This window comes from Xyrauchen texanus, chromosome 24 (genome assembly GCF_025860055.1).
Source record: "Xyrauchen texanus isolate HMW12.3.18 chromosome 24, RBS_HiC_50CHRs, whole genome shotgun sequence".
NCBI lineage: Eukaryota > Metazoa > Chordata > Actinopteri > Cypriniformes > Catostomidae > Xyrauchen > Xyrauchen texanus.
In genome coordinates, this window is record NC_068299.1 from 34,975,484 (window position 1) to 35,119,662 (window position 144,179).

The 144,179-nt window shown below is 38.5% G+C and overlaps 3 protein-coding genes across 3 annotated transcripts; 1 reads left to right on the forward strand and 2 right to left on the reverse strand.

Annotated features, from left to right (window-relative positions):
- Positions 1–33,120: 33,120 nt before the first annotated feature.
- Positions 33,121–78,484, reverse strand: spred2b (sprouty related EVH1 domain containing 2b). Its single transcript, XM_052090433.1, has 6 exons — positions 77,768–78,484; positions 55,327–55,504; positions 54,963–55,131; positions 53,201–53,265; positions 39,029–39,169; positions 33,121–37,730 (listed from the first exon to the last, which is right to left on the reverse strand). The coding sequence occupies exons 1-6, from the start codon at positions 77,791–77,793 to the stop codon at positions 37,065–37,067; spliced, it is 1,245 nt and encodes a 414-aa protein (XP_051946393.1). The 5' UTR covers positions 77,794–78,484; the 3' UTR covers positions 33,121–37,064.
- Positions 78,485–81,170: 2,686 nt separating this feature from the next.
- Positions 81,171–108,483, reverse strand: LOC127617628 (actin-related protein 2-B-like). Its single transcript, XM_052089617.1, has 9 exons — positions 108,304–108,483; positions 101,256–101,366; positions 97,140–97,355; positions 95,786–95,858; positions 95,528–95,664; positions 93,919–94,068; positions 91,836–91,981; positions 86,356–86,488; positions 81,171–84,804 (listed from the first exon to the last, which is right to left on the reverse strand). Exons 1-9 carry the CDS (start codon positions 108,349–108,351, stop codon positions 84,634–84,636), a joined length of 1,185 nt encoding a protein of 394 aa, XP_051945577.1. The 5' UTR covers positions 108,352–108,483; the 3' UTR covers positions 81,171–84,633.
- A 6,889-nt stretch (positions 108,484–115,372) lies between these two features.
- Positions 115,373–127,476, forward strand: phf10 (PHD finger protein 10). The gene is given in 11 exon segments (XM_052090591.1): positions 115,373–115,461; positions 115,861–115,967; positions 116,743–116,873; positions 117,063–117,146; positions 117,325–117,467; positions 117,668–117,817; positions 120,748–120,857; positions 121,041–121,191; positions 121,367–121,510; positions 126,089–126,197; positions 126,553–127,476. Coding segments are annotated over 11 exon segments (1,551 nt in total). The 5' UTR covers positions 115,373–115,380; the 3' UTR covers positions 126,894–127,476.
- The last annotated feature ends 16,703 nt before the right edge of the window (positions 127,477–144,179 follow it).

Genomic DNA, 144,179 nt, shown 5'->3' on the forward strand with positions numbered 1-144,179 from the left:
ACCAGGCCTCCAGCCCTCGGCGTCGCCTGATGCCGGTGGCCGGGGAGAGGACGCCGTAAGCTGTGTGCGAGAAAGCGGAAGCGCGAAAGAGGGCGGGGGTCCATGCTAGGCTAAAAACAAACCCTAGCCGGCCGGCTCTCCCGCCTATCCTGCTCTCAAATGTTTGCTCCCTGGACAATAAACTGGACTATATCCGACTCCAGCAGGCTACGCAGCGTGAGTTTAGAGACTGCTGCGCCTTTGTTTTCACGGAGACGTGGCTCAGCGACAGAGTTCGGATGCCGCCATTCAGCTAGACGGGCTCGCCTCGCTTCGCGTCGACAGAAATACAGCTCTCTGCGTGTAAGACTCGCGGTGGTGGCTTGTGTGTTTACATCAACACGGAATGGTGCAAGAACTCTATGCTAGTCTCTAGTTACTGTTCATCGCTGTTGGAGCTTGTGACTGTTAGATGCAGACCTTTTATCTACCACGGAAATTCACCACTGTTTGCATAACCGAGTTTACATTCCCCAGCTTAACGCTAAGGAAGCGCTCTGTGAACTGTATGGGGCTATGAGCTTAACTGCAGAACGCTCACCCCGACGGACTGTTTATTGTCGCCGGAGATTTCAACCATGCAAATCTCAAGACAGTGCTCCCTAAATTCCATCAGTATGTGGACTTTGCAACGAGAGGGGCTAACGCGCTTGATCTTGTTTACACAAACATCCCAGGCGCTGCACCGGGCGGAGCCCCGCCCCACCTCGCTACTCAGACCACATCTCTGTTATGTTAATTCCAGCATACAGACCGCTGGTCAGACGCACAAAACCGCTTCAGAAGCAGGTGAAAACCTGGCCAGCAGGAGCCATCTCTGCTCTTCAGGACTGTTTTGAGTGTACTGACTGGCACATGTTCAGGGAGGCTGCAACATATGGCTGATTCTACCAACTTGGAGGAATACACAGCATCAGTGACCAGCTACATCAGCAAGTGCATTGATGATGTCACTTTCTCCAAGACCATCACCACACGCTCCAACCAGAAGCCGTGGATGACTGCGGAGGTGCGCACGCTGCTGAGGTCCCGAGACTCGCCTTCAGAGCAGGCGATAAGGCAGCCCTAAGAACAGCTAGGGCCAAACTGTCACGGGCAATCAGAGAGGCAAAGCGCCACACGCCCAGAGAATCCACAGTCACTTCCAGGACAGCGGTGACACGCGGCGCATGTGGCAGGGCATCCAGGCCATCACCAACTACAGGACAACATCAGTTGCCTGTGACAAAGATGCCTCCCTTCCAGATGCGCTGAACCACTTCTACGCCGGGTTTGAAGTGCAGAACGACGTGATGGCGAGGAAGTCCACCCCTCCTCCCAATCCACCAGGTGCTCTGTCTTACCACGGCAGATGTGAGGAAAACTCTACGTAGAGTCAACCCACGGAAGGCTGCTGGACCAGACAACATTCCTGGCAGAGTGCTCAGAGGATGTGCAGACCAGCTAGCAGATGTTCTTACCGACATCTTCAACATCTCTCTGAGCAGCCGTTGTTCCAACGCGCTTCAAGGCCACCACCATCATCCCCATGCCAAAGAAGTCTTCAGTGTCCTGCCTCAACGACTACCGTCCCGTCGCGACTTACACCCATCATCATGAAGTGCTTCGAGAGGCTCGGCCATGAGGCAGATTAAGACCCAGCTGCCCCCTCACTAGACCCACTGCAGTTTGCGTGATCGCTCAAACCGCTCAACGGATCTATGCCATCACCACAACCCTCCATCTGGCCCTCACCCACCTAGACAATAAGGACTCATACGCTCGAATGCTGTTCATAGATTTCAGCTCAGCATTCAACACAATCATTCCCCAGCACCTGATTGGAAAGCTGAACCTGCTGGGCCTGGACACCTCCCTCTGCAACTGGATCCTGGACTTCCTGACTGGGAGACCTCAGTCAGTCCGGATCGGGAACAGCATCTCCACCACCACCACACTGAGCACTGGGGCCCCCAGGGCTGTGTGCTCAGTCCACTGCTGTTCACTCTGCTGACTCACCGACTGTGCAGCAATGCACAGCTCGAATCACATCATCAAGTTCGCCGATGACACGCACCGCGGTGGGTCTCATCAGCAAGAACAACGAGTCAGCATACAGAGAGGAGGTGCAGCGGCTGACTAACTGGTGTAGAGCCAACAACCTGTCCCTGAATGTCGACAAAACAAAAGAGATGGTTGTTGACTTTAGGAGAGCACAAGGTGAACACACTCGCTGAACATCGACGGCTCCTCTGTGGAGATCGCCAAGAGCACCAAATTTCTTGGTGTTCACCTGGCGGAGAACCTCACCTGGTCCCTCAACACCAGCTCTATCACCAAGAAAGCCCAGCAGCTGCCTCTACTTTCTTCGAAGGCTGAGGAAAGCACATCTCCCAACCCCCATCCTCACTACATTCTATAGAGGGACTATTGAGAGCATCCTGAGCAGCTGCATCACTGCCTGGTTTGGGACTTGCACCGCTTCGACCGCAAAGCCCTGCAGAGGATAGTGAGGACAGCTGAGAAGATCATTGGGGTCTCTCTTCCTCCATCAAAGACATTTTCAAAAAACACTGTATCCCAAGAAGCAACCAGCATTGTGGACTCACCCCACACACCCCTCACACAAACTCTTTACCCTCCTCCCGCCTGGCAAGAGGTACCGAAGCATTCGGGCCCTCACGGCCAGACTGTGTAACAGCTTCTTCCCCAAGCCATCAGGCTTCTCAATACTCAGAGACTGGTTTGACACACACACGTGTCCTGAGTTGCACTTTAATAACTGTCACTTTATAACTGTCTGCTAACTGTCTGCTACCTCAATAACTGCTATGTGCATAGAACACTATCTCATAGTATGTTATGTTTACATCTTTAGAAACTGTCATCTTTTTGCACTACTGAGTACTGGTCGGCGCTGCACTGTCTATTGTCCTGTTCATTGTCAGTAATTTGTTGTACTGTCCTGTAATTTTTGCACATGTTTGCACGTGCACTTTATATAGATATATATAGTTTTTTTTATATAGGTATTTTATTTCGCTGTGTAGTCTCATGTGGTCCTATGTTGGTCCTTTGTTGTTTTTATGTAGCACCACGGTCCTGGAGGAACGTTGTCTCGTTTTGCTGTGTACTGTACTAACTGTATATGGTTGAAACGACAATAAAAACCACTTGACTTGACTTGACTTGAAATCAGGTTCTGGTGCCATCTTCTGTAGAACTTGGTGGGACCTGCGCCACTGCCCTCGAATGTTAGTCTGCCACGCTCTATATTGAACATGTGTATATATTGTATGTATTTGTTATTCTTTTTTCAGAGCTGAAGGTATTAATAAAATCAGTAACAGTCTGAAGTAGAGGCACTTCTTAATTAGTAACTAAATTAGTCTTATATTTTCAGCCGGCCTTTTTATTGCACACAAAACTTAATTTAGCCATGGCTGAAATTAAGTGTGACACCCCTGGTAAAAATAATTAACGATAACAATAATTTAATAGATCCAGACAAAATAAAAATAGTTTTAAGTTATTGACCCTTGTATAAGAAAGCCTGTGAGTGTGTTTGTGCATACATGTGTGTGTGGTCTGTATGTGTGTGTTCCGATACTGAAATGTAAGGGACACTCAGAAGTCCTGGAGCCTGAGACCGTGTGATCTCACAGACTGAATGTCCTGAACATAAATCTAGGACATTTAGAAACGGAAAGTTGGTGCCTCATCTCCTGTTGGGGTAGCAGCGTATAGACTAAACAATACTGACCCTGCTCCTGACCTGCCCACTTATCACAACCCCCCTATTAGACTACAGCAGTGCACTAATGAACTCTTGGGACAACCCTCGTCTCCATAGCCCAACCCTGTGTAAGCTTGTGTATTTGACAGAGATTTCCCAAGAACCCAGAAAAAGACTGTCACTCCTCTTTTTCTTCGTGAGAAAACACTTCTTTCTATGAAAATTACAATGAACGAGCCCCATGTGACTGAAAAACAGAATACACATAGTCTGAAAGATGTTTTCTAGACAGCATTAACCATTTCTGGGCGAACCCACTAAAAAATCAACATTGCTTTTGAATGTTCTTGTACCCTGAAATCAACCCCATTCTGCAGAATAACTGGCAAGCACTAACCCCCATCAGATATTTTTGCATCAATTCAACCATGATCACCTCTCCGTCTAGAGCTATTGACAGCGTGATGCAAGAGAAAACTCTGAGATAGGTTCTGGTGATGTGGGAACCAGGAAATAATCACATTCACATAAAGAATGGTGACTGTGATTTGGAGGTAGTATTTTCACTCTAATAAATAAATAAGCATAAGGTTTAGGGTTGGAGTTTGGGTTAGAGGTCTTCTTCCCAACACGAGCCAGACAGGACCTGATAAATGTCGGTTTTGGGACAAGGTTTAAGTCAGTTCTACAAATATAACTTTGGTTTGTGAGTTATTACTGAAAAAAATATTATTATTATTATTATTATTATTATTATTATATAATATTTAAATTATAAAAATAGGAAAAACTTTGTATTTTTTTTATTTTAGCATAACATGTTTCGAGCATGCACTCTCATGGATCATTGCGCAGGGTCTCATGCAGGAACGCCACATTGTTAGACACAGTGTCAAGTTAAAAAGAACTATTTGTTTTTGTTTTTCAAAAACACATTCAGAGACTCCCACTTCTGTTTAATTCATTGCACTGTGTCTAGCTTTTTTTAAGATTCAATATCCTGCTGAGGTTCGGAAGGTTGCAAAGAGGAATTCTTGTGACTGTTACACATGAATCCAAGAATCACAATTGTTTTTCACCCTGCAAGTTTCATCACTAAATAAACAGTAAGCCCATGTTTTATTCCCTTTTTGCTCTGGTGTGCATAGGGGCTGCTTGATAAAACTCTGTGTATACAGTATATGTTTAAAGTTACCAACTGTTAAGAATGTTGCCTTCAATGCTAAAATAAAATATATCCTATTGCTACCAATTCACTTGTTGGGAGAAAAGAAAGTTAGGAGAAGAAATTTTAAAGAGAGTGAGTGATTTTGTGTTTGGGTCGGCTAAAAATGTGATGTTACTGGTCAGTCAGGTTACACAGTCTAGGGTACAGGTTTCAACTTAATGCCCATGCAGAGTTTTTGTAAGTAATATAAATAAAAATAATACAAAATAATAAAATACACATTCCTATTGACTATTACATTTACAACCAAAAATACAACTCTCTTTTGGCCCCACCCTGTGGTCATTTCACCCGGAAACTGGAGCTTACACATGCCTATACGTTCATCAACACTTCCAGCTTCAGCCACTAGGGGCAGCAGTTTTAAATTCATTAAGCGCAGACCAAATTTTGCTGAAGAACTTTCGAACTGCCTTCACCAAATTTTCCACACAATCCATCAGGATTTTGCTTAAACTATATTTTGATATTTTTGTATCCTTTTTGACAATAAACAATATGTACCTCAACATGGTAAATTATACAAATTTGCCTACATTTTACTAGTGACCAAGAAATCATGCAGAATCTTAAATATTTATTTTTCATTTTACACCACAAATTTTCTTATTTTTTATTTTTTTTTTCAAAATCCTAAGGCTTTTCTTGTTTCAAGGTTTAAGTGAAAAAAAGATTTTCTTGAACCCCACTGTATATTGTGAATATTCAACAAATCGCTGAAACATGCCCTGCCAACCTAATTTTTGCCTGCTAACAGTCTATAATAAATGTGTAGTACTTTGCAATTCTTATTTTGCAGATGTTTTTTCTTTTTTCTTTCTTTCTTTTTTATAATAGTCCAAGGACTGGCACAATGTGTCCAGGTCAAACCCTAAACAGCCCTGACCCCTGCGACACCAAACAACAAATGAAACTCCTCTCCCACAGGAAGTTTACCAGCATCTGCTCTTTGTCATACATAGATTCACATGCCTGTCATGTCGGCCACAACTAATTGTGTTGTTGATCACAGGTTTTTAACACAGAAAAAGATCAATATTTCTTTCTTTAATACCAAGAACACATGCTGCCTCATTAACACTTTTAAGGCTTACTGCCGAATCTTTACGCAGCCTTGTCATAATCTTGTTTTAGATGTTTGCTTGCGGTCATTCTATCTTATCAGATCTGACACTTGGAGTATATGGCGTTGCCATTAATCATGTCACAAACAGAAAGCCTTATCTACAAGCCACAATTTATAATCCCACACAATAAATCAACTCTGTCTAATACATTTAAGCATACCTATTCATGTTCTACCATGCTAACTTAATCTTCACAAAACAAAACAAAAAGCTCCTAGTGTAATCTCCACTGATGCAGCGTTTGCTTCAGAGTGCAAAGAGGGGTGAATTTGATCAGATTAGATATTTGACAAGAGCTATCAAAGCGAGCAGCCTGCAACATTAATAGCACACATACGAGCGGCCCCAAACAAGCTTGTGGTTCATTGTCACTTGGCAGCTTCGAGCCATTGCTCTGATGGGGCCGCATTGATGTTTGGATTAGGGCACGCCTCTGTGATCAAGTGCTCAAATACTAGATAAAAACTAGAGAAATACCCTTTAATCCTCATAAACCCACCTCTAAATAGGATCTTAAGGGGAAGAACATTGTTACAGTGAATTGTTTGCCAAACGGTTCAGTGTCTGTGGCTTAATTCTGGTGGTGCTGCAGGTGGATTTGTTGATCATTTAAAGGCATGAGAATGTGCAAAGTGAAGGGCCCTTGAAATGACAAGTTTTGGATACTGGTACCCAGCATGGGATACTGGTATGTTGGGGTCCCCACCAGGCTTCTTAAAGGAATATTTCACAAACAAATCAAAATTATGTCATTATTTTCTCATCGTAGTATCTTCAAACCCATTTTCTGTGCAATGTAGTTTAAGTCATGATTCACTATCAAATGAAATTTAATGATTAATAAACTCCGTAAATCAATTATATTTACTGTAAATAATAATATCAACATGACATCATTTTGATCTTCATTTCTCAAACTAGTATGAATTTCTTTCTTCAACAGGATGCAAACGATGATATTTTAAAGGATATGTGATGCATATTTCTCCATACAATGCAAGTCAGTGGGGTTCAAAAAAGCAGCATGAAAGCAATCCACACAACTTGAGTGGTTTAATACATCTTCTGAAGCGATACACTCGTTCCCCTTCTGTCGCTCACTTCGACATTGTGTCGAAGAAGCGACACTAGGGGTCTCTCTTGAGAGCCTCGTGCATCTCTGAACTTGAGAAAAGGCCAATGAGAAATTGGCAGACAGAATTTGCATGTCCAGCCCCAGACATACGGGTATGAAGGGAGGGAAATATGCATCTGTCCATTCAGGTTTTTCCTTCGGAGCCGAGCGGTTGTGTGATCAGCGAGCTGTATTCACCAACTGTTCACTCATCTCTACAAGAGCGTATACTGTTGGATCTATGGCGTATATCAGCGGCTTTCTCCTTCTCTGCACAACAGTGCAGCTTTGCACCTGGGCGCTTCGACAGCGCTGTTAAAAGAGAATATTTTCCTAAAAGAGTTTATTTTCTCTAAAAGAGCAATACACAGCGGCATTGAACGTCCTTTTCAGGACACGTCTTTATAAAGATGCCCTTCCGTCCCTGTGTAGTTCCTTTATGTGGTCGAGTTCTCCGCTTCTTACAGTCCGACGGTGCCTCGTGTGTCTTTGGTGGACAGCGGAAAGGGAACGCTGTCTCCAAATAGAGGCTTTCCCACTGGGTTGTTATGCCATAGCATTGGCCTATCACAACCAGGCCATGCCCGCCCCCTGCTGGTTCGAGCACACTCAACGAGACGTGTGGCATCCTCATGGGCACTGACCAATGGCACCTCCCTAGCAGACATATGCAGAGCAGGGCATCACCCAATACCTTTACTAGATTTTACAATCTCAGGTTTGAGTCGGTTGAGTCCTGTGTTCTCTCAGGTCAGAGCCGGTAGAACTCAGTAACGTGGAACAACTGACCGGGTGTACCTCTTGCATCTAGCACCTTTCCCCTCCAATGAGGTGATCACTTGCGCTCTTATCCCAGGAGACCCTGCTAACTCTGCTCCCTGGATGACTCCTCCCTAGCCCTCTGGTCTGCAAATTCAGCAAAGGAATTCCCCGACCAGACCTACGAAGGGTACTGAAACTACTCTGTACTGGAATAGGTGCTCCACAGGATGGGCGCCTGTGTGGATTAATCCCCCCGTGTGTATTTTCCACGGTACGGTCCCCCTACGGGCGGACCTGCGTCTCCCTTGGGCAGTCCCCGCTGCCCCCCAGTCGCCGTGTTGTTGCAACTCCTTCCTCTCAGCAGGTAGGATCTACCACCACGCCATTCCCACATGTGGGCAGCCTGGGCAGGTGGTGGTCTCAGCTGAGTCATTTCCCCCTGAAAGAATAGGAGTTGGAAAAGAACGCCTTCCCCGATGCATGTGATAGTGTTAAGGCTACCCCAGCCGCTTTGACTCTATGCGAGAAACATAGAGAGAGAAAAGACGCGGCTGTGCGTGGCCTGCTCCCATGCTTGGCACATCGCCTTGTTGCCCCCTTCGGGGTTCCAGGAACCTAAAAGGTTTATGACGATTTTATGGGGTGTTGGGGAAGGGTATGTGCAGTCTGACGCAGCCTGTTAATTTTGCATGCAACTGCCTGCCCGCACCTGCATCAGCAGCGCACGTACACGGTTCAGCGCATGGCGTGGTTAAATGTAGCTTCTTCTACACAACGTCAAAGTGAGCAACAGTCAGGGAACGTCTAGGTTACTATTGTAACTTCCGTTCCCTGATGGAGGGAATGAGACATTGTGTCCTCTCCGCCACGACGCTGAACCGAGCCACTGTTATGGCCGAACCTCATTCTCGGCTCCTCAGGGCAAAAACCTGAATGGACAGATGCATATTTCCCTCCCTTTATACCCGTATGTCAGGGGGCGAGACATGTAAATTCTGTCTGCCAATTCCTCATTGGCCTTTTCTCAAGTTCAGAGATGCGTGAGGCTCTCAAGAGAGACCCCTAGTGTCGCATCATCAACACAACGTCTCGTTGTCTTTATCAGGGAACAAGGTTATTACAGTAACCTAGACGGTTTTGGGTGAGAACAGACAAAAATGTAACACCTTTTTTGTTCATCAAAAAGGTTATCGAGATTACAATTACAGCTAGAGCAATTTACTAATGGTAAAAAGTGTCAGTAACATATTTACAATGTATTTTTTGTTTTTTGTTTTTCCGTTGTGTGCAATGACAAATCAGAGACATTGAAATTAGTCTATCGGCATATCAGTAACAACAACCTCATATTTTAGTATTGTTGCAATGCTCACTTTCTGTATAGTTATTTCAAAATATTTTTTATGCAAATAAAGCAATTAATGAACATGGTTCTCAGCTTTTTTTAGATGTGTAGACTAAATAAAGGAATGCATGTGTATCAATTCCTTTCTTCTGCAGAACAGATATGAAGAACATTTCAGCTCTGTAGGGCCATCCAATGCAATTGAATGGTGACCAAAACTACATTTGTATCTCCAAAAATCACAAAGTCAGCATAAAATTGCAAATGTATAAGCTACTTGCTAAAGGCGAAACATATACCTCCATAGTGGGCACTTAATGTCACAGACTGTTACTGACTAAAATGCTTCATTAAGCTAAAATTAAGCTAAAATTAATAGTACACAGTACATAGTACAAAAGACAGTACACCCCAAAATGAAAATTCTCTCACCATTTACTCACCATCATGCCATCCCAGATGTGTACCCATATAGAGTTCAAAAGATTTTCAGTAAATTTACAGCACACTTATCAATCAAATATGAACATGAAAATTGGCATAGGCTAACCTACATGTTTTCACACTGAATAAAGGCTTCTATTGTAGCATTTTAAATGGAGAGAGGCCCACCTATTGGTGAGTTGTGGTACTACACATGTACAATAGATATACTGTAAATCTTTAGCTTTACTGTAAGGATTTACAGTAGTAGTAGTAAGGTTTTGTGGATTACTTTTATGCTGAATAATTTTTGGGGATTCAAATTTAGTTTTGGTTACCACTCACTTGCATTGGATGGACCTACAGAGCTGAGATATTCTTCAAAAACTCTTCATTTGTGTTCTGTGCATTTTTATGCATTTTTAACAATAGAAGTTGTACAGTATATGTTATATGAATTAATGCTATATGAACCAACATGAACAAACAATTAACAATTGTGTTATTATAAAATTAACATTAACCAACATTAATAAATGCTGTAAAACTATTTTGGTCGTTATTTAGTTCATGATATCTACTGCATTAACTAATGTAAACAAATGCAACTTTATTGTAAAGTGTTAATCTGTACTTATTATACTTTCCTTAACCTCATATTAACTGAGAAACTAGGACATGTTGGACATGTCTTGGGCATGTTATTTGTCATCTTCTGAGCTATAGAGAGCTTATTTGTTTTAGTGCATTCTTTTTACTAGAAAAAAAAATGCATCATCTTTGCTGTGGTTCTAAAGATGTATTAAAGTTATGACAATATTCACAATGCTGGTTCCCATTTACATGATTCGCATTTTAGACACATGTTCATGTTTTGATTAGCAATTAAATAGTAGTTATTTTAAATGATCCATAGTTAGTTGATAGTTCTCAATGAGACTTACCTAACAGTGAACTACCTCAGTCATCATTTCACTATTACTTACTGATTGGTTAATCATGTTTCCATATTAGTTAGTAGTAACAAAAGTGTTAATGTAGTACTACTCATTTGTCCTGCATTCATTCCTGCATAGTTACCTATTAATGATAGACCATTATTATAAAGTGTTACTGATATCACTTCGGTGGTGGTGTGGGAAGTAGATTTCCAGAATGTTGGCTTGAAAGTCGGATGTTTTCACATTTGAGTCTTCTGCTTGTAAGATATTTTTCCACTAAGCAGGCTTTTTCAAGTGCAGGATAGTCGTAGATTTTACTCTCGTAGATTTAGCTTGACTGTTAATTATTTTCAACAATGTCCTGACTGGGGGCCTGGGAAACTCAGTGAGTAAAGACGCTGGCTACCACCTCTGGTGAATCCAAGGTGTGCTGAGTGACTCCAGTCAGGTCCCCTAAGCAACCAAATTGTCCCGATTGCTAGTGAAGGTAGTGTCACATAGGGTAACCTCGTCGTGGTCGCTATAATGTGGTTCTCGCTCTTGGTGGGGCGCGTAGTGATTTGTGCGGGGATGCTGAGGAGAATAGTGTGAAGCCTACGCACGCGCTATGTCTCCGCAGTAACGTGCTCAACAAGGCATGTGATAAGATGCATGGATTGACAGTCTCAGACATGCAGGCAACTGCTATTCGTCTTCCACCACCCGGATTGAGGCAATTCACTACGCCACCACAAGGACTTTGAGCGCATTGAGAATTGGGCATTCCAAATTGGGGAGAAAAACAATGTCCTGACTGTTTTAATATGTTAAGTACATTTTACTTGTTGAATGCAGTTTAGAACAGGTCATTAGGGTTACTCTATTGGTCCTGCACGATTCATTCGTTTTACAATAAATGAACTTGTATTTGCTAAAGGTGAATGTGTGTCATGCTGTACCGCCCTAAGGATGGCCATGCGCAGGTAAATGCCACTTTTCTGCAGAATTTAGCATCCGATTTGGAATAGATTAAGTATTTTAAATGGGTCACATAAACACAATTTTTTGACAGTTTTCTGGGTTGGTTTCTTTTTAGACTAGTCAACTCAAAAAAAAAAAAAATTTAAACCAGTGAAATTAGTCATTCCGCACATCCCTAGAGTACACAAATGAATCATTACTTTTAAATATATTTATTAAGATATATATATATATATATATATATATATATATATATATATATATATATATATATATATATATATGTATGTGTATGTGTATGTGTGTGTGTGTGTGTGTGTGTGTGTGTGTGTGTGTGTGTGTGTGTGTGTGTGTGTGTGTGTGTGTGTGTTTAAATATCATTCTTTTTAAGTCAAGCATATCAAGACGTTTTCTCAGGGTTACTATGACTTTTCACAGAACTGTCAAAATATCTGAGATATTTAAAAAAACATTGCACACAGTCAGGAGGGTCTAAAGGGGTCCTCTGTTTCATTTATAATTTTTGTACTTATTTATTTGTCACATAACAACAAAATGACAACCTACATGTTGTTTACACCACATGACTTTAATTTGGAGGAAAATTCTCTCAAATATTAATCAAATTAATTGAAAACATGTTCATTATAGAAGAGGCATATTTAATTAATATTTTGTGTGAATTGCATTTTTTGTTTTCTTGAATAACTTAATAGACTTAGACAAAAGGGGTGATTTGTCACTGACCCACAATTTAACCAGGAGGAACTATTTTCTTGCTAATTCTACCAACAGAAAAAAAGAAAAAAGACCTGCCTGGCTCAGTAGGCATTTTCGGATGTGCGGCTGAACTGGGTGTGTCATAAAAAGGAGAATTCCAAAACAGTGCTGAGGTTCCTCAGAACCAGGATTGAGAACAGCTGAATTGTAGCATGAATGATAGCATTACTTACAGAATGAAACAGAATAAACCTGTTGACCTCAGTGCACAGTCACTTTAGTCGTGTTCCTTTCAGGAATCTCTCATATTCTCTCTGCTCTGAGAACTACAAAGCCTCGCTAAACTACATTCCAGAAATGTGCTTGTGACATGTTCATATCACCATACTTATGCCATCAATCATCAGAATAACTGGAGGCCACCGCATTCACATGAGCCAAAGTGAGTTTATTAGAGGTTAAGGGGATGTTTAGGCTGAGATTCATGGATAATGCAAAATTGTGAAGGCCGATGTCTTCAACTATTGTATAAAACACTTGCATCATATTTAATTGAAAACAACAATTGAAAAACTCCCTGAAGAGATGGAGAATGCTTTGAAGTCATGATTAATATCATAGTTTATTCTAGGAGTCTGCTTGATTGGTTAAAGAGACAGAGAACAGTTCAGCGAAAAATGAAAAATCATCATTCACTTACTGTCATGTCATTCCCAACTTAAATTACATTCTTTCCTCAAAGTAACATAAACTAAGATGTTATGGAGAATGTCCAGGCTGCTCTTTTCCATACAATGAAAGTGAATAGGGACTGAGAATGCCAAGTTTGACATCATTATATGTCCAAGTCTTCAGAAGCTTTATGATAGCTTTACATGAGAAATACACTGACATGTGAATCGATATTACCTGAAATTTTCCCCTCAGCTGCCGCATGTTGACACATGGCACATCGTGATCGATCACGTGACACACTAACATGTCTTTTTAGCAGATAATGTGATGTTGAGCAAATTACATTTGTAAAAATTACCAAATAAACTTGTGGCTCCATACTGCAGATACTTTACAGAGGACCCGTGATGATGGTATTTTGAGTTAGTATCGATATCATTAACTATTTTGAGTTGTCATGGCAGACCTCAACTGCACAATTTGAGACTGAACTCAATTTAACTTCAACTTACATTTGCAATGGTTGTTGTTCTGGGTTGTTCTTCATCTGAATCACTAATTTCTGTAGTTTTTACCTTGCTTTTTATGGACACCAGTAGTCTTATTGTGTATTTCTATACTTTTATTTTCTATTTACTTTTTATTTTTATTCAACTTTTTTTTATTATTATCTCTATCTTGTTGTTTTGTTTGTGCACTGGAAGCTTCTGTCACCAAGACAAATTCCTTGTATCTGTAAGCATACCTGGCAATAAAGCTCATTCTGATTCTGAAAGACTGAATTTCTGTCTGTTGTATTATTATTATTATTATTATTGTTGTTGTGGAAATGCTTGATCAAAAAAAATACAGTGATAACATTTTGTCAATGCATATAAAATGTAATTATGTACTGCTTGAAACCTGGTAAACAGGCAAACAGACTTGTGCAGAAATGTGTATATATATATATGAGTGAATTTACATATGTACATGACACACACACACACACATATATATGTGTGTGTGTGTGTGTGTGTGTGTGTGTGTGTGTAGCGTGTATTTATCACTTTGTGGGGACCAAATGTCCCCATAAGGATAGTAAAACCCGAAATTTTTGACCTTGTGGGGACATTTTGTCGGTCCCCATGAGGAAAACAGCTTATAAATCATACTAAATTATGTTTTTTGAAAATGTAAAAATGCAGAAAGTTTTCTGTGAGGGTTAGGTTTAGGGGTAGTGTTAGGTTTAGGGGATAGAATATAAAGTTTGTACAGTATAAAAACCATTATGTCTATGGAAAGTCCCCATAAAACATGGAAACACAACATGTGTGTGTGTGTGTGTGTGTGTGTGTGTGTGTGTGTGTGTGTGTGTGTGTGTGTGTGTGTGTGTGTCATGTACGTATGTAAATTCACTCATATTTAATTCAATATAGTTACCTACCCCTAATTTGCACATAAATTGCCACTTGCACATGTGCATATGCCATTCTGTTATATGTACTATTATTTGTAGGTCTATTTATACTTTGACCTTGTTTTATATTCTGTCTCACTGTAATGTTCAGTGTGCACTTGCTTGTTTTTTCCCACTGTGTATGTGAGCACACTTGGCAATTAAGCTCATTCTGATTCTGATTCTAAATATGTCAATAAAACTGTTGTCATCAGGCAAACGAAGCAAGGTAACTGATCATTTTAATTCTAAGGTAATTTGTACCTTATTGAATTCACATTATTGGTGAAAGTCGCTTTAAAGAGAAGCTTTGAAACAACACTTTACATGTCTGAATGAAACTAAAGCGTTGCGAGAAGATTTGTTTTCTTCGGGTTTTGTTATTGTGGCTTTGACTCTGTCCCCCCCTGTTGGACAACATTTGGTACTGCAGCTTGAATTAACAGCTGTAGTAAGGGGTTATTCCCGCTTTTATTTATATAATTTGAGATCTGGGAGATCTGTTTGAATGTATGACAGCAAAATCCTTACCGTACCTGATTTTATCATACTTTATCAAAAAAAGCAACTTTTCGCTGTTTATAAATTGAGAAATTCAGCCTATGAAACAAGTGAATCAATGCCATGCCTGTAAGGCCTGCTAAAGCCTGATGTCATTAATCACATAGATCAGCAGTGAGTAAAAACTTAATGAATAAATCAGATTGACCTTTATTTACTGGAGATTAGCTGCAGCCAGCTGTAAACAAGGTCAAGTTTCCTCTTGCCTCCATCTTTTCCAGTACATGAATCTCAAGCACTGGGGTTCTAAATTGAATTTCCACACCTCTGCCAGATCCCACCAGCTCTATAAACACACTGAAGATCATGAGGGGCAATTTATGCTAACTGAAATTGAGCTCCATGCCTGAGAGCAGCACCTTGTAATTATCACAAACATTTCTGTGCGGTCAGGGTGACATCTTTATGAGCCAAAAAAATAAATTAATACAAAATTCATTGGGAGCATCAAGAACACAAATTATTTGAAACTGTATTAGGGCAGACAACTGTAACTTTTTTGCATTTGTACTTTATGAATCACAGACTACAACAAATGTCCCCTACAGAAACCTGATATGTGGCAATATGTGCAAAACACGTGCACAAAATTCATGTTCGAATACGGTTTCACTAATAGGCTAAAAAAGTTTGCATACTTCAGTATATGTAATAATTTAGAATACTATAAAAATGACTGTTTTTATTGTGTGTATATATAGCATACATTTTCACTAATATTAGTGAAATTTGAAAATGTACATACATATACTCAAATATATTTTATATGTATGGCCATATATCAGATTTCTGTATCCTTCCTATATTTTGGTATATTAGAAACATGCATACGTACATGTACCGTATAAATATTTACATTGAGAAATTTCTGATCATAATGAGCAATCGCAATATGGGGGTTTATAACAACTTGTTAAAACTTGTTAAGTTTTAATAACTCAAAATGTGCAACTGAAGTGCAGGTTTGTATGCTCTTTTGTTCTGTGGAAGATTACATTTATTTAATGACTGACCTAGAATCAGTTAGTCTTCTTTCTTTTAGCTTTGTTATTGTGTGTGTATGTGACGTGACCTAAATTTGAGTCATTTCAATTAAAAACATCAGCAAAGTTAAGTCTATTTGCTTCTAGTTAGCTTAAATTAAAAAGTTAGGTAGCGCTATGTGAACACCAGGTTAAATGAACTTAATTACACAAGTATTGGAGACGCCAGTACTTGATTCAATTGAGGGAATGAGTTTACTTGGGTCAACATATCAGGGTTTTCATTGGAAAGAAATCTCAAATATCTCAAATAACAGCACATATCAAAGCAATAATGTCAATAGTATTATTTATTAATATTACTGAATAGTTTGAACTGCCCTCGATAATAATGTATTAATGACCATCACATATTTTAAAGATCCAATCTTTCAATTCATTCATATCATTTTTAAATGTATAACTAGTGTTATAGTTTCCCCCAAACTTACAGGTAAAATATGTTCTTATGGTACAGTAAATGCCAAGCACAATGTATCAAGAACAATCTTACAGTATATGTTTACTTTAACCAACAATTACAATAATAATAAAAAAAAAGATGTAAGTTTCATTCCAAAGGCAACTTAAAAGCATAAAGGGGATATTGGGCAGAATGTCAGCCTTAGTCACCATTCACTTTCATTGTATGGAAAAGAGATGCAATGAAAATGAATGGTGACTGAGACCGTCTTACTTCCTAACAAACCCCTTTTGAGTTCAAGGGAAAAAGAAAGTCGAATAGGTTTGGAAGTTGGAACAACATGATGGAGAGCAAATTATGAAAAAAGAATACACTTTTTTGTGTGGTTGAACTATCCCTTTATAATAGCTTATCTCTACTGAATCTTTGGGGGAAATTTAAATTTGTGCTGGATTTCACAAACCATCAAAATACTTGTATGGTGCTTTAAATGCCTCACAGAAAGAAAGAAACACCCCTGCAACATTTAACAGTATTTCAATAATACCCTACAGGGGGACATTAGAAAAGTCAAAAGGTTAGTGCTGATTACACTTGTGTAAAGAAGTCCTCCTTCATGTGATAACACGCTGTGTCTCCTGGCGTTTCTCTCTCAAAGCAGCCTTCTTTTTTTCCCTTCAGAAAGCCTAAACAAAAACAAAACAATGTCCTATTTGACCCGACTGTTGCCATGGGACCAGTCAAACGACATATTTCCAGTCGCTCCTCAGTGTCCCGTGGGCAGCTTTAGACTGTAATTATACACACGGCTATCCCTGAGTCCTGAAATGACTACAGTCTCAGTGTCATTTCAGCACTCATTCCAAATGAATGTGGTTTCGTTTTTTTCCCTGCAAACTCCGCTCTGAAAACACAGTTCATGTGTTGACAATAGCTACAATTACAGATAACAGCAGAATTGTATTTTGTATTTTGTATGACTATGCAATTGTTATTATTGCAGTCAATATTTGATAGTTAATTCGTTTTGGTCAAATTATTGGTCAATTTAGTGTTTTGTGGAGTTCAATCTTTGTCCATGTGTGTTTGTCGCAATTACAAAAGTTTACCGCTGGGTGGCGCTAAAGGACAGCCGTTAACTCAAACACTAAATAAACTGGGTAAAATCTCAAGACACCCTTCAAAAACATGTTCAGGTCAAATATATAACCCCAAAATCAAGAGAAAATGAAGAATATTTTTAGGATTATAAAATGTTTCCATTTTGCTATTATTTCCGCTGCAATAAGGGCAATTTCAATAATACAAATAATAAACTCTTATTTTAATTTCTGTATTTGTAAAGTATTTATGTATTATGGTAGTATTTGTTGTACTGATGTAAAAAATGTGTTAGAAAAAAAAATGAAATAATAAAAAATGGGAAGTAGTTTAACCAGTAAAAGTTATATAATACTTAAAAATATTTCCTTGCACCATAAATACACGTGATTTACAACTTACAACTTAATCATTACTGTAATAATACAAAACAAAAATCAAATCAAATTCAAAGAATTTTTTATTTTTTTATTTTACAAATATCTTAATTTTTTGAGTCATGAATATCAAGAAGTTTTGTCAGGGGTACCTCTACATGACCCTAATATGTATTTTCATTAAAATGACAAAATATCTGATATAATTTAAAATATATACATCAAGTAATGAGGGTCTAAAGGGGTCCTCTCTTTCTTTTTATTTATATGTATATATATATAGTTATAGTAACAATATTTAAAATCAAAAATTTTCCGTGCTTTAAAAAACAAACAAAACTATAATAATAAAAGATTACTCCAGATTAATTATGCCAACAACAAAAAATCTGTATATACAGTATATACTTCTACTATATATATATATATATATATATATATATATATATATATATATATATATATATATAGTAGATGTGAAATATGATAATTATCTGAAAATATGAGTACATTTAATTTCACATGATAATTTAATAGATAATCATATAATAATAATTTAAAAGATAATTTTCATCTGTGTAACCCGCTCACACACACACAAGACGAGACAGTCACAATGTAAATCAAAACTGCTTTTATTTTTAAAGAGCAGACGAAGGTACAGTGGGGAAAATCCAGAGGGAGAATGGTCGAGGTAAGCGTAGGGTCGAGAGCCAGGGAAACAGGATATAAGAATGACGAGACTAGTGGGAGCAAAAGACAGGGGAACAAGGGGAGCTGGCAAGCTAAGAGGAAGACAAGAGGAGTTCAAAACTAGACGAGACTAGCGGGGGGGCAAAGACACGGGAAACTAAATACAATAACCAACCCCCGTGAAACGGAAGTGCTGTGGTATTTATAGTGACGAGTGCAGGTGTAAACAATGAACAGGTGATGAGACGAGTGCAGGTGAAACTAATGTGCAGGAGTGTTGGAAGCGCGTGAGAAACTCGAGGAAGGGAGATAACCTACGAGCATGTGAGCGAGTAGGAGCAAAAGTGGGCGTGAGGGCTCGAGCGAGCAAAAAGAGTGTGAAAAGCTTGAGGGGGCGGAGCGAGGGAGTGAGGTCGAGGGAGTGAGTGTGTGTGCGACGAAGCCGGGATGGGGCAGAGGAGCCGGGTTCGTGACAGTACTCCCCTCTGAATAGGACGGCTCCTGACAGCCGCGGAGGCGGTGCAGGATGATCGGGGACAGACAAAGGGAAGTGAGACAGTCCATGGGCAGTTCAAGGTAAGGTCAGGGGGAACATAGTGGACAGGCGGGTGGTCGGGAGATCTAGGGGGCAGCCTTAGGGCAGAGACTGGGTCAGGGGGTCTGGAAGGCGACTGGAGGACAGGGACTGGGTCCGGGGGTCTGGAAGGTGACCACCGGACAGGAACAGGGTCAGGAGGCCAGGGAAGAGGCCACAGGACAGGGAGAGTGTCAGGGGGCCACCGGACAGGGTCAGGGGGCCAGGGAAGAGCCGTGAAAGGCGGAGCCGTGGAGGACTTTGGAGACGGAGCCTTGGAAGACGGAGCTGTGAGAGACTCGGCAGGCGGGGTACTGAGAGGCTGAGGAGGCGGCGCCATGGGGAGTCCAAGAAACAGGGCAGAGGGAGGTGGTGCCGCAGGAGGCTCTAGAGGCGGAGGCCTGGAAGGCTCTGGAGGTGGAGCCGAAGGAGGCTTTAGGGGCGAAGGCCTGGAAGGCTCAGGAGGCGGAGCCAATGACGGTGGCGCCGTGGGCGGCTCCAGCGAGGTAGGCCTGGAAGGCTCTGGAGGTGGAGCCGAAGGAGGCTTTAGGGGCGAAGGCCTGGAAGGCTCAGGAGGTGGAGCCGATGACGGTGGCGCCGTGGGAGGTCCCCGAGGCGACGACCTGGCAGGCTGTGTAGTCTCGGGGGGTAGAGCCGTAGCAGGCTCGAGGGGCGGAGCTCTAGAAAGCTCTGAAGTCTTTGGGAGCAGAGCCATGGGAGGCCCGGGATGCGGAGCCGTAAGAGGCCCGGGAGGCGGAGCCGTAGGAGGCTCGAGAGGCGGAGCCGTAGGAGGCTCGAGAGGCGGAGCCGTAGGAGGCTCGGGAGTCTCTGGGAGTAGAGCCGTGAGCGGCTCGGGGAAAAAGGTCGTGGAAGACTCGAGAGGCTCTAGAGGTGGGGCCCTGGAAGGCTCGAGAGGCTCGAGGGGGAGAGCCATGAAAGACTCGAGAGACGAAGCCCTGAGAGGCTTGGAAGGGGGTGGAGCCCTGAAAGACTCGAGAGGAGAAGCCCTGAGAGACTCGAGAGGGGAAGCCCTGAGAGGCTTGAGAGGGGGAGGAGCCCTGAGAGACTCGAGAGGCGAAGCCGTGAGAGGCTTGAGGGGTGGAGCCATGAAAGACTCGAGGGACGGAGCCCTGAGAGGCTCGAGGGGAGGAGGAGCCCTGAAAGACTCGAGAGAGGGAAGCCCTGAGAGGCTTGAGAGGGGAGGAGCCCTGAGAGACTCGAGAGGCAAAGCCGTGAGAGGCTTGAGGGGTGGAGCCATGAAAGACTCAGTGAGGAGAAGCCCTGGGAGGCTTGAGGGGAGGAGGAGCCCTGAAAGACTCGAGAGGGGAAGCCCTGAGAGGCTTGAGAGGGGGAGGAGCCCTGAGAGACTCGAGAGGCGAAGCCGTGAGAGGCTTGAGGGGTGGAGCCATGAAAGACTCGTGAGGAGAAGCCCTAGGAGGCTTGAGAGGGGTAGGAGCCCTGAGAGACTCGAGAGGCGAAGCCGTGAGAGGCTTGAGGGGTGGAGCCATGAAAGACTCGAGGGGTGGAGCCCTGAGAGGCTCGAGGGGAGGAGGAGCCCTGAAAGACTCGAGAGGCGAAGCCGTGAGAGGCTTGAGGGATGGAGCCATGAAAGACTCTAGAGGAGAAGCCCTGAGAGGCTTGGAAGGAGGGGGAGGAGCCCTGAGAGACTCGAGAGGCAAAGCCGTGAGAGGCTTGAGGGGTGGAGCCATGAAAGACTCATGAGGAGAAGCCCTGGGAGGCTTGAGGGGTGGAGCCATGAAAGACTCGAGGGGAGAAGCCCTGAGAGGCGGCGCTCTGGGAGGCTCGAGAGGAAGAGCCCTGGGAGGTTTGAGAGGAGCCTTGGGAGACTCGAGAGGCGGAGGACGCGAGATGAGTCTCTGGGAGTAGACATGAAACAAATCAGAAATAGCACATACCTGCTGCCCCTGGGCCGTGAGCGCGTGGTCATCTCTCCACACTGTAGCTCCTCGCGCCGAATGTGACGTGCTTCTCCGCTCTAGTGAGCTGCGCGAATCCTTAGCGCGGGGCATTGTGACTGTCTATGGTGAGGTTGGTTATTCTGTAACCCGCTCACACACACACAAGACGAGACAGTCACAATGTAAATCAAAACTGCTTTTATTTTTAAAGAGCAGACGAAGGTACAGTGGGGAAAATCCAGAGGGAGAATGGTCGAGGTAAGCGTAGGGTCGAGAGCCGGGGAAACAGGATATAAGAATGACGAGACTAGTGGGAGCAAAAGACAGGGGAACAAGGGGAGCTGGCAAGCTAAGAGGAAGACAAGAGGAGTTCAAAACTAGACGAGAGTAGCGGGGGCAAAGTCACGGGAAACTAAATACAATAACCAACCCCCGTGAAACGGAAGTGCTGTGGTATTTATAGTGACGAGTGCAGGTGTAAACAATGAACAGGTGATGAGACGAGTGCAGGTGAAACTAATGTGCAGGAGTGTTGGAAGCGCGTGAGAAACTCGAGGAAGGGAGATAACCTACGAGCATGTGAGCGAGTAGGAGCAAAAGTGGGCGTGAGGGCTCGAGCGAGCAAAAAGAGCGTGAAAAGCTCGAGGGGGCGGAGCGAGGGAGTGAGGTCGAGGGAGTGAGTGTGTGTGCGACGAAACGGGGATGGGGCACAGGAGCGGGGTTCGTGACAATCTGCAAAAGAAAGAAAGAATATTATAAAAATCATATAACGATGAAAAATAAAATGGTTCTTTATTTCTCTTGACTGGGTGGTAAAATATGACCTGTCCATTTGTTTGTTTGTTTGTTTTGTTTTTGGACAACTTTTTACTCTAATGCCGAGAGGATTTAAAATTTCATCAGTCCATACTCTGTGGGGGAAATGATACCCCATAATATATCCCAGAATTTGTGGCATAGTTTGGAAAATAACAATTGTAAATGTGTGTGCATCAGTTCATTGTGCAAAGAGTTGAGGCTGGAGTGCGGCTCATTATTGCAGCTGAGGCACTGCCGTCTTTGATGTGGCAATCACAGGGGAACAGCATGGAATTCCACACAGATATTGCCCTGATCCCCTGAGCAACAGCAGAGGAGGAACACCCTGCCCAAGGACACCTTGCTGCTCTCTGCATGCCTTGTCATATGACAAACACAAAACTTTCTAAATTAACTTTTTGGCACTGCATGAGGACAGTTTTACACTCCTGCACAAGTTAGCTGTTTTATACGTGCATACAGAGAGAGAGAGAGAGAGAGAGAGAGAGAGAGAGAGAGAGAGATTCAAAACAGGAATGTGTTATAGACAAAGGAACTGTGCCAGAACACAGAATCTAGCATCAAATCTAAAACTGATGGAATATAATGAAAATGGTAAACATTATAATGCTCTGGTGTCACAAGTACACCGCCAGCCAAAACGTTGGACTTTTGTGAAATGTGTGTTTCTCGTGATCACAAGAAACAGTGTGGACCTCACTGGATCTCCATGAAGTTTGAGATGAGAGGGAGAGAGGGGGCCGTAATTACATACCAGATTTAAACACACCTCCCCCCGGCCACTGGGGGGTCTGCTTGTAAAGGAAGGAAGGAAGTCATTTTCAGAACAAAAACAGAAAAGGCCCCTGGAAAAAAGGGGGGGAAGAGGAGGCAGTTTGTGAAAAACAAAACAAAGGCAGATGGACAAAGAATAAGGAAATGTAAATGTGCCATGGCAGAGAAGAACCGTCAGAGGAAGAGACACAGTTTCCATGCTTAGAATAAAGATAGAGAGAGAAGATTGATTTATGATCTTCTGTCACACAATGCCTATCCTGCATGAGCATGCCTGTCTTCATACCAGGAACACATGGGGTGTAAACTTGTCCAAGCTTAGCACAGAAAACTTCCTGTTGGACAGAAGGGGCAGTAACACTTCCTTGCACATTTACAGTATTTAGATGAATAGTTCATGCAAAATGAAGATTCTGTCTTTATGAGATCACCCTCATGTAGTTCTAAACTTGTATGCTATTCATTTATTTTTTTATGCTTTGTGGAATATTGAACTTTAAAGTGGCATGCCTATCAAGCTCAAAAAGGTAATACATCTAAAAAATAAAAAAGGCAAGATTAAAAGTACTCAATACAACTTGTGCTCTATATTCCAAGTCCGCTGAAGCCATTTAATAGCTTGTGTGAGAGGCAGTGACTATTCACTGAAAATCTTATTACCGCTATAGATAAGAAATGGAAACATCTCGTAACCAAATGTTATGGATTCAATTATTATTTGTTCATCATACAAAGCTATTGTGTGACTTAAGAAGACTTGGCAAGACTAAGACAAGGCTTGAGGTTGCATTTAATGACAATTTCGGGCTCTTCATTAAGTGTCAAAGTGAGTCTCTTTGTACTTTTATTAATTTAAATGTAACCAACGCAACAGTCATTTAATTATTTTCTGTTGTATTCTGCATAAGAATGAAAGTCATATGGTTTGAAACAACATGAGGGTAATTAAATGATGACAGCATTTTCACTATTTGGGGAATTATTTCTTTATGAGCTACAGCAAAGGGAAAACTTTTAAAATAATGCCATTCAATTGCTGTTTAACAGTAAAAGCAATTACTGTAATAAAATGTGCTAATTAAAACCAGCAAAAAATAACAAATATTTATTTATTTCGTCACATTACTGTAAGGACATTTAGAGTTTTTGCTTTACAGTTATGAGAATTGTAATGATCCTAGAAATAGGCTTCATTTTCTTAAAGCAAAATATAATTTCTTATTTCTTTCATTTGATTTCGGGTGAAATATGAACTGGATATGCTCTTGACAGATTTTGTAAAATTCTTGAATGACATATTGGCATATTGATATTCTAGAATGACTATGGTAAGCCGGTCCCTATATTTTGGGTCCCCGAGGTGCAGGTGACCGTTAGACGCCTGTAAGAGCATTGGGGGAGGTTACGTGACGGCCGGGTGCACTGGCTACGAGGCACGCAGAGGTCTGCCCTTGTCAAACCACCAGTCCACGTGGCACATTTCAGTTAATTGGGGCATTTTGCTTAGGGACCCCTAGTGTCACTACATCGACACACGTCGAGTGAGTGACAGAAGGGGAAAGTCTCGGTTACTGTTGTAACCTCTGTTCCGTGATGGAGGGAACAAGCCATTGTGTCCCTCCTGCCACAACACTGAACTACCCGCTGGAATGGCTGGGAGCTTGTCTCGGCTCCTCAGCACAAAACCTGAATGAGTAGTTGCAAGCCAGCTCCTTTTATACCTGTATGTCTGGGGGAGTGGCATGCAAATTTCACTCGCCAATTCCCATTGGCCTTTTCTCAAAAATCAGTGTTTGGGGCTCCCAAGGGCGACCTTTAGTGTCACTACATCAACACAACGTCTCGTTCCCTCCGTCAGGGAATGGAGATTACAACAGTAACCGAGACATTCTCTTTAGAATGACACATTGACATATTATTCTAGAATGACATATTGGTTCTCTCTACTTTTATTCATTTGGCAGATGCTTTTATCCAAAGTGACTTACAAAAGAGGAATATATTATAAGCTAGTCATCTTAAGGAGGCAGAGGTACGAAAAGTGCTGCATTACAAAGTTAAAAGTGCATTACAAAGTTAAAAGATTAAAGTGCAACAATATTTTTTTTTTGGTTAAGTGCTCATGGAAAAGATGTGTTTTTAGCCATTTTTTGAAGACAGAAAGTGAGTAGGCTTCACGGATGGAGTTGGGAAGGTCATTCCACCAATGTGGTACGATGAAACCGAATGTCCGGGAAAGTGTTCTGGTGCATATTTGTGTTGGTACAACAAGGCGACGTTCCTTAGCCGACCGCAGGCTTCTGGTGGGAACATAGCTCTACAGAAATGATTTTTGGTATGCTGGAGCAGACCCAGTGACTGTTCTGTATGCCAGATTGTATTCATGCATCAACCCGCAGCCAGTGGAGAGAGACAAGGACTGGTGTAACATGCGTGCATTCTGGATCATTTGCAGGGGTCTAATTGCGCATGCAGGAAGGCCTGCAATGAGAGCGTTACAGTAGTCCAGTCTAGTTATGACAAGTGACTGTACAATAAGTTGTTTGGCATGTTCAGAGAGGAAACATCAAGAAATCAACAAAGTAGATACAGAATTCTAGAATGGCATATTAGCATATTAAAGATATTGAATAAATACATTGCCATATTATAATTCTAGAATGACAAATGGGTTTTCTCTAGAATGGCATATTGAAAAATTAAAATTCTAGAATAAAATATTGCCATATTATAATTCTAGAATGACATTTTGGTATTTTTGTAGACACTGATGAGCAAGTACTGCAATCAAAAAGAGACAAATGATTTACATGTAAACACACACAAACACACACACACACACACACAACACTTCTAACTGTGCAAGAGAGGCTGTATGAAGCTGCGCAAAGGACAGGGAATATCATGTTCACATTTGTTTCAGATTTCAGCCATGTAAACAAAGGGAGGCAGGCAGACACACTGGGGCCGGTTTAAATTAGGCTCCAATAAGTTCTGTCAAATCCACAAGCCCAGAGTCTTTCGCAAAGCCCAAATCGAATCAAATGCAGCCCTTTGATGGTCTCAGAGTTTGGTCTCTATAACAATTATTTTTGTTTTAATAATCATTCCCTGGTTTGGGCTGGAAGACACAGCGGATCTTTGGTGGGAGGGAGTGGAACCCATACACACGTATACACACACACACACACATTATGGCAAATAGGGAGCAAGCTCTTAGATTCAGTTTGGTTGCTAGTTTCTTCTTGAGCCCAAACATGATATCATTCATTCTAGAGAGTGTGGGAGAGAGCGACAAGGAAAAGGAAGATTCAGTGGCAGATTGTATCTACTTTCTTGATTTGTTTCACTCAAAATGATTGATCCAAAAAGCACATCAATTAGTAAAGAATTTGTTGCAGTTATGTTTTGCTTTGGTTTCAATAACATATCATGCATAAACAAATTTCCCTTGATCTTTTGAGACACATAGACTTTCATTAAAACTTCACATTTTAATAGCACCTTTTGGGTGATCAGAAATTTGTCACTGTTAAACAGGCATTGCAAAGTGGTTGACACTGAAGAATGGGACAGTTTAAAAATATATTTAATCCAACATCAAGTGCTGTATCTCACTTCAAAGAGGGCACTTAAGCCTAGACAATGGGAGAAGCTGAACTTTTTTCTCCTGAACGAACTAAAACAACTATGAACACGCCTATGATTATGAAATAACAAAATAAATAAATAAAGAACGTCATGTCCAAACCATAGCCACAATACATTTTTATCAATAAATGAACACTCTTCGACTTTCCATGTTCAAGGATTTCAGGTATGTGCGCGAACCAAAAAAATATCACCAAACACCTTAGCAGAACAAAAACGTTGGGGCATTTTATCATCATTTGTAGGCAAACTAAACCTCCATCAGGGAACGGAGGTTACAACAGTAATAGCCGGTCCCTAAATTTTGGGCAGTCGACTTGTCCCCGAGGTGCATGGGACTATTAGATGCCTGTAAGAGCATTGGGGGAGGTTACGTGATGGCCGGGTGCACTGGCTACGAGGCACGCAGAGGTCTGCCCATCTCACACCGCCAGTCCACGTGACACAGTTCAGTTAGTTGTGGCATTTTGCTTAGGGATCCATAGTGTCACTACATCGACACAACGTCGAGTGAGTGACATATGTGGCATAATGTCGATTACCACCAAAATGTATCCCTCCTTTTCTTTAAAAATATACAATAACAATGCGTTAAATTTATTTCAGTTTGATAAAAATCTTTCACTTTTTCTGTGTAAAGTTATAGCCAATTTTACAACTTTGTTGCCATGACGACATAGAGAACCCAAAATCGACCATAAAAATTATGTTTTAAACAACTTTACAGCTCAAATAATAAACAAGTTTTAACAAAAGAATCAATGTGCTTTATAAATTATAAGGTTCACATTTCTGCCTTCAAACTTTCTAAACATTGTCCCCATTCACTTCCATTGTAAGTGCTGCACTGTAAACTTGATTTTTGCTTTTTTTAAAGAAAAGGATATTATATCGATATTATGCTACAAATGTTGTCGCTTGATCTTAACTTGTAATGAACCTATATTTGTTTAAATCCAGAGCCACACAAGCAGACTCCAAACAACTCGATTTTGGCTGAGGGTGTCACACATGTCACAGACTGTTTTCTTGAGACCTCGCTCTGCACAGTCAGAGGTATGACACACTTTCAGATACAAAATGGTGGACGGCAGGGCTTGACTGGTAATCTGGCATACCGGGCATTTTCCCGGTGGGCGACGCATTTTTGGGCCGATCAGGGGCGGAATGTCCATCGGGAAAACCGAGCGAGCCAGTGGTTCGGCTGATAAACGTGCCGAATGTGCAACAATGAGCCGCCTCGTTATACAGAACGGACCACAAAACGATATGCAGAAAAGGACAGTGAACAAACCCCAGGTTCTGAAAATAATGCTGCAAACGAGCCAGTTGTGAAAACGCCCTTTGGATGTGATTCATGGTGTAACTTTAAATTGAGAAACTTGCATGATTGTGTATTAATCCCCTGGAGGCTTGCAGAAGAACTCGTATGTCCATATGCAGCTTTCAGTAAGAGCTCCACTTTTTTATGTCATTTTAGAGTAGGAAAAAAGGCAGGAAAAATGCTTGGTGACAGAATCACTTTGGATTACAAACAGCTTTTGTGATGATGTGTTGGAGTGGAGTGCAATCACAGATGAAAGCATTCAGCTTGACATTTTGTCAGATCTTCAGTTAAAGATGAAGCTCATTGGTCACTTGACTAGAACACAAGGGCCCGCCCCACGAAATACTTTTTTTTTTTTTTTTTTAAAAGTCTGATGTGCTTATGCAATTAAATCAGCAGGGAGTCCCAACAGTCAAGTGATTCATGCCTCCCGCTGACAGAAGAACAATTTATTAAAGGGATAGTTCACCCAAAATGTTTAATTATGTCAATATTTTCTCACCCTCTTGTTGTTCCAAACCCACATGATTGGCATGTCTTGCGTGGAACACAAAACATTTTAGGCAGAATGTTAGACTCAGTCACCATTAACTTTGTAACAACTTTAAATGGTGTATTTTTGTTGTCCATGTAAGAAAGAAAGTCATAGAGGTTTGTAACCGCACAAGGGTTGACAATGATGACAGAATTTCCATTTTTGTGGGAACTATCTCTTTAACTGATCACATGGAGTCCAGATTTTCTCCCTTTTGAATGAAACGTCTGACTTCCTGTCCAGGTCAACAGGCTGAAGACAGACCTCAGTAAACAATTCCAAACCTATTTTTGCAGTTCAACACATTGAAACAAAACATATTTGCCACAAAGTAACCTTTTTTTGTGACAGGCTCCGCATTATAATTGTATTTTTTCATTTTCTGAAGACGTTTATGTAGTAAATGGTCTGCACTTATATTATGCCTTTTTTAACCTTAGAGGTAATCAAAGCACTTTACACTGTGTCCCATTCACCCATTTACACACACCGATGGTGGCAGAGCTGCCATGCAAGGTGCTAACCTGCCATTGGGAGAAACTTGGGGTTCAGTGTCTTGTCCAGGGACACTTCGGTGCTTCCTCCTACAAAACTCGCTGCCATGATGCAAGGGTGTTGTGAGAGCTATATACACAACTATGACATTCTCATCCCTATATAGCTCCGTTCCCTACTTTCATTGAATCTTTTTTTCCATATAAAGTAAGTGAATGGTGACTGAGGCTGTAAGTCCCCCGAACATTCTGCCAAACTCTCCCTTCAAGTATGAACATTAGAAGCTAATAGTGATACTTGACTTAGAAAACATTAACCAAATGTTTTGTCTGAAATGGCCACAGACACATGGACAAGAATAACACAGAGGAAGAGTTATAAATCCACAGTTTCCCTCACTTTGTGCCCATTCTCAGTGTGACCTTGTGCCCGCTGACAAACAGCAATAGGCTTGATTAGAGTGGCAGACCGCGGCAGAGACAATAGCCACTGTGATCTTTTCTTAGTCAGCCGGTATGTCAGCCGCCCCTCCCTGTCCAGTCAGAGGATGTAAAGGCTCAAAGTAGTTATCTACTCACAATAAAATCCTGGTACGTGTGTACCACACACTGTTCTGTCCAAAGAAAATCCAGACACAAATAAAAGTCAACACAAGCAAGGGCTGAGGGCTTTCAAACATTAGAGTGACGGCAAACATTAGAGATACGGTGAAGATGTCAAAGTAGGGAAATATTACATTCCGTCTCATTAATGATGGGCAAAGACACATTATTTCGGTTTATAAAAATGTATATCATTAATATATTATGCATTGTGTTGTTATTTTCATAACAATTAAGCACATTTACACTCCCAATTCTGTATTATAATGCAATATCTATGGGTGTAGTGTATATGGGTGATAGCTAACATTTTATTTTTCCTAAAAGCACACAGTTAAATAATATTTTCACACTTTTTGCATACTTTGATTGGAATTTAATTTCGCACAGTTTGATTGGAAATGTTACAATTGTTGTTGCACTTAAATCTGTTTTGTATACTATTCTGATGATAGTGAAACTTTGTAGTATGGCACTTTTCGTACCACTGTCTCCTTAAGATGATTCGCTGATGTTTTCCTCTTTATAAGTTGCTTTGGATAAAAATGAATAAATGTAAATATAGTATTTAGTAATTGTTCAACAAATGGCCTCGCAGGTTTTATACGGCCATAAGGCCTGACATTCCCCACACCTGCCATAAGGAAGTTGTCTGTGCTGTCAGGCTATGATTTTTGCCTTGCCTGATGAGGCCAGACAAGAATGGTTGTATCTGCACTTGTATGACTCTAAAAACAATACCTACAGCAGGAGACAAACAACAGGTGAAGAAACAAGCCCAAACAAGCAAACAGGAAAAGAGCAGAAGTAGTTTCCAGACAGGAAACCAGCAGCCAAAGCAAGAACACTGGCCACGTTCTTCTTCAAACAGCTTTGTGCTTTGAGAAAAACAGGATGGCAGATTGCTGTGGTTTTGAGGTCGTCAGTATCTCAAAGGAATAATTAGACCCAAAATGAAAATTCTTTCATTATTTAATCAATCCCATGTCACTCCAAAAACGAGGTGAGATTCTAAGGAATGTCCTAGCTGCACTTAAATGAAGTCAAATTAGGATTAGATCTGTCTAGCTCCAAAATGACCAGAAAAGAATGGCCTGATCTCATGAATATTAAGTTACCGTGGCAACATTTTTGCGAAACAAAATGACGTGCTTCATTACACATTTTGCTGTAGTTTCCCAGTGAATACTGGGAACATTATTATAAAATATTATGTTGAAAATAAATTGCTCTATTGGGATTTGATGAAGATTTTAATTAATGAATGTATTTAGAAACCATTCTGATATTACAATTAAAACAAACTTTGTATATGGAATTCAAGGAAGTATCGGTACTCTTACATTAAATGTATTTTACATAAATAACATTCTTTTTTAAATGTGAATTCCAAACAATGTACTTCAAACTAATTATCTTAACTGAAAGTCAGAAACTGTAATCTGATTACAAGAATTTAAAATGAAATGCATTACACTACTTTGTTTAACTAAAAAATAATTACAGTAAATAATTACTTATAATCACATTACACCCAGTGATCATTTTTGGTATGTTTGTTGTCATTAAAAAGCTTGATAGCCAATGGTCACCATTCACTTCCATTATGTGGAAAAGAGCAGAAAGGACATTCTTCAAAAATGCACAATTAGAGTTCCATAGAACAAGTTTGAATGGTTTTTTTGAATGACATGAGGGTTAATAAATGATGACAGAATTTTCATTTTGGGATAACCCAGCATTAGCTTGTGAACTGGCTCAAACCTTGTCTTCTTTTTTTAATTGCAAATTCTTTCTTAAAAAATAAATTAAACGATGTCATAAAGAATCTAAAGGGCCGCAGATCTAAATCTGAATTCCAAAGGCTGCATGCAAAAGGGCCCTTGGCAGAGGAAAGGAATCGCTTCCTTTCTTTCAAAGCAAGAAAAAAAAAGTGTCCTCATTACGAGAAAATACGTCTTAAATGTTTGCACATGTGGACGTTGATGCTATTCGCAGTCACCAAGCAGCAGAGCAGGCCAAGCCTTTGGGGACATTCCTCCCCCCACCCTCTTCTCTTGCCAGATAATCGTCCATATGCTTTTTCAGAAACATCCTAGTCGAAACGGCTTAATGTACTGTATGGCTTTCACATGTTGAAGGGGTTCAAAGACTTCTGCGTCCAGATGCAAGCTCTGCAATCACGTTGTCTGGCTAAAAACATTAGGAGCTTGGCTGAGAGCATCACAATTGGGAGTGTGTTTTTCTTCAATTTTGATTGTTTACAGCTTACTGTTGGCCATTGACCAATGGGCCCATTAGATAACCCACTGTATGGGTTATCTAATGGCCAAAAAGACACCAAACTGTCACTGTGTGCATGATTCAACACGATACATGAGAGGCCAAAGTCTAAATGAAATGGAAATTTTGAAATTTCCTCTAAATGTTATACAGCCCTGCAAAAGCAAACAACATTACCAAATTCTTGTCTCTCAGAATATGATCTGTTCTGTGACAGATGGGTTTGGCTTAACTATGCTCAGTTTCAAAGACAATGGAGTGTGACTATTTTATTATCTACATTTGGCTGGATAATAAAAATACTTTTAAGCCATTTTCAGTAGCATAGTTACTGTAATTTGATTTTAAAGGTGCAATATGTAACAATTGTCATGTAATATTCACCTTTTTTTTGCCAATGTGTGAATGGCTTGTAACGCAACTTAAAAAATGAGTCCTTCCTGGACTTCCTAGGTTGCCTATTAAAGCCTGTAGACTGATTTTCATGTGAAGGGAGCGGGTCGCTTTTGTTGGGAAAATCCAAAGGATGTGACATTTATACACCCTCCCGAGAGCCTTGCTTCAGTAACAGCTTCTCTTCTGTGTCAACAGACAGTCTGCAACACTAAGTAACGTTATCTTACCAGCACAACACTGACTTCTACACAAAAAACCGTTTATCTACTAAATCCTGTCTGGCTAAAGTGCAAAGCTCCAAAAAAAAAAAAAAAAAGAAAAAGCACCATAATAGTATCATAGAAGTAGTCCATATGACTTGTGTGATATACTGAATTACAAGTCTTTTGAAGCCATACAGTAGCCTCATGGGAGAAACTGAACACAATTTGAGCTCATATTTACTGATAATCGTCTCTATACCGGAGCTCTCAAATCACACTTACACTTCTGTTCTGTAAAAAAAATTAACTTTTAGAAGGGTTGCACGATGTTTATTATTAATGCATAGGTTCTCGAACAATATTGGTTCTCACAAGTTAAAAAATAAACAAACACACAACTGTAATTTAGATTTGAGAGCTACGACACAGGGGAATATCATCAATAAATGACATACATTTTGGTCTGTTCCTCACACAAAGGGCAGCTTAAAAAGACATGGAGTATAGCAAATGAGTTGTACGGGCTCAAGATATGATACTTTTATGTGGTTTATTGTGCTTGACAGCCCCCGTCTTTATTCACTTTCATTGTATGGAAAAGAGCAGCTCAGACATTCTGCCTAATATCTCATTTTGTGATTTTCAGAGAGAAAAGGAAAAAATAAGTATAAGCTACAGTATGAGGCTGACGATGGCATAACTTGGATCTTGCAGGCCCTGGTGCAAAGAAACTGTCGGGCCCCATCCTTGGGTGTGCAGCCACCCTAGGGCCCCATCCACACACACCCTGGGCCCTAGGGCGGCTGCACACCCTGTAGTTACGCCCAAGGAGGGTGATAAAATTCTGACAAAATCTTGATTCTTTTAACTTGAATGCATGAATGTAGGACCAGTAACTGGTTTCTTTCTTTTTTATTGGAACCTAGAACTACACCACGGTGGCCAGGCCACCATGAAGTTCTGAAATGATCAACTGGTATTTACAAAGTACTTTCTTTTCATTCCATCTTTTCTTAAAAGCAAGAGCTACATTGATCATACATGTTAGAAACGATTAAAAAAAATAGAAATAAAAATGTACATCATACACTTGATATAGACTTTTTTGCTTTTTACAGAGGTAAAAAATGTGATTGTAAAAAAACAAAACTAATCAATACAATAGGGTTTATTTCATTTTTATATAATTTTTTTTTCAGTTTCATATTTATTTTATTTTTTTAGTATACAAGGAGATCGATTAACAATATGCTTCAGGCACTTTTGAACAGGTAAATGCGTGTAGTAGCCAAACGTCGCACCAGGACAGATGTTCACACAGAATGCTTTTGGTTAACTTTCCATTACCACAGATAGAAAAGTAAAATTCAGCTCTTCTCTAAGCTTGGATGATGTCAGTATTGCAGATGCTGACCGACTGAGATACAGAAAGGACACGTGGTGAACAAAGGACACAGTGACAGCTGACACCTCACTGCGGAGGTTTACACGGACCCCTGCGTTCCTCTCCACCACATATTCCAGTGAACCGACAGGGAGCTTCTACTCATTCCCCATAAGCTAGACACCTACACACTAATTAAAACATACATCATCACCCCTACACTGTTAAAAATAAAGGTTCCAAAATGTTTTTAAAATGCCATAGGAGAATCTTATCTACTGTTGTGCAAAAATGTGAGACTACATAACTAAATATTTTTTATTTTAAACCAAGAAATATAGTTGTAGAGTTGTTTATAATCCTGATGAATTGTGCACAATAAGACTGTGTGTGTTAAGAAAGCAAACAGGGTCAATTTAGCTTTTATGTTGACTTTAAAAGAGGATACCTACAACCAATGATCTGCAGAACTTTTCTGATCTCCAAAAAAATTAAAAACTTTGGTTATTGTTAAGAAACGGTTCTTTGCTAAACCAAAGATGCTTCAAAGAACCTTTCAAGAACTTCTATTTTTAAGAGTATCTAAACCGCAATTTGAGAACACTTCTTAGGAGAATGGGATTTTGTGGCTGATTTCAGGCTGAGCATTTATATAACATGACCAAGCATGTGACGCACACATACTGTACATTCATTGACTGCTCACATCCAGTTTTAATATCTATGCTTTGTCGGTTGATGATTTATTCAGACGAAGCATAAACCTCTATCCGGGAATGTGAAACGATAACCATGAACATCTTCACAGGGATGGGTGAGGTGATCGAGACAGTCTCGACACATATGATTGTCCCATGCCAATTTAAATCCATTATAACCAGAGCACTTTTATATTAAACATAATGGCTTATACAGTATACTGGGGTGTTATTTGTTTTTTTACTATGATAGAAAAATATGTATTTATTATATTCTCTTCATTGAGGAACTGCACTGATTCGTTTTACTGTCCTTCCAAAATTTGTTCTCGTGAGACAAAATTAAGGCTTTAAGTAACATTATTGTAATGTAAACTGGAAACTGGAGATCGGTTTGGCAAACATTCCTCTTTAAAGCACCTTGAAATCAAGCTTATTTTTGTGTTAAGTTTTTTCCTTCGCAAAGAAGGACTGAAGTCGGTAAGGGAAGAAAAGAAAATAGCGGTTTAGTGTTTTCCCTCCTTAGAATATGTGAAATCAAATACACTGCCAAAATAATTTCTTAATCAGTATTTTTGCCTTATATATCCTATATATATAAAAAATATAATCTTAATATGAATTATGTTTCATACACCATTGACAATTATTTCTTGTTTTAAGCATAACTTTTTATGCGTAAAACAAAAAATAAAAATATTACCAATAGTGTAAGCCCGGTTATGAGCCATCTGTCAGTAAGGGAGATCTGACGTGGTATGCGTATTAATTAGTTACTGTAATCTAATCTTTAATCTGTAAGTTAAAAAGTAGTTTAACACATTACACTTTAAATTCCTATAATCAGTTTACAGTTACTTACTTTCAATTAAGTAAATTATTTTATTGTACATTACTTGTATTACACATATTGCTAAATAATATTATGTGAAATCCATTTAAAATGTGAATTATGTTCAGATGTCCATCTGTTTGCGCTTCTGTGACAGCTGAAAAGCATGAATAGACATTATAATACAAACTTTATTTGAATTTGTTGTTTTAGAAAGTAACTTAGTGTGTATGTATGAAATGTGATTCCATTAATTAATAGTAAAAGTAAAGTAGTCTGATTACAATTTGAGATAAGTAATTAGTAATCTGTAATTTACCCAACACTGGCTAGGACTGAAAACAATTCTTGTTATCTCATACAACTGAACTTAAAATGTAAAAATGAATCTTGTTTTAAGAATACTTCGATATTTTTACTCGAAAACAAGACAAAAAAACTGTTTAAGTATTTCTTTTTTGCCGTGTCAGCTGTGTGGGCTCGGTTGCTGTGCTTCTTTGCCCACGGTCCAACAATTTCTTTCTATTTTTGCGCCCTTTGGCTGGTGTTTCAATTGACTGCGAAAATAAATATGACAAAAATCATCTTTGGATATCTTAATACTGTGTGCTTGAACTTAAAAGTCACCCTCACATCAAAACAAGTCAACAACAAGGAAGAAGTCCATTGCGTGTAGCGCAGATGTGGCCGCTGAAGGTGACTACAATAATTCGATTTTAAACATATACATATGAGTATACAGTATTTACATACACTCTCAATGCAGCTTATGTAAAATTGGCTTAAATATAATAATGACAATACTATGCTGTGATACAATGTTATCATTTACAAAACACGCAGGCATCCACACACTCTCGCCCTCAAACGCACTAAAAATCGACTATGCCATTCAAACCTACAGTCCACCCAACTACAGGTTTAGTGTATCAAGCTAAACTCAATATTATTGTTCTGAATGGTTAAAGGGCTTGGTAGATAAATGCCGGCTCATCTATAGACCTGTTTGGGAAGAGTAAACAGCTCATTTCTCCCTTTGCTGGCCATGGTGAATGAACAACAAAATCAAAACAATGGATACTGAAATCAATCACACACAACTTTAAAATAACAAGTGATTCAAGTTCTTGAAACAGTAAAATCAGTGTAAAAAATATAAAGTACCTGCATAAGTAATGCATGACATGAAGGCTCCAAGAGCCACCTGACAAAAATAATAATTTCTTCAAGAGGAACTGAGAAAAACATCCATAATAAAAGGGGGCGAAAAGAACACACACACACACACACACACACACACACACACACACACACACACACACACACACATTTATAAAAACAAAAAAAAAAGAGAAGAAAAAGTTTTTCAAGCCAGTTAAATGCACCAACTTTCTTTTCTGGAACCAGAACAGACCAAAGTAAAAGACAGTACACTGCAAAAATGATTTTCTTAATCAGTATTTTGTCTTGTGTTCCACTAAAATATCTGAACCTCCAGTAAACATTTTGAAAATATGATATTAAGACTTCAATTAAGATTTATTTTCTTACCCCATTGGGAAATTGTCTTTTCTTCTTTTGAGAATAAACTTTAATACGTTTTATAACATTTTGTTAGATTTATGCTTAAAACAAGTCAAATAAATTGCACATGGGATAAGAATATAAACACAAGTCTTATGTCTACATCTTATGCGGTGTTGATTGTCAAGTAAATGTGTTCTTGTTTAAGGATGTCTAGATATTTCTACTGCAAACAAGTACATACTGATAAAGAAATGTATTTTTTGCTGTGTAAAAGCTTGAATGAGCAACCCATGTCTGTTTATTGCGCTCGTGCCCTCCTCAGTGCTAGCGTTGTGAGAGGCGTGTTTAGGATTTGTTTGGGAGGAGGGCAGGGGAGGGGCTCAAACAACGGCCTTGTGCTTTCCTCCACAGCAGCCGCAGGCCACGGCGCAGCGGTGGCACAGGTGCAGCGGCGGGTAGCAGCACAAACAGGGTGCCAACACCGACAGACCCAGCAGAGCTGTCCAGCGCAAGCAGAAACGTTCCTCGGTGGTGTCGCAAGAGCATGGGTCCGAGTAGTCACCTTCCGTATCGGACATGCAGTGGTAGAGCATGCTGTCAGCGCACCACATAAAGCTGACCCGATGGATGCAGGTTCGAATGGGGTCTGGGGCGTCATGGCACTGCCCGCGCCGGTTCTCCTCATGGTTGAACATGTCCCTGCAGTAGACGCAGCGCGATCGCTCACCGTCCTCTTTCCTTCGCTTGCCCTTGAGCTTGAAGGAGCGTGGCTGGGTGGCCACCACGATGCCCTCGCTGGCCCCGCAGTGGCTCTTGAGGTCGCACTGGCTGAAGTCTGAGCTGGGCATGTAGGGGTAGTTGTAGTCGTGCTTTAGGGATTCGTTCTTAGTGATGTCAACATACAAGTCCGAGTCATCTGGCTGGATGAACTTGTCTGGCACGGCAGCATAGCGGTAGTCTTCGTAGCCTGTGATCAGCCAGCGCTCTCGGGGGTTGATTCTGACTATTTCCTCATCCTCAAAGGGGAAGGGATTCCTGGAGAACTTCTAGGAGACAATGGGGAAATATGAGCAAAAGTGAAGCAGGAGTGACTTGTGTAGATGTAGAGTCTGTTCAATGGGTTGTACTGTTTAACATCCACATGTATTGTAGATCACTTTTACTATTACTGACAAAACCATAAAAATGTCATGCCAAAATATATCCAGTTGACAAAAAAACTCCAGAAAACATGCTTTGGGATAGTAAAACGTGATTTAGAACAATTCGATTGTACAACCCATTGAACAGATTGCATGATTATACCTCACAGCCCTATTTTCAATTGCAAAAAACTAAATATGGCTCCAAACCTAACAAAGGTCTACAGCAAACTAAAATACTAGTAGCTTATACAGTGTTGGTGAATGTTAATTTTAGAAGTGGAGCACAATAGAATGGTGAAAAAATGCTTGAGATGCATTCGTAAGAGTTGAACTGTTTTTAAAACATGGCACTCATTTTGTGAGATGCCACAAAAAAATAAAAAAAAAATAAAGAGATGCTTCTAAATGTCCATCTAGCACCAAATAAAACCAGTGCAGATGGACACAAGAACTTGAACTGTGTGAACGACCCATTACTAGCCACTCCTAATAAAAGTAACAAATTAAATAGCTTTTTATGGATAGCATCACGTTAATTACTTTCAAATTATTGTTTCTCACTGCCAGTTGGCCAAGGTTTTTTGGTATTAAAAATGGTATGTTTTGCATTGCATCATGCCACTTCAGCAAAAAAAATCAACAAAAAATATAGCTGCAAGTAGCGATGACGGGCCCAAACACAACTGGTCCATTTCCACCCGGTGGCTTTCGGAAAAAAGCATCTTCAGTGTCTTGGCATAATATTGTCTAAATGTAACCCCTAGGAGTATGTACAATTTCAGACAATGCAATATTAAATTAAATCCAAAATGGTCGACTTCCTGCTGAGCGGAGCCAATCACTATAATTACAAAAGTTGTCCAGCTTGATGAGAACTATATATGTACCAATTTTGGTGCCTGTAGGTGAAAATGGAGGTGCTACAGAGGCCGTCTTACATGTTCTGCACTTTCAGTGCTTGAGCCCTAATAATAGCAATCCTTAGAAGAACAATAGGGCCTCCACACTTTCAGTGCTTGGGCCCTAATAATCCTTAGAGGAACTTTTAGTGCTTAGGCCCTAATGAGATATTATTCTGTATGCCCTAAAAGATTCCTGGTTTACCGAAAGCTATGTTAAAGAGTTTTTTGCACTGGAAACACAACTTGTCAACAAATGCAAATACATATATTTATATATTTTATAATTATTTCACATACCTGTTCTAGATTGTAGCGCTCAGGCGGCCGACACTGCAGGATGCAGCGATGTGGGTGAGGTTCGTAGAAAGTGGAGGTGGCCACTAGCTTTGCAGCATGTTCCTTCTTCTGAGATGAGTTTGAGGAGCTGTCAATGGTGGACTATAGAACAGAGACAAAAACAGATGCTGAATATGCAGACACAGAATAGCCTCAAAAGTCCCAGAGACAACTGCAAATGAAGAGCCATAAATCTCCTGGAATACAGACACATCATTAGGAAAACAACAGTGTAAAACAGTACATGTACTATCCAAGAAATTGAGGTCAATCTTTTGAGAAAAAGTCAAGATGACACAACAATCGCAGGCAGGTGTTTTGCAGAGTAAAAGTAGTTTTCCATGACCTCATGCGCAACTGGCATTGATTCACGGCTAGACATAATACACCACACACAGACAACCATATACTGCACATAAGCACACTTTACACACATATACACGTCAGAGACACTCATTCCAACATGACGTGGCTCAACTTCAGTGTACAATTAAACAAAAAATCATTCAGGCCACAGGATTTGTAAAAAACCTCTGAAGTCTCCCTGTTATTAGAGGAACTCAAAATGATTCCAGCATGCTGGGATATTGGCCATCACACACAAAACCAACAGCTCTGGTCCATAACTTCACTACAGACAGGACTGCAGAACACCTCACTGGTCAAGAGTTTGTAGTCAAGATAAAAACATATTTAAGTGAATCCAGCAATAGACTATTTACCATTCATTAATGATAATACGGTCCCAATTTATATTAGGTGTCTTTAACTTCTATGTACTAACATTAAAATGCATACAATACAAAGTACTTATTGTGTAACTACATGTTGTTCTGCAAAATTCTGAAAAGATTCACATTTGCTGGTATGGAGGTTGAGGTATGTGAAGGTTTAGGAGTAGGGGTAGGGTTAGTGAAAGGGTATAGGGTAAGGGTTGAGTAAGGTTTAGGTTAGGGGTTAGGTTAATGTAAGTAGAATGCAAAAACATTTATGTACATAAGTACATTCAATAAAATGCTTAGTAAATAGTATTTAAAGATATCTGATAACATAATATCCATGCTTTAAATATTGGTATAAAGTCTGGTCCAAATTGCAGCTTATTTTTTGCCAAAAATACCCCTTTAGATAGGAAGGAGCATATAACATGACCAACAGTGGTTTGCGTTTTTCTTAAAATTTAGGGGTAGATATAAATCAAGTCCCTATTGAACAGCTTCATTGAAAATCTTAGTGAGTAAGCCAAAGGGATCTATGACAAGGAATAAAAGGAAAAAATATAGTTAAAATATATGTTAGAAGAGAAAGAAAATACCTTGGGAGAAAATCTAGACCCAGCTGAGGGAGTCACTTCCCCTCTGGCTTAGAGAGAGGGTGGAATATGAAGTACTAAGGCCACATCCACACTAATATGTTTCCGTTCAATAACATATACATTTTGCTACATTTCAGCCTCTCATCCACAGTAGAAAAGAGTTTTCCTCCACTGAAAACAGAACGTTTCGCAAACACTCTCCACTGCAGCATGCTGAAAACAATGATGTTGGGTTACTGAAAACTGAGTTTTTAAATGAAAATGGATTAGTGTGGATATGGCCCAAATTGGGACTGCAATTAGAAGGTCTATCTATGAGAGACTAGGCAAGAATAGTTCAGCAGAAGGAAAAGGAGTGTGGCTATACTCTATCATAGCCAGGTTGGAGTGCAACTTCCAATGACATCCAGTATATGGACACAAACGCAGAATTTGAGCTTTCACTGTCCAGTTGAGCTTCATCGAAAACGTGGCGTAGTCCGTAGACACAAAACATAAGAATGGTGCAGACAGCCAGCTGCCTGTGTAGGTGTGTTGAACCGAAGGACAGAATGACAGACAGACAGACAGGCAGAACGTCTGGGCGGAAGGGAAATGATTAGTGGCTGAGCGTCTGGACGTGATCCTTCCTCTGGCTGAACCGGATGCCTTCAACAACCACCTGCCAGGTGCAGAGTGAGTGCAAACACACTCAATCTCATCCTAAAAAGATTGTGTTTACATATTATTAAAAGTAGCCTGTTGGCACGAATAGCAGCAGGAACAAATAAAATGAAGCTGTAAGTGTTAGTTAAAGATCCTATAAAATGTAAATGAAAAGGAGTTTTGCATTCCTGTAGCTCAACTTGTAGAGCATGGCACTAGCAACACTTAATTTCAAAATCGTAGGGATTAAACCCACACTTTGCTGCTATAAGATCTTCCAGTCTTCCACTGTTGGAATATAGCTGCATGGAATTGTAAACTCTTTTGACTGAAAGCCCATTTGGACAAGTTTGATATATTTGCAGATGATGCGCAAACTCAGACTGTCTGCTTGTGTAGAAAAATAGGGACAGAAAACATCCGCACATACTGTGCTGATGAAAAAAACACATTATGTGTCGTACACAGAAAACTGAAGTATACTTTGTCCTTAAAGGGTTAAGGCTGGTTTGCTTAAGCCAGTTAGCCCCCAGCGATAACTATACATATACTAAAGCCTATTCAAAGCTAATGCACCAGCAGGATAGTCGCTAGTGAAGCCTGAGACCGTTTGTGCGTTATGCGTTCTTGTGGTGCTATTAGTTAATCAGAGCTGTCAGGGCGTAATTTCTATGTGGCTCAAGAGTGATTAGTCCCATGCCATTTACAGCTCAGGAGATTAGCTGCATGCACCAGTCGAGCAACTGCCATTGAGATTAATGAGAATGCTAACGGACAGCACTTCCCAGGTATTAAAGACCTCCTTGGTCAATACAAGAAGGAAAAACTGCACTCATCAAGTCAATTTATCGGGTCTTACATAGACACCACAACCATTTGATCACTGAGATCGGACAGTGTGATGCTACTCAAAAATACTTTTTCCTGTTTTTCCATGTTTGAGGGTGGACTCCAGCTGTGCGAGAGGAACAGAAGCCTCCGGTGCTTGGCCGTGCCCTGCACTCTGGCCCGAGCTCTCTCTCACTCTCTCTGTGTAGCATGCCCGGGCCTTCGTTTCCCCTTCATGTTCATACAAAGACCTCAATAGTGATGGCCAAAAACAATACAGGCGTTCCTCAAAGGCCTGCCAAGAGCCTGAGCTGACATGATTTAAAAATACTAAAAGGATAGCTGGGGCTGAACTTCTGGAGATAATTAAAAACACAGACCCTTTCAGATGTTTACACTGCAGGCCTAAAAACACTGAGCGAAAGTACTCCAGCAGTATGATACAGACTTGTAGGGGGAAAAAACTACCTTGTGAGCTACCTCGCAGTCTACTGCCTACAAAGGCAGCATTCTAGCCGAGATGGAATCTCATAAGTGACAGATTTGGAATGCTCTACATTGGCAGCAACACTGAACACCACACAAATAGCGCTCCGTACTGTAGACACGACTCACAATTGATTCCAAAAGAGTTTAGTGTTAGCATGTTGCTAAGCTAACAACACCATACCAGAGATTATTTAGCAGAGATGGGCCACTTTTATTAAAATGAATAAGAGAAATTGGAAAGCTCAACCAAGGAGCTCTGAGTGCCCAATGGTCAACGGCTGTAGAAAGGAAGTCCCAGCCAATCACCTTTTAGATACAGACATCACCTGTCAATCAACTCTGAAACGTGCATGCGCTTTAGCTATACAAGTGAGGAAAATTTCTTTTTTTTGCAAAAAATTTTCTTTGATCGTAATCTTGACAAACCGTTTTTTGTCTTTCTCCATTCAAGTAGATAGGAGCTGCACAGGCATGATTGGAAATAGCCTCCAGAGAGAATGGCCGACAGTGGAGTGACTAGCTAGAAAGAAAGGCTGCATACTTTTTGAAACAGCCTTTATGTCGGAAGCTATCTATGACTAAAATGTTACCTATAGAGGCAGCTCACTAAGTTTTGGAACAAAGCATGTAAGAGCAAGACATGGCACCAAATTAACTAACCCCCACCAAAAATCAGTCTTATCGAATAGCTCTAAAGTGTGTGGCGTGGCAGAGATAACAAGAGAGTTCAAAAGCACATGTGGCCCAACTCTGATTCAAAGGCATACCTTCTCAGCAGCAAAGCCAATGCATGCTCGTTAATGATGTGCAATCAGTGGTACAGTGGGGGAGGGTTGAGAGATAATGAGGGAGAGGGGAAGAGACAGAGCTTTGGGCAACTTTACTCTTTTGGGTAATTTTACAGATGGGCCCCCCTTCATTAAGTTTGAGACTCAGGCTGGCCACCCTGTGGCACGAAAACACCAGACCAATCCAAACCGGGCCAGCCAGAATGTCTGCGCAATAAACCGGCTTTAACCGGACACAGCTTAATGTGGCCCCATGGGATCTGCTGAGAGAGGACCGAACCAAAATGCACAAAAAATAAAAGCAGTGGCTTGTAGAAAGACCAAAGTATAGAGGTCAGACAAAATAATGGAGTCATCAATGAGCATATTGTAAGGAATAGGTACTGCAGAACCAATGACATTGAGATATAGCACAGACTTTAAATGTCCAAACACTTCCACAGTTGGCCAAAAGTAGGCATGTACCCCTACTACCTTTAAATGGAAACAGCATTGAAGAAAACTAGATTGCTACATTTTGTTAAGAAAATTAGTTGTGCATATCCATACAAAACTCCGTACAAGGGTGTTCAGAGTGGTTGACAGGGCCTTACTATATTGTTTCTAGTTTTTTGGGGGGGTGGTTGCCTGGGGGTTGTAAATTGATTACATAAATGTTCTGGGTGGCTGCTCACTAGCCCAAGTTATATATCCCATCCCTAAGTCTCTATGAGATTCTGGTCCCTAGATACACCTCAGATACCTCCTTCAATGTAAGTTGATTGGCATATTATCATCTGCCAAAGTTATAGCACACCCCTCCACAACAAGCCACACATTTTCAGGTATCATTTATATCCTTTGCACAAATGATGTGGGAGGAGTTAAGGCGCGTGTACACTTTTCTGCGTTCCGGATTGGATTGCGCCCGATGGACAATGTTGCCTTTCTGAGTATACTCTTCTGACCGCGAGCGATTACGAATGCGTTTGATGCATGCCCACTACAACTGCTTTTCTTTTAGTACAGTCAATGGCCGGCAAATACAGATGAGGACGCGTTCGCAGGGTCGAGAAAATCTGGGCCGCACGTAATGTGCTGATGACGAAATTTGGGTCATGCATACTGTGCGTGGAGTGATATATCAATGTGGACAACTGAAGTATACTCAGGCCTTTACACATCAAAGTTTAACACTAAGGGTTTGTTAATAGAGATCGACTGATAGTGGATTTTGGCCAAAATGAAGACCTCCCATACAGGATGACTATAGAGCTGTTCAGATAGTTGTCCAAAAACCTGTAAGACGATACGAATTTTCAAGCCATGGGTTCCCTCAGGATTTTCTTTGGGTTTTTATAATGGCAGTTTTCGATATAAAGGTATCCCTGATAGCACACTTACATCACCTAGACGTCTATTTGATGTGTGTGTTTACATCTGGAAGATTTATTTATTTATTTGCTCATCTGCAATACTTCTAAAAGACGTTTCCCCTCGGGTGTCAATAAGACATTCAGTAGATTTCTTTGAGACGTTTATGATTAAGAATGTTTGTAAATATGATCGTTTTAAGATGTTTAGCAGATGTTATTTAGAATGTGATGCTTTCCAGATGAAAAGATCTAAAACAGATATCTCGGAGACGTATGCGTGCTATTTGGGATGAGCAAAACAATGCCTGTAGTGTTAAAAATACTACAAGAGACTTTAACATTTTGCTCTTAAATTATACAAATTCATACATCTAACGTTAAATTTGAAGCTATTGTGTGTGTTTTTTAAACACATTTTGCTATCAAAATGTTAATTAAGGACTACAAATATCATCTGCATGGGAGCTATGTGCTTTATGAAATGGATGACACTTGAAATCCTTTTTAGCGACGGGTTAGCAAAATGCATTTTTAAAAGACACAACGGCTTCAAAGTTCACAATTGAGGCATGACTGTGTTTAATTTATGTTCTGGAACATAACAAGTCGTATTTTTCTCGTAATTAGAAAATCCCTATTCTAAAAATCCATAGGAAATTCCTGATTCCTGAATTACCCTTCCAGGTTGACCTACAAATTGACATCATGGCTAAAAATCCCAAATCTCTTGTACTGAAGCTCTAAAAATTGTGCCCAGAATGTGCCGAAAAGTTGGCAAGCCTTTATCTATCTATACTTATCAAGCACCACTAACAATTTTAAATATTAATTTGAACTTTGTGTAGCTTAACTTTTAAGGGCAAACTCTTCTGATAGTTGCTCTACCTGCCAGAGGAACATCTAAAGGGCTGCATGCTTGACAGGTTGTGACTTTAAAGGTTAGTTTTGTAGGTTTCAGCAGTTCTTCCTTTACAGCTGTCCGTCAAAGCTTGCCTGCTGTTCAGGTCAACTGCAAGCAATCAGATTGTATCCTTACCTAATGCTTGCCATTCACATGCGTGTGAGGTCAGTGTGTGCATGGCTACCTGCATGCTAGATGCTATCTTTGAAGGGTTGATTTGTGAAGAAAGTTCTCCAAACTTTCTCCAAAGGATCCCACACCATTCACAACAAGGTTTTCATGGTGCTTTCAATCTTTACAATTCCTCAATAAGACAATCCAGAGAGTGAAAAATGTGCTGGAACTAATTGAGTTCCAAGTAAAATTGCCTGTAATTTGCCACCTTTCGTATGAAGCAGGAAGCCCAAGGGTGGAAGGGCACTGGTAGCTTTTCCAGTGCTGTGAGACTTTACATACACATAGTCCACACACAGATGCCCAGTACTGCTAAGGACCAGAGAGGATAACGGAATAAAGGTACTCTACTACTAGCATAAAGGAGCATTGATACTTTCCACCTTATTTTTTCCACCTCTTCCCAGAACTGTTAGTCTTTCACATCCCACTTCCTTTGAGCATCCTCCAGGGCCCAAGCTGTGAGCTCTCTATACAGCAAAGCCTTATCCTGCCCAACTGCTGTACAGGAAGTTTTTTTTATTATTATTATTATTTATACTGTATATTCCTATCATCATACACACTACACAACCCAAATAGTCTGAAACTAGAGAACCGCACTCTACTGTTAAAACAACATCACAGACATTCTGCTTAACATCTCCTTTTGTGTGTCACGGATGAAAGAAGAAATGACAAAACATACAATTTTAGGTAAACTATCCCTTTAAACTCTTTAATAATAATCTAAAAAGCAAGTCAATGATGCCAAGCTAATTTGACCAGTCTCTCTCTGTATGCAAATCTATGAGTACACCAATATTCGCCAGTACCAAATTCAAAACAAAAACACTAAATTTGCTTTGCAAATGATGATTCATCATAGCCATTATGACATTTTTAGACCGTATCAGGAAACACTGCTTGTGTCACGGTCGTTGACGTTGCAATGATGGAGTTATGTCAGTATTATGCTAGAGAGCGGAAGCTCAGTTTATCAGGGGGCTAGAGACTGCTGCTCTGCTGAAGTGTGTTGATGACTCACTGGGCGCTGAATCCACTGTTCTGCTCAATGTAGTGAGTGATCTAGCAAGTATATAGCCCTCTGACCAGTGTTGGGCAACATTATTTTAAAATAATGTGTCCAATAACTACTTACTAACAAGTAGTCACATTGTCGAAATATAATTTTTTGTTCTTGACATGGAAGTGTTTATCACCCTAACATAGTTTCCATGCAATTACTTTACCCCTGCAGACGTTGTGCTGATTGCTAAACTTTGCAAACATGTTCATTGATTATGATGCCAGACATCTAGAATTGTTACATCAGAGTTGCTTGCAGTATAGACATAATGTGTCGCACAATGCATAAGGTACATGCTTTCAATTGGGTTTTTTCAGAAAATAAAATAAATATTTAGAAAAGTAGGAGGAATTGCCCCAAGTGAAGGAGTTCAAGTACCTCGGGGTCTTGTTCACGAGTGAGGGGACAATGGAGCGGGAGGTTGGCCGGAGAATCGGGGCAGCGGGGGTGGTATTGCACTCGCTCTATCGCACCGTTGTCACGAAAAGAGAGCTGAGCCGAAAGGCAAAGCTCTCGATCTACCGGTCAATTTTTGTTCCTACCCTCACCTATGGTCATGAAGGCTGGGTCATGACCGAAAGAACTAGGTCACGAGTACAAGCGGCCGAAATGGGCTTCCTCAGAAGGGTGGCGGGCTTCTCCCTTAGAGATAGGGTGAGGAATTCAGTCATCCGTGAGGAGCTCGGAGTAGAGCCGCTGCTCCTTTGCGTCGAAAGGAGTCAGTTGAGGTGGTTTGGGCATCTGGTAAGGATGCCCCCTGGCCGCCTCCCTAGGGAGGTGTTTCAGGCACGTCCAGCTGGGAGGAGGCCTCGGGGAAGACCCAGGATTAGGTGGAGAGATTACATCTCCACACTGGCCTGGGAACGCCTCGGGGTCCCCCAGTCAGAGCTGGTTAATGTGGCTCGGGATAGGGAAGTTTGGGGCCCCCTGCTGGAGCAGCTGCCCCCGCGACCCGACTTCGGATAAGCGGTTGAAGATGGATGGATGGATGGACTTAGAAAAGTAACCCATGTTACTTGTTTGAAAATGTAACAGACATTAAGGTGTAAAATTAAAATTAATGCTATTTAACATTGTTTTTTTTCTAAAAAGTAATTAAATACATACTTAACATACTTAAGGGCCCATTCATACAGATGCACTTTTACATTCCATGTGTGCGCTTTTTTGTTGATCTATGTAACTATGCACTAGACGGTCATCTTTAACCAGTATGGCACATCACACTATTTCTTCATGAGCACAAGCAGCTAGACGAACAAACTCATCTGACTCATTTCTGTAGCTAAAATAGGTGTGCTTAATTAAATTCGAAACACTGCCCCCAGTGGCCAAAGCCGTAAATGTTTTCGGGCTTATGGGCTTGTGTGAGATCCATTTGTATTATGTACTTTAATGCAGGATTTGAAAATGGATGTCTGTTTTGTTAAACTCTCATTTATCTTTCCAGACACTTTGGTTAGGTATAGTGTACAGTTTTAGGTCAAAGAGCTACGTTTTATTTTATCTAAATCTCACCTTAAAAACCTTGTCTGATTACAACCTCATTTCGCTCGGATCTGGCACCCTCCACTGGACATTTCACATTAAATCTGCAGCCAAATGTGAAATGAAGAACGTAATTCAGTTTTGTAAAAGCGTTGCAATGTTCATGGACATTTCATGAGACCAGGTTGTGTAATACAGTGAAGAGGAATGCCAAAGCCCAACCCCATACCTAAACCGAACTGTAAACATTTTATATTAGAGGGGAAAATGCAATGTTTGATTCATGTTCATCACTGATTGCGTGAACGCGATTACTTCCAGGTTTTAATGTGGGATCCAAACCCGGGTCTCCCACGCTGCTGACGCAATGCGTTTCCGATCACACCACAGGGGAACCTTCTGTGTGTAAACAGCACATAACAATGGAAGTAATGCTTTAATTACTCATTTGATTACTTGCAACGTGTTACCAATTGATTTATAATATATCTCTATATATGAGTGGTGTTACCCGACTGCCTAAGACTGAAAATGCAACATGAAAAGAAAGCAAAATGAGGGTAAAAACAATGTGAAGCCAAAGCAAGAAATGTCTGTGAAAAAAAAAAATCCATTCCACTTTAGGACTCCTCAAGCTGTTTTGTCATATCCATGTCCCAAATCCTTTCTTTTTGTTTTTCATTTCTGAACAATTCAAGATCAAGGTGTTGTGAGCACAACCTCCCCAAAACCAGGCCTCTCTCAGCGCATGAAAGACACACACTGCTAAACGCCCAAGAGCACGTCCTTTCCCTGATCTGAATGAGCTAAAATGAGCTGAGGTTAAGTATAGGTTTGTTCACGAGGAAACATCAGGAGGAATGTACATCCCAGCAGAGGAAGAGCACCCTAGACATAATCACCCTGAGCTGTAAATCCAGACCCACATTTCTGCTGTCTGCGGCCACTTGCCTCACACGGCAATATATGGAAAGGTCATCAACACCAGGAACCGGCCCAAAAACTGTACCACCAGTCTCATGTGGAAGTGTGTGTCCACTCGCTTCCAAGTGTGTCTGAGACACATTCAGTGCCTGAATTTGAATTGATGTAACAAACAGGATGCAGAATTAAAATCTGAATTATAAATGAATAAAAACAGAACGAGAAGTTAATAGAATTAAGAGAAACTAATAGAATTACATTTATATTAATAAAATAATACAACTTGAACTATCTATCACTCTTTCTTATCTATCTATCTATCTATCTATCTATCTATCTATCTATCTATCTATCTATCTATCTATCTATCTATCTATCTGTCTGTCTGTCTGTCTGTCTGTCTTTTCTATCTATCTATCTATCTATCTATCTATCTATCTATCTATCTATCTATCTATCTATCTATCTATCTATCTATCTATCTATCTATCTATCCAGTCCGTCTCATCTGTCTATCTGATTTATCTGTCTGTCTGTCTTTTTCTATCTATCTATCTATCTATCTATCTATCTATCTATCTATCTATCTATCTATCTATCTATCTATCTATCTATCTATCTGTCTGTCTGTCTGTCTTTTCTATCTATCTATCTATCTATCTATCTATCTATCTATCTATCTATCTATCTATCTATCTATCTATCTATCTATCTGTCTGTATGTCTGTCTGTCTGTCTGTCTGTCTTATCTGTCTTTTCTATCTATCTATCTATCTATCTATCTATCTATCTATCTATCTATCTATCTATCTATCTATCTATCTATCTATCTGTCTGTCTGTCTGTCTTTTCTATCTATCTATCTATCTATCTATCTATCTATCTATCTATCTATCTATCTATCCGTCCGTCTCATCTGTCTATCTGATTTATCTGTCTGTCTGTCTTTTCTATCTATCTATCTATCTATCTATCTATCTATCTATCTATCTATCTATCTATCTATCTATCTATCTATCTATCTATCTGTCTGTCTGTCTTTTCTATCTATCTATCTATCTATCTATCTATCTATCTATCTATCTATCTATCTATCTATCTATCTATCTATCTATCTATCTGTCTGTATGTCTGTCTGTCTGTTTATCTGTCTATCTATCTATCTATCTATCTATCTATCTATCTATCTGTCTATCTATCTATCTATCTATCTATCTGTCATCTGTCTGTCTGTATGTCTGTCTGTCTATCTATCTGTCTTATCTGTCATCTATCTATCTATCTATCTATCTATCTATCTATCTATCTATCTATCTATCTATCTATCTATCTATCTATCCGTCCGTCTCATCTGTCTATCTGATTTATCTGTCTGTCTGTCTTTTCTATCTATCTATCTATCTATCTATCTATCTATCTATCTATCTATCTATCTATCTATCTATCTATCTGTCTGTCTGTCTGTATGTCTGTCTGTCTGTCTGTCTGTCTGTCTGTTGGTCCGTCTGTCTTATCTGTCTTTTCTATCTATCTATCTATCTATCTATCTATCTATCTATCTATCTATCTATCTGTCTGTCTGTATGTCTGTCTGTCTGTCTGTCTGTCGTCGGATCTGTCTATCTGTCTTGTCTGTCTATCTATCTATCTATCTATCTATCTATCTATCTATCTATCTATCTATCTGTCTGTCTGTCTAATCTGTCTGTCTGATCTATCTATCTATCTATCTATCTATCTATCTATCTATCTATCTATCTATCTATCTATCTATCTATCTATCTGTCTGTCTGTCTTATCTGTCTGTCTGATCTATCTATCTATCTATCTGTCTGTCTGTCTGTCTGTCTTATCTGTCTGTCTGATCTATCTATCTATCTATCTATCTATCTATCTGTCTGTCTGTCTGTCTGTCTGTCTGTCTTATCTGTCTGTCTGATCTATCTGTCTGTCTGTCTTTTCTATCTATCTACTCCCAAGGATGAACTAGACTTGTGGAGGTCCACAATTTTTTTTCTGAAGTAGTGCCTGATTTCTTTAGATTTTCCCATGATGTCAAGCAAAGAGGCACTGAGTTTGAAGGTAGGCATTAAAATACATCCACAGGAACACCTCCAATTCAGTACACATCCTATCAGAAGCTAATTGGCTAATTGTCTAAAGGCTTGACATCATTTTCTGGAATTTTCCAAGCTGCTTAAAAGCACACTTAACTTAGTGTATGTAAACTTCTGACCAACTAGAATTGTGATATAGTCAATTAAAAGTGAAACAATCTGTCTGTAAACAATTTTTGGAAAAATTACTCATGTCATGCACAAAGTAGATGTCCTAAACAACTTGCCAAAAATATAGTTTGCTAATACAAAATCTGTGGAGTGGTTAAATTTCTGACTTAAACTGTATCTATCTGTCTGTCCGTCCGTCTGTCCGTCCATCCGTCAGTCAATCAATCAATCAATCAATCAATCAATCAGTCAGTCAGTCAGTCAGTCAGTCAGTCCGTCCGTCCGTCCGTCCGTCCATCTAGCATATACAGTATAAACACTTAATTTCTATGCTGCCAAACAAAATAGCAAAAATACAGATTTTTTACTTTTAAACACTCTCCCTGTCTGCCATTGGTCCACAAACAAAGAGTCCCGACCTAAACTCTCACCTTTGCATGAACCAATATTGCGGTGTCGGGTGAGTCTGAATGCTCAAACAAAGCAATGTCCTTATAGCTACTTAAAGCCACAGTCTTTACACTTTTCAGACCTACAAATTACCTGCTTCTTGAGAGGCTAGTTGCCTCTCCATGATAACATGGAATATGCATATGCAAGTATTTTAACACAGATAAAAAAATAACACGCTTAACCTTCAAATTCTGAATTTTGCCCAACCCTGCTTAATAGTAAATCTAAAACTTCTTTCTGTTTCCCTATTGCAGGGACACACCCAACAGCACTAGAAGGGCATACATTCCAGGACGGAAAGAAGCGCCGGATTAAGTTTCCTTTAGAGCTTGAGGTCCTTATCTTAGCAGTCTACCTTTTTGGCCTGAAAGTGAGACAGTCAGCGAGTGAAAGACAAGCCATGAGGCTTCCCCTGTGTATGCCCCCCTCCTTCACCCGGGGCGGCAGTAAATCAGGATGGCAGTTAGCTAGGAAGCAGCTGCTAATGATAGTTTTACTAGGGAGAACAGGAAGTCATCTCCTGACCCTGCCTGCTGCTCATGCTCTCCTGTGACAAAAGAACAGTGAGTGGGCAAAATCCAAGCAGCGGTATAGTCTGCTCAGAAATTGCCACAGGAAACCAGCCTGCTATCACATCCATCTTCAGAAAACAAAGGCCCATCTCTTCCACAACTGTCTCAGCTAAAGATATCACAAGGCCTATCTGGGATGCTTCACACACACTCAAACAAAACCAACAGACATGAAAGCGGAAAGGAAGGGAAGAGGAAGTTACTAAACATTACTAACAAAATATACATGCCTTCAGTGCACATATAGTTTAAAACAACAATCATTACAAACAAGTAGGGGTGAATCTGCAGTAACATCTCAAGAACATGCCTGGGTCTTAATTCAACCCAAAATCAAAAGAATTAGGCTTTTTTAGAAATTATATTTTGCTTAAAGAAATTGAGGCCTATTTCTGGGACCATTAATCATTTTTATTTATTTATTTATTGCATTTTGTCTTTATTTTCTTGGCAAATACAATTTCCCCAATGCTAAAAAAATCTAATTTGCATTAATGTGACACAAATGCTGATACTGATATTTAAATGATAAAATATTTATGCATTATTGCAGGACTTTCTGGACTGCGTCTATGCTGATTTAAACAATTAATCAAAAAATACATTGTGTTACAGTATTTTTGGTTGCAGTAACACTTATTGTATTGCAATATGAGAATAACCACTGTAAATATGGGAATTACAAACAAACTCATACATAAAACATTGTAGTTGCATTACAGTAATGAGAATTTGGGTCATAAGGTTACTAAAAATAGGCTTAATTTCTTTATTCAAAATATATTTCTATTTTTATTTTGGAGTGAAATGCAATGTTTTTGTGATATTCACCCATTTGTACTTGGATAATATGAGGCGGATATTTGATACACAGATAAAAATGAATGAAATGACTCTCTCTTACTGTGAACACATCATCGTCTCCAAGTTCAGCTTCATTCTGGAGCGTTGATGAGGAAGTTGTGGAACCTAAAATAAAGCACAGAAAGAGCAGACGTGAATCGTCGGTTAGTGCTCCTGTTTGAGGTTGGTCACGAGATCCTGCAGACTGACAACTCGAGCCAGATACTCCAGAGCGCATCACAGAGCTTGTTTTCATTACATTCTCATTGTTAATATACAACCTATTTACCCTTTTATACCTTTAGTTATAGTTCATTCACAGCCCTGTAACTCACTTGAGATTGTGGCCCATCAGAGCAGCGTACCTGTCAAGAAGAATATGTATTTGTCTTTCTAAAAAGATAAATTGAATTGAATTAAACTCCCCAACAATTTAATTCTCTTAAATTCAATTCTCTAGTGCACTATTCTATGTGTTTTGTGCATTTTGTCAAATTATGCAATTTATTCTATTATTTAACTTTTACTGTATGTATACGACATTTGTATGTTTTGATATGATTTTTGCCCTTTGTAAACACTCTTTTATAAGGAGCTATATACATAAAGTTATAATTCCTGACCAACTTTCACAGCCAAAAGAATGAAATGACGACACTGAATCTAAAAGGTTATGTTTGGAATAGCACACTGCCACTGCTACTACTTTTACCCTTTCTGCATTATATAGTATATCTATACTGGGCAACATATACACATTTTCAGATTTTTTTTTTCTACAACTTGTAGGAATTATGGAAAATTCAAATAGATTTTTTTTTTGTATATTTGTCATATCATATTAGATTTTGGCGCTGCGATCAGGAGTTTTTCAATGATTTGATTTGAGAGTGAATAACTTAAAGGAATGTTCTGGGTTCAAGACAAGTTAAGCTCAATTGACAGCATTTGTGCATAATGTTAATTACCACAAATAATAATTTCGACTCGTCTCTCCTTTAAAAAAAAGGCAAAAATGGAGGTTACAGTGAGGTAATTGCAATGGAAGTGAATGGGGCAAATTTTAATAGGCTTTAAACAGAAATGTGAAGACATGCATTAATTCTTCTGTTAAAACTCATGTATTACTTTAGCTGTAAACTGTTTAAATTGTTATTTTTACAGTCATTTTATGGTTTTAGGGTTTGTTGACTACATCGTCATGGCAACAAAGTTGTAAAATTGGCTATAACTTTACACAGAAAAAGTTAGAAAGTGATTTTATCACACTAAAATCATATTTACATGCATATTTTTTATGTCTTGTGGCTAAACTTTTGAAACAGTGAGTATTTGAACTTTTACAGATTGGCCCCCATTCACTTCCATTGAAAGTGCCTCATAGTAACCCTGATTTTTGCTTTTTTTAAAGAAAAGGGGGAGGGACTTTTTTGTGGTAATCAACATTATGCCACATATTTTGTTGACTGAGTTGTAGACTGTGTTTTGAACAGGGCCAAATTGGAACCTTAAATTAAGCTCTGTTAATCACACAAAGTGATCATACTTGAAATATAGTGCATGTAGAGTCAGATTGGCTACTTAAACTGTGATTTTATGGTATTATTTTAATGGAGCATAACAGCATGTCACTATATAACCTTCTTATATGGAAAAATCTTGTGTGAAGATTTTTTTTTTAATTTTCTAGTTCTGTTCCACAGAAGAGAAAAAAAGTAACACGGGTTTGTGTGTCATTTGGGTGAGAAATAAATGCTTAATTTTCAAAGTCCAGATACAGGCATTTAGGCCAATTCTAAGGTGGTCTTTTTGAAAGCTCTCACCCTCTGTTATGTCCTCCAAGGCTTTCCGCACACCTCTGTCAAAGGCACGGGCATCTGCGGGGCTCTGGAACGTCAGGCCACATTTTTTGTTGTCGACCTTCCAGTGGTGAAATGTGGGCGTGGCCTTGGTGTAGATCAGATTCTTCCTCACAAAACATTCCAAGATCACCTGCCAGCCAAGGAAAACGGGCATTTTAGAGCCGGAGCTCACTGTCTTTTGTAGCACTGCCAGGGAAAATTCTAGCAAATCAAATTACATATGGATTTGCAACCTGATTTATCTTGGAAAATAACTTAGCATGCAAAACTCCTCAGGCTGTAAATCACCCCATGGACAGTAATACTATGAATTCTGGTAACACACCTGCTTGTCTTTGAGGCGCTCGCCCTGGATGAGGAAGTCGCTGCAGCCGGTCGACTCAGCAGGCATCACCTTACAGACACCCACCCTGCTGAGCCCTCCGCCTTCCTGTGCCAGCCAACCTCCACTGGAGTCATCTCGGGTCATGACCACCGCTTTGACGCGCACAATGTAACTGTCACTGAGAGGAAGAAACAGAAAGAAAGAGATAGGTTGAGACTGGGGCAAACTCCAAATTAGGGCTGGGCAATATAAAATGACCCTTACAACAATTGAGAGTTCACTGCAAACTTGCTGCAAATTCGCCACAGATCATTTTCACATGCAAATGACCTTTGCGGCAAACTTGCGGCAAATTGTCCATTGTTGCCAAAGGTTTGCCAGAGGTTCCCCACTATCGGTGAACATTTGCGGCGAATCACAAGCTCATTTGCATGTGAAAATAACAAGCGGCAAATTTGCGGCTAGTTAAGATTTTTTGTAAGTGACTTGCACGTGAGCTTTAGAGTTTAAGGACACATTTTTTATATCATCTGATTAAAAGGTGAAGTGTGTAATTTGGGCACCAAAGGGAATTATTGAAATAACGACTGTGTTCAAACTGGTTTCCCGAACACTCCTACCATCTTTCATTCGTCAAACAAACAGTCTCACCCCAAGCTCACAAAATTGGTCCCATGGCATTTTTCATATATTAAAATGTTTTAGTAAACATATACAGAAAAAAATTGGTTTTATATTAGTATGTATTAGTATGTTGGTGCAAATATAAATGTTCTTTTATTAATTTGGTGAAATATAGTGTGGGAAAATCTGCCTTAATAATTTTATTTTTAGTTCTTACATTAAAGAACAGGCAACCTGTTTGTTATTAAAGTTCCTTTTACTGCACAAAACACCCTCAAGTATATCAAGTATTGTAAAACCATTTGTAGGCATTCTCTCTCTCTCTCTCTCTCTCTCTCTCTCTCTTTTTCCAATTTACCCAACAAAATCCATTACAACCCAATTGGGATTCATTTTCATTCATCTGTGGCTTAACAAAATGATCACTTGCTGCAATGATGTCACAAAAAGCCGTAAAAAAAACTCACAATATTCACAGCGTAAATGTTAAACATGGCCAGTTGACAAAAAAGTGAATAGAAAATTAATTTCAAGTCTTCCCTTGAGGCATTTTCTGTAGTCCTAGGCCTGAGACTGGTTTACTTTCAAATGAACTCAACTTGGCAATGCAAACAGCTGAGTGAGTCTTGTCCACTGTTCTTCCCCTTATAATGCTGTGAAAGCCAAGAGTCAGCCTTATAAGGTAACCTGAGCTGGCGTCTTCAATAATTAACCAGAAAGAGAGAGATAGAGAGAGAGAGAGAGAGCGGATGGGCGAGGAGGTGAGGGCACGTCTCAAGACCAGAGTGACTAAATCAATACACTGAGCCAGAGGAAGGAAAGGGCCTCATGTACGTGTGAACAAACACACACGCACACACACACACACACACACACACACACACACACACACACACACACACACACACACACACACACACACGCACTAAGACTTCGCTGCAAAGGTTTGCTATTTTGATAGTGATGAACCTGCGGCAATGAAGAATTTGCCACTAAGCTCATTTGCATGTAAAAATAAAGAGTGGCAAATTTACAGCAAGTTTGGCAGAACACTCACTTTACGAAACCACGTGCTAGCTTAACCAAGCTACCAAAATACCAAAATGCCAAAAATACCAAAATACCAAAATGGTACATATACGTATATAGGCTAAAAGATTTATGACTCAAGCGTGAGTATTTTGAATAAGGAGATCTATGGTGAAAATTCTACCTGTCAGTCAACCGCTGCGATAAAACATGAATTCTATACTTTGCCAGTTATGTGTGGCTTGAAAAGGAAATAACCGCCTGGATGGAAAATTCGAAAAGTGCAAACACACATGTACAGACATCACGGAACTTCAGTGTGTCTGATATCAAGCAGCTCAGTTAAAACAGGTTCTCCATTCCAATAATGGCCAATCCAGCTCTAAATGTCATGTTTGCTGTGCACTAAGATTAAATGCAAGTATAATTGTCAGAAACAGTCAGCATTTTTATCCGTGCTTTTTTATTGTTCTTATACTTTTTGCATTTTATTATCATGCAGAAACACACTGTAATGACTGATGTACACAGTCATGAAACCAGAGACACTCTGAAAAGATTTGGTCAAAAGAGATGCACGCATAAGACCAAATCCCCAACCCCTACTATTTTTATGGTACTTCGATGTTGCTTTTTGGAGCTTCCAATAAAATCAACATCTACTTCTGTGTTATTGAACATTTCCTTTTGTGTTTCACAGAATAAAGAATGTAAAATGGGTTTGGAAAAACATGAGTGTGAGTACATAATAACAGAATTTTAATGTCTGGGTGAACTGTCTCTTTAAGTTTCAGATTGTTCTCCTGAGAAAAAGACCCCAGTGATATGTGTCTCCTCTAGATTTTCAGAAGAGCTCTCAAACTCAAAATATGAATTTTAGAAGTAACAGAAAATACTGAATTTAAAAAGTTAATACTGAAATTAAACTTAGCTGAGATCTCAACCTTTGAACAATACAATTAAGTGGTCACTTTGATGGTTTGACATCAATCTATTGAGAGAAAATACAACAGCGTGTACAAAACAGGAAGTCATTACATAGGCCATAGCAGCCATATAAGCAAGTATTTGTAATTATTGCTCACAGTGACTGACTCTGGGCCAACATAGATGTGACTCCTCCAATGGAAAGAAATAGAGAAATGGTGTCTATGGGATTAGAGTTAATGAGTGAGGATATCCTGTGAGAGCAGCACCGTCTAATGTACTTACACTAACAAGGCCAGGCCAGGGGATTCTCTCTATAACAGAGTGATTCAATATCATCAGCTAATTAAAATCAAATCAAATGTAACTCCTAATAAAACTAGGTGTTTTTCATAATTGAGTGAACGGAGGGCTGTGATTCCTCTCTAAGCTGCAGCTGTCGGTGCGATTCATACCACTCGTCCCGTTGGGTGTCTGGGGGAGAGTTCGATTTTACAAGAGGACACACTAAGGAGCAAAAGATGGGAACAGACCTGAACGAATGCATGGAAATTTCTGTCCAATCAAAAAACTTAAGCATTAATAACCACAGAGACTATCTAGTGGCTGAGGCAGGGCAGCCGACGGCCATTCTAACAGAGATTTACAGTATATTATGGTGAATCTCACAAAACCTTATCTCACTCATATAGTCGTTCTAATGATCATATGAGTTGATTATGATAACCCTAATGGTTTAAAACATGTCAACTTTGGGTGGCTGTGGCTCAGGTGGTAGAGCGGGTTGTCCACTAATCGCAGGGTTGGTGGTTCGATACCCGGCCCTCACGACGATGGCAGGCTAGCACCTTGCATGGCAGCTCTGCTGTCATTGGTGTGTGAATAGTGTGTGAATGAGATGCAGTGAAAAGCACTTTGAATACCACTAAGGTTAAAAAGGCGCTATATTAGTGCAGACCATTTACTTGTTTTTTAAGTTACTTAGTGTACCTTTCTGCTTGTGTACGTGCATTTTGGGTAAATCATTACGATTTTTTTGCATTGTGCCATTATTTTCATGTCAATAAAGCACATTTACCCACGCAATTCTCATTACTGTTGCTCACTACTCTTTTCTTACATTTCCTTACCCAAAGTAATATCCCTGTGACTCATGGCCTCTTGTATTGTACTAAGATGCAAGGTGCGAATTGGCTGGGGGAATGGGGGGGATTTCCCTGCCTATGCATTTGATATCCCCCTTCTGGTCATTCTTTTTTTTTTTCTTTTTTTTTATCTCCAGAGGGGATATGTTTTATCTCTATTTCTAGTCAGACTGAATGCACTTACCATATCCAAGATTGGATGGTTCTATTAAGTAAAGCCCTATTTGGACATGATCAGTTTTCCGGACAAATGTCTGACTGTAGATGAATTATTACTGCAGACGTCTGTAATGTTTCTTTTCAATTCACACAGGATAAGGGATGTCTGTAGAGATCCCCGGGATGGGTGCGTAAACTCACTGCATTTACACACTGACATCACACATACATAACCCATCAGAAGATGTAAAGCTGTGCTGATTAATTATCAAGAAATATTAATCATGAACATCTGCTGTAGCCTATCTGGGATTATTAGAAGAAATTGATTGGAATACCTGGAATACCTACATAAATACAACACAACTGGTGACATTAGCAAGCCTGCAATCCTATAACACCCTTGAATTAAAAATATGGACAACACATTGTCTGAATTTCTTAAAATAAAAAAATTCAACGATGACATTCACATTGACATGTGTCATATACATACACTATTATAAATATAATAGCTACATTTATACATCAACACATATTACTCAAATTCAAAATATTATTTTTTTTTTAATTATTCACAGGAACTGTTCCACCAATTTGGCACAATTATCAGCCGATGCCGATAATCACAAAATGTAAAATATCAGCCAAACAAATGACCTATGGGTATCGATCTATCACTAAGGCCAACTGATATTTTTTGTTAAACCAATGCTAATATCACCGATATTATCTCTCAGCACTGCATCGCAATGAATGATGGCAGTTCTATAAGAGGATGGATGATGAAACCTGGATCTTAAACACAGAGAGGCGAGTGAGAATGTCACTGAAGTATGTGTGAGTGTTTATGTCTGTGTGTGAGAGAGAGTGAGTCATTCCATCCATCTGTGATGTGGAACATTAAAAAAGAAAAGAAAGCTCTTTTTCCTCGTCTTCTCCCTTGTACAGATAAAAACATTGCACATGTTCACTCTCAGTGCAAAAGGGCACGACAGAATACAAGGGTAAACTCAGAATCTTAGTCCATACATGACTGATTGTCAACCTCAATGTTCCACACTTGTTATTTAAAAATACATAAAATGAGTACAATTAAAAAATATTATAATAATTTGTGTTGTTCTATTTGAATAATCTCTTATTGCAGAAAAGGATGCAACAGAGGCAGCGTCTGATTAAAATTAGAGAATGCGGTTTCTTCCTTTGTGATGTCACTTTTCCTTCCTGTTTCTTATCTCATTGGCCCTTCCATTAAATACAAGACCATCGTTTTTACTTAAGTCATTCACTTTATTTGCCCTCAGAAGCACAGACATCATTGCATATTCTTTAGATATACAGAGGGGTCAAAGCAATGCTAAGTGTATACTGAACAAAATATCACAAGCCATTCACAGGGTTCCCCTCTCTCCATTTGTGTGATCTTTTCATACTATGACATACACTACTGGGTTCAAATATCTTTTAATTTAATAGAAATTGGGGAGGACTTTGCATATATAAAGTACTAGGGGTTATATAACAAACTCTTTGGCTGAACTTGATTCAATCATGAGTGGTTCCACGTGTTTAAAATGAGTTTAATTAAATTAACCACCATGTAATCTCAATTTAAATACTCCAACTAAATTATACATGATAAATAACTCGAATTAATCTCTTTCAATGATTAGGTAGTAAAGTGAATGAACTATGCTATGATTAGCTTAGCAAATGATCATTTACAGCAATATGGAACATTTTCAACATAATACTTTCCTCAAGCTAAGCCCAAGCTTCACGTTTTACCATGATGGTAAACCCCCAAAACTCCAACATAACAGAACGTCTTCTAAATCTCAACACAACAAACATTAACACTACAACAAGTCTCCCCATTTACATTCATCTTGCACAAAGACACATTAAATAACACTTCATTTGAACAAATTATCTCACTATCGAGTGCCATGCAAAGCATGCTGGGAATCAGAAATCCCCTGCCTTGTTTCAGTTAACCAAACTAAAAATATTCATGTTGTCCCAACACAAATAGATTAAGTAAAACTTGAACGCAACTTTTAAAACAAGTGAGGAACCAGTAAAACTGACAACAGTGAAAGTACATTTTTTTGAGTGTGGTATGAATATTTTTTTATATCATGGTAAAGTTATTCATCACAAAATGTTTATGTTACATACAAACAATTTGGCATTGCCTGTGTTTGGATAATCCAGTGAATTACATACTTTACAAATGAAAGTGCTATCAATTGGTCAAATAATATTCAGCCAATAAAATAATTAAGAGCTGAGCAAAACTAGAAGACATTATAGTTACTAATGAAATGTCCATTTCTTTTTAAGACTTTACTAATTTCCATAAATTCTACAGGTCTAAAAATCACCGAAATTCCCTGATATTTCTAGGATTTTCATGACTGCAGGAACCCTGAAAATAACACAAATGGGTTAATACTTCAAAAACAACATGCTGTCTAAGTCAGTTCACCTCATTGATGGAGCATGTGCACACACACACGTACACACACATAACAGAATGCACGAAGGCGTCGAAAGCCACGACTCCCTCTGTTTGTTGCCATCGCATGCTGGAAGGTGTCTCGGTGCGGCCTCTCTCCCATCTGTGTGGCAGTGGGCTCAGGCCAACATCACACCCCACCAAAAGCAGCCAAGAATCAACTCGCCGAGCACGGTACAGGTGACGCTCAACCTGAATACAGCCAACTTCCATTTAACTGTATCTTTTCAATCCAAATTGAAACAAATTGAATTGTACTCAACTAGTCTTCTGCTATTTACAAGCACTAAATATGCTTCCCATATGTGACATTGTGAAAGTTTTGGTAAAGATTCTAATTGTGTTCTGGCTATTGGTTTTTCTCATAACATACACTATAGGTTACTTTCTTTCTAGAAAGCCTATCTACATTAGCCTAAAAATGGTAATGAGGAGCCATTCATAGTGCCACCTGTGGTTATATCTTTATTATTACAAATCACTAGGTTTGTGTCCTACTAAACTCATATCATTCTTGTTCAAATAAAATGTCCAAACAAATGCATGCAATTACAGTCTCCAGTTACCTTTATCACTTCTGTGAAGGAGGAGAATCTGGCTAGTGAAAATGCTGAATGGCTAGTGACTTTTGATCGCCACTAGCTACAGTGACTTTAAAGTCAAACCCTGCATAGAGGCACCACAATATGATAAGGTTGCTACACCAAATGCTTTTTCATGTCACATTTGCTGTTTAGGACAATATCAGTTTAGGGTAGAGAGGTAGATTTTGCTTATATAAAAAAAAATGTTTTTAAATGATAAGCAAATCATTTTTTCATCATATGCCATTTAATAAAAAAAAACAGTGCATATTATGGATGAGGAACAAAGAAAAAAATCAGTTATTGACCAAAAAGCTTCACTTCCGCCCAGCTCTCCTATACACGTTCATTGGAAAATGCATGTTCCCTCGAGAACCGGTTCAAGAAACTCTTGATTTCAATAGAGTTAGGTGTTAGCATGTTGTTAAGCTAACGATGCAATACAAAAACATTTGGTAAAATTGTCCAATTTTCTCAAAGATTGCCGCAGTGCATTTTTGGGATTGCCTTCTGCACACAGGGTACAAGCGAACTGCCTTACAAGTTGGCCAAAACAGGGATCAAAAGGCAGGCTATATGTTCAAGAGTGCACCTATGATATCTCAAAATGCTGTAGCTAAATAGCTTTTGGGGCCAAGCCTTTGTTTTGGAGTGTTATTTCCAAAGTTTTTTCAGACCGACTTGGCTCATCGGTTTTTTAAATGCAGGTGGGCATATAAAGGCCATAGACAACCATAGAGTCTCTTTGGTTGCCCACAGCAAGCGAAAATACTCACTTGCTCTTTAATGATGATGGTTTGAAAATTCCACTTTACAGAAGAAAAATGTACAAAAGGTTTTGCAGAATCCCTGTGTTTTATATTTTTTTTCTCTCTTTTTTTTTTTTGTAATACATGCTGGTTGGCAGGCTGTGGAGGAACTGGGCTTAAGTCAGCAGAGAGTAACGGATTGTCTCACCATAGTTTAGTCTACTTGATTACAATCAGGGTCAACGCAGTTACAATAGGGCACAATGGTTTCTGTACAATGTGGAATTGTCCATGTTCTCATAGCTTTAAATGATACATCCCCACCTCTTCCCAGATAATCAATGAGATCAACTATGAGCAACTTTAGGGAATTATGACAGCATGGCTCCAAATGAATTAAATGTGCAATCTCCTCCTGCGAGGGCAAATATAGCCTGGATGGTCGAGGACACTGTGAGATACTAGAAACATTATTCCCCCAAAATTTCTATCTAAAGCTGAACAACTACACCAACAAATATTAAGCAAATAGTTTTAGTTTATTTAATTCACAATATATCAGCAACAAAGATGGAAGCTAGAATCTTTATAAAAAAGTACTGCGGAGGTACCATGATTCTGTGATGGAATCAGATGATAATGCCATATTGCTTTAATATACGATACACCATGGTACTGAATGATTGGGCAGTGGTGGCTCAGTGGTTGAGGCTCAGGATTACTGACCAGAAGGTCAGGGGTTCAAGCCCCAGCACCACCAAGATCCCACTGTTGTGCCCTTGAGCAAGGCACTTAACTCCTTGAGCAAGGCACTATAAAAGCGTCTGCCAAATGCATAAATGTAAATGAAATGTAATGATTGCCATATTAATTTACCATGGTATTTGCCTGGTACTCCAAGGCACTTGATAATCTTTCTGGATTAACCCAGAAGGAAGGAAGTCATAAATATCTGGGATGCATGTGGGTGAGTAAATGATGAAAAGAAATTATCATTTTGGGTGAACTATTCCTTTAACATGTCCAACAGGACAACAAACTTACAATATGTTGGTCAGGAACTTGCTCAAATCAGATTATCTTTTTGGTATCCTAGCAAAATAAAATGGTGCCGTACAGTTTTTGTGTTTGTATGAGAGCATGGTTACCTCAAAGGACTGTGGCAAAAAAACATTTTACATGTAATAAATGCAAAACAGATATCTATAAAGAAGGAGGATAATGGCTGATATACAGTGGCAAGTATGTGAACCCTTTGGAATTACACTACCTGCATTTATGAATAAATTGGTCTTAAAATCTGGTTTGATCTTCATCTATTACAATAATGAACAAATATAATCTGTTTTAACTAATAACACACAACTTATTGTATTGTCCTTGTACATGCTGAATACATAATTCAAACATTCACAGTGTAGGTTGGAAACATTATGTGAACCCCTATACTAATGATGTCAACAAAAGCTAATTAGAATCAGGAGTTGGCAAATCTGGCATCCAATTAATTAATATAATAACTTGTAAAAAGCACTCAAACATTTTGAGTTTGCTATTCACAAGAAGACATCTGCTGATGGGGACCACGCCTCACAAAAAAGAGATCTCAGAAGACCTACAACCAAGAACTGTTGATTTGCATAAAGCTGGAAAGGGCTACAAAGTTATCTCAAAAAGCTTGGATATTAATTTGTTCACAGTTAGACAAATTGTCTATAAAATGGACTCGATTTAGTACAGTGTCTACTCTACCTAGAAGTGGCTGTCCAGCCAAGATGACTCAAAATCCACACCACAGAATGCTCAGTGAGGTAAAAAGAATCCTCATGATTCTTTTTGGATACATTTTTAAGCCTAGGTAGCAGTCTTCATTTTCTATTCCTATTTGAGGTTAAAAAAGAGTAACAGCTAAAGACTTTAAGGAATTATTGGAACTGGTTAACAGCTCTGTTCATGAGCCTACTATACAGAAATCATTAAACAGGCATGGTGTCCATGGCAGGACACCACAAAGGTACTTTCCAAAAAAACATTGTTGCGGGCCTGAAGTTTACTACCTTGACACTCCACAACACTGGGAAAATGTTTTGTGGACTGATGAAACTAAGGTTGAATTGTTTGTGAAGAACACACAGCACTACATGTGGTGTAAAAAGGTCACGGCATATCAACAAGAAAACATAATCCCAACGGTTAAGTATGGTGGATGCAGCATCATGATTTGAGGCTACTTTGCTGCTTTGAGGCCTGGACCCCTTGCCATCATAGAGGGTGAAATTAATTCCTTAGTTTATCAAGATATCCTACAAGATAATGTCAGGGTGGCTGTGCAACACCTGAAGCTCAGTAGAAGTTGGGTGATGCAGCAGGACAATGACCCTAAACATTGAGTTTGATCCTCTACATAATGGCTTCAAAAAAGGAAATCCACCTTTTGGAGTGGACCAGTCAGAGCCTAGAACTTAACCCAATAGAAATGCTTTGACATCCTAAGAATATGGCTGAACTGAAGCAGTTCTGTAAGAAAGAATGGTCCAAAATTACTTCTGAACATTGTGCAGGACTAATTCGCAGCTATCGGCCAGTTATTAAAACCATGCTCACTTACTTTTTCCACAGCACTGTGAATGTTTAATGGGATGTGGTCAATTAAGTCATGGATAATAATAATTGTTGGTGTGTTGTTAGCTTAAGCATATTGTGTTTGTCTACACTTGTGCCTTTTGATGAAGATGAGATCACATTTGATGACTAATTAGGGCAAAAAAGCAGATAATTTCAAAGGGTACACATAATTTTTCTTGACACTGTAATTCCGATATATACAGTAAAAGCCTACAATGTAATGATGGCCTACTTACTATCCATTCACAAAGCTGTAGGTACTGCTGTTAGTCATGGCCTAAGGGTGGGTTGGGGGGCACAGCGAAATGACTAATACTATCACCACCAGTCAGATGAAAAGAGAACCTATTGCGACCCTATAGGTCAAAATGTCCCCGTCAAAGATATGAATGTCCTCTTCATTCACAAAATTCGACACATTCCACAACCCTTGCATTTCAGCAACCAATAGTTGGGGCTGGGTGATAAAACAATGTCAAAATGTATTGAAAAAAAACTGTTTTGCCTGTTTTATACACACAATTAGCTAACTGAATCACAGTCATGAAGTCAGCCGGTTAGGAAGTATTAGCTGGCTAGTGACTACCTTGGCCTGTTGTCATGTAATCCAGTCATAATGCTAAGGATACAGCTAGCTAACTCTCCGGCAAATATGATATTGTTGTGTACTGAATGAGACAGCACTGACAAGGCAATACTGCTTTCGAATGAACACGCCAACAACTCTGACATCAACACCATTGCTGTTGATTTATGTACTAGTTTTTCATGATCCAAAGCAGTGTTGCGTCCGCTAACTTGATGACACAAGCAAAAAATTATTTTGTCTTCATGTGATGTTAATTGGCAGTTGGCAATCCAGTTTATGGTGCATTACGCCACCTACAGAGCTGTAGTGTGGAGTGTCACAAGAAAGTCTTTCAATGGAGTCAAACGTCTGCTGAAGTCTGCCAAATTTAACTGTAAAGAGATCACACATCTTATGTAGGATTAGATCCTAAATGGAGTATACTTCTTGACCTTTAAATGAAAAGGTAGCTTAACCTGTGTAGTTTTCTTGTAAACAAACAAGTTATGTTTAAAGGGGCACACATACATTTTTTCCCCATTAAAAACTTTTTACTCCTAAAGAAATAAATTGTAATTTTGAAGCATATGTATAAATTCATGACTGTTCACATGAGATGAGGACTCTAGTCATATAAGAAACCTTATAAAGCTGTTTTATTCTACATGAGGCAGGGGCACCCTCATGGGGCTGCCATTTTAGAATCACAGGACCAGCTGAATATTACTCGCTTAATATCAGCAACAATCTTGTTATTGGAAACTTTCACTCTTGGATTCAATTTATCATAGCTGTTTGTGAATAGGCCTAGTGAATTTCTACAATGGCATCTGTAACTGAAAACTATTGATTTTGAATGATGCTGCATCCACACCACTAGGTGTCAATGTAAGTCCAAAATGACACATAAACGTTACTGAGTGCACCTTTGATTCACTCTTGAGGTTTAACAAACATGTGGAATGTATCAAAATGTATATTGTGATAAATACTGATTTCAAACTATATGAAAAAAGATTTAGTGATAATATTTTTGGCCAAATCGCCCAGCCCTACCAATAAGCGTGTAATACTCTCAGCTCAATTTAACACATTTTCCCCTTTTAGCCAAGTAGCCTACATTCCACCCAATTCCACAGAATTTCCACCAAAATCGGCACAGAAAATCTGAAACAATGTCAGCAGATTCTGACTGGGCCTGCTTATTGTTTTAACATTCAAAAGCCAACATCAGGTGCTAATCTGATACTCAGATGTCTGTTTCCCTGTGATCTTATCAAATATAATTTTTTAGCCTATGAAAGACTATGGCAGGATGTTTTCATTACACACACAAGCTAATTTTACACAACCACTGCCAATCTTTGCCATATGAAGAAACAACAGGCTGTAGATTCTCCATCATTGAGACACAGACAGAGGCAGAGAAACGAAGCGCAAGGCACTTAAAAATCAAAACAATCCAGAAGAACCTGCCTTGACCGGGCTTACCGGCTGTCGTCTGTCATCTCTTTGTATCCTGAGGCAGCACTCACGGCATCGGCAGGGTGACTGTATCCCGGGCGAGCTCGCAAGGCCGGAGTCCGGACTGTGCCACCAGCACTAGCAGGTCTGCAGCCCCGTTTGCCGTCCAGGCTGGGTGAGAAAGCATAGAGAAAGCTCCAGCCTCCTCTTCACATACCGTATGATTCAGTCGCTTTGACAAACATACAGGGTGCAGGAGGATGAGTCATCCACAAGCAGCCATTTCTGCCTTAAGTCAGCGGCCGACAGCACCGCAATCTCCCTCACTTTCCTTGCTTTTGTGGCTCTCTTACAGTGTAACGTGCAAAGAGCATAATCTCCAACCAGTGTAAGCTCCACTTCGCCTACACCTCCAGCTAAAGCTACAACCAACAACACCCACACATGCACAGGGTGTGAGCTCAACCAAAAATGAACCAGTACGGTTAGTAACTGTGCCCCTCTACATCAAACAACAAACCCACACGCATGCTGAGAGCTTACTTGAAGCTTATACGCTATGTAAACACCTACATCTTAACCATCAATCATTAGTGTGAACAGGAGAGCTCTTCCTAAAGATCACTAGAGTGCTAAATGGGAAGCAATTTTGCATGTGTAAGCAGTTGCGCACTGTCTCCACAATTCGAGGTCGGTTCAAGTTGGGGTGGCGAAGCTCAATTTTAGGGTGGCAGCTGACACACCGTGCCACCTTTCTAGCCACGCCCCTGTCACAATTTAGCATCTTAACCATCAAATTCCACTTCCATTTTCAATCCCATCAGTAACTATGTTCCCATCCAAGTTGCGAATTTTATTTATTGAAAAATCAAAATGTAACAATTTCGTGAAAACCATTTATGAATAAAGCTGCATTTCCATCCCATGTAAAAACAAACTATCACTTCTTGTGTAAATCAAAAATGCACATGGAAGTTGTAGCCAGCCACAGTTGCTCTTTTATTAAACGTAATAATAACTTGCTATTGGTAGTCAACCAGGGTTTTTTAATGGCCAAATGCCAATGCTGATATCCAGAAAGCAGGGTGGCGGATATGCCAATATAATGCTGAAATGTCACATATTTTAATATACTAAATTGCATATACATAAAAGTGATTAAAAAAATGCTTGAGTCACAATGTATTTCTGTCCTTTATGGAGCTTGATCATTTTGGACCCCCATGAACTTGCATTGCATGGACAAATCCACCTTGTATATTCTTTAAAATATCTTCATTTGTGTGCGGCAGAAGAAAGAAAGTCATACGAGTTGGCTAAAATGTCAACAATCGTTTATACAGCACGTTTAATGCCAACAGCCTTTCAATGTGTCTGTGCAAGCAAGTGAATCTCAGGTGATTCAATCACATGCGGTCATCTATCGTTTACACCTGGTACATGCATCTCAAATGTGTCTAAACTGACCTCTTGTGTTGACCCTTTTTTTTTTAGGTACACATTTTAAGCATTAACTGTTTGTTTTTTTCATTGGAAGTTTTCCACATTAGTGGCATCAAATCTTTGAAAGATATTATGATTTTTGCTTGAGCCACTTGACGCCAAAATCAAGTTATTGTCTGTTGAACTGACCTAAATATTTAGACATATTAGCAAAGAAAAAAAAATAGCAGGCACCAAATTGCATCATAGTTCTACAAGAGCTCATTCTGGACCGGAAGACATGATGTCCTCACTGCTCAGTCCAGTTGTGCAGCGGACATTCAGTAGATATGTGAACACATGACATTTATCACATGAGTGTTGCAACACTCAGTGCAGCCATTAGAGGACTCACCCCTCTCTATCTCTTTAGGGCAAACACGTGAAGTCTGGGGAATGGGACCCGACCACTCAGATCACTGTATCAGCTAAAGTGAGCTGGGCTCTTTTTTTTACCAATATCTCAGTCCCATGAAAACTATTTGCCGACTCAGTATAGGACAAAATGGCAAAATATAGAAGGATCAAAAGCAACAGTTAATAAGTTTACCCAAATATTATTTTCAGAAGAGCAAAAAGCCAGTTGAGGCAGTGCGTTACTGTGATTTCATCAGGTGTAAAGGGGTATTTTTAGGCACAGCGTATGCCTCCAACCCTCTTAACCATGGTAAAATTACTGTAACGCATTATCTCTCTTGGCCTATTACTTTAATACAACTGCGGCAACAGCTATAAGATAAAAGATACTACTGTTCTAAAGTCAAATTTCGGAATAGTAATAATGGAAATGAACTATTAATTTGCTAAGTAATATAGTTTTATATAGGCTGTGTACAGTTGCCAAGAAATCCAGAATCCTGTAGCTTTAATATAAAACATGCAGTACCATGTGAGAAGTGAGTGCCCGTTTGTGCGCATTTATGGTGCCAGCATCCGCCACTGACTCTGCACAATGGATGACACAAACAAATTATGTTCAGGAAAAAATCAAATTAAGATCGCAATATATGCATTAGGAGGTACGCTTATAGGCTATCAGATGTTATTAATAAAACCAAAAAGCGGGGACATTGTTTTGAATTTAGGCAGGATTTTTGCCCAGAGCCCCTGTTTATTTCTGACTCTGGATGGAGAGATGGAGATGAGAGACGTAACAGGTGTTTAAGTGTCTCTCTTCATCATGCAGCTGGTACACAAAGCATTTTTGCAATTTCTGCCTTTCTTGTCAAATGTGCTGCATTATGATTAATGACGGAGCGCCAAGATATGAAAAGCATGAAAACTATAGATCACTCTAATGTCACGCTTACAACGTTAACAGCTTTGTTAATTATTAACAGCAGCGATAGTTTTATCGCATTGCTCGCTAACGGAGACGCAGTAGCGCCATTTGCATGTTGAATTAACAGGTTTAGAAAGGTTTATACATATGTAACATCTTAAGTTCACTAACTATCAGACAAAGCACTTCCTAATTAAATGCGCTCACACTAAACTCCATAAATGCTCAATGTGCTGCTGACAGCTACACGTGAGTGAGTGAGAGAGAGAGAGCGGATTAACTCACACATCTTCTAGTTACACTTTGATACAAAGTTTATTGATAAGATTTTTTTAACTGTATCTATTGGTTTAATCATTTGCAGCAACACATAAAAATGAATAACAGTGTGCAGGAATTTCCCATGCATTGAACAGGTATATGTCTAATATATATATATATATATATATATATATATATATTAGGGCTGTCGATTTAACGCATTAATTCAGTGCGATTAATTTTATTAAAAAAAACGGGTTAAAAAAATTCCTTATTACAATCCCCCGGATTGTAATAAGGAAGATTCCTGAGAAATACAAGCTTGTATTTTAAGCTTGTAAATTAAGCTTTTGTATTGTCTTATCAATGATTAACTCTTCTGCCACAAGAATGTAATAAAAATTATTATTATCTGAATTATATATAATATTTATAATTATTTCATCATTATATATTGAATTATTGTTATATGAGGGGCTTTCTCAGCAAATATTTGCATATGAATTTAAATGCAATTAATCGCGATTAATTAATCGGGACATCATGTAATTAATTTGATTAACATTTTTAATCGATTGACAGCCCTAATATATATATATAGTATATACACTGGCAGCCTAAAGTTTGGAATACTGCACTGATTTTGCTGTTTTGGGAGGAAATTGGTACTTTAATTCACCAAAGTGGCATTCAACTGATCACAAAGTATAGTCAGAACATTACTGATGTAAAAAACAGCACCATCACTATTTGAAAAAAGTTATTTTTGATCAAATCTAGACAGGCCCCATTTCCAGCAGCCATCACTCCAACACCTTATTCTTGAGTAATCATGCTAAATTGCTAATTTGGTTCTAGAAAATAATTTGCCATAATATCAAACACAGTTGAAAGCTATTTAGAAAGATTTCATACAAAGATGTACACTGCAGTCTTCAAAGACAAAGGACAGAGTCTCTAGTTTGAGAAATAGACGCCTCACATGTCCTCAGCTGACAGCTTCATTGAATTCTACCCACTCAACACCAGTTTCATGTACAACAGTAAAGAGAAGACTCAGAGGTGCAGGCATTATGGGAAGAATTACAAAGAAAAAGCCACTTTTGAAACAGAAAATCAAAAAGAAAAGGTTTGAGTGGACAAAGAAACACAGACATTGGATAACAGATAATTGGAAAAGAGTGTTATGGATCTTAACCCCATTGAGCTTTTGTGGGATCAGCTAGACTTTAAGGTGTGTGAGAAGTGCCCAACAAGACAGCCACATCTATGGCAAGTGGAAGTGTGGGGTGAAATGTCACCTGCGTATCTGGATAAATTGACAGCTAGAATGGCAAGGATCTGCAAAGCTGTCATTACTGCACTTGGAGGAGTTTTTGATGAGAACTCTTTTAAGTAGTTGTGAATTTTTTTTCAAATTTTAAAAGTAATTTTCACGTTATTAATGTCCTGACTATACATTGTGATCAGTTGAATGTCACTTTGGTGAATCAAAAGTACCAATTTCTTTCCATAAGAGCAAAATCTGTACATTATTCCAAACCTTTGGTCACCAGTGTATTTATTAGGCTGTGAATTGATAATAAAATAAATTCATTATAATATGTGGGGCAGAGTGGTTTCCACCCCTTTTGGCAGGTGGGTTAAACACTTACACCAAACCTGATAAAGGCAGACTGTTACTTCCTTAGATAAGATCTCTTTAACCCTGCCCAGCCTAACTCACAGCCACCCACACAAGAGAGGGAAGGGGAAAACTAGACTCTAGCATTACAATTAAAGGAATAGATCACCCAAAACTCATAATTAAGTCTCCCTCATAGAACCAAAAACCTAAGACTTTATTACTTATAGGAAGTACAAAAGGAGATTCATTAATATCACAGCCCTTCTTTTGACAGTGGATAGTGCCTCACTTTAAAGCTTAAAATAACAAACAAATGTATTATAAAAGCAGTCCATACAACTTGTGCATCAAGTCTTCGGAAGGCAAACGATAGGATTTGGTAAGAAACAACACAAAATGGACATAAATCTTGACATCCGTTGCTTTTAAAGCCTGTTCACGGTTACAGTGATTAAATCAATGGCGGTAGTCAAGTCTCTGCATTGTTGGTTGCCAGTATGTACTCTACCATCAAAACTAGAGATGTTTTTGATTTAAAGCAGTATAACCATCGAATCAAAAGTAATGACATATTTTCCTTACACCCTGAATACATGTGAGTGTCTGTTTCTTAAAGGAATGTTCCAGATTCAATGCAAGTTGAGCTCAATAGACAGCTTTTGCGGCACAAAAAAAGAAGAATCTTCCATTGTTTATTAAAAAAACAAAACAAAAACAAACCTCTGGTTACAGTAAGGCACTTACAAAGGAAGCAAAAGGGGCCAGTCTATAAACTCAATGTTTAGAAAGTATAGTCACAAGACGTAAACATAATATATGATATCATGATTTTAGTGTGATAAAATCGCTTACAGGTTTAACTGGCTTTGCATTGCCAATGTAACAAAATGTATTTTCTATATATAGAACATAACTTTACACTGATAAGGTTAAGTTATTTGATCTCACTAAAATCATGCTATATAATGTTTATATCATGTGTCTATACTTTTGAAACAATGTGCATTTTAGCACTTATGGACTGGCCCCATTCACTTCCATTGTGATTTTATACAACTGTCATTTAATTTCATGAATATAATTATGTTTTCTTGAGGTTACTCCATTTGACAACCTGAACTAACATTGACAAGTCAAAAAAGATAAAACTTGACAAACAGTCATGAGGGTCTACAGGGGTCCTCACTGTGATATCATTTCTTGAATTGCACATTTCACACATTTTTGGAATAAATATATAAATGCATATATTTACAACTTAACGTTTGTGGATTACAATGCATCACTCTCCTGAAATAGTGCTGTTCAGCCATAGTGTCATATCAACCACATTCTCAATCTGAGAAGGGGGAAAACCAACCCTTAAGGCCATATAGGACACAAAGCGCACTAAATAACGGTTGCAAGTAACACCACTGCTATTGTTCATGTCCGGTTCTCACGTAACATTTGATATTCATCAATTCAGTTCCAATCCTGATTTAGAGATATTTGGCAGCCTGCATCTATCTACTGTCTTGGGAACATATTGGCAAAACCCTCCTTGTTATCGCTCGGCTTATTTTCGGATGGCCGATCACTGGGTTGTGGAAGCAGACTGAATAAAATACATTGTGCAGTAGACTGGACTTCCAGTGGACACGTGCACATTTCCATCTTAGAGCGGTGAATTTCACAAGACCTCATTTGGCTCTGCAATGCTCCTCAGGAGGGGAGTAGAGAATGAAAAAAGAACAACAGGTTCATTAAAGTGTAGATAATGGCTTCCTGTCTGGACGGTGACAGAGGAGTTATCTGTGCTCTCTTCTCAGCAGGACCACAGAGGGGTGAGAAGTTGACAAGGCTTCCATTCTCCTGAGGACGGGGAACTGTGCTTGGACAGGCCGCTTTACAACAGCAGAGTGGCCTTAACAAATAAACCATGACATTTTACTGCTTGGCTTGACCAAGAAAACATTTAAGGAAACAATCAAATAAAAACTGAACAGCCTGGAAGGTTGGGCGGAAGCATTTGGCCCTCGTTACTTTTCCACAGGATGTTAAACACATTTGTAAAAGCACAGGACGTCGGACAATGGGGAAACAAGAAAAGCCGTTCTTGAACTCTAAAATGGAAATCTGTAAGGCTAAACGGTGGCTATAAAACTTAGGCTACAATTTAGTTCACCATGTTTAGCCTAAACTTCGTATTTTCTAAGAAAGCTGGACTACTGCCTCAGATATGTTACTACTGTATGTTGTTAATCAATATGCTGTCTAGAATGTTAGGGGGTAAAAACTCACTTGTGCTGTTATATGTTTAAAGTACTGAACAACGTTTCCTTTCCAGCACCAATATTCATGAATTGGTTGCATAATGCAAGAGTGAAAAAAAAGTGTTATTTACAAAAAAAAAAACATACCAAAAAAAAAACCTAAGAAACATTTTCCACACGATTCTATTTGGCTTTGATTAGAAATTCTGTACTTAGCACTCTGTTTCAAAACATTTTTGCATGTAGACCTGAACACTTAGTGCACAAAACATGATGACAGTAACAATCAACTGATCATTTTATTAATCATAAACAGGCAATTTTGAGTACAAAATTAACCTCAGACTTCACAAAATAAGAATTACCAAACATAACAACAAAATCGTCCATAAAAACTGTGTAGATAAACTTGCAAACAGTGACACCAAAGCTCATTTGTTATTCAAGCCCATTGCATGCTGGGAACAACAAACTTACTTTATTTCCCTGTGAAATTTACTCAAATTAGCAAGTTAATATAACAAGTTTTTCTACTTTAGGGTCGATACATGATGACGCATTGTAAAGATAACAAACAATCATAAATTATATATACTTCTAAGCTAAAGCATTAATGTATACGTTTGTCTACATTTGTATATGAGTGCAAATGTAGACTTTTGAGTATACTTTTGAGTATACAAACATTTGAGTATAATCATTTTGAAAATCATAATTCCCCTAAAAGGGACAGGAACAGTTTCAAAGGGACAGTTTTGCAGGACTTTTGTGGCAAAATACTGTGACCAATTATTTTCAACAACAAACACAATACAAAATATGTCAGTATATGGTATTTGACCAAAGATAGATCACACAAAATCAACAGTTTGTCCCAAAAGGACACTAAGGCACCAATCAAAAATGAATCCAGAACAATTAAAAAACATATTAACAATAAACAAATACAGCTACAATTCTGGTCATAGCAGCTTAACAGCTGATCCTCCTTTTATTAAACTTTAAGAAATATAAATCATTCAGAACATAAGCAGATTTTAGTAAAGCTCTTTTTTCAAGACCAAAGGCTAGGGAAAGCAATACAGGACAATATAATGCTCAATATCCTCTTAGAGGGAATTAAATGGCCAACATTATCAATATTAAATCTAATTAAATGGAAGAGATGCATAAGGCTCTACAACTGCTGAGCTTGCACTTGTACATTGAGGACTCATCATTTTAAGACATTAAGGTTAATTATTTCTGTATGTCTAGCGAGCATGTCAACTATATTGGAGACTGGCATGCTGGGCAGAGTTAGGAAGGGCTACATTGAAGTAGAAGGGTAAAAAAAAAATAATAATTTAAATCAATGTCCTCCACTGCCATTGGTTCAGTTATTGCAATAAAATTAGCTATGAACAAAGAGTACCACTTTTATTTATTGCATTTTACACAGTCTGTGTTGACTGATTCTGTGAGTCAGAGTGAAAATGAGGATCTGAAATCGATTGTTCCCGCACAGGCCAGGGGACTGGGAATGGTTGGGGTGACCTTTTCAGAAAGGCACTTTGCATTGTTGTCTTCGGTACTATTTACTGGCAGAGTGAAACTACTAAGATCAATATCATCGACATGACTGGTCTGCCTGTGTTTGTATATGTGAGTGCATCTGTTGCTTGGAATTTTGTCTATTTTAAAGATTTATTACATTTATCTTAGTACAATCCTAAACCTGGTAGTCCTTAAAATATGTGGTAACCCCACCAATAAACAAAACAAGCAAGTACAACCCCCACACCATTTATACCATGATTAATGGAAACATGCAATTGCTTTATGCTGCCACCCCAAATGTTCAAGACAAATCTATTATATATGAATTGTAGTCATTTTTATAACAGTGGAGGATACAAAGGCAATAACATTGTTGTTAACAAACTAACAACAAAACCTGTCATAACAATTACATTTTGAAGGAAACTGGCTACCATGGTAACCTGCGAGCGTTACGAGCATAACTTCGTAGTTACACATTTAAACAACTTTAGATACCAAATTTAGACTTAAATGTTCTACTAAAGCACTTGTTTTAAACGTATTTAAGAGCTTAAAAATACTGAGAAGCGTGAAAACACGCGTTTTTAACTAGTATTTTCGACACCGCCGGACGCGGTGATCTTTGGCTCGATAACTGCTGTCATGAATGAAGCAGACTGAAGGTTACAGCTTTTATGAATGAGCACAAACAACAACTCCTCTGCCCTTCCGTTTGACAAGCGCTGGCAGACTGACTCCAGATCATCCGTGAGGCCACTTTTGTTCACAGGCTGTAGTTATGAAATTCAGTCACGGAAAGCAAAGACAATGGGAAATAAAAGCGAAGTCATTCTCGGACATGACAAACAAGACGTGACCTACAGTGAAGATTGCGACTAAACCTGATAAATAAGGTTGGTCAACAGTCATTAAAACCGCATAAAAAGCCTGCAGATTTCCTTTGGCGCGATTACAAAACGTGATATTATTCAGATACGTTATAAATATATAGTCTGCTGTTTACAGGCCTACGCCAATATATCTCAGTTAACAGCTCGAGCTGTAAACGTCCATTGGCGATATTTCTCAAACATACAACGCTGTCACAGAGCCAACAGTCAAATGATGTTTTATGAATGAAGCTCTGTATGCAAATGAGACCGATTCAAAGCGCCAGAGAAAATAAAACAAAATAAAAACAATAGCGGATATACCCGACCACCACAACAGACCTTCCCGAACAACAACATTTTTTTGTCACAAATTAAATATTTTATGACATAAAATATTTCAGCAAGCTGACTTGTTCACGAGACAAACAAACAAAGGGCTCGTCGGAGTAAAACCACAGGGGAAATGTAAACACATCGGAATGGTTTCAAAGGAAGGGACCTTAAAACATCAAAACCCTTTACAAAATATTTCCGATCCACCCCCACTCCATCTTCCTCCCTTCCTCAGACTAGGGAGGGCCCGATGGTAAATCAACCCCCCCATTTCAGCAAACTTTTTCAGCACCATCTTCTGATACGAGAACAAATTAAAAGGTCTGACGTGAGAAGTTCACACCAAAGACAAATCCTACAAAAAAGGAGCTTTCTTTCCAGGTACTCACTCGTTTGGGTGTGTTTCTTCAATCATTTTCTCGTTTCACCTACAAAAAAATCCCACAACGGGTGCTGTCTTTTCGTTCGTCATCTTTATGTCACTCTTTCCCAAATAATCCCTCACATTTCGATCTGCAGCAGTGTCTTCTCGTCGCTCTTTTGTGCGGTGTTGGACTGTTTTGCGCTCTCCTCTCTTCGCCTCCGTCTTGATGAGTTTTTCGTTTCTTTTTTCCCCCCAAATGGATCTTACCAGTTGCTGATGTTGGAGGATCTTGGAGTAAAAACAACAATTTCAATGGATAGACAGATCCCCCGATTAATTTTCCACAGTTTGGCTATTAAGGAGTGCTTCAGTGTATTTCCGAAAAATCCTTGTGTTGAAGTATGCGTTGATGCTGCTGAGGGTGGCCCCGACGAGCCCCATCTCTGATTACTCCATGTTGGATTATAGTGCAGCCGCACCACACGGGGGGAGGGAGAAGAGAGGGCGGAAGCGATGACGTCTCACTGCAGGCCGACATGCCTTTTAAACCAGAGGGGCAGCCACGCAGTCTTGTAACCACACTATATCAACATGTCTTCGTGTGGACTGTTTATTTGTACACACACACACACACACACACACACACACACACACACACACACACACACACACACACACACACACACATAATTTAAAATTATGCCTGTATATAAAATAATATATGACTAATTATTATTATATATATATGCCACTGCTATATATATATATATATATATATATATATACAGGTGAAACTCGAAAAATTAGAATATCGTGCAAAAGTTCATTCATTTCAGTAATTCAACTTAAAAGGTGAAACTAATATATTATATAGACTCATTACAAGCAAAGTAAGATATTTCAAGCCTTTATTTGATATAATTTTGATGATTATGGCTTACAGCTTATGAAAACCCCAAATTCAGAATCTCAGAAAATTAGAATATTGTGAAAAGGTTCAGTATTGTAGGCTCAAAGTGTCACACTCTAATCAGCTAAACACCTGCAAAGGGTTCCTGAGCCTTTAAATGGTCTCTCAGTCTGGTTCAGTTGAATTCACAATCATGGGGAAGACTGCTGACCTGACAGTTGTGCAGAAAACCATCATTGACACCCTCCACAAGGAGGGAAAGACTCAAAAGGTAATTGCAAAAGAAGTTGGATGTTCTCAAAGTGCTGTATCAAAGCACATTAATAGAAAGTTAAGTGGAAGGGAAAAGTGTGGAAGAAAAAGGTGCACAAGCAGCAGGGATGACCGTAGCCTGGAGAGGATTGTCAGGAAAAGGCCATTCAAATGTGTGGGGAGCTTCACAAGGAGTGGACTGAGGCTGGAGTTACTGCATCAAGAGCCACCACACACAGACGGGTCCTGGACATGGGCTTCAAATGTCAAACGCCTTACCTGGGCTAAAGAAAAAAGAACTGGTCTGTTGCTCAGTGGTCCAAAGTCCTCTTTTCTGATGAGAGCAAATTTTGCATCTCATTTGGAAACCAAGGTCCCAGAGTCTGGAGGAAGAATGGAGAGGCACACAATCCAAGATGCTTGAAGTCCAGTGTGAAGTTTCCACAGTCTGTGTTGGTTTGGGGAGCCATGTCATCGGCTGGTGTTGGTCAGCAGACAAGCTTTATGGAGATGCTGACTTCATTTTCCAGCAGGACTTGGCACCTGCCCACACTGCCAAAAGTACCAAAACCTGGTTCAATGACCATGGTATTACTGTGCTTGATTGGCCAGCAAACTCACCTGACCTGAACCCCATAGAGAATCTATGGGGCATTGCCAAGAGAAAGATGAGAGACATGAGACCAAACAATGCAGAAGAGCTGAAGGCCGCTATTGAAGCATCTTGGTCTTCCATAACACCTCAGCAGTGCCACAGGCTGATAGCATCCATGCCACGCCGCATTGAGGCAGTAATTAATGCAAAAGGGGCCCAAACCAAGTACTGAGTACATATGCATGATTATACTTTTCAGAGGGCCGACATTTCTGTATTTAAAATCCTTTTTTTATTGATTTCATGTAATATTCTAATTTTCTGAGATTCTGAATTTGGGGTTTTCATAAGCTGTAAGCCATAATCATCAAAATTATATCAAATAAAGGCTTGAAATATCTTTGCTTGTAATGAGTCTATATTAGTTTCACCTTTTAAGTTGAATTACTGAAATTAATGAACTTTTGCACGATATTCTAATTTTTCGAGTTTCACCTGTATATGAAGATTAGCAATTGGAAATGTTGACATTAATTTTTATTTTGTTATTTATTTCCTTTACTTAGATTACTATAATTATTTTTTTACAACTGTACATGTAATATGTATAGGCCTATATCTTTTGTAAATACAAATGGATGCCCTTGGTTCGTTTTTTTTTTTTTAAGTTTTACATTTTCAAACAGTATGAGGGGTCTCAAGATATAGTATTATAAATCACATTCCCTTGTTTTGTTTCTTGGTTAATGGATATATGTGTCAGTGAACTGTTGAAATCTGTGAAAACTGCAATAATCAAGTAAAATAGTTATAAATTAGTTATAATAAAAAACGTAAACAAGTTGGCTATTTTGCATTACGTTTTTCTTATTAATTTAAAGGGACAATCCCATGCACGTCTATTGCACAGCTGTGAAACATTTCGTAAAAAAAACACATATTTTGTCTTCTTTATTTTTTGGTTCCAAATTATGTGAGCATTGATGTCTACCATTACACAACAACAAAGGTTTTTAAAGTGCTACTTTAATGCGCCACTTCCTCCACAAAGTGTAATCAGGGTCAAAGGTGGTCAACACAGAGTCCTTATCTGCCTAACTTCTGACTTAGAGGGAAGCCGAGGATTAGATGTGCTTTGATCAAGGGTCTAGAGAGGTATTTTGAGAACTGAGGAGTATATTCAGCAGTGACAGTCCAAATTCCTTATTGATCACTTTAAATCAGGGCTGCCTTAAAAGCATTCTTCATTACATCAGTGTTCTTCGCAGAGATGCTCTCTATACAGTAACTTTACTGGCAGCTCTCACTATTGGCCCATAAGCACCAATCTGCAAACCTTATCAAAGTTTATCTCACGCAATAAAGTAATCTTGAAGGTGTACACTCATGTAAGCTCTGAACACATGACAATAGATAACTGCCTTGGTAATCACGATCAACAATTACAATATTTCAGTCATTCTTCAAGATAATAATATCATTGTGATACCCCCATATTATAAAAATATATATTTTTTATTTTATTTTACAAAAATGTATTTTTTTATTACACTGTCCATAAACAATCAATTATATCAGTAATAAACAATACAATCTGATTTACCTGTCTCTAACCTGTGAATCCTAAGAGCATCCCTTATTCATGTATCGAAATAAAAGCAACAGTTCAACTGCAAAATCATATTATTTTATTGTATGCCATACAAAGCACTGCAAAAGAATTAATAAAAAGTAAAAAAACAACCACAACTATGACATTTGGAAAGCTAAGAGAAGCAAACCACACACACACACACACATATATATATATATACACACACAGCACTGTGCAAAAGGCACATAAGATGTTTCACAAAAGCATTTGGTTATTTATATCTTCAGCTTTAATGTGTCAATAGGAAATATACATTTTGGACTTCCAATATTCCTTTTGCAAATAGAATAGAATGAGTCCTACAACAGATATCATGGCACCCAAAGAGCCCAGATCTCAACATCATTGAATCAGTCTGGGATTACATGAAGAGACAGAAGCAGTTGAGACAGCTGAAATAGATAGAAGAACTGTGGAATGTTCTCCAAGAAGCTTGGAACATCCAATCTGCCAACAACCAAGAAAAACTGTCTCCAGGTGTACCTATAAGAATTGGTGCTGTTCTGAAGGCAAAGGTGGTCACACTGAATATTGATTTTTATTTTTTATGTTTACTGGACTTTGTTAATTGATCAATGAAAACTATTTATGTCATTATTTCTGAAGACATCCTCACTAGGCAACACTTTTCCCCAGTGCCTAAAAATTTTGCACAGTACTGTATATATATATATATACTGTATATATCATACAAATTCAGATCTCATTTGCAAATACTGAAACCAGTATGCTGAAGTTTACCATTTTCAACATGCAATCTAACAGAAGACTGGCCAGCTTGTTGAATACCTTACCAAAAAATCTCAGTCTCTCAGTCCAATCTATCAAAACACTAAAAAACTATTTGTAGGAGTCCCTCTTGGACATGAAAATAGGCCTGAAAAGACAAAGAAAAAATACAAGGTTTTCTCCTCTGAAGCTGTAGGGCTAAAGCTCAATGACCACATTGGAATCAAAATAACCGTAATAACTTTTGGTTGCTCAGTAAAGTTTGTAGATGTTGTTTCTGCCCTTAGATGTCACACAGACAATAAAAGCATTTAGAACCTCTGTCACCGGACTGACAGAGTACACAGTCATGAATTGGACTGCATTTATTACAGCTTATAGCCTAGTCTTTGCAGTAATACAGAAGTGATATTATGGTGTCTCAGAAACATATGCATAGACAAACTGTACTTGAAATTCATAAAACCTTTCAAGCAAATGTCTAGGTCAGATATTATCCCAAAATCAAAAATAAATAAAAATGTGTAATACAAGTTAAGCTAAGTTGACAGCATTATGTTGATCGTCACAAAAGTTCTATTGATTCATCCCTTGTTTATTTAAAAACGCAAAAATCACAGTAAAGCGCTTGCAATGGCAGTGAATGGGACCAATCCGTAAATATTAATACTCACTGTTTCAAAAGTATAGCCACATAAAAATGATCTGTTTCTCTAAGATTTTGTATGATTTTTAATGCAACAAAATCAGGAATTTAACGTGCATTACATCATCATGGCAACAACATTTTAACATTGGAAATAAATACATAAGTTTAGAAAGCTATTTTATTTTAAGATCATGTGAATAAGAATATTGTTCATGTCTTGTGGTTATTCTTTTGTGTTTTAATGTTTATAGATTGGCTGCCATTCACTTCCATTGTAAATGCCTTATTGTAACATCTTTTTTTATATTTACAAATGAGGGATGATGCCACAAATGCTGTCCACTGAGCTTAACTTGTATTGAACCAGGAACATTCCTTTAAGCACATTCCCTCCCCAACCCTCATTCCCATAATGCAAAAAATATACATTAAAAAAATCTATTTACGGTGAAAAATACTCATTGAATTGTGGGGGGAAAAACATTATCTAACTTCTAAATATACAAAGAATCTAGGTAACCTATCCAGAAACACTGTGATAAAGAGAATGGGTTCTTTTTCACAAAGCAAAAACATAAATGGTCCTAAAATAAGCTTTATTTTCTTAATGCAAAATATGATACAATTTTTTTCTTGTTTATTTTGGGGTGAAAATAAGACCTGTACGTATCGGTTTTGTGAGATTCGTCCCTGTAGCCTTTGGTTACATATTGCTTAAAGGAATTGTTCACCCAAAAATGAAAATTCTTTCATCACTTACTCACTATCATGCCATCCCAGATGTGTCTGACAAATGAAGATGTTTTTTGTCTTCTCTCAGCTCTTTTGGTCCATACAATGCAAGTGAATGGGTGCCAAATTTTTGAAGCTACAAAAATCACATAATGCAGCATAAAAGTAATCCAGAAGACTCCATTGGTTTACTCCATGTCTTCAGAAGTGATATGATAGGTGTGGGTGAGAAACAAATAACTTTCAAGCATACGCCCACTACTGGGCAGGGAGAAGAATTTCAATCAAAACAGGAATTGAATATTGATCGGTTTCCCACCCACACATCTAATATCACTTCTGAAGATATGGATTAAAACACTGGAGATCTATGAATTACTTTTATGCCTTTCTGTGCGTTTTGGAGCATCAAAAGTTTGGCACCCATTCACTTGCATTGTGATGGACCTACTGAGCTGAGATATTCTTCTAAAAATCTTAATTTGTGTTCTGCAGAAGAAAGTAAGTCATTCACATCTGGGATGGCATAAAGGTGAGTAAATGATGATAGAACTTTCATTTTTGGGTGAACTATCCCTTTAAGGTTATCAATATTTATTTTAAAAGGAATATTCCGGGTTCAATACAATTTAAGCACAAATAAAAAACATTTGTTACATGTTGATTTCCACAAAAAAATTGGACTTAAATAAAATAAAAACTACAAGCAAACATTGTGTATACAGTAGGGCACATACAATGGAAGTGAGTGGTTGTAGCTAATATTATCTAATATTCCAACTTTGTTGTAATGACAACAAAAACTTAATCCCAATATTGGATATAACGTTACACATATATACGGTTTTTAAGTGATTTTGTTTCACATGAACATCATTTGAACATGTATAATGTTCATATCGTGTGGCTATACATATAAAACAGTAAGTATTTTATCCATTTATGGACTAGCCCCATTCACTTCCATTGTTAAGTGCCTCATTGTAACCTTATATATATATAAACGAGGGACTAGTTGAAAATATTTTGTGGTATTCAAAATGATGCCACAAATGCTGTTGATTAAACTTGTATCGAACCCAGAATATTCCTTTAAATGCTACACAAACACAAACGCTGTTAGAAACCGCAATGACATCAGACGACAATTCTGTGCAACTTGTACATCAATGCAGTGACAGAGGACAAAATAACTGAAATAGATAATACAAGGCCTCCCCAAAACACTTCACAATCCAAACCCATTTCTCCACATCTGTGACGACAGGAGTCACTGGCAAAAGAGGCTGAAAACAAGAGATGGGTAATGTAAAATAGATCAACTGACAGATGCTAGAGCCATTGTGGTGTTATGGGAACTGCATCCGTGTTTATCTGACAGTGACTCCGAGCTTCTCCAAAACACGAACGCCTTTTTCCTGATACTCTTCCCGCGTGAGCCAGAAGTTGTCTTTGTCTTTCATGATGTCAGCCAGCACAGCCCCACCCAGGAACACCATGTGCTTGCGCCGGGGAGGATCCTCGATCCGGATCTTGAATTTCTATGGAGGTATTAAATAGATAGAGTGATCAGAATTTCAGGGAAGTGGAACAGCATGGACACTGACCCACATACCAGAAAACATTTTGAATGGATCTCTTTAATATATATCAAAAGCACACTGTCCGGTTGTGAATGGAGCGGCAAACCCAAATGGGAGAATAATGAGGTGTGCAATGTATGTGAACTCTTCTGAAGCTGACCTGTGTTCATCTGAACAGCCTATAAACAGGTGGCTGAAAGGGATCTCATGGAGGCTTTCACAAAGTCAATGGGTTTTAATTCACTTTAAACACAGTTTTGGGACAAGCAGACAGACATGCCGCTCGACCGTATCGGCCATGCCATCTGTAATTGATGATCTATATATAGTGGACTGACATGCAGGCGGCTCTAAGGCTCCCCAAAATACTTTTCCAGGCCAATGGCCAGCTTCAAATTTAGATGGGAGTCCAACAGGGCAGTCCGTGTGTAAATCGGACTTCTGTACTGCTCAACTGCTTTATCAGTGTGTGCACAGGAGCAGGTGATACAGCCCCACTTGCTGGTGCAGGGAGGCACTGCTACACATCTGACACTTTGAAAAGTGGTCATACCATGGGGAATCAATTTCCTTGATCTTGTGAGATTAAGAACTCAAAATCTCCTCTGTAAAAATATAATTTGTACTATTATAATCTCTGATTGGTGGATCTCAAGGATTATGGGTAGTGTAGTTCTTCTCCAGGAATTCTGCTATTAAACATGATTTTTTTTTTTTTTTTTAAAGGACGTTGAAATAATGCAGACTCATGGCTTTACCAGAAGCATGTACCATTGATTAACAACCTAGTATTAGCCTAGCTTATGGTAGCTCTATTTTAAAGTTATGGCTAAAAATCTCCCCTATGGAGAAAATAAATGGGATTTTTACTTCCGGAACAGGACTGTTGCGCTTAATTGAAATTAAAGTACACAAATGGCTTGTTCTGTACTTCAGCGACATTCTGAGGCCAGTCAGAAATATGCCTCGTCCAGTCACGCGAGGTTATATAGATTAAGATAGATACTATTATTCGCAAACACCAAAATGGTTAACAATAAAAGAATAATCTAGGAAAATTTGCCAAATCTTTTGCTGTTTTAGCACCTGTCGCTCTAAGAAAAAAAAAAAAAAACATTTTTTGTCCTTTTTTTTTTTTTAAACAAGGTTCCTGATCCTTTCAGTCTGATATTAACAGTTTGTATGGCACATGGCAGTTTGGACTGTTTTGTGAACCTGTCACTGTGTAAAGCAGGCTGTATGGTTGTTATTGAAGAATGCGGCAGTGTAAATAGTCATGAAAAGCTCAATTCTGACAATTTTCTGTACAAATAATGAACGTTATTAGTGGAATATAAAAATGATTAATATGACCCATTTAAAAGCTGCTTGACACACCGAGATGACAGCTGTTTATGTGAGAGGTAAATACATTAGTTACTGTACATACACAGAAGTAAAAGGGCTATTTTTGACTGCTTGTGTTTGTTGGTTGGCACACTTAGACGTGTATTGAGTGGGTAAACTTACTGAGAGCTTGTCGACATCACCCTTCAGTACCCGCTCTAGATACAACTGTTTAAGTTCCCTCTCTAGTCGAGAGGGCAGTCCAGGATACATGGTTGATCCCCCCGACAGAACAATGTGTTTATAGAACTCAGCCCTGAGGGAGAAAGAGAGGAGGAGATGATAACATACAGCGAGGTTCATTCATGTTGGAGGGGTGAAGGGTGAATTTCTTGTAATGACAAGATTACAGAACACAGTGATCTCCTTGCATACTCATTTTATTGCAAGGCTTGCATATTTTAGGATCACATAATGTAACTAACCATGACTTAAAAGGTTTAATTCACAGAAGATGAATGTTGTCATCACTTATTCACCTTCATGTTGTTCCAAACCTACAGTATCTCACAAAAGTGAGTACACCCCTCACATTTTTGTAAATATTTGATTATATCTTTTCATGTGACAACACTGAAGAAATGACACTTTGCTACAATTTAAAGTAGTGAGTGCACAGCTTGTATAACAGTGTAAATTTGCGGTCCCCTCAAAATAACTCAACACACAGCCATTAATGTCTAAACCGCTGGCAACAAAAGTGAGTACACCCCTAAGTGAAAATGCCCAAATTGGGCCCAATTAGCCATTTTCCCTCCCCGGTGTCATGTGACTCGTTAATGTTACAAGGGCTCAGGTGTGAATGGGGAGCAGGTGTGTTAAATTTGGTGTCATCGCTCTCACACTCCCTCATACTGGTCACTGGAAGTTCAACATGGCACCTCATGGCAAAGAACTCTCTGAGGATCTGAAAAAAATAATTGATGCTCTACATAAAGATGGCCAAGACCATACAGTGGTTTAACAGGACACGTCCCACTCAGAACAGGCCTCGCCATGGTCGACCAAAGAAGTTGAGTGCACGTGCTCAGCGTCATATCCAGAGGTTGTCTTTGGGAAATAGATGTATGAGTGCTGCCAGCATTGCTGCAGAGGTTGAAGGGGTGGGGGGTCAGCCTGTCAGTGCTCAGACCATACGCCACACACTGCATCAAATTGGTGACCACTGCCTTGCTAAAGAAGCTGAGGGTGAAGTTGATGGACTGGGCAAGCATGTCTCCAGACCTAAACACTATTGAGCATCTGTGGGGCATCCTCAAATGGAAGGTGGAGGAGCACAAGGTCTCTAACATCCACCAGCTCTGTGATGTCGTCATGGAGGAGTGGAAGAGGACTCCAGTGGCAACCTGTGAATCTCTGGTGAACCCCATGCCCAAGAGGGTTAAAGCAGTGCTGGAAAATAATGGTGGCCACCAAAATATTAACACTTTATACCCAATTCGGACATTGTCCACTTAGGGGTGTACTTCCTTTTGTTGCCAGCGGTTTAGACATTAATGGCTGTGTGTCGAGTTATTTTGAGGGGACCGCAAATTTACACTGTTATACAAGCTGTACACTCACCACTTAACACTGAAGAAATGACACTTTGCTACAATGTAGTCACATGAAAAGATATAATCAAATATTTACAAAAATGTGATGGGTGTACTCACTTTTGAGAGATACTGTATATGCTATAACTTTTTCTCAGTGGAAAACAAAAAACAGATGTTTTTAGAATGTCCAAGCTTCTGTTTTCCATAAAAGCAATGTGAATGTTGTATTTGTCAAGTTCCAAAAAGGACAAAAAAGCACCATAAAAATACCATAAAAGTGGTCAATGCGACAAACGTGCTGTATTTCAAAGCCAAAAGACAACGAGGAACACACTGAAATTGTTTTTTAAAGGGGTCATGACATGGGTTTTTTTATTGTATTATTATGTTCCCTTAGGTGCAATTATAGTATTAATATATTTTTTTTTAAGAAAAACTTTTAAAATCTAGTGATTTATGACCTTTTCCCACCCTGTTTCTCATCCTCTGATTCAAACAGTCTGTTTTGGGGGCGTTTTCCATTTAAGACTTCAGTGTTAACGCCCACTGTTATGATTGGCTAACGTCAGTGCCTATGTATCAATTATTGACGCCCCCAGCAAGAACAATATGCAAGTAAACTAAGTAAAAACACTGTGATTATTCATAATGAATGAAATTGCGCTTTAAAAAGTAGTTTAAAGTTTAAAATAGATTACTTACAGTTTGCGTCGTCGTTGTTCCCAGAATAGTCGGCACGGACTTATCTTTGAGCAACAGTTTTCTGGCAAAGCCAGCATCATATTGAGATTTGTTCTCAAAACAGTCATCCTTAAAATGTACAGAACAAACGCTTAAGTTAACACTGCCGTGACTGGAACGTCCGCAAAAAATAAACTGCATCCATTTTTCCCTGACGTCTGGATCTTTCGGCAGCTTATTCAGAGGTTTTGTTTGACCACAGCCAGGAACAGCACATCTGTGTGGCATCGTAATTTTCCTGTGTACAAGTAGTCTCTGTCAGAGCTCGCTGTCCATCGACTGAACACTTGTGAGGCGACGGCGATACTGAAATGAGCGTAGTTGTCTTGCGCTTAAATCGTAGTTATCTTGTGCTGGAGGCGGTCATATGCAAACGCTGTTACGTCACTTCTAACCGACACGTCACTTCTAACCATGAATCCAGAACGAGCTGTATTTTGAGCTTGATTAAATAAATGATTCGTTTAGAATGGGGAGGACGTCTTAAAATATTAAACTTGCAGGACGTTTTAATGATACAAAGACCTCTTATATACCAAATGATCAAGGCAAATTTGGTTTCTCATGTCATGACCCCTTTAAGTTTTTATTCACTGATAATATCCCCCCTGCAATAAACTGTTATGGCCTATATACAGTGCATCCAGAAAGTATTCAGAGCACTTAACTTTTTCCACATTTTGTTATGTTACAGCCTTATTCCTATTTAAATTGATTAAATTCATTATTTTACTCAAAATTCTACAAACAATACCCCACAATGACAATGTGAAATAAGTTAGTTTGAAATCTTTGCAAATTTATAAAAAAATAAAAATATCACATGTACATAAGTATTCACAGCCTTTGCTCAATATTTTGTTGAAGCACCTTTGGCACCAATTACAGCACCATGTCTTTTTGTGTATGATGCTACAAGCTTGGCACAACTATTTTTGGGCAGTTTCTCCCATTCTTCTTTGCAGGACCTCTCAAGCTCCATCAGGTTGGATGGGGAGCTTCGGCGCATCGCCATTTTCAGATCTCTCCAGAGATGTTCAATCGGGTTCAAGTCTGGGCTCGGGTCGTCCAGTTTGGCCGGGCGGCCAGCTCTTGGAAGAGTCCTGGTGGTTCCAAACTTCTTCCACTTATGTGCTCATTGGGACCTTCAATGCTGCAGAAATGTTTCTGTACCCTTCTCCAGATCTGTGCCTCGATACAATCCTGTCTCGGAGGTCTACAGACAATTCCTTAGACTTCATGGCTTGGTTTGTGCTCTGACATGCACAGTTAACTGTGGGACATTATATAGACAGGTGTGTGCCTTTCCAAATCATGTCCAATCAACTGAATATACCACAGGTGGACTCCAATCAAGTTGTAGAAACATCTCAAGGATGATCAGTGGAAACAGGATGCACCTGAGCTCAACTGAGTGTCATGGCAAAGGCTGTGCATACTTATGTTATTTTTGTTGTTTTTAATAAATTTGCAAAGATTTCAAACAAACTTCTTTCACATTGTCATTATGGGGTATTGTTTGTAGAATTTTGAGGAAAATAATGAATTTAATCAATTTTGAAATAAGGTTGTAACATAATAAAATGTGGAATAAGTGAAGCGCTGTGAATACTTTCCGGATGCACTGTACCTGTCTGCAGCTTGCTGAACGGCCACACTATCACGCACACACATGGTTCCGCTTTTGAAACTGGTCAGATGACAGTAGTTGCACATTTACAGGCAATGCAAAGAGATACAGCAGCCTGCCTTTTATGCCTGGTTCACAAAACTCAATTCTCCGTGCATTAAATCTGCTCCCGTGTTTATAATGCCCGGGACACGCATCACGTGTGACGAAACATTCACTGCTCCACACAATTAGTTTCTCTGCTAGGATGTGCAGTCGTGTGGAGTGTGTCTCCTGAAAATGTATGCCAATAAGCCACAGGAAAAACATTAGTGAAGTTTCACCCATTGTACAAAGGTGCCTGGATTTGTTCCAGACAGGCAGCAGGTGCCATTACCCCACCCTATTCCTAAACAAATTAGCCAGAAGGGCTGAACACCCTGCCAGTAACAACTCGAGATACCTTTCTCCAATCTCGCGATGGATACTCCATTAACTGATTATAATTTTTTTTTTACATGTTAAACAAAAACTATTAAAAGCGCAGAATTTAACGCATTAAATTTCCCACCACTAATACATACACCGATCAGCCACATCATTAAAATCAACTGCCTAATATTGTGTAGATCCCCTCGTGCCGCCAAAACGGCGCCAACTCGCATATCAGAATAGCATTCAGAGACTACATTCTTCTCACCACAATTGTGCAGAGCGCCTATCTCAGTTACCGTAGACTTTGTAATTTCAAACAAGTCTTTGTTGACATCAACAAGGCATTTCCATCCACAGAACTGCCGCTCACTGGATGTTTTTTTGTTTTTGGCACCATTCTGAGTAAATTCTAGAGACTGTTGTGTGTGAAATACTCAAACCAGCTCATCTGGCACCAACAATCATCCATGTGATTATCTAATCAGCCAGTTGTGTGGCAGAAGTACAGTGCATAAAATCATGCAGTCACATCACGGGTAACGAGCTTCAGTTAATGTTCACATCAACCATCAGAATGGGGGAAAATGTGATCTCAGTGATTTGTAGTGTGGCATGAATCTTGGTGACAAAGAACCCGATGGTCACTCTGGTTGAGATCCAGAGATCATGTGTGGAGATGGGAGAACTTGCAGAAGGACAACCATCACTGCAACACTCAACTGATCTGGGCTTTATGGCAGAGTGGCCTGATGGTAGCCTCTCCTTAGTGCAATCCTCAATTGAGCATCTATGGGATGTGCTGGACCAACAAGTCTGATCCATGGAGGCCCATCCTCACTACTAAAAGGACTTAAAGGATCTGCTGCTAATGTCTTGGTGCCAGATACCACAGGACACTTTGAGCTGTTTTGGTGGCAAAAGGGGGACCTACACAATATTAGGCAGGTGGTATTAATGTTGTGGCAGATGGATGGTTGGATGGACGGACAGATAGATCTGCATCTATTGGCAAAGACTGTTGCCAATAACAGATAGTTCCAAAAAGCAACTATCAGCACAGAAGGAGTAAAACCAATATATCGTCTACGTGTCAGAAAGATGTGAGTGTGAGTAAATGATGACAACATTTTTGGGTGAACTATCCCTTAAAGTAAGCAGAACTTAGTAAAACATAGCATATACTTGTGAATATAGGAGAAAGGATACTATGACATGGAACTTTTGGTGGCAAACCTAACAGCAACTCAAGACAGTACAGTAGGAGTGCCATTTGATCTCACCTTGTGTCGATGTCTGCTGCTTGAATGGTGTTGAAGAGAAGTTCAGCCACTCCGACCCCTTCCACATTAATGAGGTGAGGCTGGAACAGAGCCTCAGGGGCTTCGAACCGCTCACCTCCTACTTTAATAACCCGGCCATCAGGCAGCTAAACACAAGAATATATAGATATTTAAGTCTTTTAATCAATCATAATGCCAAGTCATAAATGTAAGGAGTTGTATTGAATGTTTAAATGGGGTTGGGTAATATATCTAACATTAACAATATATTGGTGGTGATTTTGCTGGCAACATAAATTAAGCAACATGGTGAATACTGAAAAAGATTTTAATGAAGGTTTTTTTGGCCATAACTATCCTAAAGACTGTGTCATTAGAATAGTTTTGCGATCCCTCTTTGTCTTGCAACTTGTGAGTGTGACAGATTTATGACTGATATTTTAATAGTGTTGAATAAAGTTATATTTTAATTATAACTTCAGAAGCAAAAATAGTGTTAAATCTGGTAAGTTTGATTAATTTCAGTGAATAAGTTCAAAATGTTTGTTTCACTTTCACTTGGATCATTACTCAAAAATATCTGTCTCTTTGCATGCCATTTTTCATATTTTATGTTTTAATAAAAAAAATGTATTGTTATATTGGTGTATATGGAAAATAAAATGAATTATTAAATATCATTCTTTCTTGAGTTTATTTAGTAAAACATGGTGTGGAAAACATGCCTTGATTATTTTTAACTAGATTTATATTACATTTTACGCCTTGCATTAATTGGCAACAATGGCTATTTGGTCACAACGACAGTTCCTCTGAATATCTAATTAGAAGTAATTATACTTCTAATTATTATTATTACTATATTATAGTAATTATAATATTACTCTAGTATTATTATATATCGTATTATACATATTCAATTTGTATAAATATATAAATTATACAAATATTTTATTATATTTGTATATTATACCAAATTATATTTTTATAATTTTTATATATATTATATATATAGTATTATTTAATTATATCTTAAGTAGTTTGAGAGACATTTTGATTTTCGTTTGTGAAATATGAATAATATATATATATATATATATATATCAAATTCCTTTTCATTTTAGGTGTATTTTGAATATTGTCAAAAGGCTGAAAAATATTCAAATAATTGCCCAACTCAAGTTCAAATGTATGTACATCAAAGTGATTTTTGATTTGCAACGTTACACTGCCTCCAATGGAAACTGGAAAAAACAAGATTATAAAACCTTGTCGCCCACACCTTGTCAAAATTAGGCTGGTCAATTATCACATGCAACAAGGTTTCAAATCGGCCTCGATTATTCAATTGGACTGAGCAAAGTCTCAGGTCTGAAGGGTAACCCACAGTTGAAAAAAACATTATGACTAATGAGAAAATGGCGACAGGGTGCGTGGGAGTATATAAAAGGCTCATTGAGAAGTGTCCAGAAGTCGGATATGCAGCGCTTCTCAGCTGGGGACGGACTGCGGCCATGCAGGAAATGATGTTACATGCTGGGATAGGCAAATGCGATGCCACACTGCCTTCACTGTTTCAAAACTTGTTCTTTTGAGTCCTTAATTTTTTATCAGAAAGAGGTTTAAAAAAGAAAGTAAAGGGAAAATGTCACCCCCATACTTAAGGAAATTTAAAACTTTATACTGTCTTTAAACAACACAGGCAAAATTTAAACAACTTGCCAGAAACTACCTCCTTCACTTAAACCTCACCGCTGCCCCCTTGAGGCCATCACACATGCAGCAGCCAATCAGAACAGAACATGTCTGGCATCTTACACAGGATGTCCAAGTGTACTGTAGACTGAAGAATTTCCCTGCTGCTAAATCCAATCTGAAGATCACATTACCATGGAAATGCAGAACACTTTTGCATCCTAGTGGGAAATCTGTGAAACCACATCCTAAAAACTCCAGCCAGAAAACCTCTGCCTCACAACATCTGAATTTCAGCAAGAAGTATACCACCAGTATGCAGGCTGTTAACACCTTTTTAAACTGCAACTTTGCATTAAAACGGTTCATGAAATACTATAAAACAGACCGTGTAGGACTCCACCAGTACTGTGGTCTCCAGAGCGAGCTTCTGTTCCTGCTCGATGTTGTAGCCCACGTAGCAGAGCTTCTCCTTCATCATGCGCACAGTCTCGAAATCTGCCGAGTGGTTGAAGGCGTAACCTCGCAGCAAGAGCAGCTGTGTGATGGCAACAAAAAGAGATCTCATTTGGCTGGCATTAAGTCATAAATTACAGGGCGAGACTGAATAACACAAACGGTGGTTGCTTTAACACGATAATAGGTTAAAAAGGGTAAAGTGGGACTAATCTTTTTTTAAGCACTAAGCTCCAATCTTTTTATGTAAAGTCAGCCAATCAGAACACAGCTTCAATCAAGAAAGAACTTTCTAGTTTTGTTATGCAATATGTATTAGACATCAAATTTGATAGGTGGTTGATAGGTTTGAAACTGAGACTAATGTTTTCAGGACCACATTCTAGTTGCACACAAGGTCATGTGAACAACTTGTAAGCAACTACATTCCTTCCTACAAGCAAGTCATCATAACTTCACCATTGCATTGCATGCATCTTATTTATTGGTTTAAAGTGTTGGGATAAAAATTGCAATAAAATGCAGTGCTAAAAAGTGGAGCTGTCGAAATTAACAAACGAACGCATGCGGTTAGTTTAAAATGTTTAACACCATTATTTATTATTTGACATTAGGTTCTGACATATTATTCAGCTCCATGTTCTAAACAAAACAAACCCTGATTGGACTTTGACAAAGCCAAGGTCACATTTAACTTCGCACGGAGAAATTCCCCTGGCAAAATACATTCATTTCAGTGTGAATCTGTGCAATTGTGACTTTAGCGCAATGGACTTTCCATGGAGAATTTCCCCTCGCGGATATCAAGTTTGGTGAACTTAGACCAACAGAAGATGCTTGGTTTGGCGGTGACCTCTGTGTGGGCCGTGCTTTGAACATAGCAACACCAAATATTCACAATGGACAAGAAAATCATTTTAGCTAAAATTGTATTTTTAACTTCACTCTCTCAGAGTAAAAAGTGCTGTATTAAAAACAGCCTGGCAGTTCGCTTTTGCTGGTTTCACATGCGCTCAACATCCGCCAATGCTTTCTTTGCCATGGAATTGTGCAGTGCAAAGGTTAAATGTGACCACGCCTTTGGGCATAATTTAATAATCACAGAAGCACGTCAACTCTGAACTATCACCTAAAAGACAAACACACAATACATGGCACTGATGAGAGACTGCTGTGGCAAGCTTGTTGGAGGTCTCCTGTGGAAGGTCTGTTGACTATCACACTGCACACTAAATGAATGATATACAGTCAAATTTCAGCACTTTTAAAAATCTGAAATTGCAATTAACTCATGCGATTAATCACGATTTACTATGAAAAATCATGCGCTTAATCATGATTAAATATTTTAGTTGACAGACAGCACTAGTAAAAAGATATGTCCCAGAGTTCCCTGATTCATCCTAGCTGTACTTTAAGAGCTAAATGTTTATATAACAAACAAGCTAAATCCAATTAGGATATTTAACATCAACTATACTTTTAACCAAGACACAGGTATGTAAAGTGAGTGATGCGCGCACACACACTATATTCCATACCTTTATGAGATAGCGAGTAATGTCTCTTCCTGCAATGTCCAGTCTCCTCGTCAGATGTGGCAGAGAAAAGCCCTCATACACAGGACAAATGTGGGTGACACCATCGCCCGAATCCACCACTACTCCAGTCAGAAGACCTGAGTCACAAAAGACAAACATCCACTCAAGGATTAGAATGTATGAACACATTAAGTGCAACAGAATGTCTGTTTCATCAATGCTAAGCACAAAGACAAAACAGTGTTTGGAGTAACTCACCTTGAGCATAAAGTGTTAGCACAGCCTGTATGGCAATGTAAACACCTGCAAACTGGTATGTCTCAAACATGACCTAAAAGGACAATGGGACAAATACAGACAAAGACAAATTCACTTTGGAATAAGACAAATTCAATAAGGATGGGACAATATATTGAATTTCGTAGGAATGAAAAACAAAATAAATGATAACCATTTTGAGGCCAAATTTTATATTTTGAAATTTTCGACATTGATTAAATTTGTATTTATTTTTTTACATGCGATCATAAATAAAATGACCCGTCAAACAGCAAAATCTCTCTGTTTGTTTTTTTCTTCTACACCATTTACACAACACAAGGTCCTTGTATCGCCTTGTTTAGGTAAAAAGTGCTTAAAATTGTAAGGAGCATTTCTTCCGTGTAAAGTGTGTCCATCAAAGATGAGATCCAAGCACTCCAATTTCATCAAGTTATGTGTATACACACACACACACACACACACACACACACACACACTTCAGGATATGTTCTGTTCAGTTATTTTGCTTGTCCTGCACCTGAATGCTACCAACTATTTTTTAATGTTTGGGATTATTCTTATAAAGAATGGTATTTCAGAAACTCTTATTATTTGAACTATGAGAATTTATATTGTGTAATAATTTTGTTCAAATATTTTTCTAAAAAATAAACACAATTTTCTGTCATACTTTGTCATTTGTGTTGTTATATCAAATCAAGATTAAAAATAAAAGATAAAAAAGCATAAAAATGCAAATAGCATAAAATATAAGCCAATTTTCTTTTCAAATATAATATTTCAATATGTTCATAACCATTCTCATTATCGTACTATGAAAACAAAAATCTGATTCTTGTAACTCCAATTCCAAAAAAAATTTGAAATATTATTCAAATTGTTAAGTATTTAAACATTATGGAAGCATTTGTTTTACTTCCTTTAATTTATGCATATTTAAATAATCAACCATTATAAAAATCAGATTTGTTTTTTCATTATTTTATTATATGTATTTTATTCTGGTTAAAATTCTGATTAAATAATAAAAAAAAAAAAAAAACATTTATGCCGATACATGCAGGTTTAAAAAAAAAATATGTACATATTTTTTACTGTAGCATTGTATAATAACAACTCTAATATTATACTATTATAATGTAATCTTGTACTGTAATATTTCTGTAATCGAATAGAATTTTTTAAATCCTGGTCTTAAAAGTTTTAAGTTTTCTTTTTTTCCCCTTAAAAATATAATTACTTATTTTGAATTTGGAAATTAGAAATATGACCTGGCCATTATTTTGTGAGGTTTACCTGAATGATATGATTACATGCAAATCTGACACACCTCTATGATCTTCTCGCGGTTCTTGGTGGGGTTCATGGGAGGTTCTGTGAGGAGTATCTTGCAGTTACGAGAGTCGATGTTGAGCTTCTCTGGACCAAAGGTGTAATCCCACAGGTGCTTCATATCGTCCCAGTTCCTGACGATGCCATTCTCCATGGGATAGTTCACCTCCAGCATTGACCGAAGCTCACTTGCCTCATCCCCCACCATCAGATCCTGACAAATCACAAGTCAAAGGTTATAAATGCAATTCTCCACTAATCGCTATTGTGACAAATGCTCAGTTCCATATCCTAGTGAGCTGCCTTCGTAGATATCTCACATCTTTGTATCTCATGTACAAGATCAGCCCCGGGACTTTTCCAATCTAAATTCTGTGTGGAGCTGTGGTATGAGGCGAGGAAGCCTTCATTAAGGGCTCATGGTGAGTGCAAACACAGTAAACACAGCCACTGAGATGAGAGATGGACAAATGGACAGATGCTACACTCCTAAAAGCCAGTTGCTCACTATAACAAGCATGCACAGAAATGCAGATTTCCATGCATGGAACGGTGTTAGTCATTTTCATTCAAATAGCCTTTTCTCTTCACCACCCTTACCACAGACCAAACCTCACACACAAGCTGAGTCACAAGCCACAGGCCAAAAAGACACAAGAAAATGTTGACGGTGGTTGCAAGGGCATTGCTATGTGGTTGTTAATAAATAAGTGGTTGTTTCTTGGTTTAGGTCAAAAGAGCCCACGTCCAAGTCTCTGGCATTCTGGTCTTTAATGACCGATCCGATACTGATTATTTTGTGTTTAACCCATATGCACAAAATCTATTTGGTTTCTTCAATAAAATGGTATACTTTATCGGAGTTGCTCAAGGCAAAATTTGCCATCTGAAAACACAAAATAATTGGACTGGATTTTATGAGTTTAGGCCATGTGAGACAAAAAAATTAAAAATAAAAAGAGTGAAACTTGTTTTGTTCACAGCCAAATTTGACCAACCCTAGGAAATGAATGGGTGAGACTACAACACAGAGCATTTTGGGTTTTTTTTGTCTAATAAAATCAATAAATTATTCACAATGCAGAACACACACAAATAAATGTCACCTCTGCAGCCATCTACTGGTCATTTGTGTCATGACATGATTTTTAAGTCATGTAATTGTTCTTCTTTTACACAAATATTTGACACATTCTCATTTAATGTTTCAACTTATAGAAGTGTAGGTTTTTACTGTAGTAAAATAAACATGAATTTACTTATTTGTATATGTAAATGAATGGTGTAATTTAGAAATGTAAAGAAGGTAGAGAAGTAGCATACACCCCCCCCCCCCCCCCCAAAATGTATAACTTTATAGTTTTGACTTTATTGAAGTAAGTGTTATTACATTTCTTTCATAAAAAAAAATTTGAAAATTGACCGCAAACAATACAAGTGTGAGTCCAAAATGAGAAGTGCACAAGGGTTAAGTGTCCGATAACCGATCGGCCATTTAACCGCCATTTAGGCTCATTAATTAGAAAATAATTTATCACTATCCTCTGATAAACTGCTTTATAAATCTAATATTGCCCACAGTCTAAAAATAATTCATTTGACTAGTTTTAGTTGCAATATACACTTGTTCAAAGCCCCTCACTTAATTCATATTTAAAAAGTATTTATTTATTTATTTTTTTGTGTCCAACCTTATCAGTAAACCCCATTTTGAAGAAGCAATACCTGATTAAGTGGAAAAGTGGGAAAACTGGTTATAAAATATCAGTCAAACCGATTATCAGTCCATCTCTTGTCTCTAGATATGGCTCGGGTGCCTCCTTCAATGTAAGTCTATGGGATTTTTGCACCAGTTTTTCCTATGCCAGGCAAAAAGTAAATCTGACTGCTTAGTGAGTAAACATACTCCCTTCTCCTCTACAAACCACACAATTCATGGTATAGTTCAGAAGTTCCTCTCTGAAGTTTAAATCAAAGTACGCTTGCCTTAGTAAGGCCATTGGATGTTGATCGTATGCATTTTAAAGGAGAGCATTACTGGGTGTACTTTGGCACTGGTACAGGTTGTGTCTGGTAGTGCCATGTGTTTTCAGTAGAGCACTGCTGTCCTTAAAATTCATCTGTCTGACTAACTTCCTGTGTACAGCACCATGAGTAAAATCTTATTTATCTTAACAGGGAAGCAGATGGCTCTCTAGAAAACATTTTAAATTCAACTCGGCATGCAACCATATTTAGAGAAACAATCTCAACTGAGCAGAATCCTTTGTCACGTCAGATCTATTTAGGGTCTCTCATTGCTTTTCTGTTTTGTTCCTCAAACATTATTTTAAAAGGCCAGATGACATTCAACAAACAGAAACAGGATGACTGGCAGCTCCACAAAGTGCACAGATATCAACATTTCCCTCCCTCTTGAGGCTGACTTCTGCTAAATCTATTTCGGACTGGAGAAGGAGGAACTTCAGCTATGATGTCTAGTGTGGCTTTGAATAGTTGCCATGTTCTGTGAAAGACATTTGTAGCTTTAAAACTGCAGACAAAGCGCAGTGTAAAATTTCCATCCACTGTGGTGAATATTAGGATAAAGAAAACAAATTTGAAGCAAGACCAAAAAAGAAGTAAGAAAACCTGAATGTTAAAGAGAAACTCTGATACACCACTGCAATTTAGCTCAAACGTACACAAACTGAACATGAAATTAAACAGTTCAGAACTAGTGCTGGGCAATATATCCAATATTGAAGAAACATTTGCAATGGTTTTGCTGGCAAGGTAAAATTTAGCAATATCGTGAACACCAAAGAGATTTTAATGCACTTATCTGGCTAATACGTTTCTTAAATAGCTCTTTCTTCAAGACTAGTACGCCAGCATCAAAACAGATTTTAGTGTCTCTGATTTACACTGTCTCTGGTCTCAACTATTAAAATTATTAAATAATTATTCCTTGTGTTAATTTAGTGAAAAAAAGTGTAAAAAAGAAACCATGCCTTGATTTTTCTCTATTACTCTGACATCAACTGCTGTGTGGTCAAAAAGATTTTTTGATTGAAAAGAAAAACACCCTTTACAGCCATTCCAGAGCAAATACATAAATATTGAGATATATATTATTGAAGATTGTCAAATGTTGGAATATTATAAAGATAAATAACTTATAGCTATATCGCCCAGCCCTAATTGTAATGGATGAGAAAATCAATCAAATGCATTAAAAGAAATCAAAAGATCGTTATTTGAACATGTTGAGATCTGCACAGTGCAACAAGTGTTAAACAGAGCACACACCGGACTGCACTTACCATTTTTTTGTTATTCTACTTCGTGTGAAGAACAAGAGGGAAAGAGTGCAAGTATGAAAAAGCAGGTCATAGGAGAGAAGAGAAATGCAGCATTTTTAAAAATCAACTCTAACTGCTCAAGTTGAAAATATTAGCTTGGGGGATCTATCCATATATTGTCTTTTGTCATTCATAAAATCCTACAACCTGACACGAGGTCCATGCTGATTATTTGACCAGGCAGATAGAAGAGTGTGAGGTGACCAGGGTTGGGGAGTAATGGAATACTTGTAGTTTAAATAGTTGGTAACAGAACACACAGTTACTTTCGAAAAGTTTTTTGAGTACTGAATAGATTACTTTGCATTTTATTGTCATTTGTTTCATTACATTTTTAGTCTTTTCAGCTGGAAACCATTTATCCATATAAAGGATGCGATCTGAGGACCATTTGAAAAGTACTTTCTTATGATGCGCCACATTCACACGTGCAAACAGAGTCCGCTTTCACACTGTTATGAGCTAAAACGTGGATCTGACCCCAAAATAAGAACTTTATTTAGGCTTTGTCAGAGAAGTGTATTTTGTCTCTGTACTGGCAGATGATTTGCACATTGTTCACTTGATTATTTTCAAAAACAAGTGGAAAAAATCTGCCAGTGATGAAGTAATCAAAAGTATTTAGATTACATTACTGATGAGGAGTAATCTCTAAACGGAATATGTTAAAAAAGGACATTTACAGTATGTATTCTGTTATCTGTAGTCAAATACATTTAAAAGTAACACTCCTGACCCTGGAGATGAACAATAAGCAATCTGGACCTCACCTTGATCTCAATGTTGCCCACTTTAGCCGTGGATCGGATGATGGGCCTGCCCACCAGTGCTGGGAAGATGTGCTCTGGGAAGTTGGATCCGCCATATCCACACTTGACAAACTAAAGGATTAAGAGAGAGAGTAAAAAAAACATGTCAGAGAGAGAAAAACAAAGACTACCATGTTCATCCTCTATTAGCTTAAAAAGTACTGAACAGCCAGTCAATGTCTTATGTGAGTGTTTTTTTTAACCACAATTTCATGATTGATCACTGTTGATCAATCAGCTTGGAAACATCCTATCTGCCAACAACCAAGAAAAAGTGTCCAGGTATAACTAGGAAAATTGGTGTTGTTATGAAGGTAAAAGTTTGAGACTGAGAATGGCCAGACTGGTTCGAGATGATAGAAAGGCTATGGTAACTCAGATAACCCCTTTTACAATTTTAGTGAGCAGAATAACATCTCAGAATGCAAAACATGTCGAACCTTGTGGCAGATGGGCTACAACAGCAGAAGACCACATTGGGCACTTTATAGTGTTCCTAAAGTGTTTGGTGAGTGGATATACAGTGTTGTGAAAAAGTATTTGCCCCCACCCTGATTTCTTCTGTTTTTGTGTATATCTCATACTAAATTGTTTAAAAAATTCTAACATAAAACAAAGGCAATCTGAGTAAACACAAAATACAGTTTTTAAATGATAAATGTTATTTATTGAAGCAAAAAATTTCCAATAGCAACTGGGCCTGTGTAAAAAAGTATTTGCCCCTTAGTTACTAAATCCCCAAATCTATGAAACTGCATTCATAATGGGGTTCAGCTGGACTAGACACACCCAGACTTGATTACTGCCATCCCGGTTAAATCAAATCAACACCTAAATAGAACTTTTTGGCTAAAAGCTCTCACCCAGTACCACCACTTTTTTGTGCTACTTGGTCAAGAGTGGCATGCGTCATGGAGTCCGGACATGAGGTACATGCTTGATAACAAGACCGCTGTGTTTTCAAAAACTTTTTTTAAATGTGGACTCTTGGACCAAAAAACACAGTTCCACTGTTTTCTTTCCATCCAAGATGAGACCGAGACCAGAGAAGTCAGCAGTGCTTCTGGACAGTGTTGATGTACGGCTTCTGATTTGCATAGTAAAGTCTTAACTTGGATCTGTGGATGCAGCGGCGAGTGGTGTTGACTAACAAAGGTTTACTAAAGTTATCCCAAACCCATGTTAATGATATCCGTTACAGATTAATTATGTTTTTTAAGACAGTGACATCTGAGGGATCAGAGATCACGTGCATTCAGAAGTGGTTTTTGTCTTGCACTTTACACAATAAAATTTGATCATATTCCTTGAATCCTTTAACTATATTGTGCACTGTAGAGGGTGAAATGCCCAAAATCCTTCCGATATGTTTTTGGGGTACATTGTTCTCAAAGTGCTGGATTATTTGCTAGTCTCATATGATCCTTGCTCTTAAAGGACTAGGCTGTTTTGGGAGGCTCCTAATATACTACGAAACAATTGCCTTACCCGTTTTAACATCTCCGGTTTCCCACTGCCTTATTTTAACTCCTCCGATTGTTTATTGTTATTAGTCTTAAATTGCCCCGGTCTCAACTTTTTTGGAGCATGTTGCAATCATCTGATTTGAAATTACTGTACATTTAAAAACAAAAAAAAACTATGAAATTCACAAGGTAAAGCATCATATAATGTGTAGTTGAAGTGCTTTCATTACAGCAAAGGGTGAATATTATTTACAAATATAATTTATATTTGTATAATTTACTCCTTTTTGTTTTTAGTAGTATTTTTTTGGAATTGGGGATGTAATACATCATTCATTTGCTATATCGTTCAACTGATAAAGACTTAATTTAAAGCAGAATCTAGCTCTGCAGAAAAGTTTAAAGTTATAAATCCTTACTTTCTTTGGGGGTTTGAATATTTCTGATTGCAAGAGTATATGTGATTAGAATTAAATATTTATTTGGTTGTTTTTGATAAATAACTGACTGTAGAGAACAGAAAAGATATTAAAAGAGACATTATTAAACAAAAATTGGTTTGCTTAAATCTAGTCTTTGGACTCACATCACACAGAAAGTGTAAAAGCTTTTACTCTCAGCACACAGTGAACTTCTTCGCCACTACATCACTCAAACACTGGTGAGTGAAATCTAACAAATTTACCAGCCAGTGGCATATGGAAAGTATTTATGAACGTCTGAAAGTAGGGGATAGTAGACAGAAAGAAAGAGCGATATTGGCATTTTAAGAATTGACATTGGGATGTACAAATGAAGACCACGTGACAGAGGTCCAGCATGTCCGTGAGAGAAACCGTGAATACTGCAAGATCAGATTCAGTGTCTTTCGTGCCCGAAAATGTCACGATATATTTCACGATACATGTATCCAAGTCTCGATACAATATCATGAGAAAAAGTATCGCGATAATTCGATATTTGATTGCATCTACACAGCCATACAAAAAAGCCAAGGAAGGAACTGCAGGACTCTCTCGCATCAATAACGTTCATCATTCATGTCTCCACTATTAGAAAGACACTGGCCAAAAATGGCATCCATGGAAGAGTGGCGAGGCGAAAACCGTTGCTAACCCAATTGAACATTAAGGCTCATCTGAATTTTGCCAAAACACACCTAACAATCCTCAAACATTTTGGGACAATGTTCTGTGGACCGATGAGACGAAAGTTGAACTGTTTGGAAGACAGGGGTCCCGTTATATCTTGCGTAAATCAAACAGAATTCCACAAAAAGCGGTCAAGCATAGTGGTGGTAGTGTGATGGTGTGAGGATGCTTTGCTGCTTCAGGGTGACTTGCAATAATTGAGGGAAACATGAATTCTGCTCTCTACCAGAAAATCCTAAAGGATAACGTCCAGTTATCAGTCTGTGAGTTGAAGCTCAGCGCAACTAGATTATGCAGCAAGACAATGATCCAAAGCATAGGTGTAAGTCCACATCTGAATGGCTCAAAAGAAGCACAATTAAAGTTTTGGAGTGGCCTAGCCAAAGTCCTGACTTGAACCTGATTGAGATGCTGTGGCAGAACCTTAAACGGGCAGTTCCTGCTTGAAAACCCTCCAATGTGGCTGAACTAAAGCAGTTCTGCAAAGAAGAGTGGGCCAAAATTTCACCACAGCATTGTGAAAGACTGATCTCCAGTTATCGGATGCATTTGGTTGTAGTTGTTGCTGCTAAAGGTGGCACAACCAGCTATTAAGTTTAATGGGGCAGTTTGTTTTTCACATGGGTGATATAGGTGTTTGATATCTTTTTTGCCTCAATAAAAAAAATATATATATATTTAAAACCTGTATTTTGTGTTTACTCGGTTGCCTTTGTTTTAGGTTATATCTCATTTGCAGATCTAAAACCATTTACAATTTTAAAAAAATACACAAAAATAGAAGAAATCAGGAAGGGAGAAAATACATTTATACAGCACTGCATTTAAATCAGTTTGAATGAAAGTGAGTGAGTGGAGAAGATGCCTCAGACCGAGCCTTGCTCAGACCACTGCATAAACTCCTTTTGTGTTTAAAAAGCACCGCGGTCCATAGAAACAGCTGCTAATAAGGGATCTACTTATTAATATCTATGCAAAGGAGGCTTTCGCGCTTATGTCATGCGAGAAGCAGTTTCAGCTCCACCTGCAAACCTTTGCTGGCCGGAAGCGGCCATTTTTAGTAAAAACGAAGATTCAAAACATTGATCTATTGACACACACACCAAGAGCTTCACTTCAGAACACATTAATTAATCCACTGGAGTTGTATGGATTACTTTTATGATGGCTATATGTGCTTTTTGGAGCATCAGATATTTGGCACCCATTCACTTACATTGTATGGACCAACAGAACAGAAATATTGTTCTAAAAATCTTAATTTGTGTTCTGAAGAAGTATATGCCCTAGTGAGATATGTCAGAAACAGTTTAAGACATAATTCTTCTTCTATTTTCCTGACAATTTTTTCTATTCAACATAAAATGGTCAATTGTTCACAACAAAATTTGGCTGGCATAATGTCACTCTCTTGTTTCTCAAAGCAATAACACTTCCAAAATAGACTGAAGGCTTTCAGGCTCATTTATTAGTCAACTGATGTGTAGATATGCTCTTTTTGTATTTGGCTGTGGTTTTAAAGAGTGACCTCACTTCCTTTTGGCTCAACTACTGTGTCACTGGCTGTCCTGACTCAACCACTTACTATATACTGAAAATAAATGGCTAAGCCATTCTAAGCTTAATCAAGGAAACATATTTAATATTTCCAGACATTAGTCCCACCCTCCCATTCAATTCCAATTAACTTAAAGGTGCACTCAGTAATTATTTGACTATGAACACTGACACCTAGTGGTGTGGATGCAGCATCATTAAAACAAATTGTTTTAAGTTACCAGTCCTATTGACCGGTTTCATGCGATGTCACTGTAACCACGCCGCCATGTTTGTGACCAATCTTCCATATACCTTCATTGTGCTGTGCTGTGAGATGTGATTGAAACCTTTTTCAGGAGATAAAAGAAGCTCCTACGTTCATACAGACAGGATCATCACATAGATTTTTTAATACTGTGACTAAATCAGACCAGAAAACAAGACAAAACTTTTGTAACTTCTGAATGAGAGATGTTTACAGTGAAATACCGGTGGGCATGTGTACTCACCGGTCACACATTAGACCAGCTGCCGTACAGAGATGAATAATGGATAAAATATCTTGAAATGTCCGTGAAAGTTCAATTTGGCAATATTTGTGCTGTCTTCAGACCTACAAGAACCTTTCCTGGGACTGGGCATGGACCAAATGCTATTTTTGATGTTTTATATCATTTTTTGGGTGCTTTTCCATTCACTGCTATTGTTTCCTCCCGCTGATGGTCACAAATATGGTGGCTGTGAGGAAAAGTGATGTCACTGAAACAGGTAAATTGTAGAAATTCCCTATTCACAGTCAGCCATGATCAATTTAATCCATGAGTGATAAGAGATAAGAGGGCGGTTACCGAGATTAACAAGTAATATTCAGCTGGTCCTGTGATCATAACATGAGCGGACCCTCTCCTTGTAGAATAAAACAGCTTTTAAATGGTTCCTGATATGACTGAAGTCTTCATCCTATGAGAGTAGTCATGATTTTATACATAATGTATGTTTCAAAATTACTAATAATACTCTCTAAGAGTATAACTTTTTTATGCACCTTTAAAGGAATATTTCGGGTTCAATACAAGCTAAACTCAATTGACAGCATTTATGTCATAATGTTGATTACCACAAAATGTATTTTGACTCAAAATTAAGCAATAATCATGGTTACAGTGAGGTAGAGGCCTTCTCAGGTCCTAAGATCTGTACTCAACCCGTACAGACACATTTTTTTTTAAGAAAAACCCAACCAGAGGAAAACCCGGTAAAATTAGACCAGAGTTTGACTCAACGCCAATTTTTTTCGGACCCGAATGTAAAAGACAGCAACGTCTGCACAGTCTACATGCACCAGAATCCAGGAGGGTTTGATAATACACATAGAAGTGCAGATTGACAGAGAACAGAGAAGGGGAATAATAACGTTGTCATAAGATATATTAAATAATTATTCTTAAAAATAATAAATGATTGTTAAACGCCTGAAACGAAAAATGGAAAGTTGGCATATTTGAAAAACTGTCCATTCGGTAAAAGCACATTTATTTAAAATTTCCCAAGACCCAAGGCTACTAATATCCCTCCCAATCTATATCCAAGGCACTCGTCAAAGTTTTAGACCCGCACCCGATTTGGTCTCAGGGTCGGACTTCGGATTTTCAGATCCAAGTGGACCTGTGAAGACCTCAACAGTGAGGCACTTACAATGGAAGTAAATGGAGGAGTTTTTTATGTTAAAATTCTCACTGTTTCAAAAGTATAGCCAGAAAACAAAATAATATATTTATATGTTTATTTTACCAAGATAAAATCACTTATTATCCTTTTCTGTGTAAAGTTATAGCCAATTCATTTAAGTGTCACATTTCAGTTTTTAAACCCTGCAAAAATTGTCCCCCATTCACTTCAATTGTAAGTGCCTCACAGTAACATTTTGTTTTTTAAGAAAAGGAGGAACGAGTCAAAGTTAATGTTTGTGGTAATCAACATTATTCCATGAATGCTGTCGATAGACCTTAATTTGTATTGAACCCGGAATATTCCTTAAATCAATCAACGTGATAATGGGCGAGACACAACCGGTGTTATGTCATCGACACGCCCCCAAATCCCAGAGCATAATATTAGGCATCAATTGTAACATCATGTATAATGACATAATAAAATTCATATGTAGAATAGGTTAAGAAAGTAAAAAAACTCAACTGACACACCCTCAACTAACTCTCATGGCGAGGCAAGGAAGTAATTAACATCATTACTCAGTGATTCAATGGGCAAAACCTCGTTTTGACATCATAACAGTTCGCATTCATGAGTTTATGACAATATAATAGATTAACTGTAACGATATTTACCCAAAAAGGCCATCTAAAATTATATATAATGGTAGTACTGACCAGAGCAAGCTAGCAGGCTAAAATTAACGCTGCTAGCTGCAGGACTGAACCTTGGTACTTTTATACAACAACCAAAGGATAAATGTTTCTTTGTGGAGACTGAATCAGTGCGCCACTATGTTTGTATACATATACAACACGAAATCAAGGTCATGTCCCCAAATAATGCAACATTTAGCAGGAACTGAGTATCTTGTTTCCATGCAGACAACTGAATAAGCAAAAATTGTTATATAAAAAAGGAGAAATAACTATAAGACAAGCAGTTCGCGGCAGAGGAGAACAAGTGAGGACAGAGTGGATGCATTTAATGCAGCTGTCTTACATTCCTGAGAGCTGCGCTAAGCTTTCAGCACTTCCTGTTCGGGATCTGTCTGTCTGTCTGTCTTACACTCCCATTAAACTTAAGCAAAAGCCAAGCGAGAAAAAAAACAAATGCCAGGTGTTAGATTTGCGGACATACCCCTGTTCCGTTATCACAAACCACCACTTTTCGTCCTTGGCTGTCCATTTTTCAAAGCCCCGGAGCCGTCAGTGGCAGCCGAACTTTCTGAATAAAGTGCTTCACCCACTCAGCAGCAGGAGAGTCGGCAGCAGGGTTTCACTTCCTGTTGCAGACAACACTAACACTGAGCCAGAGACTGGGACTGTTTAGACGGAGCACTTGTATTAAAAATGAATAGGAGAATTTGGAACGCCCAATATGGCGGATGTAGAAAACGAAGTCCCGCCTTACAGGTAAAAGAGCCAATAAACTTTCACACACAGACATCACTTGTCAGTCAACTCGAAATCCCGCATGCGCAATTCCTGGACGAGCCTGAAAAATAGCGCTTTTTAGCGTATTGATTAATCTGAGGTTAAGACACACAATTTATGATACCAGTGTTGTCAGATTGTACTGCTGATTTGATCGTTTGATCGTAGACTTGACCGGCCGTTTTGAAGATTTCCGCGTTCCCCTATTCAATTAGATAGGAGCTGCACTGGCATGACTGTTAATGGCTGCCTGGGAGCGGTCATAGATGGCCGCCGATTGGACTGACTTGCCTTAAAAAAAAAACGTCGACTGAGCGTGCAGGTGTGACACAACCATGCCAAATATATTTTAATTATTAAATATTTTCTTATTGTATGACAAACTTTAAAAAAAAAAATGTATGTTCTAAATTTGTTTTTGTTTTTAGGTAAATACATTCATCAAGTAAAGCCGAGTCAATCTTTATTTATATAGCACATTTAAAAACTACAGAAGTTGACCAAAGTGCTTTACATATCTATCAAAAATATACAACGACAGATTTATATGCATGCAAAAAAAAGGAATAATAATAATAAATAAAAATAATACAATTTTAAAACTGCATCAAGTATTTACTTAATTTAACATATTGAAAGTCCTATTCAAACGCTAAAGAAAATAAACAAGTTTTCAAAGAGGATTTAAAATGCCTATTGAAGAAGCAAACCTCACATGTTAGAGTTTAGAACCTACCACAGATTAAGCACGATCACCCTTGGATGTAAAGTGACAATGAGGAACATTCAAAAGAAGTTGATGAGAAGACATGAGTGCTCTGATGGGGGAGTAAGGGATGAGAAGATCACTAATGTATTTGGGCGCAAGACCAGATAGTGACTAGTAAACAAAAAAGCAGAATTTTAAAATCAACCCTGAATTTAATGGGAAGCCAGTGTAGAGATGCTAATATGGGTGTGATCCCTCTGTCTTGATTCATAAATAACTGGACATCACTGAACCCTTTCTGGATCCCCTTCTATTTGCTCATAGAGCAAACAGGTCTATGGATGATGCACTCAATATGGGACAGCATTACATATTTCAACATAGACAGACTAGGAACTTATGCAAGGATACTCCTGAAGTTTGCAAACGACACCACTGTCATCGGCCTCATCCGAGATGACGATGAGATGAGGCATACAGGACAGAGGTTAAAAAGCTGCTCACTTGTGCAGTCAAAACAACATGTTGCTGAACACGCTCAAAAGAGTGGAGATGATTGTGAACTTTAGGGGGAACACCCCAACACCGACCCGCTCACCGTTCTGAACAGCACTGTGGCAGCAATTGAGTCATTCAGGTTCCTGGGTACTACCATCTCACAGGACCTGAATTGGGAGACCCACATAGACTCAATTTTGAAGGCCCAGCAGATGTTGTACTTCCTTCGCCAGCTGAGGAAGTTCAACCTGCCAAAGGCGCTGCAGATCCAGTTCTACTCCGCAGTCATTGAATCTGTCCTCTGCACTTCAATAACTGTCTGATTTGGTTCAGCTACCAAGTCAGACGTCAGAAGACTACAGAGGACAGTTTGGACTGCAGAGAGGATTATTGGCGCTCCCCTACTTGTTAGAACTGTACACATCCAGAGTGATGAAAAGTGCTGGTAAAATCCCTCTTGTCCCCATTCACCCAGCACACTTTTCGAACGGTTGCCGTCTGGCCGGCGCTACAGAGCACTGAGAATCTGAACGGTCAGGCACAGGAACAGTTTTTTCCCTCAGGCTATCCCTCTCATGAACTGTTAAAACTGCCCCCAAATACTTTACTTCGGTCAATACAACCATGTGATATTCAATCCTTGCATTCCTACTTATATCCATATTTAATTAATATTCTTTAACATATCCTACCTCTTCTTCAATATATTACATCACCTGCACCTAACTGTATATCTGAATATAAAATATTCGAACAACATTATTGCACTATTGTTTATTTCTCTTTTTTATCTGTTAAATCTTCTTTTTGTTATGGTATTCATAAATAGTATCAAGGTTCATCCTTTTGGATTGAGGTACACAATTGAATACAGCAACAAATAATATTTATTTCTATATTTTCTATAATATCACATGGAGTTATACATTAGAATATTGAATTTGTTGCCCCTCTTTAAAGTGCTATGAGTTGTACATTTAGTGTTCTCGTGGTCGTAGAGTGGGGGGAAAGGTGGTAAGCATTCAGGGAGGGGCACAGAATTCCTTGCTATGTCCCTGGGTGTCCTTATATCTATATCTATATATATATATATATATACAGGTGAAACTCGAAAAATTAGAATATCGTGCAAAAGTTCATTAATTTCAGTAATTCAACTTAAAAGGTGAAACTAATATATTATATAGACTCATTACAAGCAAAGTAAGATATTTCAAGCCTTTATTTGATATAATTTTGATGATTATGGCTTACAGCTTATGAAAACCCCAAATTCAGAATCTCAGAAAATTAGAATATTGTGAAAAGGTTCAGTATTGTAGGCTCAAAGTGTCACACTCTAATCAGCTAAACACCTGCAAAGGGTTCCTGAGCCTTTAAATGGTCTCTCAGTCTGGTTCAGTTGAATTCACAATCGTGGGGAAGACTGCTGACCTGACAGTTGTGCAGAAAACCATCATTGACACCCTCCACAAGGAGGGAAAGCCTCAAAAGGTAATTGCAAAAGAAGTTGGATGTTCTCAAAGTGCTGTATCAAAGCACATTAATAGAAAGTTAAGTGGAAGGGAAAAGTGTGGAAGAAAAAGTTTCACAAGCAGCAGGGATGACCGTAGCCTGGAGAGGATTGTCAGGAAAAGGCCATTCAAATGTGTGGGGAGCTTCACAAGGAGTGGACTGAGGCTGGAGTTACTGCATCAAGAGCCACCACACACAGACGGAGTCCTGGACATGGGCTTCAAATGTCAAACGTCTTACCTGGGCTAAAGAAAAAAGAACTGGTCTGTTGCTCAGTGGTCCAAAGTCCTCTTTTCTGATGAGAGCAAATTTTGCATCTCATTTGGAAACCAAGGTCCCAGAGTCTGGAGGAAGAATGGAGAGGCACACAATCCAAGATGCTTGAAGTCCAGTGTGAAGTTTCCACAGTCTGTGTTGGTTTGGGGAGCCATGTCATCGGCTGGTGTTGGTCCACTGTGCTTTATTAAGTCCAGAGTCAACGCAGCCGTCTACCGGGACATTTTAGAGCACTTCATGCTTCCTTCAGCAGACAAGCTTTATGGAGATGCTGACTTCATTTTCCAGCAGGACTTGGCACCTGCCCACACTGCCAAAAGTACCAAAACCTGGTTCAATGACCATGGTATTACTGTGCTTGATTGGCCAGCAAACTCACCTGACCTGAACCCCATAGAGAATCTATGGGGCATTGCCAAGAGAAAGATGAGAGACATGAGACCAAACAATGCAGAAGAGCTGAAGGCCGCTATTGAAGCATCTTGGTCTTCCATAACACCTCAGCAGTGCCACAGGCTGATAGCATCCATGCCATGCCGCATTGAGGCAGTAATTAATGCAAAAGGGGCCCAAACCAAGTACTGAGTACATATGCATGATTATACTTTTCAGAGGGCCGACATTTCTGTATTTAAAATCCTTTTTTTATTGATTTCATGTAATATTCTAATTTTCTGAGATTCTGAATTTGGGGTTTTCATAAGCTGTAAGCCATAATCATCAAAATTATATCAAATAAAGGCTTGAAATATCTTACTTTGCTTGTAATGAGTCTATATAATATATTAGTTTCACCTTTTAAATTGAATTACTGAAATTAATGAACTTTTGCACGATATTCTAATTTTTCGAGTTTCACCTGTATATCTACATATAGATATATATATATGTACACTCACCTAAAGGATTATTAGGAACACCTGTTCAATTTCTCATTAATGCAATTATCTAATCAACCAATTAGGGGTGTGGTCCTGGTCAAGACTCCAAACTGAATGTGGTCCTGTGTGGTCCTGAACTCCAAACTGAATGTCAGAATGGGAAAGAAAGAAAGGTGATTTAAGCAATTTTGAGCGTGTCATGGTTGTTGGTGCCAGATGGGCCGGTCTGAGTATTTCACAATCTGCTCAGTTACTGGGATTTTCACGCACAACCATTTCTAGGGTTTACAAAGAATGGTGTGAAAAGCATCCAGTATGCAGCAGTCCTGTGGGCGAAAATGCCTTGTTGATGCTAGAGGTCAGAGGAGAATGGGCCGACTGATTCAAGCTGATAGAAGAGCAACTTTGCCTGAAATAACCACTCGTTACAACCGAGGTATGCAGCAAAGCATTTGTGAAACCACAACATGCACAACCTTGAGGCGGATGGGATACAACAGCAGAAGACCCCACCGGGTACCACTCATCTCCACTACAAATAGGAAAAAGAGGCTACAATTTGCAAGAGCTCACTAAAATTGGACAGTTGAAGACTGGAAAAATGTTGCCTGGTCTGATGAGTCTCGATTTCTGTTGAGACATTCAGATGGTAGAGTCAGAATTTGGCATAAACAGAATGAGAACATGGATCCATCCAGAGCCATATAGAGAGAGAGTTGCGACAATTCCATTGACTCCAATGGAAGGTTTTTTTTACAGCAATGGCGGCTCGTGGAGCCTCTCAATAGTTCCCGGAAGTAGCAGCAAACACATGCCGCGGCGTAGAGATGCAGCAGAAACCGTTTGCGACGCACTTTTAAAAGGTGAGACGTTTAAAGAATAATATTATCTTATTCGGTATATTATCAGTACATCTAAATAAAAATAACTTGTAAATTAAAACCTTATAGTTGAGTATTACTCATTAAATTAGGAGATAAGTTAGTAACGAACACCCTATTAATTGTAAAATCTTTGCAAATACCTCACACATTTTTTTGTTGTTGTAATTTTTATTTATATTTAGATTGCTCCTGCTGACATGAGCCAACCATTTTTTTCTCCTCTCCATGTCAGTGGGGAAGCCATACATTCGCACACCTTTCTCTGAGCGATTGGAGCATCCCCATGCAGCACAGCAAACCATGGTGAAGACTATGCAACGACAACATGAAAGAAAGGACACATACAAAATGCTTGGCATGCTATTTAATTTATTAGAAATGTATTCATGAATTGCTGTAAATAGTTATTGCATTTATTTGAATAAAAATTAAAAAAAAAGTAATATCGTAATATGTTATTACAATTTAAAATAACTGTTTTATATTTTAATGTATTTTAAAATGTAATTTACTCCTGTGATGCCAAGCTGAATTTTCAGCCTCATTACTTTTGAACGGCAGTTTATATACGAGTATGCTTAAGTTGTTTTAAAGCGGAATATATTGTGAATATGAATAAGTATTGTAAGAATTATATATTAGATATATAATATTTATAATACATAAATAATTATATTACTATATATAGAATTGTAAGAATTGTAAACAATAAGCTTCATTTCACTAAATTTTACATTTACGTAACTGCTGCTAATAGTTAATAGTTCATTGACCCATTGTGCGGTGCGAGCTGGTAATCACCTGTCACCAGCCTGTCTCTGTACTATCTGAAAAGTCATAAATATGATATTAGTTACCATGAGATTAGTGAAAACAATGAACATGAGGTAACATAAAAAGGCAACAGAGTTACCATGAGATTAGTGAAAACAATGAACATGAGGTAACATAAAAAGGCAACAGAAACCCTAGCCTGAAATAAGTTGAGGCAAATAACGGTAAGTGAACACTAATCCTCAAATATTAGCTGATTTGATCTTTAAAAAAACAACATCGCTGTAACAACATACTCATGCTACATACGTATGTCGGTGTGTTAGATAAATATATAAAATAAATGCATTTATTGACTACTAATTACCAGAAATCGCAGTTCTGTCACTCTAACAGTTTGGAATGACCGCAAAAGCACTTCCTGGAACTATCTGAAGTCTACGTGAATCACGTGACGATCAAGCATTTAGAACTTCCGTTGTCGCAACTCTCTCTCTCTATATGGCTCTGGATCCATCATGCCTTGTTACCACTGTGCAGGCTGGTGGTGGTGGTGTAATGGTGTGGGGGATGTTTTCTTGGCACACTTTAGGCCCCTTAGTGCCAATTTGGCATCGTTTAAATGCCACGGCCTACCTGAGCATTGTTGTCACCATGTCACAAAGCTCGAATCATTTCAAATTGGTTTCTTGAACATGACAATGAGTTCACTGTACTAAAATGGCCCCCACAGTCACCAGATCTCAACCCAATAGAGCATCTTTGGGATGTGGTGGAACGGGAGCTTCGTGCCCTGGATGTGCATCCCACAAATCTCCACCAACTGCAAGATGCTATCCTATCAATATGGGCCAACATTTCTAAAGAATGCTTTCAGCACCTTGTTGAATCAATGCCACGTATAATTAAGGCAGTTCTGAAGGCGAAAGGGGGTCAAACACAGTATTAGTATGGTGTTCCAATGTGTAGCATTCAAAATCATCTGCAATACTTTTTTATTTTAAAAATAAATAAATAAATGCAGAAGCAAGTTTACAATTGTTTATTTATCTGCTAGCACTGACGTAAAATTAAATGGCAATATTAACTGAAACATCGATAGAATAATCTTGTTTCAGTGTTAAAATGTTGATAATAAAATGCTAGTGTAAATTCGTTGCATCGGAGAACTTTTGTGTGTTTTGAGCGGAACACTTGTTTTCATTCGCAGTTTCCAGTTGAAATGCGACTCTTTCATTAGCAGGATGAGCGTCAACATGGCAGCTGTACTGTCCACTAGGCTGTGCGATAGCAATCCTGCAACTCCTGGGACGCAGTCCATGAAGGTTTGTGTGCGTGTTTATGGCTAGATATTAATGCACATACCACCGTTAGAACATCGTTGCCTATAAATTATATATCTGTGCAGATATAGGCCCATAACAAGTGCGCGCGCGCAGCATTCGCCTTTGTTTATTTACAATTAGCCTGCTAGCAGAGGTAGCCAACGACATTTGTTGCAGACATGGGTGATATTCAGGGAAGTGATGCTTCTGAAAATGAATGTAAACGGGATTCCATACATGTCCTCTTTAGGTGGTTTTGGAAATCAGTTGACTTTTAATTAAGACATGACAGCATGAAATAATGGGTATTAGATCAAGGTAACGCACACACATATTTTAACTCTCATACTAGAAAGGATCTGTTGGCTTAAGTTACCTTCATTAATTTTTTATGTTTAGGATGACATCGAGGAGATCTCCAGTGATGGCAGTCAAGCCCCCAAGAGACGTAGGATGGGTTCAGGAGACAGTTCCAGGAGCTGTGACACATCCAGCCATGAGCTGGGGTGAGCATATTTAACCCATTTGAAAAAATTTAAATGTAATGCAAAAGAATGATTTTTTTTAAACAAGTTTCTAACACTTCCACCATATTCCGTTGGTGGGACAAACAGGTAGTTCCTCCACAAACCAACAGCATTGGATGAACCAGTGATGTTATGTCGGACTAGTGGCTCAGTATTTACAATTAAATACCCTAATGCCTTCCCAAATGTGTGTGACTTTCTTTCTTATGCAGAACACAAATGAAGATTTTTATGAGAAAATCTCAGCTCTGTAGGTCCATACAATGCAAGTGAATGGCGATAAGACCTTATTAGCTCCAAAAATCACATAAAGGAAACATAAAAGTAATCCATACAACTCCAGTGTTCTTCAGAAGCAAATTAATAGGTGTGGGTGAGAAACAGACCAAAATGTAAGTCCTGTTTTACTCTAAATCTCCACTTTCACTTTAACATCTGAAAGTGACTCACCCTCATGGCTTGAGGGTGAGTAAATGATGAGAGAATTTTTTTTTACTATCCCTTTAATTTTAGTGCATACTGTATGTGTACATTTCAGTTGCCTTAATCTTGATGTATTGGCCTATAAGCTCTTTTGTTGCCAGCATCAGCCTTTGAAATACCACTGATCACAGTCATCTCAACATATGATGTCCTCTTAAATGTGACATTTTCCACATCTATTCTTGTTATACAGTGTTGTTCTTTATCATGATCATAACTCTCAAACCAGTGATGCTATTACTGTGTATTGAGCCTTGTTATTTTATTACAGACCTACATACTTCCCTGCTGAAAATCTAACAGAATACAAATGGCCTGCGGATGACACAGGAGAGTATTATATGTTACAAGAGCAAGTCAGCGAGTATTTAGGAGTCACTTCATTCAAGCGGAAATATCCAGGTACTGGAAGAAACCCGTTACTATCTGTTTGGAAAATGTCTCGTATTTGAATAAATGTTTTTTTTTTTTTATTGTATATACTGATCCTAAAGAAGTGTATTCCTGTATTGTGGGCCCTTGATAGCTTCTTAAATACATGTTACTACATTTGAAGTACCTTGCATATTTTTATATTCCTCTTCATGCCAGATTTGGAAAGAAGAGACCTGTCTCACAAAGAAAAACTTTATCTGAGAGAGCAAAATGTCATCACAGAAACACAGTGTACATTAGGTAATTTTATTTATTCTTCTATAGCTTTTGCATCTTGAACATGTGTAACAGAAAAGGTTACATAATATAATTACTATTTGACAACACTGGTACTGTAATTATTTCAGTAATAATATATCATTCCATTTAAAGGAGAAATGCAAGAATGCCATATAGACCCCCTCCCCCTCTTCTGTAGGTCTCACTGCTCTGCGCAGTGATGAGGTCATTGATTTGATGATTAAGGAGTACCCAGCCAAACACGCAGAGTACTCTGTCATACTCCAAGAGCGAGAGCGGCAGAGGATTGCTAAAGAATACTCTGTGAGCACTCTTAGTGCAGTAAGTAATGAAAACACACTTATTACTTCTAATGTCTAATCTAGTGTAGTGGTTGATTTTATGTTAGTGTGTGCATCAAAAAGGATATCTTAACAAGTACAAAACATTTTTAAATCCTCTTATGCAGGAATTATGATTAGGGTTGTTAGTACTTTGCTGAAATTATTTGAGTGTTAATGATCTTACTCTATCCTTTTCAGCAAATGCTGCAACAGAATCCTCAGAAAGTTGAGGCCAGTAAAGTGCCAGAGTATATAAAGAAAGCTGCTAAAAAAGCTGCTGAATTCAACAGTAATTTCAACCGAGAGCGGATGGAGGAGAGAAGGGCTTATTTTGACCTTCAAACACATGTAAGATTATTAACTTATATATGTACATTTAAAAAATATATATATTTGTTAGTGAATCAATCAGCCTGAACACCTGAGCAACCACCTATCCATGCCTTATCAACCAACCAGAAAACCCCAACAGCCACCTGGCAACCATCCTACAACACCCTAGCAACAGCTTAGCGAGTAGCAACCACCTAAAACGGCAAACAACTGCCTAGAAATGTCATAGCAACGAGCCAGAATGCAATATAAACTGATTAGCAACCCATCAAAACACCATATTATAGGCGAATACAGCTTTACCCATTAGAGAGACAATTATTAACACTGAAGACCAGGAATCAAAGTTGAATTTCAATCACTAAAGACAAAGTTCTTCACATTTCCAAAGGCAAAAGAATCTAACCTCAAACAAACTTTGAAAACAAAACTATTGTAATTCTAGGTATATGCAAATGTAATGACATCGTCAGTTCTGATAAGGGAAAAGTACAAATAATTCTAGAAATCTTACAAACCAAGTGTTCTGTGCCACTACGATAATGCCATGATTCAGAGCTGTGTCATTGTTTATCTTTCAACACAAACTGTAAGCAAGTGTTGTAAGGGTTGCAGGTTTGTCCAATCTTCTTTTAGATACCTGTTGAGCTCAGCTCCTTTGGCTTAGTGACATGATTCTTAAAAGCTCCAAACAATTCCTTCAATAATGCCATTAGACAGAACAAAACAGAGTGGCTATCTTTCCTTCAAGGTTGAGGCAGGCCACACTAGAAAACAGGCCATATCCAGCTGGAATACTGAACTTGACAATAGAACAATATGTTTAACGCAAACAGCTCAAAGTTAGGAAGAAATACGGTATACTTTTAGTTACAAATGTTAAGAATATATTTGTGTCAGTAAATACATGTGATAAATGAATGCCCTAAAACTCAAACACAATAAAACTCTTGCTTAATTTGATAAATGATCAATTAATTAATTATAACTGGCATGTACTGTAATCTGTTCTCTTGCAGCCGGGCTAAATGACCAAGCACTGTTAGTGCATTCCTGACATAAGTCAAACCCTCAGTCATCTCTTACAGGTCGTTCGTGTATTTGGTCTCTAACAATCATAATTATAACAGAACCTGAATAAATGCACATTATTTACTTTTGATTAAAACAATTGCTAGTGAATGTATTCAACTCATCAGAGACAGTGATAAAACCAGCCTCTTCACTATCAACTAGCCAGAACACCATAGCAACCACCTATAATGCCTTATCAATCACCCAAAACACCCTAACAATGCCATAGCATCCAGCCGTAACACCCCTGCCCCCACCTAGCACTGCCATAGCAACCATCCAAAGTACCCTAGCAATTGTTTGGCAATCCCCTAGCAGCATCATATCAACCAGCCAGAACACCCTATCATCTGTTTAGCAACACACTAGCAACCTGCCAAAACACCCTATCAGCAAGCCAAAATCCCATAGTGACCACATAAAATGCCCTAGCAACCACCCAAAATACCCTAGCAATACAATAGCAACCAGCTGTAACACTCTAGCCCCCACCTAGCAATACCAAAGCAGCCAGCCAGAACACCCTAGCAACTGATTTTCAACACCCTGTCAATAAGCCAAAATGTCATAGCGACCACCTAACAATGGCATAGGAACTAGCTGTAACACTCTAGCCTCCACCTTGCAATGCCATAGCAGCCAGCCAGAACATACTAGCAACTGATAGGAAACACCCTAGCAACCTGCCAAAACACACTTTCTACAAGCCTAAACGTCATAGCGACCACCTAAAATGCCCTAGCAAGCACCCAAAACACTAGCAGTGCCATAGCAACCAGCTGTAACACTCTAGCCTCCACCTAGCAATGCCATAGCAGTCATCTAAAACATCCTAGCAACTGATTTGGCAACACCCTAGCAACCTGCCAAAAACAATTTAAAAAAATAAATAAGCCAAAACATCATAGTGACCACCTAAAATGCCCTAGCAACCATCCAAAACACTAGCAAGGCCATAGCAACCAGCAAGAACACCCTAGCAACTGATTGGCAAAAACCTAGCAACCTGCCAAAACCCCAAAACGACCACATAAAATTCCATAGCAACCACCCAAAACACTAGCAATGCCATTGCAATCAGCTGTTACACTATAGCCTCCACTTAGCAATGCCATAGCAACCATCCTGAGTACTTTAGCAACTGTTTAGCAGTATGCTAGCAACAAGCCAAAACCCATAACAGCCACCCAAAACAGCCTTGCAATGCCATTGTAATCAGCTGTAACACTATAGCCTCCACTTAGCAATACCATAACAGCCAGCCAGAACATCCTAGCAACTCATTGGCAACACCCTAGTAACCACCTAGCAACACCACAGCACCAGCCAGAACACCATATCAACTTTTTAGCAACATGCTAGCAACCTGCCAAAACAACCTATCAATGAGCCAAAACCTCATTGACCACTTAAATGCCTTAGCAACCACCCAAAACCCTCCAGCAATACCATAGCAACCAGCTGTAACACAACCAGCTGTGCCTCTACCTACAATGCCATAGCAGCCATCCAGAACACCCTAGCAACCACCTAGCAACACCATAGCAGCCAGCCGGGACACCCTATCAACTGATAAGCAACAAGCTATAGAACCCCATAGCAACCACCTAAAAATGCACTAGCAACCACCCAGAACATCCTAGCAACTGCTTAGCAACCACACAGAACACCCTAACAACTGTCTAGGATCCTTTCAAACCCCTCTTCATAAGGTCTATGTAACCTTCACTCTAACATTTTTGAATTCTTGTAAACTGCCAGATAGAACTTTTCAGGCCAACATTAAAACTTTGTCTTGACAGACTTCTTGTTAACCTTAAGTTATCATTGCTAGTGCACTTAACATCTCTCTTTCTCTCTTTGACTTGTAGATTATCCAGGTACCCCAAGGAAAATACAAAGTTCTACCTCCTGAAAAAACAAAGACTGGTCCATACCCAATTGCTCTCATCCCTGGGCAGTTCCAAGATTACTACAAAAGGTAAGTTATGTCATGAAACATCCCTTCTATTTTGCAAAACACTGTTGTGCTTCTGATTTATCTATTGATGATTTTGATCCTTACTTGATCAGTAGCGGAAATACAGTATTTCTGAAATGTTCTCCTAAAATGTGAGCAGTTTCTGGTTTTCTGTTAAACTGAGCTCATCCTGTATGTTTGCAGGTACTCTCCAAATGAGCTCCGCTACTTGCCCATGAACACAGCTCTGTTCGAGCCTCCCCTGGACCCAGAGCTGCCTGCCCTGGACAGTGATGGCGATTCTGATGATGCAGAGGAGGGGAAACGAGAAGATGGCAAGAAAAAAGGTTCCTCGGTAAGCTAATATAATGCTGTGACTGCCTGACAACTATAACTGTCTGTAAGTTACTGCGGTTTGATAAATGATTAGGAAGAATTTGATAACAGGCTCTACCGAATCATTCACTCATAAGACCAGGAACATGTATTGAGAAAGTAAAAAGGCTCAGTTTAGATTACATGTTTTACAGGACAGTTCATCTGGAAACACTTCGGACGGGGACAGCCAAGACATCGGAATTCAATCCAAAGTTAAGAGCAAAGACCGACCCGGCACCCAAAACAAAGATGCCACTCCTCGCAACATCCAACACAAATCTGTCCCTGGGTACAAGGTAGAAGAAAAAAGCCCCTGATCTTTGTTTTTTTTCTTCAAATAACCCAACGCCTCTCTTCTCCCCTTCTCGACACCTACCCCTTTTCCAGCACTTTCAGCAGAGAAGTCCTTTTTCTTCTTGATCATCAGTGCATTGTACACTCACACACACACACACACACACACTGCCCCTGGTGGTCATAGATTGGGACTGCACTTGTCAATGGAACTTATCTTGCTTTTAAATATCAGCACTAATTTTTTTTGTGCCAGCAAACCCAGTGACAGTTTCTGCATTCTGCACAGACCTTCAGAGCAATAATGTTTTTGTGTGGTACTGCCAATAGTTTAGGGCTGTTTTGCTGTGATGCACTTGTTATTTACCCGTATAAAGTGAACAGTACTTCATATAGCTTAAAATACCTCTACCTGGTCTGCCTGCCTGTCAGTTAAACTGAAGGGCAAGTGAGCCGTTTTATTTGGCTGCTAAACACTACAAAAAAGTGTTTTACCTTAGAGAAATAGTTCACCCAAAAATGACAATTCATCCTCCTGTTATTCCAAGACTGTAAAAGAAAACTTTTTCTTGCATGGAACACAAAAGGAGACATTTTGAAGAATCTTTAGAGGCTCTTTTCTATACAAAGACAGCTCATATTGACCACAGCTTTTAAGCTCCAAAAAGGACAATCAAAATATTCCACATGTGTGCACACACACACATCCATACAAATCTGAAACCGCTCACTAATGACATTTCAGAGCTTCAGCAGAGGGAAAGAGTCTGCTAATAACAACCTAAATTTTGACTTGTTGCTCACACAAAGCTATCATATGTCTGAAATAGACTAGGAATGTTGCGTCTCATGGACTACTTTTTATGGTTGGGTTTGGTTTTTTTTGTGTCATTTTTGGAGCGTGACAGCCGTGGTTTCTGAACTGTCATTGCGTGAAATAGAGCTGCGTGAAGAATGTTCAACTTTGGTGTTCCACGAAATGAATAGCACAGTTGCGACAAGGTTGAGTAAATAATGACAGAGTTTTCATTTTTGGTTGAACTATTCCTTTAACTTCTATAGATATGCAACCGTTGAAGAAAAATGAAAGGTGCACTCAGTAGTTTCTTTTTTCCTTATTAAAAGTTTTCCATTTAAGAAGTGAATAAGACTTTTAACAGATGTGATTCAAATAATGTTCTCTCACAAGAGTAAAAATGAACATTTCATATTTATTTAGAGTAAATGTTGTATCAAATAAATGTTATGCTATTCAGTGTTATTTCCACAACAGAGTATCTCTTATTTATATTGTTAAATTAGATTAGGTTACATGTACAGTATATCAAATAAATCCTATTCTAAAGATACTGGTAGCAGCAATGGCCATTGCAAAACACATATCGGTTGACAACACACGCCATTGAAACATAAATAAAACTTCTTGAGTGCACCTTTACAGTTAGCTTATTTATTATCCTGTGAAGAAAGTCTTGCTAGTGATGCATTACTCATTTTCAGAAATGATATGAAGGAACTATGTTAAGCTGAACGTCAGTGGCTTTCTTCACTGGCTCTGTAGGCACCTTATGCTTGTTTTCAGTGTTTCTTTTGGTTGCCTCTGGCTAAATAAGTTGTTTATTTCCTTGGCAGAATGCTTGCCAGATCAATGAAAGGTTTGATCTGAGAGAGAGAGTTTATCCAGTAATAGTTTGTATTCATTTTTATACAAAACAAAATGTATACATGGAGTGTATCATCCATTTGAATATATCAATAAACAATAATTTGGCATATGTTATTATTTAAGTATATAATATAATTATTTTTAAAGGCTTACCCATGTATGCTTTGTTTTGAAGCTGTAGTTTTATATAATTTTTTAAACTTTTTTTGTGCAATAGAGGTGCATTTTGTTTTAATGTTCCTTGTTACAAAGTTCTAATTTTACCGCACCTTACCTAGTTGAAAAAAGGTTGTCTTATCAATGTATTGGTAGATAAACAAGTTTTAACAGTACACACAATTTAAAGGCTCATTTTTCACATTAGTTTTCCGTAGTTACATTGTCTCAGGAAGTATAAGTAGTGTCAAACGTCCCAGGCTATGTTCGGAATAGTACACTACTATATTCACTACATTCATACTATTCCTGCATTATGTGGTTTGTATACTGTGCACTGCACAGTATGGACATTTTCCATATGTATGCGTATGTGCATAAAGAAAGTATTCTGCATTGAATTCTGTATGAATCAGATACAGCTGTGATTTTCTTCTTATTTTATAAACCTGACAATGTTTTCCCAAATTGAGTTAAAAGTGCAACAACAAAAAAAACTTTGTCACATGAAAACAAAGTTTGAACTGTTTATTTTTTAAATAATGCGTTCTGCTTCACTTAAAGAATTGTTGGCACTAGGCAGATACACCGAATTCAGTAAGTAAGCTAGTATTTAATTCCGAACATAGCCTGAGTTTTTCTACTCTAGAACATTAGTTTATCACATCTGTTCAGTGTTCTTTCCCTAAAAACTAACATGTACAATTGATATACATTATAAATTCAAGTATGTTCCTTTTTAGTAGTTTATAAGCTTGGGGTTGTGGATTAGATTTTCTTTTCAGTGTTCTCAAAAATGTTGAATATGTCTGTGATTCAACAAATGCTGCCGTGAGAATGTGCTTGGAGAGTTTGGAAACATTGGGTACACTTTGCACAAAATGATCGAATTCATGTCACTTGTACACGTGTTTTAGTAATAAGTCATTGCACTAAGTCTTCATTTAAAAAATGTGGTAGGTACAGCTTCTGTTGATCCTTTCAGTGTACAGTATGTTGTTTGGCTTGTTTTTCCATTTCTTCCTTTATACTATTTCTTATGTCTTGTTTAAGGTGTTTGAATTGAACAACATTAAATGTTCTTGGTCTTGTTATGTGGTTTTTCTTTTTCGTGAGGTTCAGCTGAAAATGTTCCTACTGTAACCGAAAGAAGGCTTTTGTCCTTCCAATAATGTAACTGTGAACTTCACTAACGTCTAAATGTCTTTTAACCTGTAGTGTTGCCAGCCTCTTTTTGTTTTTAATAATGCTGTCTGCTCTTTTGCTAGCATAATGGCTTGTATAGTCGGGCCATTGACCTGTCAGCATTTAGAGTAACCATCACAGTTAAGCCTTTGAATAAAGAGGTTTTAAAGAAGTTAGATTGTAGAGAGATGTCTTAATGGTTGCGAGCAGCACTGAATGAACAACATACAATCTCAGAGGAAATCTGCGTATGTAACAAATTATTATCCATGCAAATTCAGACCAGATGTTCAACGAATCGCCAACATACTACAAATGTTCAAGTGAAAGGACGTAGTTTTTGTCTTGGTACTGTTTAGGTTTAGCAGGAATGTGCATTAATAAATGGGATAGTTCACCCAAAAATTTTAATTCTCTTTACTCACCCTCCTACCATCCCCCTCTGTTGGTCCTTACAATGGAAGTGAATGGTGACTAAAACTTTAAAAATCCAAAAAGACAAAGGCAGCATAAAAGTGACCCGTAAGACTCCAGTGGTTAAATCCACATCTTCAAAAGTGATATGACAGGTCAGGTGTGAGTGAGAAACAGATCAATATTAAAGTCCTTTTTTTTTTTTTTTACTATAAATCTCCACTTTCACTTTCAATTTTACAATGTGAAAGAATACGAAAGTGGAAGTGGAAATCTATAGTAAAAAAGGATTTAAATATTGATCTGTTTCTCACCCACCCCTATCATATCACTTCTGAAGATGTGGATTTAACCACTAGAGTCTTATAGATTACTTTTTTGATGCTTTTATGTCTTTTTGGATCTCCAGAGATCTGGCCACCATTCACTTTCATTGTAAGGACCTACAGAGCTGAGATATTCTTCTAAAAATCTTCATTTGTGTCTGCAGAAGAAAGCAATACATATCTGGGATGGCTAGTTGGAAAATGATGAGAGAATTTTCATTTTGGGGTGAACTATCACTTTTATGAAATAATGTCTTGAACAGTGCATCACACAAAGGTGCGTGCAACTGTAGTTCCAGCTTTCCTAACTAGGGAGAAGTTTGCCAATTTCCCATGAGATCAGTCTGGAATTAAAGTTTCCAGACTACATTTCACAGTGCCACAGAAACAAAGTGCTTCTCGTTTTTGAGAAAATTAACCAACGAATGGCTTACTGTGTATAGTTGTCTCTGCATGTTAAGGTTGGATGGGAGAAGGTTTGTTAATACTGAAAACGAGACATGTTTTAGCTTTAAAGAAATTAGCTCAAAAATACTTCTGAAGTGAATTTGAGTATTTTCATTATTTGTTCCAACTAAAAACATTTATATAACTTCATTTTTAAATTTGTGTCCTTCTTTTCTATGCAGAATTCAGATGTTTGTATGGTATCTTTATCCTTGCTTCTCATGTTTTGGTTTTTGTTGTAATATTGCAATATCAGGCCATTTCAATTCATTGCACATAATTTACTCGGTATTTTAAAAATCAAAGTGTTTTACTTGAGCATAATGTCACACAGTGTTTATGACCTTGGTTGCCATGGCGTTTATAGCATTACTCTGCCCTTGCAGCCTAAGGTCATTCCCAATGCAATATGTGGCATATGTCAGAAGGGTAAGGAGGCCAACAAGAGAGGCAAACCAGAAGCTCTTCTCCACTGCTCCCAGTGTCAAAACAATGGTAAGTCCAGATTTACAAAGCATAACCCCAAAACTATATCTCCTTAATGTAGTACTTAATCCTTTTATTTCTAAATTTAATCTATCATTTTTAAAACATTTGTAATCAACAATAATGGTGAACTGTAATTTCAGCACCACTAGTAGCAGACAACAGACTGCAAAAAGACATTTTTAACTGGAGGCCACAAGGTCACAGTCTCCATTGTCTTCTAGAAGTGATTAAAGACAATCAATAACAAAGGTAGCATTTCCTAAGCACCAGCGTCTTGGAAGTCACTCCGTTAGATGACCACGCTCATTTGTAACAATGTGAGTGTAACGGATATATCGAGAAAGGCCTCACTTGTGTTCAGGTCACATGTCCTGCTTGGATATTAGTGCTGAGTTGGTGTCCCAGATATAGACGTATCCCTGGCAGTGCATGGAATGCAAGATGTGCACTGTCTGCGAGCAGCCCCACCATGAGGAGGAGATGATGTTCTGTGACAAGTGTGATCGTGGTTTCCACACCTTCTGTGTGGGCATGGACTCTATTCCCCTGGGTGAGTCTTTACGTCTCATTGTTCCTTGTTTCACAGCATTCTCCAGACCTCAAGTGGGACATTCTATAATGCTTAACTTCATGTCCAAAAACAATATCCAGGGAGAAAGCAAAGATGGCACTTTGCTTCTTCTTTTGAAGCTCGATTTTTAGTTAATCGCTGCTTTTATCACCATGTTTTCGACTGGTTTATATAACATTTGTGTTGAATGTTTAATTTAGGTTATGTATGTGGCACAAACATAATAAAGATTCCAAGTCATGAATTAATGACTTGAGTTGTATTAGGTTCACACTCGCCTTTAGAAGTATGACAATATGTATGATCAGTTATGGTCATAATCGCAATTATTTGTTTGACAATTAATCGTCAGACTAATCTCACAGCCCTAGGTGTCATTGTTTTGGTCATTTTTATATGTAACAAGAAGAAATGTGATAAAATTTCGGTTCTTCCTGGTCATTGTTTTATTATATCAAGCCATGCTTTAATTTTGTTCAGTACATGTAAGCCAATGTTTTCCATGTCCCGTCCAAGGATCATTTTCTACTGTCCAAAATGTTTGTCCTGTGTTTTCATGCAGGCTGTTGGGTCTGTGATTTATGCAAGAAAGTGCATAGTTCTATTTTTCTACTTTTTGAATGACAAGCCTATACAATAATTAATGTATTTTGTCTCTTGCATTTTTTGGGATTTACCACATTTTGTAGCTGATTTAGTTTTTTTTTTGTATATTTGAAGTTTTGTATAAAATAAAGTTGAAAAAATATTTTGGCTTAATATCTTGTACTGTTTTAATTTTGGGCCGTCACGATTATGAAATTTGGCTGACAATTAATCAGATGTGTGTGACTTCCTTTCTTCTGCATAACATGAAGATTTTTAGAGGAATATTTCAGCTCTATAGGTCAATACAATGCAAGTGAATGGGTGCCAAAATGTTGTGACGATGATCCACAATAATGATCACCAACGAACAGTCCTTGAAATGGTCTACATCAACAAAGTTACGCACTTCAACAAGGTATTTTTTAGTGTTTCATAAACGGTTACTTTTTTGTGCCACTCATAATTCAGACTCACAAAAAAAAAAAAAATGTTCCACGAAAGCTGGTTTGAAAATGGCCTGATATTGTTATTCTGCTACAATTTATTTTAAAATGAGCAGCAGCAGTGGGAGGGAGTGGATGTTTTAACTACACCATAATGACACAAGTAAATCCTCTCAGCTTTCATTGCCTAATGAATGGTGTGTTTTTGTAGTGTATTGTGTTGTATAACAGATGCCACGTGGAGGTCAATACAAAAGGAACAGGTAACAGGTATAGGGGGCAATCTGAAGGCTGCCCTGCCACCTGATAGGTGTGTGTATGCACCACAATAGACATGCCAACCTGATCTTTAGGAAAGAGACACTTGTGAAAGCCTCATTTACAAAGGAGCCAGCTTTCCATTCAGTACTTGTTTTGACCAAGCCAAGGCTTTTAAGAGTTTGACTGACTTCAGGTACATTTTCAAATGCTCCCTTTGTAAGGACAATTATGTGCGTACCTTGAAGAAAGCTAGGCGTATGAAACATGGAGTTAGTATGCAGTTTTTAGCTATTCGGATATATGTAGCCTAAATGTGATGCTTTTCTAGTATTTGATGCCAAGCATCCCTCACTCCCATTGGCTTCACAAAATGTAAACTCTTGTTAGGTGTAAGCATAAAGTAAAAGACTACTGGGGACCCAAAGTGTGCCAGCTACTTCTAACTCCATTAGATAACCAAATATAAAAGTTGCAGCAGATCAAATGACGTCCTCCTCTTAGCACTTTTTGTTTTGCAATTACCTTAACCAACTGCCCTGATAGTAGCCTACAGGTACATCTGCAATACATCGATGTCAAAATATCTAAAACAGACACCTCATTTGTACAGTGCTTTCTGTGTGGTAGCAAAGTGTTTTTTAGTTGATGTATTAAGTCAGTTTCCCTCAAGTTCGCACAGGTATCCTAGCAGAGTAACCATGGACATGTTCCACGAATGTCAACCAGAAGGCGTAAAAAAAATTTTTTCTTAATTTTGAAATGGTATATCTATTAGTTTATCGTTTAAAACATATCAAACTTATTTTTGTGACGATAGCATTTGTCGAATCTGCGATAGAGCTGCAGACACGCATGCCCAAATAGTTTGAGGACTATGCTAATGTTTACATGCAAAAACATGTTTCACAAATGAAGAAAAGTACCATTCAAGTAAGAGACGGGTTACATATTTCGTTACGTTTTACAAGACACTTTAATCATGACAAGAAACACTATTTTAAAAGTAGTTTCAAGAATGCTGCTCTAATAGAAGACCGTAGCTTCGATACTACTGATGACTCTAAGGTATTAAATATGCGTAAATTAAAAGCGAAAAAAAGTAATCCAGTGGAATAGTGCATTTACATTTGATTTACATTTGGACAAGTAGTTAGTTTAGAATTAGTGCTTCAGGATTACTTTTGTTGATAAAAAAAAAAAAAAAAAAGATGAATGGTTGAGCCCATTACATTTATGTTTTACACATTAGCACCACACGAGGGCGTAGTTACTCTTTTTTTATTTTTAGGTTTCACTCAGTAATGTTAGAAAAGGAGTGCAGGGTCATTCCTACTTCGATGTACATTTTCATGTCCCCATCATATATTTATTTATATTTTGGATAAATGCTAAAATCACAACCTTTAAATATGGAAATCAAAGTAGTTTCCTTTTTACCATTAGAAAACATGTTACTCAATGTATATCTTCCCTGTGCCTTCAATATCACTTTCTATGCAGTTAGTCTTTGTAATGTCTCTTTAAAGGTATAGTTCATCCAAAATAAAATTCTCTAATCATTTACTCTCCGCCATGCCATCTCAGACGTGTAAGACTTTCATTCTTCTGCAGAACATAAATGAATATTTTTAGAAGTATATTTCAGCTCTGTAGGTACAAACAATGCAAGTGATTTGTGACAAGAACTCATAAGGTCCAAAAAGCACATAAAGGCAGCAAAAAAGCGATCCAAAAGACTTTATTGGTTTTATCCATATCTTCAGAAGCAATATGATAGGTATGGGTGAGAAACAGATACATATTTAAGTCCTTTTCTACTGTAAACCTCCACTTCCACATTCTGGTGTGGAATTGACTTTCGTTATCACATTCAGCCATCTTCTGGTTGGGGCTAGTACCAAGATGGAGATAAAAAAAAAAAGAACTTAAATATTTATATTTTTCTCTCCACATCTTTCAAATCTCATCTGAACACATGGATTTAACCACTGGAATCCTATGGATTACTGGTATTCTGCTTTTATGTCCTTTTAGGACTTTTGAGGTATGGTCACCATTCACTTGCATTGTGAGGAGCTGAGATATTCTTCTAAAAATCTGTGTTTGTGTTCTGCAGAAGAAAGAAAGTCATACACATCTGGGATGGCATGACGGAGAGTAAATGATGAGAGAATTTCAATTTTTGTGGGAACCATCCTTTTTAACTTACAAAAGACAGGTCTTTTATGACATCATCCTCCAGGAACTGACATCATTTCTGGTGGGAAAACAATAGCACAATTATCAGTAACTATTAGCAACAGATTTGATGAATTCTTTGATGTATGGACCCGTTTCACAGACAGTGATGACTTTTTTCCACCTTATTTAGCATTGTAATTCTAGCAAACTTTTTTTCTATATGCAATATTTCAATTATTTAGAGTAAATTTAGAACACCATACTTTGTATTATATTATTTTGGAATTAGTTTTTAAAAATGAGTTACCACAGATGCAACAGGATTTCTAACCCAGCTATTCAGAGAGTGACAGTACATTTCTAAATGAAATTAATCTTTTCATATACATTTTTCCAACAATTGTTTACAGACAGGTTGTTTCACTTTTAATTGACTATATCACAATTCCAGTGGGTCAGAAGTTTACATACACAAAGTTAACCGTGCCTTTAAGCAGCTTGGAAAATTCCAGAAAAAGCATTTAGACAATTATCTTCTGATAGGATGTGTACTGAATTGGAGGTGTACCTGTGAATGTATTTTAAGGCCTACCTTCAAACTCAGTGCCTCTTTACTTGACATCATGTGAAAATCAAAACTCCAGCTTTTATATGCAAGTATAAAAACCATGGGACCACGCAGCCATCATACGGCTCTGGAAGGAGACACATTCTGTCTTCTAGAGATGAACGTAGTTTGGTCTCAAAAAGTGCAAATAATTTGCAGAACAACAGCAAAGGATCTTGTGAAGATGCTGGAAGGAACAGGTAGACAAGTATCTATATCCACAGTAAAATGAGTCCAATATCAAAATAACATGAAAGGCTGCTCAGCAAGGAAGAAGCCACTGCTCCAAAACTGCCATTAAAAATAACGGACCAAGATCTTTCATTTTGGAGAAATTTCCTCTGGTCTGATTAAACAAAAATTGAACTTTTTGGCCATCATTATGTTTGGAGGATAAAGGGTGAGGCTTGCAAGCCGAAGAACACCATCCCAACGGTGAAGCATGGGGGTGGCAGCATCATGTTGTGGGGGTACTTTGCTGCAGGAGGGACTGGTGCACTTCACAAAATAGGTGGCATCATAAGAAAGGAAAATTATGTGGATATATTGAAGCAACATCTCAAGACATCAACCAGGAAGTTTAAGGGCAGTCGCAAATGGGTCTTCCAAATGGACAATGACCCCAAGCATACCCCCAAAGTTGTGGCAAAATGGCTTAAGGACAACAAAGTCAAGGTATTGGTCATCACAAAGCCCTGACCAGTGGAGGCCTACAAACCTAACTCAGTTACAGTTCTGTCTGGTGGAATGGGCCAAAATTCCAGCAACTTACTGTGAAAAGCTTGTGTAAGGCAACGCTACCAAATACTAACAAATTGTATGGAAAGTTCTTACTGGGAATGTGATGAAATAAATAAATGCTGAAATAATTATTCTCTACTATCTCTCTACTATTATTGTGACATTAAACATTGTTAAAATAAAGTAGTGATCCTAACTGACCTAAGACAGAGAACGTTTTCTACGATTAAATGTCAGGAATTGTTAAAAACAGAGTTTAAATGTATTTGGCTAAGGTGTATGTAAACTTCTGACTTCAACTGTATTTCTTCATAGCGGAAAAATGCTGTTTTTCTTTTGGTGTTGGAGTAAGTCTGTAAGCAAAAATGACATTTGCTGTGGTCTCCCATTGACTGCTATCAGAGTTTACCTTGCAGTCATTTAACCCCGAAGTGTGAAAGGGTCCATTAGTTGGTTTGTGTCAATTTAAAACATTCCATCTTGTTTGATAAAATAATGGAATCTGTATAATTATATAAACATTTCAAAAGATGGTTTGAAAACTAAAACTTCAAGTTTGCACCCTCATGTCAGCTAACTAAGAAGTATCTGTTGGGAATAGAGCGTGATGAAAACAATTAATTGCTGCGGTTTAAATAATGAAGTTATGATAAAGTCTGAAAGTCTGTTTTACCCTTTAACAGGAAATCTTCCCAGAAATCAAAAGCATGTTGACAAGTTGCAGAGTTCCAAATGTGCTGCAGAACAAGAATGATCTCGTTCAGAGTTGGCAAACGCTTACATAGTTGTCCTGTACAAACAGAGCACTTTTGCCCACCACACAAATTCCCAGTTTAATCATTGGTTTTAAAAAGCAGTTATGGCTTTTGGAAAAGGAATATGATGTAAAACCATCAGTCTGTGTTTTTATAGAAAACCATGTAAAATCATAAAATTCTGTGGTCAAATATAAATTAAACTTAAGACTTCAAAAGCAGAACAGATCCTCAAATTAATTTTAGAGATAATATTAGTTCATTTTACCTTGCTGCTAGTTTTTATCCTGTATAATAATATTTAATATTACTATGAATACAGATACTGTCCTTCAAATGGGCTCTGCATTGTGACATTAATTCTAAATGGTACTGCGGTTGCTTACCTCCACTTGTACAACACACTGACTTGTGTCCAAACAAATGAGTAGTGCTTGTTTTGCCATATTGGGAATCAATTATTAAACAGCTAAACAGATGGACAAGAAAACCCCATTACAATGTTATAATGAAAGGTTTTACTACTTTCCTTGCATACTGAGTGGAAGATTAGGTAACAAATACCCCTTACTTTCACCTGTTTTCAGTTTCTATGTCACTACAACTATACTAACCACAGGGCAGCAATTAAGCTATGGAGAAACTTGTTCATATTTCAGCAGTGGCACCTGCCTCACACCTGTTCAAGTCAAGTCAAGTGGTTTTTATTGTCATTCAACCATATACAGTTAGTAATAGTACACAGCGAAACGAGACAACATTCCTCCAGGACCATGGTGATAAATAAACAACATAGGACAAACACAGAACCACATGCATACCTATATAAAGTGCACGTGTGTGTGTGTGTGTGTGTGTGTGTCAGTCCAGTCTCTGAGTATTGAGGAGTCCGATGGCTTGGGGGAAGAAGCTGTTACACAGTCTGGCCGTGAGGGCCCGAATGCTTCGTTACCTCTTGCCAGATGGCAGGAGGGTGAAGAGTTTGTGTGAGGGGTGTGTGGGGTCATCCACAATGCTGGTTGCTTTGCGGATCCAGAGTTTCTTATAAATGTCTTTGATAGAGGGAAGAGAGACCCCGATGATCTTCTCAGCTGTCCTCACTATCCTCTGCAGGGCTTTGCGGTCCGAAACGGTGCAAGTCCCAAACCAGGCAGTGATACAGCTGCTCAGGATGCTCTCAATAGTCCCTCTATAGAATGTAGTGAGGATGGGGGGTGGGAGATGTGCTTTCCTCAGTCTCCGAAGAAAGTAGAGATGCTGCTTGGCTTTCTTGGTAATAGAGCTGTGTTGAGGGACTAGGTGTTGCCCCTTCACAATAGAAATGGCTCAGTCTCATTACTTTTGGGATGCCTGGATAGCGGTCAGTTTGTGCTGTTACTATGTGGACAACAGGATAAAGATGAGCTGGTTAGTCTGGAGTTGATGGAGATGTTGTTGATAGAGTTGAAAAAAGCAACAGATATGTCGGATAGGCCGATATTTGGCCATTCTGAGATTATCGGCCATATCGGCCTATTAACAGAAGCATTAGCTCTCCCTTGTGTCAGTTCCAAAATCTACCAACAGACCTGTCAATGGATAGGCACAATCTGTTTTCACATATTTTCAGTAAATATGGATTTTGTATTATTATTATTTCAATGCATGTTTGAGTACATCGCAATCGCTGTAATTAAACAGAATTTGCCTTTATCACATATATTGCTATTATATTGAAGTCCGGTGCTAGTTGTTTCATGGGCTATATCTCAGTAACTAAAAGGTTTTGAGTCAGAAGTCCAATGATTCAAATGCATGTTTTCTTTAGCAGTGGTATTTTATGTTGGTAAGTAGTCAAATTTATTTCTAAAATAGGAATTCTTTCATTCTATCAACTAAAATTCCAATAATAGTTGTTTGGTAAACTAGCGAGCACAGTAAAACCATACTGGCATACAATCAGGCAAAATTCTAATTAGAAAAATTTAAGTCAAGTTGTCACATTTTACATTTTATAAATGTATAAATAAGACATTCTCAAGTAAAGTTTACATTGCAATACTCTGTTTCAAGTAATTTTACACTCTTTGTACGTTTTACTCAAGCAGTGTAGCACTGAATAAAGCTATGCTTTTAAAGAGTATGGCATTTCAATGGTTTTTTAACATACTTAGTCATGGACCACATGACACAGGGATGCCTTCCACAGGGAAGCTTAATGCAGATTCTATGTAGTCTATTAGACATCTTCCCCTCAGGGGTGGAGCCAGGAGTTTTTCAAAGGGGTGGCCAGGCAGAGGAAAACGATAAGTCTGGTGGCACAGAAATATTCGGGCAGCATTTTTATATCGTCGGACTTGGTTAGTGGATACAATGACACCCGGGACAGAGAGATTTGGCGACCTTGTTGCACATGTTAAGTTTGTACATTAGTACAGAGACTATTTCACCTCTAAAGAACTAAATTGTACCAAAAAATGCCTAAAAAAGACTAAAATGGCAATTGTGAGTGGGGTGGCCAATGGGGTGCATCCCCTTGCTTTAATGGCGATAAAAACAAGATTCAGAGCTGCGCACAAAACATGATGGTGATAAAAAATCATTTTATTTTAATTTATTTATTTTATCACGAAAGGCTCATTTTGAGTAGAAAATGAACTTCAAACTTAACAAAACAAGAAGTTATCAAACGTAACCACAAAATCAATGACAAAAAGAAATAGAAAGAAAAGGTGTAAATCATTAATTATTCAAGCCTAGAGCATGCTGGGAACACGAGCTTCAAAAATTTAAGTAAAATGTACTTATTTTATTTACAAATAAATATTGACAAGGTTTTCTACTTTAGGATTGATACATGATGACACAATCATAAATAATACTTACTAGCTAGAGCAGGGATGTCCAAACTACGGCCCGCGGGCGATCTGCGGCCGCTGACTGCTCTGATGTGGTCCGCAAGAGGTTCTAGAAATTTTGGCCCGCTATTGAGAAATTTTATGAAATTAATATTCTGAACACTGAGTGTCGCTGGCTCCTGCAGCCGCATTTCACAACGCATCGTCTCCAAAAGTGTGTTCTCTTTAGTTGCCACCAGCTTCATGCATCATGCAACTGAGAAGAGCTGTCCTTGTGCTGCGCGAGTGGCCGCATCAAGTTTAATGTGAGCACACAGAGACACGCGAGCCGAGCATACTTTTCTATAACGTCCTCTGTTCAAACATGAAAAGTGATTCACGGACTTCCCATCAGAAGAGAGTTAGGACATGGGAGAGAGAGCATGAGAAACTCGTGTATCTCTCCGTGTACTGTACACGCTCAGCTTGCACTTGCGCGCCAGCCAAGTTAAAGTTAGCGCAATCATTTTTTAGCAAATTAAAATGAAAAATTAAAATACTAATTGTAATAGAAGTAACAACAGAACAGAATCTGCTTGAATTACTAATATATAATGAGTAATTCCTTGAATAATGTCAAAGCAGAAAAATATTCTGATAATTAAGATCACACCCAAAACTGCTCAGAAGCAGCTCTACGTGCTTTGCATTGCATGGACTTTAAAGTTAAAACACAATATCAAATAGGAATTGAACATAGGCCAGTATAATATTTTGTATAACGTTAAATTACTGCATTGTCAGAAATGAACTTTTCGATAAAGGGGCCAATAATTGCACACTGAATTTAATTTTCATTCGCATGTTTATGAGGGTATTTTTTCTAAATATATAAAATTGAATGTGTTAAATTTACTTATTTTATTAAAACCTATTTTATGTCATAACATGTAATGTTACTCTTAAAGTATCATTTTAAGGACTGTATCAAATGCACACCCCTGAGCTAGAGCATTCCTTTGCTGATTTTTCTTCCCAACCTAATATTTGTTTCAGTGCATATAGTGTGACAATGGGGCATGTTGTCACAAAAGGTCAACGTGTGTTAAATGAACAACATTTTTCCCCAGTCAGTAATAGTGGAAATGTTCGAGCTTTTCTGTTGTCATGACAATAATGTATGCGCCTAAACAGAAACTGACTTACAAAAATAAAACTACCCTGAGAATTATTCACTTGAGTAAATGGTGTGATGAGTAGCACCGGTCTCCCCTATATTATAAAGCCATTAGCCTATGAGCGCATCAGTATCAGCCATTGAAAAACTCACATTACTACCATTTTGAACTTAAAAAATGATGAGGTCAAACCGCCTAGAGAAATAGTGCTCAGTGAAGAGGTGATCTATGACTAAGTGAAACACCAGCTGTTGCTGGCCAAAACAAGGACTTGCAGATGCTAAACATCATCTGGAAAAAGTGGCTATGCTATGCTGATGCTCAGTCTAATATGACTGACTATTGGCCCCTCCTCAAGTCTCCAAGCAAGTCCAAAACCAAACCAGGCAATGTTGGCAGCATTTTAAGACATCATACCTGCGATACTGAAGCGAAGCCTGTAGGCAGCATGATCTAAGATTGCGAGAGACACGAATACTCACCGTTAGCACATGCCCACTTTTACAATAGGTGGCATTGATCAACATCAGTATAGTAGAGTAATCATTAAGTGGCCAAATTAACCTTTTAGCTTTTAGCAGCAGCAATGGAAAGTATGTTGTTGATTGACTTACTACATGTTATTGCTATGCACATACAATTGTGTTTTTTACATTTGTTTAAAATGGCTGCATAATGCACACATATTGACAGTTAAAACAGTGACAAATTAAGCGTGAAGACATTTGAACACTCCTAAACTCTGTATAATGCCAAACAAAAAAGTAATTCAGATAACTGACACATGATACGATAATTAGAATCTGTTGTACTATAGCACAGCAGTAACAATTACATCATTTTGTAGAGAAACCAACATGCTTTTTGTATACAAACGCACTTTGACAAATATGCCAGAATAGAGTGCGCTAATAAGTCATAGCAATAGTATTAATATATTTGGTGAAGTAAAAGCAATGTAAGATCCATCAAGATGTTTATAAAAAAGTGATGCAAAGGCAAAGATACCGCAGTATTATTTATATGTGAAGAGGGCTCATGCAATGTTTAGATGTTTTAAAAGTGGTTGCAAAGGCAAAAAATGCAGTATTATGAAATCCATTATAAAAAAAATCCACATGAGATCAGAGGCAGAGGCAGTTATATAATTTACATATTAAGAGAGCCCATATGGGAAGAGGTGTTTTTGTTTTTGAGATATTTGATGCCAATAAAATACACATCCTCACTACCGGTTCAGGATTACTTCATTGAGTTACTTGCATGTTTAATGCCAGTGGGTGAAACAGCTTGCTCTGCTATAGTGGCATCAATATAGTGCAGCAGTCTGGTTCCGGAAGTAAAAATCCCATTTAGTATTTCCATAGGGGAATTGATTATTAATGATAACTTATAAACCTTTAAAGAATGACCTAACATGAGCTCAGAGGTTGTTGATCAATGGTAAAGCCATCACTCTGCATTAGTTCAACTTCATATTTTAAAATCATGTTTAATAACAGAATTACTGTTAAAGAACTACACTACCCAGGATCCTGAAGAGGAAGATCCATCAACCAGAGAATTAGTGCCAAAAAACTTGTTTGTAATGTTGTTCACCTCATAGCTGGTTGGTTTGGTTTATGGCTTATAACATTTTTATAAAGGATTTTATGAAATCCCTTTGAAAAAAAATGAATGGGGAAAAATACTTCTGGAACCAAAATGGCTTTAAAGGGGTGCGGGCACTGTTGCGCTCTATTGTGCTGGTTTTGGTCATTGAAAAAACCTGGACCGAATCTCACTGGTGAGCGAGTTTCATCGCCGGGCAAGCAAAAACAGAATCTACACACTCACCATAAAATAAAACTTTGTTTTGTCAGTGCATGAATGCTCGCTCCCAGTGTGAAAGGCACTGTTGGAATTCATTGTTTCTATTCAAAATTTCCATAGCGGCCAAAATTTTACCATTTTACGGATTTACCAATCCAGGCAATAGACAGCAAAGTTTTGGAAAAGAGACCCAATAATGCTGTATTTTAACCAATAAATGCACACTAGTTTGAGCTCAACTGGTCTGGAAATCAAGGCTGACATATTAATAACACAACACACTTCAACTTCTCTAAAAGGTATAGATTCTTACACCTCATAACTTCACAGCGGAACAGGTCTTTGCCCTGTGAGTAAAGACAACATATGGACAATGCTCTCCCTTCCTGTTTCAAGGGAATGTTGTTCTGGCTGGGTGGACTCCTGGGAAGGGGAACACTACCTTTGACCTCTGGGAGAACTAATTTTCTCGGACCCACAGTGAGATGATGAGATCTGCAGAAGAGGATGCAGCTAACCAGCTGTCTCTGGCAATACACTGTAGTATGGGATCTCTGTGATGGAATGTTCCCCCTTTTGAGAAAACCAAAACAACCTGACAGCCACATCCATTACTAGCGTTCTTATATCTCATAGCAATATAAACTTTGATCCTATACAATAGGTAACATTGTTAAGGAATAGTTCACCCTCGTGTCGTTTCAAACACGTATGCTGTTATTTTTTTGGCCGTGTTTGGGAATCAAGTTTGGGAGTACTCTACCATCCTTGACTGTTTTTATACTTTTAGTTGCATCAAAAGGGTTTAAATGAGGTAATCTTACGCCTGTACCCTCCATTTCACTGTTCCCTTTTGCTCAGGCTTGACAGCTGTGGGACTGACATCACTTCCAGGCCTTCATGTGGTGAAGATGTAATTCAAGTAGTCAGTATTTGTGCACTCAAGCGCATCTTCCCGACATTCTGTGCGATCTCACCCTTTCTGATGTGTCAATGGAAAAAGGTGTTTGGAGTAATTTGAACTGTTTTTGTACATTTGTGCCAACTCTATATCTCTTGTGTAAAGTATGCAACCTGAATATTCTTCATGAATCATAAAGGTGTGTCTATGTCAGATGAGAATATGAGTTGAATATAAATAACTTAAACACAAAATAGCCCTTATAAAGCATCTTGAAAAGTGAAACACTTTGCTTGTAAGCAATGAGGAATTAATTCTGATTGGATAATTATTTTAAATTTTTTGCTATTTATTTGCAGATTAATTAGGAGTTGAAAGCAATTGAAAATACATAGGCAAAAAGGTCAATGAGAATGAAAGGATGAAAAAAGATGTATTTATTAGGCATGTTACTCCAGCAGAGAAGGCTTTGCTGGCCCTGAGAAATCGCCACTGGTACAGCCTCAGTTGATAATGCAAGTAAAGCTCAGCTGTATTACTAAAACAGTACATCTGTGTGTAAAAACATAAAACAATAATTTTCTGGATTCAATACATGTTAAACTCAATCGACAGCATTTATGGCTTAATGTTCATTATCACAAAACTTTATTTCCCTCCATTCTTTAAAAATGTGAAGCTTATAATTTTATAAAGCACTGACATTATCTCTTCTGTTAAAACTCATGTACTTATGGAGCTGTAAAGTTGTTTTAATCATTGTTTTTATGATCATTTATGGTTTAAGCTGTTGTGTAGTCATGGCAACAAAGTTGGATATATTGGAACTTTATACAGAAAAGGTTAGTAAGCAATTTTATATCTCTAAAATTGTGTTCAAATATATAATGTTAACATCTTGTGGCTATAATGTTTAAAAACTGTGAGTATTTGAAAGTTTACGGATTGGCTCTCATTCACTTCCATTGTAAGTGCCTCACTGTAACCCAGATATTTGCTTTCTTTTTTTAAGAAAGAAGGCAAATACATTTTACAGCTTAACTTGTATTGAACCCGGAATATGTAGCAAATTGGAAGGTTATGGTTCATAAATTTCAATATGTTTTTAGCTTTCAGGAATTTTAGAGGACTAAAGGCTCGGTCACTGCTGAATGACATAAAATGTTTAGGTCACTGTGTCAAGTTCACTATAGTTTAATACTTAGAACACAGCTTGAGATCTCTTAGATCGGTTTTGCGCTCCATTGTGTTTTGAACGCAAGAACGTAACAAATGTCTGTGTTGTTGCTGCTGAAGGTTGTTTTCTTCACTGTATAAACTGCCTGTTGCCACAGAGCTGAAGTTTCACTTACAGCCCTCTGGAGTAAACAGGTGGTACTACAAGCTTGCATTTCTCAGAAATCTTCCATATTATGGTCCGGGGGCATTGCGATTAATTGTTGTTATTTTTAATCAAATTAATCGCACTGAATTAACGCGTTAAATCGACAGCCCTAATGTATATATAAACATTTTATTGCCAAAGTTATTATTATTAACAAATTTGTTTTCCCCCTTTCTCCCCAATTTGGAATGCCCAATTCCCAATGTGCTCTATGTCCTTGTAATGACTCACCTCAGTTTGCCTCCACATCTGAGACTGTCAATCTACACATCTTATCTTGTGGTTTGTTGAGCGCATTACCGCAGAGACCTAGCGTGTGTGCGGGCTTCACGCTATTCTCTGTGGCATTCACACACAATTCACCATGCACCCCATGGAAAGCAAGAACCACACCATGGTGACCATGAGGATGTTAACCCAACTTGACCCTACCCACCCTAGCAACCAGGCCAATTGGTTGGAGTCACTCAGCATGCACTGGATTCATACTTGCGACACCAGGTGTGGTAGTCAGCGTCTTTACTTGCTGAGCTACCCATGTCCCCTGAATAATCCAACTCTATAGTATTTGGGCCAATTTAAACATGAGCTTTTGCGTTATTCTCTGCCATTAAATCCTCTGCAATTAGACAACCAACATCTCTTGTCAAATCATTTTATTTTCATCATCTCTATCCCTATAGTGACTTTCTTTCCTTTTTTAACTTTCACACTCTTATTGTTTAAGCTCCACTCCTCTAAACCTGACCTCAGCAAATAGCTAAATATAAGCGCCAAACACTTGCCAAAGAAAACACTTTGTACCATTTAGTGCAATTACCCCATTTACCTTGCAAGTGGCAATCCATCTTTCTCAATCACAGTTGTCAGACATCACAGACAGACTAAAACAGACTGCTGCATTTTGAGCAGGCTTTCGGTTTTTTCAAATACCTTTCAAATTGAAGAAAATACACACTAGCAACATTCAGCAAAGCAAATATGAATGGACAACATCAGGTACTACGTTAGTGCCACTGAGATGTACATTTAAAAATGTACCGTATCAATTAATTTGAAGGCAAAAAAAGAAATTGCAATTAAAAATATACATATTATTAATACTATTATTAATACTACTATGAAATTGTCTAATTTAAATTTAAATTAACATCAACCACAATACAAAAAGTGCTGGAAAAGTACTGTTCAAAAGTGCCCATCATACATGGGAATTCCGTTGATACATTTTATAAAATATCTCAGGATGCACCCCATGAAGTTGGTTGAGAGACATATTATGACATGTTTTGGCCATAATAGTAGTAATAAGCAGTGTTGAATAAATTACAAAAACATAATCCACTAGAAATGATTAACTACTTCTCCAAAATTATAATCAGATTACTTCACTGATTACGTCAATGAAAAAGTAATCACATTACTTATTACTTGATTTTTTACTTACTGTCTAAAACTCAGCAAATTTAAAATCATATCTATTTTCTCCATATTTATTGATGCAGAACCTTCAGCTGTTGCAGAAACGCAAGCAGATGTACATATGAACATATGAATTCACATTGTAATTTTAATTCACATAAATAATATTTTTTTAGAAATATTTGTATTGCAAGTAAATGCACTTAAATGTAATTACTTTTATTGAAAGTCAGTAATTGTAATCTGATTACAAGAATAAAAAATGTAATATATTACACTACTTTTGTGCCTAAAAGCAATTAGATTACAGTACTAATTACTTTTTAACCCAATTACACCCAACACTGGTAATAATGAATGAGTAGATTTGTTCAAACTTTTGAATAGTTGTGTATATATTATGTATTGTATTATTGACCAATAAGCATCTAGAATCTGAGCTATCCATTCTGCAATGAAAATACTGTCTTTTTGTAGTGTGCTGGAAACAGTATCAATATTACTTTTATGAGAACTGATTAATCAAGTTAATAATAAACTCAGAAACACGGGCCATCTAAACCCTAGCACATTTACAAAGGACTGCCAAAACAGGCTGACTCCCAGGCCACCTCATGGATTGTGAGAGGCCATAGACAAGAGCTGGAGACCCACTGGGAGGAGAGAAAACATTCGCTGGCCCTGTCTGACACCAGGGGTTAGGGGGTCAACCTTAGCCACTGTAGGCAGCTTAGAAGAGAGGGTGTCCTCTCTCCCCCCAGCACCATCATTTTGAAGAGCAGGCAGCTGGCAGGTGTCAGGAGTTACAAAGGGCCATCTGTGCAGAAAAAAATGTCCCCACCGTTCCCTCGCCTGCTACTTCATTAAACTTTCAACTTTATATACCCAATGAGCTGGTTTGTTTGGACATTTGACATTTTCCAAAAGATATTTGTTTGTTTGTTTGTTTTACTTTACCAGTTTCTCACAAAACTTTTTTTTACTTTTTAGTCAGCAAGAGCAGCCTACCTTTTCCTATAGCACAACTGAAATTGCAGTGCACGAGCAGCCACTGAGAATCAGGTTCAGGTCCCATGGAAACCAGGAAGTAATCAAGTTTGCATAAACAATGGTGAGCACGATTCAGAGGTAGCATTTTCGGTCTCAGATTATATTTTTACTTCACTGAAAGTTAGGTTGAGGTTGGGGGATCGGGTTAAGGGGTTCAGTTAATAAAATATGCATTCCTGTAGGCTGTATTACAAAATTTGCTAAAAATGCAACTCCCTTTTGGCACCACCCTGTGGATATTTCACCTGGAAAAGATTACATGTGCCCATACATTCAACGAAACTTACAGTTTTAGCCACTGGGGTGTAGTGGTTTGAATTTCGGTAAGCACAGACCGATTTCAGCTGAAGAAATTTCGAACTGCTATTGCCGAATTCACAGTACAATCAGTCTGCTGGAAGACAGGGGAAGTTTTCTGGAATTTCCACAAGTTACTACTAGAGGTAGTGCACCTCACCAAACCACACTTACTGAGAGCAAGCAGCACAGAAGGGCCCGTTCACACAGGACGCGTTCTTGTATTAAAAAACAGCTGGAATGAGCGCAATAGAATGAAGCATGTTCCTCGAGGTGCATTTTTCATTGCTCAACTTATTTTAACTTGACCTGGCTTCTTCAAAATGTGGCACTCATGGTACAAGATGCTAAAAAAACAGCAAGACGTAACATAATGGCCAAAGATGTCAGAATGGCTTGTGGACATAGACCAACAATTTAAAAAAATATGCAGATGGAATGTGCAACAGACTGACAGCTCAATTGCAAAATGTATTGCTGTGAACTGTAGGCCAGTGATAGACTTATGTTCAGTGCTATGGAAGTTAAAAAAAGAAATATATTGACTTCTAATGTGTCCTAATCGGACATGATGCTAACAGATTCCAGTGACAAGCAATTTGTTTGTCCACACTCAACATGAAACTGCTGCACCGGAATCAGCCAATCAAAAACTAATTTACTGTATAGTTATGAGGAGCAGAATTTTGGACCAATGAGCACTCACAGTGGGCGGGGCTACCTGGCATGATGCCACAGAAATAGATACAAAGTGATCGTCAAAATGTAGCACCACTTGTAGCGGCTGGTTAGAAAAAAACTGATTAACATGGGTGAGATAGCTTTTTTTGATATTCGCTTCATTGCATCGGGTCTGTTTAGGACACACTTAAAGACGCTTTTTTAAAGTCAATTCAGTGCTTTACTTGGCTGCCCCAATTATGTATTTGAATTATCTTTTTATCTAAAATGTATTATTTGTGATTAATCAGCATATTATAA

Bases quoted from the DNA above. Each gene is read 5' to 3' on its own strand.
- LOC127617628 (XM_052089617.1), bottom strand. From the start codon at position 108,351: ATGGACAGCCAAGGACGAAAAGTGGTGGTTTGTGATAACGGAACAGGG. The intron at 97,356-101,255 runs GTGAGGTCCAGA...GTGATTTGTCAG, and splicing joins TGGGCAACATTGAGATCAAG to GATCTGATGGTGGGGGATGA. The intron at 94,069-95,527 runs GTATGGAATATA...GCCATCACACAG, and splicing joins TTACTCGCTATCTCATAAAG to CTGCTCTTGCTGCGAGGTTA.
- spred2b (XM_052090433.1), bottom strand. From the start codon at position 77,793: ATGATTGAAGAAACACACCCAAACGA. The intron at 55,132-55,326 runs GTGTGTTACCAG...CTTGGCTGGCAG, and splicing joins AGCGCCTCAAAGACAAGCAG to GTGATCTTGGAATGTTTTGT. The intron at 53,266-54,962 runs GTGAGAGCTTTC...GCTTTATTTTAG, and splicing joins CTTGGAGGACATAACAGAGG to GTTCCACAACTTCCTCATCA.